The 124854-nt window shown below is 37.3% G+C and overlaps 8 protein-coding genes and 1 long non-coding RNA gene across 15 annotated transcripts; 4 read left to right on the top strand and 5 right to left on the bottom strand.

The window, feature by feature from the left end:
• Positions 1 to 11257: 11257 nt before the first annotated feature.
• Positions 11258 to 15365, bottom strand: LOC137011774 (adenosine receptor A3-like). Its single transcript, XM_067374930.1, has 2 exons — positions 14899 to 15365; positions 11258 to 12901 (listed from the first exon to the last, which is right to left on the bottom strand). Exons 1-2 carry the CDS (start codon positions 15363 to 15365, stop codon positions 12232 to 12234), a joined length of 1137 nt encoding a protein of 378 aa, XP_067231031.1. The 3' UTR covers positions 11258 to 12231.
• Positions 15366 to 17526: 2161 nt separating this feature from the next.
• LOC137011776 (adenosine receptor A3-like) lies at positions 17527 to 27373 on the bottom strand. Its single transcript, XM_067374932.1, has 2 exons — positions 22612 to 27373; positions 17527 to 18196 (listed from the first exon to the last, which is right to left on the bottom strand). The coding sequence occupies exons 1-2, from the start codon at positions 22941 to 22943 to the stop codon at positions 17527 to 17529; spliced, it is 1002 nt and encodes a 333-aa protein (XP_067231033.1). The 5' UTR covers positions 22944 to 27373.
• Positions 27374 to 27560: 187 nt separating this feature from the next.
• LOC137011775 (adenosine receptor A3-like) lies at positions 27561 to 30655 on the bottom strand. Its single transcript, XM_067374931.1, has 2 exons — positions 30141 to 30655; positions 27561 to 28750 (listed from the first exon to the last, which is right to left on the bottom strand). Exons 1-2 carry the CDS (start codon positions 30470 to 30472, stop codon positions 28081 to 28083), a joined length of 1002 nt encoding a protein of 333 aa, XP_067231032.1. The 5' UTR covers positions 30473 to 30655; the 3' UTR covers positions 27561 to 28080.
• Positions 30656 to 33136: 2481 nt separating this feature from the next.
• LOC137010861 (adenosine receptor A3) lies at positions 33137 to 43142 on the top strand. The gene is made up of 2 exons (XM_067373260.1): positions 33137 to 36881; positions 38790 to 43142. The coding sequence occupies exons 1-2, from the start codon at positions 36550 to 36552 to the stop codon at positions 39460 to 39462; spliced, it is 1005 nt and encodes a 334-aa protein (XP_067229361.1). The 5' UTR covers positions 33137 to 36549; the 3' UTR covers positions 39463 to 43142.
• A 7996-nt stretch (positions 43143 to 51138) lies between these two features.
• LOC137010860 (adenosine receptor A1) lies at positions 51139 to 60404 on the top strand. Its single transcript, XM_067373258.1, has 3 exons — positions 51139 to 51705; positions 51861 to 52639; positions 58247 to 60404. Exons 2-3 carry the CDS (start codon positions 52251 to 52253, stop codon positions 58860 to 58862), a joined length of 1005 nt encoding a protein of 334 aa, XP_067229359.1. The 5' UTR covers positions 51139 to 51705; positions 51861 to 52250; the 3' UTR covers positions 58863 to 60404.
• LOC137010862 (uncharacterized) lies at positions 52497 to 60577 on the bottom strand. The gene is made up of 3 exons (XR_010893415.1): positions 60486 to 60577; positions 53690 to 53759; positions 52497 to 52616 (listed from the first exon to the last, which is right to left on the bottom strand). It is a non-coding gene; the product is annotated as an uncharacterized lncRNA (long non-coding RNA).
• Positions 60578 to 62730: 2153 nt separating this feature from the next.
• Positions 62731 to 67838, top strand: sys1 (SYS1 golgi trafficking protein). 3 transcript variants are annotated; one of them, XM_067373392.1, is made up of 5 exons: positions 62731 to 62934; positions 63107 to 63177; positions 63305 to 63546; positions 65797 to 65864; positions 65955 to 67838. In XM_067373392.1, the coding sequence occupies exons 3-5, from the start codon at positions 63385 to 63387 to the stop codon at positions 66193 to 66195; spliced, it is 471 nt and encodes a 156-aa protein (XP_067229493.1). In that variant the 5' UTR covers positions 62731 to 62934; positions 63107 to 63177; positions 63305 to 63384; the 3' UTR covers positions 66196 to 67838. The 3 variants fall into 3 exon arrangements, with proteins under 3 accessions (XP_067229493.1, XP_067229491.1, XP_067229490.1); XM_067373390.1 differs by lacking the exon at positions 63107 to 63177 and having other exon boundaries at positions 62731 to 62879; XM_067373389.1 differs by lacking the exon at positions 63107 to 63177.
• Positions 67839 to 70097: 2259 nt separating this feature from the next.
• On the top strand, positions 70098 to 73631 carry snrpc (small nuclear ribonucleoprotein polypeptide C). The gene is made up of 6 exons (XM_067373402.1): positions 70098 to 70184; positions 70783 to 70825; positions 70924 to 71032; positions 71166 to 71255; positions 73216 to 73320; positions 73397 to 73631. The coding sequence occupies exons 1-6, from the start codon at positions 70177 to 70179 to the stop codon at positions 73519 to 73521; spliced, it is 480 nt and encodes a 159-aa protein (XP_067229503.1). The 5' UTR covers positions 70098 to 70176; the 3' UTR covers positions 73522 to 73631.
• A 363-nt stretch (positions 73632 to 73994) lies between these two features.
• anks1ab (ankyrin repeat and sterile alpha motif domain containing 1Ab) lies at positions 73995 to 124473 on the bottom strand. 5 transcript variants are annotated; one of them, XM_067373397.1, is made up of 14 exons: positions 123996 to 124473; positions 98262 to 98328; positions 92915 to 93030; positions 91409 to 91507; positions 90947 to 91093; positions 90742 to 90849; positions 90469 to 90639; positions 88793 to 88924; positions 87574 to 87645; positions 87367 to 87450; positions 86943 to 87080; positions 85096 to 85278; positions 79586 to 79683; positions 77884 to 78406 (listed from the first exon to the last, which is right to left on the bottom strand). In XM_067373397.1, the coding sequence occupies exons 1-14, from the start codon at positions 124278 to 124280 to the stop codon at positions 78238 to 78240; spliced, it is 1869 nt and encodes a 622-aa protein (XP_067229498.1). In that variant the 5' UTR covers positions 124281 to 124473; the 3' UTR covers positions 77884 to 78237. The 5 variants fall into 5 exon arrangements, with proteins under 5 accessions (XP_067229502.1, XP_067229498.1, XP_067229500.1 ...); XM_067373401.1 differs by lacking the exons at positions 77884 to 78406; positions 79586 to 79683 and adding an exon at positions 73995 to 75660; XM_067373399.1 differs by having other exon boundaries at positions 78273 to 79683.
• Between the last annotated feature and the right edge of the window lie 381 nt (positions 124474 to 124854).

Here is a 124854-nt window from a genome sequence, read left to right as displayed (position 1 = left end):
TTGCTTTGCAGAAGCTGCACAGAAGTGTTCTGCATTCTTAAAAATAAAGGTTTTTATTGGAATTGATGGCTCCATTAAGATCCTTTAACATCCATGGAACCTTTTTCATTCCAAAAAATGTTCTTTAGATTTTTAAAATGTTCACACTTAGAAAGAAAAAAGGGTTCTTTTAAGAACTGTTCACTGAAAGGTTCTTTGGGGAACCAAAAATGGTTCTTCTACAGCATCACTGTGAAAACCCCCTTTTGGAACCTTTATTTTTATTGAGATCTTTGGGATGTAGAGTGTCCGCCTTCTACTCTGGTTCATGCTCCCTGTCTGAACTCCCAGAGAAGTTTCCTTTGGCACATGCGCCACATCGCCGCCCCCCTTACCCTGACCTACTGTCCGCACCAGCACCCTCCTCGTGGGTACCAACCCGACCCCCTTTCTCTCTCTCTCTCTCTCCCCACAAGCTCGTCTTCCTCCGAGACAGTCAGCGGGAGCTCTAGATGCAGCCAGCCCTTTTCTTGAACCGCTGCCAATGGAGGCCGGCCCTGGACGCCACAGCTGAAAGTTTTACAAGCGCTCGGGTCGGAAGGCAGGAAGACAGACTGAGAGATTTGTAAGGACAGCTTCTCTTTCTCTATTCACTTGTGCTCTTGTGCTTTATTTATATCCCTGTCCCTCTCTCTTTCTCTCTCCCCGAGTCAGACATCTAGAAATGGTTCTTTCTTTAACTTGTGATACCAAAAGTAGGTGAAAATGCAACATGAGGACAGTACTGTAAGAAATAAATGGACAAATAACAAAAGGAAGCAAGGAGGGCGCTGACGTCACACGCTGTGCTGCCCATGACAATGCCTGAAAGAAGACAGGACGACTGCAAATCTTATTCTCCCTCTCTGTCACCATCTCTGCCCCGTCAGGAAAGGGGCGGTACACTTTTTGGCAGGGTGACACTGGATTATTTCAGAACGCTCTGGCTGGGACGCACTTTCTCTACAGCTGAGCAGGATATATAGAGCAGCATTACCACAAACTTTCACCACAAGTGCTGTAACAAGTCGCTGTCTTGCTTTCTTTGTCCTGGCACCTCGGGTTTAACTTTCTCACTCTGTCCTCTCGCTTCAGCACAGCAAGAACTCTTTGAGAACTCAAACTCTTAAAAAAAAAATGGATTTACTTGCAAAAGCTGACGATCGTGGACTTACCTTACTTGAACTTTTGATTCAGTTTGAACATGCACATTGCAAAGGCACTAACAAAAGTTGATGTGCACGAATGCATGTGGTTAAACGTCAAAGTATACTGCATGAAAAATGCAGGCAATGGAAGGACAGCTAAAGATGCTGCGATGACTTCTGTAAAACAGGAATCGAAAGGCTTGTAGTACCTGGGAAGGATGCCAAGTGCTGACAAAAGACTTCTTTGGGGACTCTTAACTCTTTATTTGAGGACGTGTGTCAGATCTTTGATCTAATTTGGCGCACTCTTGGACTGCGTAAGTAGATGTACCTGATATCGACGTTTGAGCAACGAGGGATAGGTTGAGATTTGCTTATTTCGCTTGGTTTTGGACCAAGTTCCACTCATGCTTTCAGGCCCGAGCCAGGTGATGGTGTTCAGCATTTGTGCCAACTCCCATTGAGGTAATAAACATGGAGGACTGACTGCTAACCCAACAACAACAACAACAGATGAACGGTGAAAGGTGGCAGCAAAAGTCGCCGCCTTGTTTTCTTTTCCTTTCTCATGGTGTTGTGACCTCTCTCTCCTTCTTTCTCCCGCTCGTTCTCGCTTTTTTGGCAGCGGGGCTGAAGTGGGCAGGCGAATAGGAGGGCATAGCTGAATCTGCTCAGCGTTGGCAGGGGTTCGTGTGAGGAGGGCTGTTCGATCGCACACCTCTCTCTGCTTTTCCCCTTGTCTTGCGAGCGACATGGAAAGGGTTTCTCCTATTCTTTCTTCCTCCCTGCCGTTTTTTTTTTTTTTTTTTTTGTGTATTTTTCGGTCGCTGTACAGTTGTACTTTACCCCATCGGGAGTCTCCCACGCCGTCCTGCGAAAAACAAAAAAGCTCTCACTCAGGTACTTCCAGCATTATATTTTCATTTGAATGTCCACCTTCCATTTTTGGAACTTTCTTGTGTTGCAATAACGTAATTTTCTCTGACTTTCGCTTCTCCTCATCCTCATCTTCCTCCAGCACATGTCGTTTATCTGCTGCCGCCATGATAAAGTGTATTTCGTTTCTGTTGGATGAGACATAAAACACATTTTTTAAAAATTAAAAAACAACATATTTTTAGACAAACCCCAAATGTAGCAGGCCGCTAGTGATTTTACATGTTTTTTTTAATGCCTCGCTTGTCTTGTGTCCGTGTGTGACCGCTGTTCCTTTTTATATACAACTTGTTCGCATAATAGCTTTCAATAAATAGTTTTCAGAGGCTATACAATAATGCGGTTTTCCATTTACACTAACATTGTGTTATTATAAAGACCATTAAAGCTAAAATACTCTCTATTGTGCTAAGTTACACGTCTGAGGCCTTCAAAACAAAGAGCAGCGCTTTGCCAAACTACATCGAGAGAAGAAAAATTAACCTCACAATCACATTAGAACTGATGCAAAATGCTTCATAATCATTCTTTCTTACTTCTGACTGTTAAGTGGTACACCACATAAAAACTATTCCTAGTCTACCATGTTTAGAGAAACTGAGCCTGAGAAATGACTGAGACTGAAACCACAGAGAAGAATATGCTAAACAAGATCAAGAGCAAAAGACCGAGACTTTCAAATTAAGTATACAAATATGATATAAATTTACATTACAAATTAAAATAAAATAGATATAAATAAATATAACTATTACATAATATTAATATAAAACAATATATATTTATATATTAACATCCACATATTTAGAGCAAATGCTTCTATTTAAGTCATAATTTAATACAGTTGATTTTCAAAATATTGTTTAAAACCAGGTTTATATAAAAAATTCCAGATTTATAATTAATATAAACAAACTATATACATTTTTACTATTTAATTACAGTTGTTTTTCAAAATCCTGTTTAAATCTATGTTTCAATTTTCAAAAATCCATATTTTCAATGTGGTCTCAGACTTGTGGACACCACTGTATATTTACACAAACAATTATCACCATAATTATATAAATAACAAAAAGTAATAATACAAATAATATTAAAACACACACTTTGTGTTTCTTTGTTTCATCTACGAATTAACTGAAAGCACATTTGAAGATTGTTTATGCAATTTGATAATACATTGCGTTTCCACGTTTTGTTGGTCTAACTACTTTTAGTTCATTAACACTGTCAACAAAGAATTGTGATTCTTTTAGAGAAGATCTACTGTAAATGAAAGCTGCATTGAACACTATACAAAGAGAAAACCGAGTAAGAAAAAAAAAAGCAATAAGGTGGTGGGTGGAGTGATAGACGAAAAAAAAATGAAAAAACTTCCTCCACCCCTCCCTCACTATCCTCAGATGAACTTGTCACGTTACTTGATGATTTTTTTTTCTCTGGCCTGCCCTCTCTACTTCCTGCTATTTTTGTGCTCCCTCCCTCTCTCACTCACTCTTTCTCTCTCTGTGTCGGTGTGGAAACCAGAAACAAAGTCACAGAACCTTTATCGGAAAAAATATTTTAGTAATCACCTGCAATTCAGAAGCAATAACACTGCAAACAGCATCACGTTATGGAGAAAAAGAGGATATCAGCCGAACCCTGGGACTTAGAGCTGCCAGAGCAGGTATTTGTTGCTATTGGGATCCGAGGTCTGATTTTGAAGCAGTTCAGATCACATTTGTCTCACATGTATCCATAAAAACGTTAACAGATCAAGTTATGTGCTAGAGTAGTTTCTTACAGAGCACATTGCTTTTTCGGTCACGTGCTGCATGCAAAAATGTTCATTTAAATCTGTATTTTTTAATGTTAAAATACCCTCTGCTATCCTAGCTCAGTGTGACAACTACAAGTAAGTTGTTCATTGGTTGATTTCCCTGAAAAATAACACTTAGGTGATTTCAAAACTGCTTGTTTGAGAATTCAGACCTTCTCGACCAATGGCGCGAGTTTGTGGGCAGGACTATCTGTTCGTCTGGCCAAATGAAACATGCAGAGAGTGTTTGGGAAACCTATTTGGAAGCAATAATTATTTTTGCAATTCTATTAGATGGCGCTAGTTGTCTAGAAATGACACTTTATGTGTTTTATTATACTTTGAGGTATAATTAACAAGACAGTGTCAATAAACGTGATACCAAATTAGGGGAAAAAAGGGGGTTGCATTTCCCTTTTTATCTGCACTGTAAACGCTCTATTTTTGCAACCATAATGACAAATGTTGTAAGCTGCGTCTGTTTGCAATACAGCTATCGCACTGATAAGCGCTGAACTTAACATGAGCGCATACACAAATGAGGTCAACAGGCACTTCCTGTTTAGAATTGCTATTTTTGTGTTAAAAGGCCTCTGGATTTGTACCACTGCACAGCCGTGGGTTTAAACACACTGCATAAGTAGATGACATTCAGATGTGGGAAGTGAAGTGTCATCCCACTTTTAACGAGCAGATAGGACTATATTTACTCACTTTCGTAAAGGTCACAATGCATTTAATTAAACTGACACTTATCATGCAAGCATGCTGTAAATGTTAACAGTTTCCCAACTTACAATGCTTTACTGCAGCACTTATGGCTTTTCTTGTTAAAAATGGCACCAGATTAGGATAAGGGGGGGGAAAAAAGCCTTTTTGATGGACTAAAAGTTTTAAATAAAAAATAAAATTTTGTCCTATTTACTTTCTAAATGCACCAATCTGGTCTTATTTTGTGTGGTGCATCAGTGTACATTAACCAAAAAAATTAAAAATGTAATTAAAAGGTAGAGACTAAAGCGAAAATTATGATTTAGAAATCATATCTGTGATATATTTTCTTGAGCTTTTATAAGAAAATAAGCAGCATGTTGTGCACAAAAGTATGTTCTGTTCTCATTCTACAGCTAAATGAAGGTTCAAATAAAAGTTGAGGTAGGTAGGTGTGAACAGCGAACACACGGGGAAATGTTGACAGCTGAGGTGGAATAAAAAGTGAGCACCTTTGCGTTTAACCACAAGATCGAGGTTAGCCAAACTGAAACACTTCCGTTGACAAGCATGCTGTTAGTTTTCTTGAAATCACCATATCACAAACATGCTATTGCCAAATACATTATTCCAAATGCTGTTTTACAGATATGATTGAGTTCTGTATATATAGTAGATATATACATGAATCTGCTCTCTGCTGAAGAAGAGAGTTTATATAACACTGTTTATGTAGAGCTGCTTTCCTTTGCTTTCCATATATTATCTCTCACAAGACATGAAGATTTAGCCTCATGTTGACATAGCCATTACTTTGTGTAATGATCCATGGACTTCAGTGAGACGTGGACCATATACTGTGATGGAATAACAAATAGTCCTTTTAAGATCCAAGAAAAATGTCAAATGAGGCCATAGTACCTGTTAGAAACAGCCTCAGAGAAACACTTGAAACACTGAGCTGCCTACCTAGACAGCATTATTATGCATCATGAGCACACTCCAAAAATGTGTTCAACATACCGCTTGATAAAATACCTTAATTTTGCCAGAATCTAAGGTGTCTTTCGTGGATAAGGCAATCCCAGAATGCATTGTGGCGAGCTGGAAGACGGAGGGAAATGATGATTATCAACATACATTTTATTTAAAACTGAAAAGTAAAAATAGATCAATCTAATTAAAAATTGACTATTTCACCCAATATGTGTGTCTGCTATACATGTTTGTGCTTAGCAACATGCCAACATCAGACTTGAACTAGGAACATATTAGTTCAACATAGTTACATTTTACTAAAATGAGGGAACGAATTAGTCCAAAGGGAGGGAACGAATTAGTCCAACGTGGCTACTACGATTTACTAAAACGAGGGAACGAATTAGTCCAACGTGGCTACTACGATTTACTAAAACGAGGGAACGAATTAGTACAACGTGGCTACTACGATTTACTAAAACGAGGGAACGAATTAGTCCAACGTGGCTACTACGATTTACTTAAACGAGGGGAACGAATTAGTACAACGTGGCTACTACGATTTACTAAAACGAGGGAATGAATTAGTCCAACGTGATTACTACGATTTACTAAAACGAGGGAACGAATTAGTCCAACGTGGCTACTACGATTTACTAAAACGAGGGAACGAATTAGTACAACGTGGCTACTACGATTTACTAAAACGAGGGAATGAATTAGTCCAACGTGATTACTACGATTTACTAAAACGAGGGAACGAATTAGTCCAACGTGGCTACTACGATTTACTAAAACGAGGGAATGAATTAGTCCAACGTGATTACTACGATTTACTAAAACGAGGGAACGAATTAGTCCAACGTGGCTACTACGATTTACTAAAACGAGGGAACGAATTAGTCCAACGTGGCTACTACGATTTACTAAAACGAGGGAACGAATTAGTCCAACGTGGCTACTACGATTTACTAAAACGAGGGAACGAATTAGTACAACGTGGCTACTACGATTTACTAAAACGAGGGAATGAATTAGTCCAACGTGATTACTACGATTTACTAAAACGAGGGAACGAATTAGTCCAACGTGGCTACTACGATTTACTAAAACGAGGGAACGAATTAGTCCAACGTGGCTACTACGATTTACTAAAACGAGGGAACGAATTAGTACAACGTGGCTACTACGATTTACTAAAACGAGGGAACGAATTAGTCCAACGTGGCTACTACGATTTACTAAAACGAGGGGAACGAATTAGTACAACGTGGCTACTACGATTTACTAAAACGAGGGAACGAATTAGTCCAACGTGGCTGTTACGATTTACTAAAACAAGGGAACGAATTAGTCCATGTGGTTACTACGATTTACTAAAACGAGGGAACGAATTAGTCCAACGTGGCTACTACGATTTACTAAAACGAGGGAACGAATTAGTCCAACGTGGCTACTACGATTTACTAAAACGAGGGAACGAATTAGTCCAACGTGGCTACTACGATTTACTAAAACGAGGGAACGAATTAGTCCAACGTGGCTACTACGATTTACTAAAACAAGGGAACGAATTAGTACAACGTGGCTACTCCGATTTACTAAAACGAGGGAACGAATTAGTCCAACGTGGCTACTACGATTTACTAAAACGAGGGGAACGAATTAGTACAACGTGGCTACTACGATTTACTAAAACGAGGGAATGAATTAGTCCAACGTGATTACTACGATTTACTAAAACGAGGGAACGAATTAGTCCAACGTGGCTGTTACGATTTACTAAAACAAGGGAACGAATTAGTCCATGTGGCTACTACGATTTACTAAAACGAGGGAACGAATTAGTACAACGTGGCTACTACGATTTACTAAAACGAGGGAACGAATTAGTCCAACGTGGCTACTACGATTTACTAAAACGAGGGGAACGAATTAGTACAACGTGGCTACTACGATTTACTAAAACGAGGGAATGAATTAGTCCAACGTGATTACTACGATTTACTAAAACGAGGGAACGAATTAGTCCAACGTGGCTGTTACGATTTACTAAAACAAGGGAACGAATTAGTCCATGTGGCTACTACGATTTACTAAAACGAGGGAACGAATTAGTCCAACGTGGCTACTACGATTTACTAAAACGAGGGAACGAATTAGTCCAACGTGGCTACTACGATTTACTAAAACGAGGGAACGAATTAGTCCAACGTGGCTACTACGATTTACTAAAACGAGGGAACGAATTAGTCCAACGTGGCTACTACGATTTACTAAAACGAGGGAACGAATTAGTCCAACGTGGCTACTACGATTTACTAAAACAAGGGAACGAATTAGTACAACATGGCTACTACGATTTACTAAAACGAGGGAACGAATTAGTCCAACGTGGCTACTCCGATTTACTAAAACGAGGGAACGAATTAGTCCAACGTGGCTACTACGATTTACTAAAACGAGGGGAACGAATTAGTACAACGTGATTACTACGATTTACTAAAACGAGGGAACGAATTAGTCCAACGTGGCTGTTACGATTTACTAAAACAAGGGAACGAATTAGTCCATGTGGCTACTACGATTTACTAAAACAAGGGAACGAATTAGTCCATGTGGCTACTACGATTTACTAAAACGAGGGAACGAATTAGTCCAACGTGGCTACTACGATTTACTAAAACGAGGGAATGAATTAGTCCAACGTGATTACTACGATTTACTAAAACGAGGGAACGAATTAGTCCAACGTGGCTGTTACGATTTACTAAAACAAGGGAACGAATTAGTCCATGTGGCTACTACGATTTACTAAAACGAGGGAACGAATTAGTCCAACGTGGCTACTAAGATTTACTAAAACGAGGGAACGAATTAGTCCAACGTGGCTACTAAGATTTACTAAAACGAGGGAACGAATTAGTCCAACGTGATTACTACGATTTACTAAAACGAGGGAACGAATTAGTCCAACGTGGCTACTACGATTTACTAAAACGAGGGAACGAATTAGTCCAACGTGGCTACTACGATTTACTAAAACGAGGGAACGAATCAGTCCAACGTGGCTACTACGATTTACTAAAACAAGGGAACGAATTAGTACAACGTGGCTACTACGATTTACTAAAACGAGGGGAACGAATTAGTACAACGTGATTACTACGATTTACTAAAACAAGGGAACGAATTAGTACAACGTGGCTACTACGATTTACTAAAACGAGGGAACGAATTAGTCCAACGTGGCTGTTACGATTTACTAAAACAAGGGAACGAATTAGTACAACGTGGCTACTACGATTTACTAAAACGAGGGAACGAATTAGTACAACGTGATTACTACGATTTACTAAAACGAGGGAACGAATTAGTCCAACGTGGCTGCTACGATTTACTAAAACGGGGGAATGAATTAGTACAACGTGATTACTACGATTTACTAAAACGAGGGAACGAATTAGTACAATGTGGCTGCTACGATTTACTAAAACGAGGGACGAATTAGTACAATGTGGCTACGATTTACTAAATCGAGGGAATTAATTAGTCCAACGTAGATATGATACACTAAAATGAGGTAACAAAATCTTACTTTGTGGCCACGATTATGCCTAAAAAACTTTTCAAATGTTTGAGTATACACTAAATTTTTTTTTTTAGAAATTTGAGATTTCATTATCTGATCCAACATCTCAATTACGAGACTTCAGCCTTCAGTCCGCCTGATCTTTTTCATACTGGCCCACTGTCTCGGCCAACTGCCAGGCCAAAACATTTCAATCACTGCCATTAATTAGGCCAAAGAGGAATTCGGAATGTTAATGTCCCGCCCCAGTCTTTCAGTTCCTCCGGTTCACATGCTAATTTATGCAAAGAGACGGTGCCGCCACCCCACCGCTTTGCCATGGCAGTCCATTCTTTTGGCCTGCCCTGGTGACCCCCGTCTGCCAGACATGAACCACACCATCATGCTGCGACAGCCATCATCTGTGTAGATTAAAAGGCATTACAACAATACAAATGTCTATATGTCTATATATATAGGCTATTATACAGTCAGCAGGTTATTATCACAAACTCTATTCATGCATTTTCATAAACATTTTTATAACTTAAATATGATATATACACTACCGGTCAAAAGTTTGGATTCATTGAGATTGTTTGTTTTTGAAAGAAGTCTCTTCTGCTCAACAAGGCTGCATTTATTTGATCAAAAATACAGTAATAAATATTGTAATATGAAATATTATGAAATTTGTTTTCTGTTTGAATATATTTTAAAATGTAATTTATTCCTGTGATGGCAAAGCTGAACTTTCAGCATCATTACTCCAGTCTTCAGTGTCACATTCTAATTTGCTGATTTGCTGCTCAAGAAAAATTTCTTGAATTTTTTGTATTACAGTACCATTTAAAATTCATGGCCCATGAAAATAGTAAACAAACAGTAAAATGGTTTTATAGTATATTTATAGTTCCTACCACTCAATATGATGAATATGAATGATTTCATTCACCTTGTTTTGAAATAAGCATGAGGAGGTTTCGTCTTTACACGTTCTTGATTACTAACTGAACACTCGTTTAAGATGGCAGGAAGGCGGCCATTTTGTTTGGTCCTTTTCCCTCCCTTTCTTGCTTTGCTAGCAGACAACATGTAGTATTTTTTAAGGCAGACAGCTGGGAAAGCTACGTTCAAATTCAGCGATTTACTTCAGGCAATTAAATGGCATGCCACACCACAGGCGTGTGAAGGTTGCAAGGAGCCACTTGTGAAAAAAATGGGCAGTATTTCATTGTGCGGCTCACCTCTGCTTCATGCCAGGAATTCTGCCTGCCAGAGAGTCACAAATTAGCATGCTACTATTGTGTATATTGTAATACATATTATGGATTATTTTGCTAATCTTTCAAAAGCAAAGCAGAAAGAGACAAAGAAGGAAATACTGAAACTTCCCTCTTCACTTTAAGGTGTTTGTAAACCACTGTTGATAAATGGAAAGGTGGAGTCCAGTGTTATACTTTACAATGTATGATTTTGATTAATAATAGTTTAATAAAAAAATGTAAATTTTGGCAATATAAATATATGTATATTGTATATTTATTATAAATATAAATATGTATATATTCATAATTAATGAATAAATAAATCATTTTTAAATAAACAATTTTTGGGACAAATAAATAATTTTGTCATGTAATATTTATTGATTTTGCACTAATGATATTTCATTTAAATTTGTTAATAAATTGTTAATAAAAATGTTATTACTATAGTAATTGTTATTTTACTTCTACTAATTTATATACGTTACTATTTTGTTTATTTTATATTGCACATTTTTTTTTGACAGCACTGAAAATTTTAATTAATACTTTTAGTGTCTCTTCTAAATAAAACTTATTATCCTAAAAAGAACAATATGAATACTAAATATTATGAAAGGCACAATTTTGTATGACTCATAATAATAATGTCTCTCTCCCTCTTTCTTTCATCCCCGTCCAGACCCGGTGAAGAAACTAAAGCCACGTCATGTTTGTTTGCTGTCCCTAAAGCTGAGGTAGTAGATTGAATAGTTGTGGAGTATAAAACCTCCCTTTGAGATAACTATACAATCTACTGTCTTTCTTACGGAGGCAGATTAACCAGCTATCAACTGAAGAAACTGAGGAAACACTCTGGCTCCTTTAAATAATGTTTTAAGTTACTCTGTGGAGTTTGTGCTCCCGTACAGTGAAACTGCAGATCTGTGTGTATCTACAAGCTGAGGTAGTAGGTTGTATAGTTTGTGGGAAGGATCACATCCTATTTGGGTGATAACTATACAGTCTATTGCCTTCCTTGTGAGACACAATGAGCAAGAGTAAAAACATTTGATCATTTTGAACACCAAGAGAAAGAGTTACTGGAGTGTTTTTAACCAGTCTGGACTGAATGGAAAACTTTATTTAAAGGGATAGTTCACTCAAAAATGAAAATTCTGTCATCATTTACTCATTCAGGTTGTTCTAAACCTGTATTAGTTTCTTTGTTCTGTTGAACACAAAAGAAGAATGTTTGAAGAATGGGGGTAACCAAACAATTTCTGGTCCCCACTGATTTCCATTTTTTCATCTTAGTGTCTCTTCTGAGAAAAATGTATAATTCAAAAATATATATATATGAATACTGCATAAACATAATGAAAGACAAATAACTGAATTATATACTTGTGCACATTTTTATTTATTGCACACCTCATATAATCACTTCAAAATGGGGAAAAAAAATTTATTGTAGCTTTTCAGGAAAGGTGCAACATGAACATATAAAGCTTGTTTACACATCACTGCAGACTCTTATTTGTACTATAGTACAACCATATTATTAGACACTAAATTAGACACTCCTCTATTATCCAGATTCAGCTATAAGACATCCTACAGTTACGCTCAGACTTTGACAGTGGTGTTTGGAGGAGCCCTACTGGCACAACAGCGTAACTGCAATCTGTCAGTTAGATTATTAGTTTAGGTCAAAAAAAGCCTGAAAGGTTTGAAAAATCTTGCAATTACATTCTAACAAAAATATCATATAAATCCCCCCTTCTTTTGGTATGTTCTGCAGTACATGGAAAGGAGTTAAATAATATCATTGACTCCCACCTGTGGACTGATTCTCACATGAACTCGTCCATCACAGCTCTCTGTGGTATTACTAGCAGTAGCGTTTATATCTGCCTGCTGCTTTCGACCAATCACTTTCCTCCAAATCTTAATGTACTCCTGCTTAATCTTAGGGATTTTGAAGGCATACACTACAGGGTTAACCATTGAGTTGGCATGAGAGAGGAGAATGCCAAAGTACAAAACAATGGATGGTACATGTATATTCTGGTTATAGTATGTGATGGCTTGTATCACGTGTAACGGCAGCCAGCAAAAAACAAAAAGAGCCAAAACCAAAACCAGAGAGCTGGCCAGTTTGTGTTCCTTTTGATTATATGCACCAGTTTCAGCCGCCACACCTGCTCTCCCTCTCGACTGTCTCCTAATTTTAAAAAAGATGTAGCAATACAAAGTAATCATGACTGCCAGTGGAGGAAGAAAACACCCCTCATAGATGAAGTGGACCAAGTATGAAGTAGGAATGACAGCAATGAATTGACAGTCTATAGAGGTGGAGTTGTAATGTGTCAGTGTGTCATGGTTGTACCATCCAAACATCGGTAAGAAGCCCAGTAGGGAAGCCAGTATCCAGCACAAAGCGGCGATGATCCATGAGCGCTTCTTAGTGACTGTAGTCCTGTACCTGCCAGAGAGAAATATTTCTTAAAATGAAAGACTTTTTAAAGGTGTAGTAAGTGATTTCTGAGAAACAATGTTGACATTTGAAATCAACCCAAACAAACACATCCCTCCCTTCATTGCTCCATCCCCAAAATGCAAGAACACGCAATGCAAGAGCGATGTCTCTTTATCATAGCTAAGCAAAGATGACGAACAAACCACAAGAACAAAAATAAACATACAGTACACAAGAGTATATACAAGCAGGAGCACAGCAGCTCCAGAAAAACAATGTAAATAGCATTACAACAACAGGATATCTTGCTTCTGTAAAACAGCAAAACCAGTTACTCAAGTACGGAGCAGAAACAACGCATCCTTGGCATAAAAAAAAAAATCACATCTCATTTTTTGCACTTTATTAGCATGATATTTAGTGAGTTTGGTCAGTTAAAATCACTGTCTTAGTACATTAAGCCACGTTAAGCGTTTTAGATTGTTCTTATCGATCTCCTGTAACGTTAGTTCAACTTTATTTTAAAATGGCAGGACCACTTCTGACATTTTAGAGTTGTTTCCAGTGACATATTATATTGAGTTTATCTACTGAATTTTTGAGTTTCAAAAATATTATTGGTCTAGAAACAGAGTAGCCTACTTTTTTATAGGTAGAATTTTAAATTATATAATTTATATAGCCTATTTAAAATACATCAATGATGACGCAGTCATCTGGGTAGTAATTTCCGCCCAAATTAACGATCTTTAGTTCTTGCAGTCTGTTTTAACCAAGTAATTGATGTATTTTAAATATATAAATTATACACAATTTAAAATTCTACCTGTAAAATAATATTCTGTTTCTAGAGCAATAATATTTTTTAAACAGCAAATTCAGTAGATAAACTCAATAATATGTCACTAGAAACAACTCTAAAATGTCAGAAAAGGTCCTGCCATTTTAAATAAAGTTAAACTAACGTTACAGGAGATCAATTGCTGTAGACAGTGCTCTATAATAAATTACAGTAGGCTATCATTAGTTTTGTCCTGCTAATTATTATTTCATACCCATAAAAATAATTAATAACTGCCAGATAATGATCACCTGCTTTTTCCCGTCATGGCTAACATTAGGCGTGTTATCTTAGCTAATAACATTTATTAATTAACTTATGAAGCCCACAACTTTTTGTTCAGCAGTACAGAAATCGAAAATTAATAGTTATCTTCAATCCGCTCAAAGAAGCTGTCAGTCACAACTGTCAATCATAACGACACACCTTGTTTCTATAGAATCAAATTGCTAGCTGAAAATCAAACATATCACACAAATGAACAATACACATATATCAGCGTGATACCAACTAATTCAGAAAATTTTATTGGAAGTGTAATTTTTTTTTATTTTGACTCAAGTCCCATTCATTTCCATGGAGAGGGCAGGGTTTATAACCTGTACTGCATCCAGCCACCAGGGGGCGATCAAAGAGCCCGCAGCTTTTCAGGACGTATGAGGCACACCCGGTTCATAACCCTTCTTTTTCCAGACCTTTCTCTTTTGTAATGCCTCTCAACAATCTTTCTTCAGATCTCCCACTTGCTTTTTTTTTTTGTTCTGAATGTGAATATATAATAATTTAAACATTTTTTCTTTACAAATTATGTCAGAAAAATAATTAAAAAGTCCAACTGAGAAATTAATGAATTTGAATCAATAAATTTGTTCCAAAGAGCATCTTGAGCTTCGAAAAAGCAAGCTAATGAGCAAGCTTTTTGCTAACGAAAGCAAGAAAAATCACACAAAGGAATCATTCAGCTTTAAGTATTTAAAAATTTGACCTAAAGATAGCACAGAATCCTATGTGTCCAAACTCTCCAATTATGTAAAATATGATAACTAAGGATACCTAAATTGCATTACATTCATTTAAAGATAAAAAAAACAAAGCTGTTTGTGTATTCAGCAATATTGACATATACTGAAGTCTATTCAAAATCATCTGGAGGCCGACTCACCTGAATGGGATACAGACCCGCAGACAGCGATCCACAGCAATGGCCAGGAGAGTGAGCACTGATGCTTGCAGCGGGACGATCAGGACACAACAGATGAACAGACAGGCATGGAAAGGAATCTTCACATGGACATCCACAACCACAGCCAGAGGAATGGCCACGGCTCCAACCAGGAAATCAGCCATCGCCAGCGACACAATCAGGCAGAAAGTGGTTTGGTTCAGGGCTCCACTCCTCCACACGGCCCACATCACCAGCACATTGCCCAGACAGCATCCCACAGCAATGAGCACCTCAAGAGAGATGTAAATGAAGCCTCCACCTAAAACCATGTTAACAGGACTGGAAACTTCTCTACGAGTGTTAATGAGAGATGCTGTTTTATGTAAAGAGGAAATATTGAAGTTATATGTATACTCTCTGCTAAAAACTTTCACACCCACAAGACTCTTCCGGAAGAGACTCATTTAGTGGTTTTAGATGTTCAACCTTAACCTGACATTTGTTTTGTCAAGTTTAACTTGACTAATGCCCAATTTCTGCAGTGTAAAATTCTGGGAATTTTATTCTTTAGTCAACAAAATCCATCAAAAAAGTCTTTGTCTACTTATTTGTCAATTAAATAAAGATATATTTTTGTTTTTCAATCTACATTTTAGTTTGCCCTAGTGAAAAATAAACAAAATATTTGAAATACATTTATTTTATGCCAAATATACTACAAATACATATTTATGTACTTTATATAAATATCCTGCAATTGTACTTTTAGTATACTAAATTGATATACTTGAAGTCTGCTAAACTGGAACAACTAATTCAAACTCATTTTTTTTTAGAGTTTTTTTCATGTCCACTACAATGCACATCAGGGCTTAAGCAACAAAAAAATTGTCATATTTTAACCATACAGTTCTTATGAGCTAGAGTTCAAACACAATATGTGAACTATAGCATTGAAGATTTTGAAAAAAACACATACTGTAACAAAGAGCAAAGCAGTAAGAATGTAGAGAAAATGTAAGATGATAAGCTGAATTCTCAATAATAAAAAAAGAATTCTCTTGTTGTTTGCAGTGAGTGAATGTGAATATGTGTCTATATGTCTCTGTGTGTTTGTGGGTGTGTTGTGTGTACTTTTTTTGATAAATATAGACCCTTTTACTGTTTGTACACAATGATGACATAGCAACGTATGCGCGCGCATTTTGGCAACGAAACTATGGCGAGAATCAGCAGTGTGTCAAGCTACGCGAGCGGATTAAGCAACACAGACAGAGAAAGTTATTTTAAAAAGTTGATTTTATCAAATGGTATCCATCTACCAGATCTGTGTACTATAGTGGAGTGGATAGAAGACGTTAGCAGATGGCCAAATATACATACATAAACTATAATATATATATATTTATATAATTATATATATAATAAAAGTATATTAAAGTTTAAAACATATGATACCATAGCAAACCTTTCAGGGCATGGAAGTAAAAGCATAATTTCATTATGGGGAATAAGATGATTGACCAGAGCAGCTCCCATACAGTGAAACTCCAGATCTGTGTGTATCTACAAGCTGAGGTATTATGTTGTATAGTTTGTGGGAAGGATCACATCCATTCAAAAATCATCATTTACTCAAGAAGAATGTTTGAAGAATGGGGGTAACCAAACAGTTTCTGGTCCCCATTGACTTCCATTTTTTCCCCCTTTCATACTATGAAAGTCAATGGGGACCAGAAAGTGTGTGTGTGAGTGTTTGGTTTCCCATATTTTTCAAAATACCTTCCTTTATGTTCAACAGAAGAAAGAAATTCATTCAAGTTTAGATCAACTTGAGTGTGGGGTGAACTATCCCTTTAAAACAGGTACCGAAAAACTAATAAAAAAGTCTTAAAGCATCATATTGTAGTTTTTAGTTCATTTTATTTTACATTACTACATTTTATTTTGCACTACTGATATTACATTTTACTTGTTAATAGATTAATATTACTACTAATTTATTTTACATTGCACAATTTCTCGCAGTTATGCTGCAAACACACTGGCAATAAAAATTTAAAGTTTTTGTCATCCTAATAAAGTACACTAAAATTGAAAATATTTTTATGGATGATACTTTTAGTGTCTCTTCTGAGTAAAAATGTATAATTCTAAAAAATATATATGAATACTGCATAAACATAATTAAAGAAATAATTGAATTATGTGCTTATGCACATTTTTATTTATTGCACACCTCATATAACTGCTTCAAAATGAAAAAAAAAAAAATCTATAGTAGCTTTTCAGGAAAGGTGCAACATGAACATATAAAGCTTGTTTACACATCACTGCAGGCTCTTATTTGTACTATAGTACAACTATATTATTAGACACTAAATTACACACTCCTCTAATATCCAGATTCAGCTATAAGACATCCTACAGTTACGCTCAGACTTTGACAATGGTGTTTGGAGGAGCCCTACTGGCACAACAGTCTAACTGCAACCTGTGTATGTTCGATTACTAGTTTAGGTCAGAAAAGCCTGAAAGGTTTGACAAATCTTGCAATTACATTCTTAAAAAATATTATATAAATCCCCCCTTCTTTTGGTATGTTCTGCAGTACATGGAAAGGAGTTAAATAATACCAATGACTTTCACCTGTGGACTGATTCTCACATGAACTCGTCCATCACAGCTCTCTGTGGTATTACTAGCAGTAGCGTTTATATCTGCCTGCTGCTGTCGACCAATCACTTTCCTCCAAATCTTAATGTACTCCTGCTTAATCTTAGGGATTTTGAAGGCATACACTACAGGGTTAACCATTGAGTTGGCATGAGAGAGGAGAATGCCAAAGTACAAAACAATGGATGGTACATGTATATTCTGGTTATAGTATGTGATGTTATGTTTCACGTGTAACGGCAGCCAGCAAACAATAAAAAGAGCCAAAACCAAAACCAGAGAGCTGGCCAGTTTGTGTTCCTTTCGGGTATATGCACCAGTTTCAGCCGCCACACCTGCTCTCCCCCTCGACTGTCTCCTAATTTTAAAAAAGATGTAGGAATACAAAGTAATCATGACTGCCAGCAGAGGAAGAAAACACCCCTCAAAGATGAAGTGGACCAGGTATGAATCAGGAATTACAGCAACGAAATCACAGACTATAGAGGTGGAGTTGTTATTTGTCAGTGTTTCATGGTTGTACCATCCAAACATCGGTAAGAAGCCCAGTACGGAAGCCAGTATCCAGCACAAAGCGGCGATGATCCATGAGCGCTTCTTAGTGACTGTAGTCTTGTACCTGCCAGAGAGAAAAAAAAAAGAAATATTTCTTAAAAATTAAAAACCTTTTAAATTGAATTCATGCACTGTAGTGGACACTGGAAATGTTTCTCTGTGCATTAGGGTCTGAAAAATGCTTCTATTACACAATGTTTTCTCAAATAATTATCTATATACATTGATCAGGCATAACATTATGAAGGCACCATCACGGCACCTGTTAGTGGGTGGGATATATTGGACAGCAAGTGAACATTTTGTCCTCAAAGTTGATGTGTCAGAAGTAAGAAAAATGGACAAGTGTAAGGATTTCAGTGAGTTTGACAAGGGCCAAATTGTGACCAGAACTAGTGTAACAAGAACTAGTGGAAAAGTGCTGTTAGTTTAACATTACTGTAGTATGACCTGTATTATGACACAGTCGTTGGCGCCGCTTCCGTTTTTCCGGTCATTAATATGAGGTAAAGCAGCTCTGTTTATCATATTAGATACATCAAAATGATGTTATGGTGTTACTCTGAGCGTTCGCTCTGCGGCTGCTGTGAGACACTGTTACACACTGCAGTAAGATAGATCGATTTTAGAATATCATATTAAATGATATTGTGTTGATAAATGGCATGCAATTAATTTTAAAACGTATTGTATGATAGACAAAATACTGTATTACTGTTACTAAAAATAAAGCTGCATCTGATTATGCTATGTTAGCTACTTGACAAAATAGTGTTTTTGTCTGAGGCATGGTAAAGCATTTAAACAATTAGACTAAACGTGTTGAGCTATATAACAACAATTAGTTTTCTGTTCATAAACGTAAACAAACAGATGTTCCCTTGTCTATTAAAACATGTAATATATTAAAGCTTCTTTGGTGTTTCCATGGTTTCTACAAAATAAAACCGGAAACCGAGGGTAACGCGGGTATGACGCAATTGACAGGCGACTCCTCACACATCCCGGAGCCTTGGTTAAATTTGCAATTTTCTCACGATTTACAAATAGTTGGAAACATTCGGGATATTGTAAGTACTCAAGTGAACAAAATATATAACACTGGCCTAGTGTTTTTTGGATTACTGCAAAAATCATATTGCACTTTTAATGCACTATGAATTAACATGTAGTTTAACAAAGGATAATGCTGTACAAATATATTGCTAATTATTAGTTCATGTTAGATAATGCATTAACTAATGTTAACAAACGAGACCTTATTGTAAAGTGTTAACTGCTTATAAAATATAATATCTGAATTTATATATTAAAGGTATGGTAGGCACTGTTTTTCCTAAACATCAACTAACAATAATAGAAGTGGTTTAAATATTTTAAAAAAATAATAATAAATGACATATATCTGAAGTCTCAGGACCAAAAAATGTTCATACAATCATTGCATTTGGTGCAATAACATGATGTCCTACCTGCCTGTTGACATATGTTTTTCCATCCCCCTCCCCCACCTGTTCACGCAGACATCACACATCATCAGTGCATTCCATAAGGCAACACAGAGTTGTAGACAGAAAGTAACTGAGCGCCACAAACAGCAGCCGCCTTTTTCAGTTCCTCCTGAATCAAAATAACGAGCTTATGCTATGTCCAATAGCCTTCCCTATATTTAAATTATAAAAATAAAATCCACATATAGGAGTTGATAATCAATGAGCTTCATTGTATTTTATTATTTCAACTAAAGATATTCATCAAAAACAAATCATTGTTTGAAATGTTTCAAAATTTTAATGTTTATAATGTAATATAACAGTGCTTCCCACACATAGACTTTACTTGGGCGTGCCGCCCAAGTATATTTGGAGACACATTTTTGCTTTTATTATTTTTATCGTCTTATACTTTTATATCCGCGCAAGATAATGAAACCATCCGCGATCAATTAACTAGTCGTTTCATACCTGCTCGTTAAGTGTGCGTCAGAACTGTTTACTCCCGCTAACATTCCCACAGGCACTGCATTTTGCAAAGTCACAAGGGGGGCACTGTTGCACGTTCTACACAAGCGGCAACCTCCCCCTTTCTCTCGTGAAGCCAACACGGAAGTAACTTAAACTGCGATTCATCGACTGGCCGCTAGGGACAGGCTCCAAAAGAGAGCAGAATCTCATAGAGTCCCATGTTAAAGTTTATAGCAGAAAAAAACATGTTTACAAGTTGGTTCAAATTGTGGTTTTGGTCTATACTGCTAATTTTGCCCTTCATGACAACTCTGAGGGGGGTGAATTTTTTTATAACTTATCCGTTTAAATTATATTAAGCCTTAAAGTTCTGCATAATTAAGGGCGTGGTCACTTGATTGACAGGTAGATTGCGCTGCTGTCTGTGAGCTGTCATGTTACCTCAGCTGCCGCTGAATTTGGCATCTCAGCCGTTTTTGTGCTTTTTTTTTCTCGATTATTTTATACAATTATAAAATATGGCTTGCTGCATAATATTCGAGACTGATGTGTGTCTGTGTGCATGCATGGGGAAGAGACACAGAACACACGTTGTTGGATCGTGGCATTGGCTGAAAGTTTTCATTGCGAGATTTACTACAATGACAATACCAGGATGATATACAACTCTGACAGCACTGCTTGGATATTATAACTAAAACTGCTGCACTATTTTGAAAAAAATATACTTTGGACACAGGCTCATTTGTTTGTTAGATACGATCGTATACAGTTTTACAACATAAAGGCTGCTCAGATTGCATCCTTTCTTGAAGAACGATGACAGAGAGCAGATCATTCAGAAGAAATGTGAAATGTTTTTTTTTGTTTTGCAATGGACATTTATATTTTACCCAAGTGCCACAGATTGGATTCATCTCGCGATCTCTATTATAAAGGTATGAAGTCCCATTTGATGTTCCATGTTGTTATTTGCACAGCCAACACAAAATACTGGTGTTGGAGCATCTATATCTTAAAAAAACCACTGTAAATTGACAGTAAACCGTTAGAACTTTCTGATGATAAAACTTATCTTTATTAATACTTTAGATAGTATCTAGATAGATAGCTCCTTTGCTTGCTAACGTGGTCACGTCGAGCTAGGCGGGCGTGGTTTCAGCAACCAATCACATCAGCTCAAACCACCTCCCCGCCTCTTTGCCCATTTTCAGATATCCGGGAGTGACGTGCGGTGACGCGCAGCTAAGATGGCCGCGGCCTCATTTACGCGTCAAAACTGCTGTTCAGAACTCTATGGGTGACGTCACGGATGCTACGTCCATATTTTTTTAGTCTATGGTTCTACAAGCTTGTGCAACAGCGCTTCAGACTGTGATTCTCAATCAATGAAAAGTGCAGATTTATGACAAGCGATTGCTAATGAACTCAAGTTGATGAATTATTACAATGTCTACTTTATGGCTTTTATATAAAATGTTTTAGACGATTGTAAGATCAGCCTGCAATAGTACCGACATTTCAAAATAAGAGTACCTGTGTATTTCGGGCTTGTTTATAATTAAAAGTCACACGCTAAGTTTTTTCTTTTGGGCATTATTGGTATTTTGGTTACACAATAAATTGTATTTAATTTGATTTCCATTTAATTCATAGTAAATTATTGTAGTCTCCCCTACAGGAAGAAAAGACTAAAAACATTATTTGACACATATATTATTCATTTTATAAATTTTACTAGTAAAATCTGTGACCCATTCACTGAGAGAGACACTATATGACAGCAAGGAGAACATAGGAAAATGTGAACCATTTAAATGCTGTAATTTTGCATAATTTACAATGCATAATGTTAGTATGTAATTAAATGTATATGTTATTTAATTAAAATACATAAATAAAAATACTGTTAAAAATCACACATTGTTTGTCTGTCACATGTAGTAGACCATTTTTGTGCCGTGGATAATAGGAGGATTTTTCACCCGGCTACCACTGCAAGTATATTTCAAACCTGTGGGAAGCACTGTATAATATAATATAATATAATATAAAAATGTAACCACAAATTATTTTATAAGATATATGAATTCATACATTTGAGAATGCTCCAAAGTATATCTTGAGTTTCAGAGGAAGCATGAAAATTATTTTTCAGGTTAAGTAATATCTTTATATCTTTAGTTCAAATAATCAAATGCATTATAAAATACAGTTAAATAATAAATAATTGTATTATTTATTATTAATGAATAAGTAAATAATCACATTTTACATTCTTTGTTTACAATGTTTACATTTTTTTTTTCACTTCTTTCCATGTTTAGATAAAGAGACCCCATATTTCCTGTGTGTCTAAGAGTTTTGGATGTGTGCAAACGTGTTAAATACAACAACTAAGCATTCCTAAATTACACTACAGCAATTTAAAGATAAAACACAAGCTGTTTGTGCTTTCAACAAACTAAAAGCCTATTTTTCATATCATTTCAAAATCATCTGGAGGCCGACTCACCTGAATGGGATACAGACTCGCAGATAGCGATCCACAGCAATGGCCAGGAGGGTGAGCACTGACGCTTGCTGCGGGACGATCAGGACACAACAGATGAACAGACAGGCATGGAAAGGAATCTTCACATGGACATCCACAACCACAGCCAGAGGAACGGCCACGGCTCCAACCAGGAAATCAGCCATCGCCAGCGACACAATCAGGCAGAAAGTGGTTTGGTTCAGGGCTCCACTCCTCCACACGGCCCACATCACCAGCACATTGCCCAGACAGCATCCCACAGCAATGAGCACCTCAAGAGAGATGTAAATGAACCCTCCACCTAAAACCATGTTAACAGGACTGGAAACTTCTGTAGGAGAGATGCTGTTTTACGTAAAGAGGAAATATTGAGGCTATATTTACTCTCTGGTGAAATCATTCACACCCACAAGTCTCTTCCGGAAAATACTTATTTTAGCAGGGTTAGATGTTAACCTTAACCTGTTATTTGTTAGTCAATTTTTAGTTGACTAATAGTCTGAGAATTTTTTTTTTTTCAGTCAACAAAATCCATCAAAAAAAAAAGTTTTTTAAAAGTCTTGTCTACTTATTTGTCAAAGAAAATAATAACTTTGTTTTGTATAAAGATTTTTGTATAAAATGTTTTTCTTTTTTTAACTACATTTTAGTCTTGTCTTTTCCCATTATCATTATTGCATTATTATATACATAGTTTAGTCTTGTTTTAGTTATGGAAAATGGGTTGTCTATTTTTTCATCATAGATTAAAAAAACAAACAAACAAACAAAAAACTAGTTTTTGAGACTAACTTATAGAAACATCTGTACCTTTTAGGGCTGCCCTCGACTAAAGATTTTTCTAGTCGACCAGTAGTCGTTCATTTAAGCCATTAGTCGACTAATCGCGCATTTATATTAATAAGCCATAAATCATAATAATGAGCCTAATCAGTTCTCAAACACATGCATAAAGCTTGCCACAGTGCACCGGCAAACGTAACGATTTTGAATGTGTCATGAAAAAACAGCAAGAAAACATTATAATAATTTATTGATAATGTTTTCTGTTTTCGGCTGCAGAGATTAAGTCAACAATGCTGACTCATCTCTCATCTCCGCATTAGTGGACGCGCCTATATGCAAGTTTCATATGGATTACGTAATCTGAGAATATTTATTTTCCATTTGAATTGGCTCGTTTAAAAGTAAACATTCCAAGCTATAGATATATTTCTTGTGTCTGTGAGGAAAGCAGCCTATACGATGAGTTTCAGTTCATGCTTGTTACGAGCTCAAGTTCACCGAGACCGAGATCAGAAAACGCATCCTGATTGATTTCATTGTTTTACAAAAGCACAACGTTTTGCTGTTATTGTGAGTTTACAGAAATAAAAGTAGACCCTTTACATTTTGCATTACTCTTATCTATGACCAAAAATGACGGAGCATTTTAAGTTAAGTGCAGTGATCACACTGGCGCCTCCATGTCATGCAGTAAACACGCCCTCCACACAAACACTTGGATATGCGCCAAATAATAGCGCACATTTATCTATAGGCAAACATTAAAGAGAATGGACTAAAGTTGCGACTTACATGTTTCAAGTGATAAGCCATATTTGAGGTCGATAAATGATAGGTGAATGTTTGGATTTCCTGCAGTTAATAATCTGTGCCTCTAGGACTGCTTGACCTCGCCACTTCCTGTGGAGATTTTTTTTTCTGCGACTAACCGATTAATAAAATCTTGGTCGACCAAGCCTCTTCAAGTTGACTAACGGTTAGTCGACTATTAGGGGGCAGCCCTAGTACCTTTATAATGAAGCAACACAATCATAGGGTACTGTACACACAAATCAATCAAATAACTACCAGCTGATGGGTCAGAATAGTGATAGTTCACCCAAAAAAAGAAACTTCTGCCATCATTTACTAACCTCATGTGGCTACAAACCTTTGACTTTCTTTCTTCTGTGGAACACAACAGATTATTATTTTATTTTTTTAATCTGCCACAGACTATTGCCTTCCTTGTGAGACACAATTTGCAAGAGTAAAAACAAATCATTTTGAACACCAAGAGAAAGAGTTACTCCAGTGTTTTTATCCAGTCTAGACTGAATGGAAAACTTAATTTAAAGGCATAGTTCACCCCAAAATTAAAAGTCTTTTTAAAAGTCAAAATTAAAAGTGCACCAAGTACCAAGAGCTAGTGGAAGAGTGCAGGAGAAAGTGCTGGCAAACTCGCTGTGAGCCTTTGGAGGTGGGCTGCAGAGGATTTGCAGGGCGATCACTGCAAAGTGTTTACACTACTAGGTAGGGCTGCACAATTAATCAAATTTCTAATCGTGATTACGATTACGGATGCCACGATTTCTTAATCCTTCAAAGTAGGGGTGTGCACAAATAGTCGAATATTCAACCTGTAATTATTATTTGAAAAATAAAAATACTATTCGAATTTTACAACGTTGCTTTGCTGGCCGTAAATGCAGTGAATCCATGATAAATCCTAAGCACTAAAACTCACAGTTATAACTAAATGCACCGGATGGCGCTGTGGAGCGTGTTTAAGAAGTTTATTTTATTTGATCGTCACACAATGTTGTTGTCTGCCTCTTGAAGTTTGAAATTAGTTGGATGAAAATGATGTTACAAAATGGAATTACTTTTGATCAAATGAATTAATGAAACAGAGTTATCATAATATCACCACCATAATGAGAAACCTCATGAAATCAAAACACTAGTCGAGTGAGGAAAGACAGCTGTCCATCACTGCATTCACGACAGGTAAACGCAGCTGTAACCCAAGTGAGCCGAGAAGAACTTATCTGATAGCAAAATGATTTTGAGTCATATTTTTCCTTTAAATTTCATCAAGGGAGACATATTTACGAACAGAAAACACAAAGTGCTACTGTTAGAAACTTAGCTTAGCACACTGTTATGTTTTATCGTTATCTTGTTTCTGCAATGTCTGTTGCAGCTCGTTTTCTCACCCGAGCATGTGGATATTATTGTTTTTCTCAACATGGACATGTGAAACAATATGAAAATGATAACCAAGTTTGAGAACCACTGAAGAGGATATGAAGAATTGCACAAGTGCTACTGCTGCTATTAGTGCAATGTCATTACAGTCTCTTACCGTGATTCAAATTTTCATAAGCTTACATGAATTGGTCTAAAGAGAAAAAATATGACTATTTTATCTAAAGCAGGGGTACTCAAGTTCAGAGGCCAAGAGGGCCGCATTTTAACCAAATGAAACGCGAAGGGCCACAAATTATAACTTGGATCGTAAGACTTTTATTTAGGCCTACTTAAGACAATATCTGTAGTTTTACTGTTTAGTTACTAAAAGTGCAGTTTTTAAAGTCTGGCTGTTGTTCACTGGCTGATGAGAGTTTGTCCATAAGATGAAAACATTGCACTTTTTTATAGTCTTTTTATACTCCATTGCACCTTTTTAACACTTTTTATAACACCTATTTATACTCAGAGAATAAATGTTTTATTATTTGTATTATTATTACTACCTACCTTTTAATTTGGTCAGAATCCAAAAATATATATATATTTTAATGTTCAATCTCAATTTTATGAATTATCTAACTATAACCAACGTTGTTAACATGATAAATCAGATATTCTCCGTGAGCTCAATGATGTGATGACAGATCTGTAATGGGAGCGCTGCTTGCTTTCTGTTTATAACACATTGACATTAAGAATAAAAGGTGTGTTTTTCATGCTGCTCGGCAACTTACACACTGCAAAGTTTGAGGAATGTCAACTGCATTTCATCATGGAAAAATAAGGTTACTTTGTTTTTTACTTGCGCGCAGAGTCTAGAGCCTTTGGTGGCGTTCACGAACACAAGTGCTCGACACATGCGCACTAGAGAGATTCATGCTTGTCTAGTCTTTTTCGCTCAAATAGTTACAATAAAATCTCTTTGTACTTGTTTAAAATTAGAGTTGCTGGTATCTTTTAATCCCCTCAAACGAGCGCTCTTCAACACGGTTAGCTATTGTGTTTGTTGTTACTCTTGTTCCGTCTTATCCGTTTCTTTTCAGACTGAAACAACAGCCCGTTTCAGTGCTGACACCTTGTGGACAAACTAAATTAGTGCAAAAACTATTCAATGCGCGCGTGCAAAGTGCCTTCAGTTTATATTGTTCTTTGCGGTTAGAAAAACTGTGCTGCGCGCGTACACTATACGCGTTCTCTGGTGGTGATTACAGCGTCACACGCACTGTACGCCTACCCTTGTGTACTTGTAAAAAAACGAAGTAATATTCACGCTAATTTTGAACGCAAATTATAATAAAAATACATTTATAAGTAGCATGATGCGGGCCACAAATGTAATGCTGACGGGCCGGATGTGGCCCGCGGGCCGCCTGTTGAGTACCCCTGATCTAAAGACTACATATAAAATAGCTATCAAAATGAATTTTGGTAACTGTAGTTTGACTAAAAGTAATGACTAAGACTTGACAAAAATGTGATGACTTTTCGTCATATGGCCAGGGTGTTTTAGTTACCAACATTCTTCAAAATATCTTCTTTTGTGTTTAATAGAAGAAAAAAAACAACAGGGTTAGAACAACTGAAGGAGCAGTAAATGATGACTGAATTGTCATTTTTGGGTGAACTATCCCTTTAAAACTAGTACATAAAAACTAATATAAAGTATTAAAATGTCATATTGTAGTTTTATAAAGATCAGTTGCTTAGTTTATTCTGCACTTTTATTTTATTTCATTTTATTTTACATTGCAACATTTTATTTTACATGACTAATATTTCATTTTATTTGTTAATAAATTAATATTACTTAAGTTTATTTTACATTGCATAATTTCTCACAGCTATGCTGCAAACACATTGAAAATAAAATGTCGTTTTTGTCTTCTAATAAAGCACAATAAAATAGAAATTATTTTTATGGGTGATACTTTTAGTGCCTCTTCTGAATAAAATGTATTATTATAAAATGAAAAATATGAATACTGCATAAACATAATGAACAACACAAATAATAAAATTATGTGCTTGTGCATATTTTTATATATTGCACACCTCATATAATTGCTTCAAAATGAAAAAAAAAAATCAATTGTAGCTTATCAGGAAAGGTGCAACATGAACATATAAAGCTTGTTTACACATCACTGCAGGCTCTTATTTGTACTATAGTACAACCATATTATTAGACACTAAATTACACACTCCTCTAATATCCAGATACAGCTATAAGACACATCCTACAGTTACACTCAGACTTTGACAGTGGTGTTTGTAACTGCAGTGTAACCGCAATCTGTCAGTTAGATTATTATTTTAGGTCAAAAAAGCTTGAAAGGTTGGAAGCAGCTGTATTGGAATTACATTCAAAAAAAAAAATCATATAAATCCCCCCTTTTTTTGGTATGTTCTGCAGTACATGGAAAGGAGTTAAATAATATCATTGACTCCCACCTGTGGACTGGTTCTCACATGAACTCGTCCATCACAGCTCTCTGTGGTATTACTAGCAGTAGCGTTTATATCTGCCTGCTGCTGTCGACCAATCACTTTCCTCCAAATCTTAATGTACTCCTGCTTAATCTTAGGGATTTTGAAGGCATACACTACAGGGTTAACCATTGAGTTGGCATGAGAGAGGAGAATGCCAAAGTACAAAACAATGGATGGTACATGTATATTCTGGTTATAGTATGTGATGGCTTGTATCAAGTGTATTGGCAGCCAGCAAACAACAAAAAGAGCCAAAACCAAAACCAGAGAGCTGGCCAGTTTGTGTTCCTTTTGATTATATGCACCAGTTTCAGCCGCCACACCTGCTCTCCCCCTCGACTGTCTCCTAATTTTAAAAAAGATGTAGCAATACAAAGTAATCATGACTGCCAGTGGAGGAAGAAAACACCCCTGGTAGATGAAGTGGACCAAGTATGAAGTAGGAATGACAGCAATGAATTGACAGTCTATAGAGGTGGAGTTGTAATGTGTCAGTGTGTCATGGTTGTACCATCCAAACATCGGTAAGAAGCCCAGTAGGGAAGCCAGTATCCAGCACAAAGCGGCGATGATCCATGAGCGCTTCTTAGTGACTGTAGTCCTGTACCTGCCAGAGAGAAATATTTCTTAAAATGAAAAACTTTTTAAAGGTGTAGTAAGTGATTTCTGAGAAACAATGTTGACATTTGAAATCAACCCAAACAAACACATCCCTCCCTTCATTGCTCCATCCCCAAAATGCAAGAATGCGCAATGCAAGAGCGATGTCTCTTTATCATAGCTGAAGCAAAATAATGCTGCATGGAAAATAAAGCAAAGATGACAAACAAATCACAAGCAAGAACAAAAATTAACATACAGTACACAAGAGTATATACAAGCAGGAGCACAGCAGCTCCAGAAAAAAAATGACACTCAAAACTCTCCTGTTACTATAGCATTACAACAGCAGGATATCTTGCTTCTGTAAAACAGCAAAACCAGTTACTCAAGTACGGAGCAGAAACATCGCAACCTTTTTTCAGGCCTTCCCCCTTAAGTCTCTCCTGCGCTGGAAAGCTTCTCTAATATTAAGGCAGGTCCTAAAGCTCTTTCCTGTTCATAACCGTTCTTTTTCCAGACCTTTTCTCTTTTGTAATGCCTCTCAGCCATCTCACTTTCAACAGTATTTCTTCAAATCTCCCACTTGCTCACTCTCTCTCCTCCCCCATTATGAGTGTTTATGCTCCTTACTGCTGATTGGCAAGTGTGTTTTGGTGCTCGGTCTTATCCACGCTCAACAGCATCTCTCAGAAATCATATTAATCCTGCATTGCGGTGCCAAACTTGTACAGTGTGAAACGATGCGGTGTTAGAATGTTACAGCTAGACGCTTAGCAACAGATAACCAATCGGGTACTATTTTAAGTGATAAAATCTGCACAAAGGAGTTCACAATCAGTGAGCTTTGATTATGTAGTATATTATTTCACCTAAACATATCACAAAAAATATTACATCCAAAAAAAATTGTTTTTGTTTGAAATATTTCTAAATTCTAGAACAATCTCGTCAATTTCCAGATTTAAATAAAGAAAATTCCAAGTTTTAAGTTTGTCTTTTGATTTCTGAATGTGAAAATAGTAATTTAAACATCATTTTTAAATAATTAAATTGTCCAACTTGAATGAATAAATGAAATGAATGAATAAATGTGAATTAATAAATTTGTTCCAAAGAGCATCTTGAGCTTCAACGGAAGCAAGGAAAACTGCACAAAGGAGTCAATTAGTTTTATTTGATTAAGTATTTGATCATTTGACCTACAGATAGCACAGAATCCTATATTTCTCAGAGTTTTGGATGTGTCGAAACTCTCCAATTATGTAAAATATGATAACTAAGGATACCTAAATTGCATTACATTGATTTAAAGATAAAAAAAAAAAAACCTGTGTGTTTTCAACAAGCTTGACACATATTGAAGCCTATTTAAAATCATCTGGAGACCGACTCACCTGAATGGGATACAGACTCGCAGACAGCGATCCACGGCAATGGCCAGGAGAGTGAGCACTGATGCTTGCAGCGGGACGATCAGGACACAACTGAAGAACAGACAGGCATGGAAAGGGATCTTCACATGGACATCCACAACCACAGCCAGAGGAACGGCCACGGCTCCAACCAGGAAATCAGCCATCGCCAGCGACACAATCAGGCAGAAAGTGGTTTGGTTCAGGGCTCCACTCCTCCACACGGCCCACATCACCAGCACATTGCCCAGACAGCATCCCACAGCAATGAGCACCTCAAGAGAGATGTAAATGAAGCCTCCACCTAAAACCATGTTAACAGGAATGGAAACGTCTGTAATAGTGTTAATAAGAGAAGCTGTTTTAGTAAAGAGGAAATATTGAGCAATTATCTGCAAAAAACTTTCACACCGACAAGTCTCTTCCTGAAGAGACTCGTTTAGTTTTAGTTGTTCAACTTTAACTTTTCAAAGTTTTACTTGACTAAAAGTTTTTTTAGTCAACAAAATCCATCCATTTTAGTCTTCCCAAGTGAAAAATAAACATACCAAAATGTATTTGAAATACATTTATATTATGCTAAGTATACTACAAAAACATTTACATATTTATGTACTTTATATAAATATCCTGCAATTGTACTTTTGGTATACTAAATTTATATACTTGAAGTCTGCTAAATTGGAACAACTAATTTTGTACTTAATGCACTTTAGTTATCAAGAAGTAGTGCTGAGGTCCAACTAATGATATTGTAACGAAGCGGGACTGAGGCGGAGATCCATTTGCAAGCTTTTATTACAAAAGTAAGCGTGGTCGTACAGGCAGGGTAAATCAGGAGCAAACAGGTACAGCAGAGGGTTAGGCAGAATCATAGTCAGGGCACAGGCAGTAGATCGAGGCAGGTGGATATCATTCACAGAACATAATAGTTCTGAGGCCGTTATTGGCAAAGGCCGGGCAAGGTCCCCACCCACAAGCTCCCCACCCCTAGGTATACTGCCCCCCCCAACAGAGGCATTGGCGGGTTCATGGGCAAGGAGCTCGGGTGGCGCCAGCAGGGCAGATGGCCTGAGTGGCAGCGGCAGGACAAATGCCCTGGGCGGTGGTGGCAGGACCGACCAAGGCTGCTCTGTGGCCGTATCAAGGACAGCGGGCAGTTCGGTGAAGGCCTCCATGGCCGTATCAAGGAGAGCGGGCAGTTCGGTGACGGCCTCCATGGCCGCATCAAGGAGAGCGGGCAGTTCGGTGACGGCCTCCATGGCCGTATCAAGGAGAGCGGGCAGTTCGGTGACGGCCTCCATGGCCGCATCAAGGACAGCGGGCAGTTCGGTGACGGCCTCCATGGCCGTATCAAGGAGAGCAGACAGCTCCGGGACGGCAGCGGGCTCGGGCTGCTCCGGGACGGCAGCGGGCTCGGGCTGCTCCGGGACGGCAGCGGACTGGTAGACTGGTCCAGAGTCAAAAACGCCTGAATGCCTCCTCCAGGCACGCAAGACCGCCAAAACATAAAAAGTGAAGACAGCCCTCTTGGCCATCACAGGACTGACAGGGAGAGCAGGCTCTGGAGCGGACTCACTGGCTGGAATGGATTCTGGAGAAGATTCACTGGCTGGAGTAGGCTCTGAATTTACAGACACCGAAGGGGCGGCCATCTTGCCCGTGGGCACTGGCAAAGCAGCCACTTTGTCCATCGCGTCCAGGGCGCTTAAGTCCATAACAACCGGCGAGCTTGAGGGCGCTGCAACCGGCGAGCTTGAGGGCGCTGCAACCGGCGAGCTTGAGGGCGTTGCAACCGGCGAGCTTGAGGGCGAAGCGGCCGTGGGTTTCGGAATGCCAGCTGCTCGTGCTGTAGTCAGTGGAGGATCATTCATGTTGGAACGCAATCCTCTCCGCTCTCGGACAGGACCAGCGACGTGACGTGACTCTGGGCGATCAGCGGAGGCGTGACGTGACTCTGGGCGATCAGCGGAGGCGTGACGTGACTCTGGGCGATCAGCGGAGGCGTGACGTGACTCTGGGCGATCAGCGGAGGCGTGACGTGACTCTGGGCGATCAGCGGAGGAGTGACGTGACTCTGGGCGATCAGCGGAGGCGTGACGCGACTCTGGCCGTTCAGCGGAGACGTGACGCGACTCTGGGCGATCAGCGGAGGCGTGACGTGACTCTGGGCGATCAGCGGAGGCGTGACGTGACTCTGGGCGATCAGCGGAGGCGTGACGTGACTCTGGGCGATCAGCGGAGGCGTGACGTGACTCTGGGCGATCAGCGGAGGCGTGACGTGACTCTGGGCGATCAGCGGAGGCGTGACGTGACTCTGGGCGATCAGCGGAGACGTGACGTGACTCTGGGCGATCAGCGGAGGCGTGACGTGACTCTGGGCGATCAGCGGAGGCGTGACGTGACTCTGGGCGATCAGCGGAGGCGTGACGTGACTCTGGGCGATCAGCGGAGGCGTGACGTGACTCTGGGCGATCAGCGGAGGCGTGACATGACTCTGGCCGATCAGCGGAGACGTGACGTGACTCTGGGCGATCAGCAGAGAGGTGGTGTTGCTGACGTTGACTGGTGTTGCTGTTATGGGAGCCGCCATCTTGTGAGTGTCCTTAGGCGTGGCGGCCATTACACAGCCAGCCGAGGAATCGCATTCCTTCGCGACACCCACAGTAAATGGAGAACCAACCCAGTCAACACGTGAGATCATGCGATGATCACAGTGACATCACACAATCCTCATACTGTGATCCTCAACATGTGTGTAAAGCGTGAGCTCAACGTGAGTTCATCTGATCCTCATACTGTGATCCTCAACATGTGTGTAAAGCGTGAGCTCAACATGAGTTCATCTGATCCTCATACTGTGATCCTCAACATGTGTGTAAAGCGTGAGCTCAACATGAGTTCATCTGATCCTCATACTGTGATCCTCAACATGTGTGTAAAGCGTGAGCTCAACATGAGTTCATCTGATCCTCATACTGTGATCCTCAACATGTGTGTAAAGCGTGAGCTCAACATGAGTTCATCTGATCCTCATACTGTGATCCTCAACATGTGTGTAAAGCGTGAGCTCAACGTGAGTTCATCTGTTCCTCATACTGTGATCATCAACATGTGTAAAGCGTGAGCTCATTGTGAATGCTTCACACTCCGGTCCAGTTGGCGGTGGTAAATGCACCATCTAAGCTGGTCTTCCAACCACCATAAAACATGTAAAGAAGAAGAAAAAGTTGTGCATGGTATTGTTACACCGCAGAAATGGTGAGTGGCCTATTTACATACTTTTAGATGTGCAATGTGGTCTGGTCTTTTTTTTTTTTTTTAGCAGAGTACTGCTCACACATGCTACATGTGCACCAGCAATTTTACCTTCAGTAATCACACCAAATTTGCTAGCTGCAGCTAGTTTGCATATCAGTATTTGTAAATTGTTAGGCCTGTTATGTCAGATCATTACAACATTACTAACTTTATATTTCAATATATTAATTTTTTTTTATTTATACTTATATTTCAATAATTAACAAGCGCTGTAAAACAACAGTAAGCAAGAATGCTGCACTGGTGGAATAACGTAAACTATCATTGCTCTTTGGATAAAAAGATGAAGTACGCCTACTCTTAGACACTCATATTAAAGATAAAAAGCCTTATTTCACCACGCTATATGAATAGTTTTTTAACAACAACTTCTATCTGCGGAACTGTAGCTGTTTTATGTTAAAAGCTTCAACGTCACTTCCCATTTACCAAAACTCAAAGTGACTGACATTCATCCTCTTATTAACATAACAACCAACTTTACCCAGACATCAGATGCAACACTACATCATTAAGAATGTAAAGTGTAGATCTACAAAAGTGTAGTTTAAAGTACTTTATGATACACACTTTCTTTAGGATACACAACAATTGTCCAAAGAAGACTTCTTATAGCGTCAGACAATGTTCTCTGTCTGTATAACAGAACTGGGAAAGATGTCTTCTTTGTATCTTCTTTGTGCTATACTATTACTTGGGGTTACTTATAAGCCTTTGGGAACTCTATAACGACAATTAATTAGCTTCAGTTGTAAGCCATGCATAATTTTAGCCCATGCATGTACTGAAGTTGAGTATCAGTACAACTCCATTAACAAAATAGCTCTCACAAAAGCTAAGAGAAGAAGGCTATGGCTACAAGAACATTTCCAAGAAACTAAAAGATCCTAGAGTCACAGTTGGTAGACAAGTTGATAGCTAAACAAGCATTGACTTCATGTCTGGACGCTTGATAAATGCCACTCTTGACCAAGAGAACATAAAAGGCCAACTTGAACATGCTAAATGAACTTGGATAGTCCTGTGGCATTCTGGAAGAATGTTTTATGGACTGATGAGATCAAACGGGAACTTTTTGGACCCATGGATCCGAAGTAGTCGGCTTGACTTATGACCAGAAGAACACTATCTTGACCATGTGATCAGCGTCATGAATTTATTGGATCATCAGGCCATTGTGGCAAAGATTATATTATGCCTGGAGAATGTAAACTGAAGCTTTACTTGATAATTGGACTTTCCACCCGGACAATGTTCCCAAGTATAGATCCAAATAGCAAAGCTTTGTTCAGGTATCAATCCTGGAATCTTAAATAGCCTGCTCAGTTTACAGATTTAAATTTCCTTTAAAATCCTTGGCGATATTTGAAAAAAGCAGTGGCAGCACAGAATATCAGTGAGCTGGAAGCTTGTACACACAAGGAATGGCCTTAGATTCCAGTAGAGTGCAAGAAGCTTGTAAGCACTTATAGACAATATTTATTTGAGGTTATAGTGAAGGATTCTCTACAAAAATTAACTTTTGGGGTTGGATAATTTTGTAAATGGATGTTTATAGCCAGTTTGATATTTTGTACTCAGTAACTCAACTTTATGTTATCAGAATCACTCAAATGTGTAATTATAAGCTTTCTATGATGGTTTACTGATGCCTTAGTTGAAGTGTTTTCATACAATTTTGTTCACAAAACCAGAATGTCTTGCAGGTTAGGGGGGTTTGATTCCAAGTGTATGAAATACAATTTGGCCATATAATTATTAGTGGTTATGGCCCTGCCAAGTTTGAGGTCAGTTTAGTGGGCTTTTTGCAGTGTGCATTATAAGTGGAAACTGTTTCACAGAAACCAAGAAGTCTGAGATCAAATGAATCTTGCTTAATCCTATTTTTGTTTCCGGGTAAATTGCAAAATGTCACATTTCAAGGCCTGATAGCCATAAAATCATGAAACAAAACCAAAAAAGGAAACTTATTATGATGTAAATGATAAGAGAGACCAGATATCCCAATGCCAACACTTTTTTTTTTCTTTCAAATCATTACTTGCCAATGGTCTGCATGTTCTAGGATCATTTGAAAAGGAAAATGGTTTTTGATGACATACTTGATTGAATGTTTTTCTTCACAATAATGTGCACTGATGAATCATGCACAATAAGACCAAAAACATGCATTTAAAAAATTTAAATAAGCTCAATTTTGATTTCTGTACATTTTGCTTGAGGGATCAATAGCAATGATATCTGACTCATTTCTTGCAGGGAACAAACCAACAACTTCCTGCTTCACCAGATATAAGCTTAGCCACAATTTTATGCCACACGACCTCAAAGGCGTATTGCTAGAGCACGGTGCTAGTCAATGCCAAGGTCATGGGTTTGAACATGGAGTCACATGGAGTGCATAAACTGATAAATGTACATTTTTGTCAGACGTTACACATTTTTAAATGATTTCAAAATCATTTATGAAGCCTCTTCTGCTCACTAAATCTGCATTTATTTGATAAAAATACAGTAAAAACACTAATATTGTGAAACATTTATTACAACTTAAAAAGAACTGTTTTTTCTTGTAATATACTTAAAAAAAATTTTATCATTACTCCAGTCTTCAGTGTCACAATGATCCTTCAGAAATCATTCTAATATGCTGATTTGCTGCTCAAGAAACATATCTGATTACTATCAGTGTTAAAATAAGTTGTGCTGCTTAATATTTTTGTGGAAACCACAGAACATTTTTATTCAGGACTCTTGATGAATAGAAAGTTGAAAGAACAGAATTTATTTGAAATAGAAATCTTTGGTAACATTATAAATGTCTTTACTGTTACTTTTTACCAATTTAATGCATCCTTGCTGAATAAAAGTATTCATTTCTTTAAAAAAAAAAAAAAAAAAAAGCACTGTGTACTTGAAGCATACAAGCCACTTCAAAGTACTGATCTCGCAAAAAATATTTTGTGTGTGCATATATGGATGGCTGTGTGGGTGAGTGAGACAACTTCCTATTTTAACCACCAGTACTTCAAGTAAGTTCCTGTAGAGTTCCTGTGCTTTTTGTCTAATCATGGCTGATGGTGAGAAGATGATCTATACTTCTCTGGAGGTGCTCATCGCTGTAGGATGCTGCCTGGGGAACATGCTGGTGATCTGGGCCGTGTTGTCGTGTCGTGCCCTGAGTCAGACAACATTCTGTTTCGTTGTGTCGCTGGCGGTGGCTGATTTTCTAGTGGGGTTGGTGGCTGTGCCTTTTGCAGTGGTAATTGATGGACGTTTGAAGACTAGTTTCCACTGCTGCCTCTTCATCAGCTGCGTGGTCATTGTGTTGACTCAGGCCTCCGTTCACTCCCTACTGGCCATCGCTGTGGACCGATACCTGCGTGTTTATAACCCTCTCAGGTTTGAACATTTATTAGTCATGTATTTTGCAATTTATACTTGAAGATTTTCTTGAGTGAGAACTGATCAAGCTTGCTGATAAGGAGGAAATCAAATGTTTGCAGATCTCAGAAATGATGCACGCTCATTTTTATCATACTGAATAACATGCAACCTAAAACAAGAACTTCTTAAGGTGAACATGAAATGGACCCCATTTACATCCTTAATATACATTAAGAATGCATTTCATAATCTTCAATCAAAATAACTGTTGTAAAGCACATTGGTCAACTTGGGTTGTATTGAATGGTGCTATATAAATAAAACTGACATTGGCATTGTGACATAAAAAATAACTTTCTGTTTTGTCTGACATCATCATGTTGCCATTGACCAAAAGAACACTAGTGTACCAAATATAGAGCTGGAAAAGATCTTCCTCAATAATAATAAAAAAAAAACATTAGAGCCCTTGTGGTTGCATTTCAGCCATTTCTCTCCCGAGCGCTTCCAAAATTGAACTTTTAATAGGGTTCATGAAGTTATGAAGTTAAACATGAAATCATAATTGATCTGATTTACTTTTTAATATGATTTTTAAGTATTTAAATACCCCACTTTTCACAATCCAATCAACTGCCATACTTTTATTAAAGAGCCCCTATTATGCCTTTTCACAAACGTGATTAGCTGATAATGCATTACACTCTGTAAACAAAAGTCGTGCTCCATCCTTGATCATTACTCCAAGTAATAAGACAGACAAGCTGCATTAATCGACACATTTTTAGACAATATTGGACCCACATCTGAATAGCAGAACTACAGAAATGTAAGTTAGCCGTTAGAAGGAGACATACAGATGAGGGTGTATGTTACACAACAAAACATACAAAACTATATAAATATAAAGATCAATTATTAACCATAATTAAAGGTTGAGATTCAGAGGAGCAAGCTGGTCCAAATAAACTGGGCATTGATCCATATTTTAAGACCAAGCGTTTTGTGAATCCTGCGTTAAACTCCCCAGGGTTTGTGAAGCAGTCATTAGTAAAGTGAGTAAAGATTGTACTGCTGTGGTATTGTTGAAAAAATGAATTTTCCCTGGCATCTGCACATACAATAAGTGGGCAGGCAATATGCTAATGTTTCGTTGTGACGTCACAACGAAACAAGTTCTTTCACTTAGAGCTATGTTACACACTACATGAAAGATAATTTTCAAAAATCCATAATAGGGGCACTTTAAACAAGGATGCAAAAATATAAAAATATGAAGCAGCACAACTATTTTCAACACTGATAATAAGAAATGTTTCTTGAGCATCAAATCAGCATATTAGAATAATTTCTGAAGGATCACGTGACACTAAGACTGGAGTAATGATGCTGAAAATTCAGCCTTGAAATCAGAGGAATAAACATATATTTTTTAATTATATTCAAAGAGAAAATGGTTATATTCAATTTTAATAATATTTTCCAATATTAATGTTTTTACTGTATTGATACTGTATTTATTTGATCAAATATATGCAGCCTTGGTGAGCAGAAGAGATTTTCAAAAATATTTTTAAAACTCCATAACACTTTACAATAACATTTTTTAGAAAATTTGTCTCATTTGTTAACATTAGATAATGTATTAACTTACATGAACTAACAATGAGCAATACATTTGTTACAGTGTTTATTAATCTTTGTTAATCTTAGTTAATACAAATAGTCATTCATTGTTTGTTCATGTTAGTTCACAGCACATTAACTAATGTTGTTAATGTCAACTAATGAAACCTTACTGTAAAATGTTACACACACACACACACACACACACACACACACACACACACACACACACACACATATATTATATATTTAAGATATATATAAGATGTATAAACATAATTTCTCATTGATTTTCAGGTACAGAGGAGCAGTCAAAAAGCACCACTTGTGGGCCGCGGTCACTGTATGTTGGCTCTCTGCTTCTATACTAGGCATCATCCCCATGCTCGGATGGCACAACGAAGATACCACAAGAGAAAACTCCACTATTACATGTAATTTCACCACAGTTATATCCATGTCCTTCATGGTCAACTTCAACTTCCTCGCTTGTATCCTGCCACCCACCGTCATCATGATGGCCCTCTACTTGTTACTCTTTAATATGATATCCAAGCAGCTGAGAAAAGGAATCGGACGCAACGCGGAGCCCAAGTCATTTTACCTCAAGGAACGGAGACTGGCCAATTCTCTGGCTTTGGTGCTGGCTCTGTTTGCCGTTTGTTGGCTCCCACTGCACGTAATGAACACGCTGGAGTATTACAAGATAGCAAAAGTGCCCACTGTCGCCTTCCACATTGGCATCCTCCTCTCTCACGCCAACTCCGCAGTTAACCCTATAGTGTATGCTTTTAAAATCCCTAAGATTAAGATGGCATATAAAAGCATCTTGATGAAGCTGACAAGCACAGAGCTGAATCAGAGCAGCCAGACTTTGGATAATAATGCCAGCAGCAACTCAAACAGCACCGCCAGGTGTACCATGAAATTAAACCCACAGGTAGTTTTAGCCAACAATCAGGATGATTAGCATGAGTCTGTTCTCATGCATAATAAGTAGGGGAGACCAGGGCTAGAACTAGAGACAAAAATTCAATTATACAAATGTGCAATTTCTCCAGTAGTGGTTTTATGTTAGTTTCAAATGCCTAGTTCTTAAATTAGAAAAAAAAAAAAAAATTCAGAATTTTAATGTCCAAACTACAGCGGGCAACTGTTGGGTTCTGGGAAATAAAAAAAGAACTCAATTACTTTTCTCTACAGGTAACATGATTTTTAACAATAACTTTTAAAGACAGACCTGTTGTAAGCGCTGAGGTTATTAATCAGTGGTATAGGCTTTTGCTGAAACCATCCCTTTGCATTATTTCAACTTATTTTTATAGACCAATTAGAGTCGCAGAGAGCAAATTGTGCCAAACGAACTCTGCATGAAATGGCCACTCCCATGAAGGACCACAAATGACGTAACTGAGTCGGTCTCGCTATGTTGTCAAAATACAGATACCAGTCTTAGGTCTGAACATTTAAAGTCCCTGTAAAGTCATTTTAAAGTATGTGTTTTGAGCTTGTCACACCACAGAAAAATGTGTTATTAACCACCCAGCCAAATTTGAATGATTAAAAAAATCTGCAAGTAAATGAAATAAGTTATCAAAATCTCGAAAAAATAGGCAGACTACAAATAGGTGGACTACCTACTTATTGTAACATAAGCAAAACACGACAACTTACACTCATTGGGCACGTACTGCCGGACTGTTGTCGAGTCGACAAATGACGGTGCCGCGAGAAGGGAGGATGAAGGCCGGGAGGGGAGAGACTCTGTCCGGCCCCATATATCATCGGTTATCGTCGGGACGGTAAGAAGGCCGAGGTCTGTTCAGTCACATTCACCAAAAACAGCGGATTATCTGTAAATGGATTATCTGTCTGATGAAAGTTTGTAAAACTATCCGGTGTAGAACGATCACTTTAGAATCCTTAATATTATCGTTTTAGGAAATTTAAATAAGGAGACCGAGCATATTGTATATTTTAACAACCATGTAATATGCATTTGTGTGACGAAGGCATTACTAGCTAAATGTAAAGGGCTGTATAACTGTAATGACACTCGAGATTGAGCGAGTGAACCGCTGTAGAGTTAGAGGCGGCGCCACGCTCGGTGCGTCATCGACAGTTATATAGTGTTAGGGGAGGGGCTATGCTCGGGGGACGATGTGCGTCATTAGACCCCCGTTTTAGCTCCGCCCAAAAAATCCTGAACAGAGACTTAGTGAAAAACTGTTTAACGTTCTAACTTCACAATTAAGCATTACACAATTCACAGATTTTGTAATGTGTTTCAGCAATACATTTGTAACATTTATAAAGTGTTTAGAAAGAATTCTCAGGATTGACTTTACAGGGACTTTAAGCTTGATTTATGATATATTTGCTATTATATATGTGAATATGTTGTAATTTTATACAATTTATTACTAACAATTTCTGCTGGATATATGTTTTTGTACATTTTTTTGTTTTGTGTTTTACTGTACAAATTTTGCTGAAAGCCTATATAAAGGGTTAGTTCACCCAAAAATGAAAATAATGTAATTTATTACTCACTCTCATGTCATTCCACACCGGTGAGACCTTCGTTCATCTTCAGAAAACAAATTAAGATATTTTCAAATCAGTGGTTCGGATCGTGTGTCAAACTGCTGAATTCACGTGACGTTATTTTGTTTTCAACGTCGTTATTTATTTTTTTTGGCGCACAAAAAATATTCTCGTCACTTTATAATATTAAGGTAGAACCACTATACTCACATGAACTGTTTTAAATGAAAATGTAAATTAACCTGCTGGGAATAGAGGGCTCACTGAGCCATCGGATTTCATCAAAAATATCTTAATTTGAGTTCTGAAGATGAACGAAGGTCTTACGGGTGTAGAACGACATGAGGGTGAGTAATAAATGACATTATTTTCATTTTTGGGTAAACTAACCCTTGAAACTTTTTAAAGGCAGGTTCCTATATAGTGTGACAGCTTGCCTAGCTATGGTCAACATGTGTTCCAATTAACTGTATCTTTTCCCCTCAATTATGTAAAAAATAAAACATATTGTATGTTGCTTATACAGAAATGTGTTAAAAATAAACCCAGACTGATAAATATATTTACTCAAAAAAAGTTTCCTCTACATTCCCCAGTTTCCTCTACATGATATGATATGAAGGATATGAGGAGATATAAAGGATGCAATACTACTCTATAGGTACTCACAATTAACATGATGTTGGCAGAATACCCCCCCTTTAAGAACTACGGAAATATTTGGAGCAGCAAAGCAGTTTCTTAGACTATCGGCCAATATTTGACTGTTTTGAGATAATCCATAGCTGAGCCCTAATCTACATACTATATAGAAGGCGAATTTGTAGTATTTATAAAATATTAGGTGAAAAGTACCCAGATGACCTAGTATTTCTGGTAATATTCTGAAGTATGCATCCGATGGACATTATACTATCCCATGAGGCCATGGGAGAGGACTTGAGAATAGAGGTGAAGCGATGCAACTGATGCTGTAGGTCACATGACAATAACATGGCAGATATAGTATGTCAGAATTTCATTCATACTACAAACATTCGTAGCATATGGAACACTTTTTTTAATGGTTGCAAAGTAAGTTTCCAACCAAATGTTGTTCCGATTATACAGTATGTGATTTCAGACACAGCAAATATCTGCTGATGTCGACACTGTGTCATTTCCAAAATATCAGACAGTCTTGGCAATGGATAATATACTTTTTTTGTTTTCTTCAAATTGTTTTGAGTAAATACACTACCGGTGTTTGCTGTCAGAACTATTTTTATTTTTGAGAAATTAATAGCCTACCTTTATGAGTCAAAGATACATTAAAATGATTAAAAGTGGCAGTACAGACATTTGTTACAAAAGATTTCTATTTCAAATAAATGCTGTTCTTTTGAACTTTCTATTAATCAACTAATCGTGAATAAATTGGATAAAAAAATCCATAAATTGAATTAAAAAAATCCATAAAATTTTAAATCAGCACAACAGCTTTCAACACTGATAATAATAATAATGTTTTTGTTTGAGCAGCAATTATTAATGTTTTTACTATATATTTTTTTAATTAATAAATATATAATAAATATAAATAAAAATAAGTGTTTTTCAAATAAATGCAGCATTGGTGAGCAAAAAAGAATTCTTTCAGAAACAAATTCTTTCACAAATTTTTTACAGACCCTAAACTTTTGAATGGCAGTGTAAATATACATAAACTGATTGATGATGCTGGCAAAGAATTTCAGGAGGTAGAATGGTAGTGTTAAATAAATATAGTGGAAATGTTTGATTTGAGCTATTTTATGTACACATCACGTGCCATCATTAAAATCCATCAAACATCTGCAGCTCTGCTCTCCAGATATTGACCTCGGTCATTTAAAAAACAAAGGTTACTATCATTCAGAAGCAAATATTTAATGTCACCATGATGAAAGAGGAAGAGAAACTGCCTGCAAATGTTTTTCACCAGAGCATCCACATCCTTCCTTCATAACTTCATAAATGTTACAACCACACAACAATGCAATTTCTGTCATCATTTACTCACCCTCATGTCGTTCCAAACCTGTATGACTTTATTCTTCAGTGAAAGATGATGTTTATTGGAATGTCCATGTAGAGTGCTCTTTTTCATAATGGAATCTGAGCTCTGAAATTGACAGAAAACATAAAATCATAAAAATACATTTTAAGTATCTTAAATGTGCACAGGAACAAATTTAGTGCAGGATATATTTCTTTCACATCATAACACTTTAAAAATCCTGTAACTTTCTATTTACCTGCAGGTTTAGATGAGATTATCATTGTGTTCTCAGAAATTTTGCTGTATATTAAACTAGACGTTCCCTCTGTCAGGCGCTTCTTTTTAGTCTCTGTAATTGATTTACTGGCATTGGGCCAAGTGGAAGTGAGTGAACAATGCTGATCCTGAGGGAACGTCTGGAGCGTATCTTGCAGAGGAGTACTGGATTTCTGTAAGATACGTCTCCACAGGCCATTTTGTTCTTTCCCTGTACAACATAATATCGGCCTTGGTCCAAACAGCGTGAGCAGAACAAGCAGGATTTATGATGTTCATCTCCCACATTATTACTTTTTCTAACATCGCTTGAGTTCATTCTGCTTATTGAAGTTGAAAAATGTACAATATACCTTCTGGCGCTGCATTGAAAAGCAATATCCAAATCAATTCTCATCAGTGGTTTGAAAATCAGAGGATATGAAACCACACATCTAAACGCCGCATTTAATTTGATTAAATGACAACAGCTGCAAGGGAGAGATGTACGGCACACTCAATATGCGCATGTGTACCTGGGTATCGATTGTTCAGACAGTAATGTTCATTGAATCATCAAAAACAAACCTGAGAAAGCTCTATAAAACTCTTTCACATAGGTTTTGGGGAACTTGTCTCTAACCAATAGCATTTCCTCTTGTCACCACAGAAAGCAGTTGTGTTGTATTTACACATTTTGATAGCTAAATTTGAGTAACTGATATGTATATAGTGCTACAAAAATTATATTCAAAATATCTAACATCTGTAAAACACAACTAGATTTTTACAGAAAATGTGAGTGTTGTTTGCCCACAAAAATCTTGCCATGATTATAATCAGTAATATGGAATTCTGAGTTGTTGCTAGGGTGTTATGGGTACTTGCTCAAATCTTGCCACCACATTGCTAGTGTTGAGAATGGTTGCTGGGGAATTGTGGGTAGTTGTTGGGGAGTTGCTGTGTGGTTGCTAGGGTGTTGCTATGTGGTTGCTTGCTTGCTCAAATCTCACAGCCAAGGTCATAGTGTTGTGAAAGGCTGCTAGGAATTCTGGGTAGTTGCTAGGGTGTTGCTATGTGGTTGGTTGCATGCTTGCTCAAATCTCGCAGTCACGGTCATAGTGCTGTGAATGGTTGCTGGGTGTTATGGGTAGTTGCTTGCTTGCTCAAATCTCGCAGCAACGGTCATAGCGTTGTGAATGGTTGCTAGAAATTCTGGGTAGTTGCTAGGGTGTTGCTTGCTCAAATATTGCAGCCATGGTCAGTGCCTCAACTGTGCTATTTTGAGACACCCAAGAAATATTAACAAAAATGTGCTTTTAACATACTATCTCTGTATTTAAAAAATGTATTTAGTTACCACTTGTAGTACACTTGAAAATAATGTACTACAAGTGTTACATTTATTTAAATACAGAGATAGTATGTTAAAAGCACATTTCAGTTCATATTTCATGGTATCTCAAAATAGCACAGTTGAGTACAATTAGATGTTCTTAAGATTAGCTTAAAGGCAGTGTAGGTAAAAAAAATTTTAACAACTTTCTTCCAAATTTGTTTAAACTTTCTATATATTTCAATGCATAATTAAAATGTAAGTACTCTGATAAAAAGAGTATAAAAATCGATTGACTCTAGACCGTTTAATCTGTATTAAACACAGCTCATTATTTCCATTCGGGACGAAACATAGGATTGGCTTAGGCGGCTGTCACTCTCTCGCAACCATGGCAACCACCCTTTTGCCACACATGACCTGCCCACTTGCGCGCGCACGTTTGATTTGGGGAATTCAAGAGGAATAACGTACCAAACAATGGCAGAGAAACATCAAGCAGAATTCTCTGTACCGGCCTATGCAGTTACTGAAGGCAAACCGGGCAAAAAAAGGAAGACGGTAACAATACAAGAAAAGGCAAGGAACAAAAACATTTTGGATAAACAAAGAAATAAAACAAGAGTTAATATCGGCGTGGCTTTCCAGCGATGGCGAGAACTGAGGGAACTCAAGGGGCTGAAAAGTGACTCGTTGATGGCCTTATTTCTGCTGGACAGGTAAATCTTTCTTTTTGTATTTTAATCGTACATATTTTTTTGTTTATTTTTTCATGAAGCATGTGTCATTAGCACACGTAGCTGCGTAATATAGCTAACATAACATTACTTAGCGAGCCGTAGTAGAGACGATAAATAATCTATAGCCTAGCTCAAGATGATGGCTATAGTGTTGAATTGTGCATAATTTTGCTTTAGATAACTAAACACATGTTTAACAGATAGTAGGCCTAACGTTACTCCGCATCTAGGAACTTTTCTTAGAACTATATTTACCCTCTGTCTAACTCTTTTACCATGTTCACCTGTAAGTTTACCTGCACGTTTTTTCCGCCTTTGTTTTGTTTTTATATTCTCTACCTATGTTTCCTGATGTCTTTATCTTGTATCTGTGTGTGTCGTACACACTTTGTTGTATGTGTGTGTTATTATTTTGTGTCTGCAATGCAGTTGTGAGTTGATATTTGAGTGTATGTTACTCTGTTTATCTGTAGAACAACGTATATGTTATGAATCTTACACGAAATTCATCTTCATCACAGTGTAAATGATGGTAATGGAAAAACGTGTATCATGCAACCTGTTTTTAGCTTTGCCTTCTACATAACTAGCTCGTTAGCGATTCAAAAAAATATATATTTTAAACTTTACCAATATCAATATGCTAGCTTGATTAGTGAGTACTAAAATACATCTTGTTTGTTTATCTTCATAATTATAAAGTTATTTTTATTACATGTGATTCTGACATGATGTCATGCACTGTGCTCCTTCCTCTCCGCTCGTCTCAGGTAAATAATGCGTCTTCCAGCTCAGTGGTCGGAGTCGCGCGTTCATGTGTTTTGGGGGCGTGGCTTTGGAAGGAGCCCAGAAGGGAGGGGGTGGAGTGAATAGAAATAATGAGCTGTCTTTAAAACAGTCGTGAGAGGTCTACAGACACTCGATTTTTATACTTTCTTTTTCAGAGTACTTACATTTTAATTATGTATTGATATATAAATAAAGTTTAAACACATTTTAAAAAAAATTTTTTCATACAGTTCTTACCTACCCTACCTTTAAGAAGTACTAAAGAAGAATTTTTAGTATATTAAGTAAAAAATTAGTGTGTGAAAATAGAGCACTTTAATTACATTATAGAAGTGTATTTTTTTTCCTTCTGGGTTTGCTTGTTTGCTCTAATCTCACAGCCACAATGCCACAGTCAGTTGCTAAGGAACTCTGGGTAGTTGCTAAGGTGTTTTTTTGTGTTACTTGCTCAAATCTCATCACCATGATGCTAGAGTTGTGACCGGTTGCTCTGGAATTCTGGGTAGTTGCTTATTTTAACACTGAAGTCTCTGTGATATTCCAATGTTTCTATGGCTGGGTCCCTTCAGTGTAAGCTCATGTCATGCACTTTACATCAGTACAATAGTTTGTATTTAATTGCTGACATTATTAGAGCACTTATCCATCATCATCATCATCGTCATCATCATCATCATCAATGAAGATGGCGTAAACAGATTCATTATTGCTCTGTGCATCATGTTGGTCATGCATGGCACATTTACTGCTTACCGCTCAAGACAATAGTCCTATGGGGCATCCGAAGCCCCTTGTGCTTGATATGCTGATCTCTCTTCAATTAGATGACAGCATATGTCACCATAACAACTCAGGGCTTTATTGTTCTCTTGCCACTCATCTCAGGAAAACTGCACAGACGGTTATGCTTGGTGAGAAGTCCCTACCAGAAGGTTTGCATAATGTTTTTCAGCTTGCATTTGCAATACTACTTACATGTTTTACCTACTGTAAATTGTTCATCACATGCAAACAAAGGTCAAAACTAGAAGCAGCTATTAGGTTTGACCGCTTAGAAAAGTAATAGCACAACCACACTTCAACACAAATGTTGCAGAACAAGTCACTAATCCTGAGTATGAGCAATAGAGTGCATTAGCTCTGGCCCCCTTTTTCAGAGGTGCTAGTTCTGAAAAAAAAAATTCATTTATTTTTCCAATAGGAAAATTGGAAATTTTGAAAATTGGACAAAAAGACAAAAGGTACAAGAACTTGTACTTAGGCTAATGGTTTTAGAACTACAATCCCACGAAGCACTGGAAACAGCATAATCAAATTTAAAACGGAGAAATATAAAACTACTCATTTAATTATATGTATAAAACAATATTTGCAATCGCTGGAGCAGCGCACGCTGAAGCTGTCAATCAAACAGCACGAGTTTCAGTGACTGACACGCAAAACTCCCATTTTATTCAACGACTCTTAGTTATATTGTGTTTGCACTGTTAGTGAAGATGAAAGCATTTGTAAGTGTATAACGTTACAGAAACTGAGCTGCAATGACGAGATCACTGCTTTCATGCGCTCAACATATGTGATCGGCTTCACAATGTTCATCTCTGCAACCTTTCATGCCACAATCGAAATATAACGCCATAGATTTAATTGCAATGCAACACTTTTCACGATTATTTAACCTTGAGAGCTGTAATAGTAAAAATGTGCTAAGTGTTTGAGAGACTTAGCTATTTCAAATGGAAAGATGTTAGCCAAGTCTCACAGCAGACACAAACCAGAGGGCTAAATCAGGGTAGGAACAATGCATTTTATTTATAAATTATGACAATTTTGGAAGTAAAAAGCATACTAACATTATAAGTGCACCCCAGGAAACATTATAAAACAATAAAACACAGTTCATGACCCCTTTAATTATCCAAGTTGATTTGACAAAATAAAAAATGTTATAAGAAATCATGAAAATAATTTTTACAGTGCATGCATTAACAACGTTGTAGCTTAGAGTTATTCTGTCTTTAAAGGTTTTTAAGTCAATCAATCAAAAATAAATTTCCCTATGGAGAAAATGAATAGAGTTTTTACTTCCGGAACATGACTGTTGTACTCTACAGTGATGCTTGACTTAGAAAATATCATTAATAATAGTAAATCTAAAGTACTGCATTTTTTTTTGGAATGACATTTAGTTGTCTGCAACATCTTAATGGAATGAAACTAATCAAAGAGATTGGCTTATTAAGACATCCTTTCAGAAAAGCACAAGAACAGCATTTACTCTAAACATCACTGTGCTAGACAGTCTTAAAATTCTCGAACATCCAAAGAGAACATTTAAGAAGTTCTTGGCAAGGTGGTGTGACATTTAATTTCATTATGACACAGCTGTCTGGAATACTTGATTTTGATTGGTTAGTTGCAACATTCTAAATCAGTGTGTTCCTTGAGTTGATGAAAATTAAAGCATAAAAATGTAAAATTAACCCTCTACAGCACAGCGTTGCCCTCAGGCAACGGAAGGTTTTCTTAAGCCCTTTGTTTAGTAAATTTTTCTTTAAATGATTACAACCAATTGGAAAGGTCAAGAAAGTCCATTAAGGTGTGGGAGCAGTGTTAATTTTGTTGACAAATAATTTGTCAATTTTTGTCAACGACATTTTTTCACAGAAGAAAACCAGACGATTACTAGGGCTGTGACGGTAGGCATGACCATGTTTTGTATGTGCGTTCATCATTAGTGCAGCATGATTTACACTGTTCAAATTCTCAAAGAAAAGAAAAATAACAAATGAGATCTCTTTAATTTCTTAAATTAAATGGAGAAAATGGAGACTCTAATTTAAGTCTCATGTTTCAGATATTTTCTCTTGAGGAAAAAAAAAACCCCAGTAATCTCAAGGCCTGTACACACCGGGACGAATATCGCATGTGTTTATCGTCAGCGTTTTTCGAGACGTTTTTTGTGTTCACACCCAAGCGATGCTGTAAGGGAGTGCAAATTCACTCCCTGACAGCATGTGGCGCTTGTGCTTAACGGTAGTGCAAATAAACAGTATATTAAACAGATAATAAAGTTAAAGAAGATATATATATATATATATATATATATATATATATATATATATATATATATATATATATATATATATATATATATATTTTATAGTCAGAAACGGTAGTGCAAATAAGTCACAATAACAGTACTGCAAGTGAACGGTAGTGCAAATAAACATATTTATGAAACAGACATTCTTAACTATATTTCTTGAATGTAAAAGAAAAAAAAAAAAGTTTGTAGGGGTCTTCCTCGTCTACTTACTCTCTCTTCGTCGTCTTGTGTGCTCGGAAAGACCGTTTTGTGCTTGAGCGCCACCAAGTCGTGTTTTACTGTAACTTCAGCAGCTCCAGGCACGTGACCAACAGTGCCAATCTCATTGGTCGGCCAGTATTTAACGTGGCGCGTCAAACCAAAAACAAAAAAAAAACAACCCGAGCCATTTTTTTTAAATTACGCCTCGCGTTTTTCGCGTCGGTGTGCACACTCACATCCCGGTGTGTACAGGCCTTCACTTGTGTCTCCTCTAAAGTTTCAGAAAAAATCTGTATCACAAACTGTGCTCAGATCTGCCATGGTCTCAATATGAACTCAAACACTGGTAGCACTTTATTTTACAGTCCCGTTCCTTATGTACATAGCATGTACTTATTATAGCAATTACAACAACTGGGTTATAACTAGCTACTAACTAAAATATCACAAACTGTGCTCAGATCTGCCATGATCTTGATCTGAACTCAAACACTGGTAGCACTTTATTTTACAGTCCGACTCCTGTTCCTTATGTACATAGTATGTACTTATTATAGCAATTACAACAACTGGGTTATAACTAGGTACTAAACCTGAACCTACCCCTAAACCTAACCTTAACCCATGTAGTTACCTTATATTACAGTACTATATTGAGTAAGTACACTGTAAGTACACATACTGTAAAATAAAGTGTAACCCAAACATTTCTCAACAAATTCTCAGACAAAGAAATAATCTGAGCTATGCTTATCCACATTCATTATATTTTTATTCTCCAAAGAACATTTTGTAGAAACATCAGACAAAGTTGATATTGCAATGAAGCATAAGTGAAAACTCCGAGCTCTGAAAGTACGATAAGATCTTCCCTCTGTGTTATGACTGAAAAAGGAAATCTTAATTCTGCATGAGAGGACTAAAATAGTCATGATAATGCTGAGGAGCCCAGGGAACAAGATGAAACGATCATGGAAGGCAAGTGCTTCTCTCAATAATGAGACAAATCCATTACTACACTAAAATGAACATTACTGAAAAATTAATTTGATGAAGATGATGTCCGATTTCCTGGGTAGAAACATTTGAATATCGAATTATGTCTCTCTCCATGCAGTGAGAGAGACACAAAAGGATAGAAGGCAGGAAACAGAGGATTCTGGGTCATGCATGCGCCTGATTCAAAATTAAATAAAATTGGTCCCTTTCAGTTCAAGAGTGTAAATTTGAATTGAATTAGCCACAACCCACAGGATGTTGAAAAGGAATTTGAACTGGAATTTAAGGAACAGAAATGAGAAGATATTCAACAAAATGGGTGACAAAAAAACAGATGACTTTCTACATGCAGGTGCTTCTACATGCAATTTTCTATTCATCAAAGAATCCTAAAAATGATGTATCATGATTTCCACAAAAATATGAAGCAACACAACTTTTTTCAACATTGATAATGATCAGAAATGTGTGAGCAGCAAATCAGCATATTAGAATGATTTCTGAAGGATCATGTGACACTTAACGCTGCATTCACACGGGTCGTCAGCATCAACGCTTGATCGAGGGCGTGTCTGAAGCTTGTGTTGACGCGACCGTTATAGTGATAACAGCTAATCACATTACTTTCTGGAGTTGCACGAACACAAATGGCTAGCGACTGCTCTAGGGTATTTGCATAGGGCGATCTGATTGGATGATGCCTGCGTTGGCACTTGAAAAGTTGAGAAATCTTCAACTTCTGCCACATGCAACGCGAGTGAAGCGACGCAACAGAACCCACAATTCAGTTTGGCAATGCATGATGTCACCCACTCAAAGTAAATGAGAAGCGTTAACGCCAGCGCCCTGTGTGAATGCAGTGAGACACTGGACTAATGATGTTAAAATTCAGCTTTGATCAAAGCATTACCAAACGAGTATGAGCTGAAGAATGTGTCTACATCCATCCATCATAAACATATTCCACACATAAAACATATTACTTAATAACTTGTTAAATATGGATTGTTTTTACACAAACGCATCACTTCGCTTCTGAAAGCCTTTATTAACCACCCTGGAGCTCTGTGGAATATGTTTATGATGGATGGAGACACTTTCTTCAGCTCATAATCGTTTGGTAATGCTCACTGCCATTATAAAGCTTGGATGCATCAGGATATTTATTAATATTTCTCTGACTGTGTTCATCAGAAATAAGAACCTCTAGGATGCGGGTGAGTAAAGCTTGGGGTAATTTTCATTTGAAAGTGAACTAATCCTTTAAATTCTACTTATTTTAAATTCAAATTTCAATTCCATATTCTGTTTGCAAACTCAGATTCAAATGGCTTTCTAAATTCAATTCTAAATGGCACAACTGGTGTTTCAGGTTTCAAAAGTGTGAGAAAAGAGAGAAAGTGAGAGAGAAAGGGTGAGTGATGCAAGCAGTGGGCAAGGAAATAGTACTGCAGAGAATGAACCACTCCTCCCTTCCCAGCCAGCAGAGCCTCCGCAACAGAAGGAGAAGCAGGAGTTTGTGAAGATGCAGAGGACAAGGCACACGGCAGCTCAAAGTAACTATAGATGATGGATCTGCTTATAAAGTAACTCAGAGTGCTTTTCATGGCAGGCCAGTTCAGATACTACCAGTAAGAAAGACTTTATTACGAGACAGCCATAAAGACTAAAAAACAAAACAGTGGAGTAGACTGAGAAATAGAATAAAATGAGATCACATACCAGCATTTGAGGACATCATGAGACTCTTGTAGAAGACCCAATGGAACAGGAATTACTTCTAGGGATGGCAAAGATGTCAACGGTCACAGTAACTGAGAGCTGGGAGAAAGCGGACCTGGTGTACATCTCCATTGAGACCACTATCGCCCTGGCGTCGGTGCTTGGGAATGTGCTCGTGGTCTTGGTGGTGGGCATGAACCAGGCTCTTAGAGACCCGACCTTCTGCTTTATTGTCTCTCTGGCACTGGCCGATATTGCGGTCGGCGTTCTAGTCATTCCGCTTGCGGTGGTCATCAGCCTGGGTCTCAAAACACAATTTTACACCTGCCTCTTCATTTCCTGCCTTCTCGTCATCATCACCCAAAGCTCCATACTGTCCCTGCTGGCCATCGCCATCGACCGCTTCCTACGCGTCAAAATCCCAACCAGGTGAGTCTGTAACACTTATTGAATAAAGCTTAAATATTTAAATTCAATAACAATTAATTAAAGCAAAACATGTCATATGACCATTAACTGACATCAAACCATTGAAAATATTACCTTAAAATATCATGCTGTACATTTGTAAATCCCTCTTCTAAATAAACCATATCAGGACGAGGCACAAGCATATTTACTATGTTTTACAAATGTCTATTTATTAGTGCAGAAACTGCTATTTAATAGGAAAGAAAAATCATAAATTTTATGTTAGTTAACTGACTTTAGATTCTAGGATGTGCAAGTCAAAAAACTACTGATTGTGATGCATAAAAAATACTGAAGCGTTTCGCCAACTTAGTCACAATAATATCCCTGTTAAAACTGCATGACACAAAGCAATCATTTAACAAAATCATCATGTACAGCCTTGAGTAGATTATTGCTGTCATGCAACAGCATTTTGATTAAAAAAAAAACCAATGTTCAATAAACAGTTTAATTTAATAATAATTATAAAAATTTAATTTAATAATAATAAGTTTCTCATCTAATTAGGTGTCAGAGTCAGAACTTATTTTTAAACAATTTTATAAATGTTCATTTTGCCACATAGAGATTAAACTTTACCTTTAATGCATCAGTTGTGTTTGATCATGTTCCTTGGCCAGACAGCAATATATCTGTTGCTTTCTTTAATGCAAATCAATGGGCTGGTGTAATGCAAGGCTTTTAACTAAATTAAACCACTGCTGTCTGTCAAAGGGAATGATCTTCACTGGTTTGATAGTATTTTGGCAGCATACCTAACCACTTATTTGCTTGATGTTTGATGGCATGTGACTTAAATGCTTATGTAACACATTTGTGGGGAACGGTGAATTTAATATATTAAAATGTATTAAAATACATAATTTATATCTAAAGAATAAAGTTTATTTTCATTTACAAAATGTAATTGTACTGCCTAAGGCAAGAACAACTCATCCCAGTCTATTTGTGCTGCATAATAATAATATTAATAATTCAAATTATTTCTAAATAATTTTTACCTACCTTTTTCGTCTTGAGGATGATAAAACGTCGAAAAAAATCCCCCAGACTCCTCCACACCCAAGCCATATACCTAGAAAGAAAAATAGAGATCAGTGAGCAACTAACCTCCCTTTCATAAAGTCAAGCTGCTCTTGTGCTTGACGTGCAGACTTGAAATCGATCAAAAAATCTTCATCTTTGTCAATATCAACAAATTCTTTAAAATAAGGCTCAGTGTTCATGATCAACACAACAACGCACTTTTCACACGCACAATTCTTACCGTAGAATGTAAGTAATGCAATGAGAACAAACAACATTTCATGCTCCACGTTAAATTGTTCACTTATAATCCTTTTTTAGGTGTTTATAAATTGATCTGGTGCGCCGGACAAATTATTTGGTCGTGTTTTCAGCGTCTTTCATTTCAGTTACGCGCGTGCACGTCGCCATTTTCCAGCTAATTAACAACGTATTTGGTAGCTAACTATTTCCATGATCATATTTTTGCAGCACTACGCATTTTAAAGAGTATTTTCTGCTGTAACTTACGGATGGCGCTGAGTCCAGCAGAATCGTGATTCCCCTCAAACCAGGCCAGAGTAAAAAGAGCGGGAATCCGCCACAGTTTAAAAAGACAAGACGCATGACGCGATTGGCCGACAAAAAAAAAAAAAAAACAGCCGTTAATATTTTAAGTTTAATAAATTGAAATGTATATACTGTATATTTATTTTATTAATTATTTTATTCGTTTTAGAGCTTTTTATGTGGTACCATATGAAATATAATTATATGTATTGTTTTTATTTCTTTAAACACAAACTGCCCACCCAGGAGAACCCCTTTATTGTGCCAATCTGTTCAGAGGTTTTTTTTGTTAAATTACACATTATGTGTTAAAATCCCACACAACATGTGTGAGAATGCTGTCAACACAACCACAACCTGGCCTATTTGTTAAAAATGATCTAATGAGTAATATTAGGGGTCCGTGTACGTTTTGATAGTTTGTTTTCCAATTTGAAATGAAATACGCAGAAACGAGAAAACGGTCGTTTCCCGTTTTTTCGTTTGTTAAAAAAAACGGAAAAACGAGATTTTGACTGGATTTTCGTTTTTTTCGGGTCACGGATAGAAAACGGAAACACGACGTCAAAACTCGTTTTCCACATGTGGGCGGTCATTACACGCCCCTTTCAGCCGATTGGTCAATCAAATCTGAGCCAGTGACGTCATCTTCAGTTCGTTCAACAAAATAATAGTCCTCTGCCGCTATATCAGTATGTCATAAATCGGCTTTCTTCTGTGCAACCTAACGCGTATTTCACAGAAATATGTTTGCACAGATAAAAAAAAGTTTTAAAAAACCTACAGTAAATTTAATTAAGTCTGTTTTTAAGCTGTTTTTAAAATGTAAATGCCTCTACATCTGTTACTAAGCGCATGACATCCTTTGGGCTACTACCACCGATCAATAGGCTATACATAATGACAGACTATTATCTATTATAGATCAGTGGCTACTGCACTCATTTTTTTTCTTATTTTAATGTTTTGTTTACATTTTATACATTTAAATTCAATAATTTAGCAGACGCATTCCTTGCAGTAGACTATACAGTCATATTAGAAAATAGGCTATCCACTAGGTGGCAACACCTAATAACGGTATCACCATCGGGGGGCTTTTTAGTTTTCCTTAGCTTATAAATGGCCATACAGATTTTATCTCTTAAATTAAACACTTTTATGAACACAGTGAACATTACTATTATATGTCACAGTTTACTTGCTATCCTCACTTTTTCTGTCTTTCCTTCGCTTTTGAATGAATTAGCTATAAATGGCCCTGAACATTTTACTTTCAATTTCGATTTAACGGCTATTGGCGATTCTGCGTCAATTGCTTCAGTGGACAACAGCAAAACAAAAACTCTCGTATATTAAACATAGAAGTTTTATTATCTTTGTAATTATTTTATTTTGTAAATATTCGTGGCTTAAACAGCGGGAAAATTTACTGTATGCAGTTCTGTGGATGTTTTGAAAAGTTTAAACTAAACGAAAATTATTGTTGCCTTGTCAATATAATTTCTGTTTTTTCCCCCTGACTTTCAACTGATGCGATCATCGTTTCATTAACCGATAAAATTATATTAAATTAGAATTAAACGAAATTTGATAAATGTCTGTGAATCATTAAAAAATTCCAGGGGTTTAGTTTTAGCCTACATAAACAAATAGCAGAATAAACAACAGAACATGAGGATTCATTATCATCACGCACCTGCAGCGCTTCTGTGAACGGAGAACAAAGGATTCAAAAAGGAATAGGCTAAATAGCCTATGTCTATGCGCGAAATTTATTTCACTTAAGTAATTAATATTACCAAAATGAAAGGGGAAAAAATGCGACAATATGAGTGTCGGTTTATTTTTGAGAAGTTCACAGAAAGGAAACCAATACGGCAGAAAATTTCTTTGTTTATTTTACGAGCAATGTTTTGTTTGTGAGTGTACAAAAATAATAGGCCTATTTAACCTTTCACAGATTCGAATGGTGTTACATATATTTGACCATAAATGTCTAAGTTGTTTCCGCTTTTATAAGAAAATTCAAGTGAACGCGTCGGCGCCTCACGCACACACAACATCAGTTTTAGGAACTTGACGCCACAGCCTGTTAACTGTCAAAATATGTACATTCAACCAAATATATAAAACGTTATAGGCCTACTGCTCATTTTAAGTAGTCTGTGTAGGCTACAATAAAAGCGTTTAAATAATAAATATAGTTTAGCCTCCAAATCGTGAATATTGAAACATTTGGATTTGTGTCAAATTAGAGAGGTAGTTATAACGCCGGTTTCTGTTTCAGTTCAGCTTTAAATTAATTCGTTTTGGCTTAACATTTATATATTATTTTTGTCATAACTAAAAAGGCTATGTAGCTGTAATTTTGATCTTTAATGTTTGATCTTTACATATTCCCTAAATCTTTTAACCAAAGGGTTATTAACATTTCAGCAGGCAATTAGGCTATATAAAATAAATAAATAGAGATGAGCGATTGTTCGTTTTTCAAAATTGCTATTTATTTATTGTGATTTATTCTATTTATTCAAAATAGAATAAAATAAAACCTGTAGGTTTTTTTTTTTTTTTTTTTTTTTAATATCTGCTTTTCATCCGCTCCTCTGTGTGGGTAGTTTCACTATTAAACTACAAACAGCATTACAACAGTCTGTGTGCTGATTAACATTTCTGAAATAAATATTTCTGTGAAATACGCGTTAGGTTGCACAGAAGAAAGCCGATTTATGACATACTGATATAGCGGCAGAGGACTGTTATTTTGTTGAACGAACTGAAGATGACGTCACTGGCTCAGATTTGATTGACCAATCGGCTGAAAGGGGCGTGTAATGACCGCCCACATGTGGAAAACGAGTTTTGAAGTCGTGTTTCCATTTTCTATCCGTGACCCGAAAAAACGAAAATCGAGTCAAAATCTCGTTTTTCCGTTTTTTTTAACAAACGAAAAAACGGGAAACGACCATTTTCTCGTTTCTGCGTATTTCATTTCAAATTGGAAAACAAACTATCAAAACGTACACGGACCATTAGGCCTACTCAGTAAGTCCCTTCAAGACTTGGCGGTCATCTTTGAAATGCCTGTCGGGCATGCAAGTGCATCTGTTTGAATGGGGAAAAATCTAATTCTCCAAAGCTGTTTGCCAAGCTTTCGATTAAATTTCATAGTTTAACAAAGGGTTATGACACTTGCACGTTTTGTCTATCAAGATAATCTTTACAAGTTAACACAACATTTATACATTTTGAAGCCTAAGTCATCAAATATAAAAAGCTAACAGTAGGCTATAAACAGACTAGCACACCATAACATCACCACCACCAAGCTTCCTCAAAATTTATTTAAAAAACAACTTTATTTTAAAACATACTTGCTCATTATGATCTGCACTATGAATAGGCTACTTATCCACTTTTTCATGAGAAATGCTGTCCAAATGTCCTGTTTGTCATGATGACGTCTAAAGTCCCCGCCAAAGGAAGAAGTCCCTTTTAGCAACTTGTTAGCAGCCGCCGTTTTTGAGACACAATAAAGGTTTAAAAAAAAATCACAAGCGGGTAGTAGCCTAACTGGTGTGTTTTATGTCATAGATCAAAACATGAAAATATTTGGAGGCTTTGTTAACCACAGACCTTATTTCAGGTGATTTAGCAAATACCCATTCAAAAAAAGTCTCTGAGGTACTCTATAGGAAGCGCGCATCTGATTGTTTCTATAGGAAACGGAGCTTCTTAAGGCCACTGCAGTGACGCAACGACTTTACCAATCGGTGATTGGCTCTTATTTAGATGGCAGGACTTATTCCGCCATATTGCGTGTTGCACTTCAAAATATTATGAGTGACATGTCTTGTACTATTCAGTAATCTTTGATATTACTAAAGATGTGTGCATTATATAGATCAACACTTGCATCACCACTTGCTGTTATGATTGGTTTCAAAAAGTAATTTATGTCATTGCATTTGTATTTTTTGACAGGTACAACATCATTGTTACGCAAAGGCGGGCATGGGTAGCTGTGGGTTTGTGCTGGCTCATCTCATTTCTGACTGGCTTAGTGCCTATGGCCGGCTGGCACCGCAGTCCACCCGCAAATGTCAGTACGACATCCATCCAATGCCAGTTCACCAACGTCATGCGCATGGATTATATGGTCTACTTCAACTTCTTCGTTTGGGTGGTGGTGCCCCTGACCATCATGATTGGACTGTACGCCGAGATCTTCCGCGTGATCTGCCGCCAACTCAATCGTCGAGCCGAAGCTACTTGCGACTCGAGCAAGTACTACCGCAAAGAGCTGAAACTGGCAAAGTCGTTAGCACTAGTTCTGTTTCTTTTTGCGCTCTGCTGGCTGCCGCTTCATATAATGAACAGTATTGTGTTTTTTTGCCCGACATGCACAGTGCCCAAGAGTGCTTTTTATGTGGGCATCTTTATGTCACACGTTAACTCCGCACTCAACCCGCTGGTATATGCGTTCCGCATCCAGCGCTTCCGTGATACACTGATTCATATCATCCAGCGATTTGTGCTCTGTAAAAGTCCAAGCCAGCACGGTCCTGGACCAATTACGGAGAAAACCCAAGTTCAATAGCAACTAAGACTAAGGGGGAATTCCCTAAGAATAGTAGTGTACGTTTGGGGTGGTTTTAGCATTTGATTGACTAAAGCAGGGGACTCCAAACCCAGTCCTGGAGGGCCACTGTCCTGCAGAGTTTAGCTCCAACCCCAATTAAACACACCTGAACCAGCTAATCAAGGTCTAATTAGGCATAGAAACTTCCAGGCAGGTTTGTTGAGGCAAGTTGGAGCTAAACTCTTCAGGACAGTGGCCCTCCGATTTTGGAGACCCTTGGACTAAAGGAACTATGCAAATCACATAACAGCATAAACACACCCAAAATTGTGCAATGCAATTTTCATTATGCATTACATTGTAGAGAATGCTGCAGGCTACTGCAATCGGACATTACTGCAGTTCATGCACCTGAATCAGCTCTTTAAAATGCAGAAAGAGCACTTGTCTACACTGTTTGTCTGGAAATGTGCCCAGTTATAATGCTCTTCTCCATCATTTGATGAATTACTGCTGCCGCGGTCACAGGGAAATGTACACAAACATCGCTTTTCAGACATAATTGTGCCAAGCAAATAGCAGTTTTGTAAATATGGTGCATTATATTAAGCCTTATTTGCATAGCAAGGAGGTGTGATGCACTGGACAGAATGACAATGACCTGGGGTCAGTTGCATAAACATAGCCATTATGTTAAGACTGTAGTTGCATCCCAAATGTCACACTTATACACTATGTACTTAACCATGTAGTGTATGAATTTTATAAGGTTATTTTGTCATTCATCATCAGTTCTGATAGCCCCTGCCCCTCCATTATGTAATTAAAGTTGCGGCAGTTGAGTGCAAAAAGTGTTCAACATTCTACACTTTGTTTTTTTCGGTTAATTAAGTGCATTATTTGGGTATTTAAAGTGCACTTTTTGTTTTTGGAATTTTCAGTGTGAACACACTACTCACACTATATATACTAATGGGCATAGAATAGTGCATAAGTACGCAAATTGGGATGCACCTCTAAGTCTTAAAAACTAGTATGACATATTAGCAGTTAGTTAGGGGTAATCAGCCTTACTTTTCAGTATCTACGTTTTTATGTAACTGACTTAAAAATATTATGAGATGACTAACTTGTAAGACTAGTAGTTTATGCATCCGGCCCCTGGTTAAGTTGGATGGCATGTGAGTGAATAAGAAGGTTTTTTTGTGTAAATGTAAAAGTGACAGCTGTACAGTGAATTCACTGCTGTGAGTTAAACTATGGACAAGTACTTCAAAGATCTCTTTCTTTTGAATGTAATAAAAATATTTTGTGGCCTGATGTGGCTAAGGATGAGCACTGGATGGTTTGTTATACATGTCATGTCATTTAAATGCACAGCAAATAACTAAATAGATTAAAATGGGACAATTTAACAAAACAAATTTTCCACCAATGAGCAAAACACACCAAATATTCATTACTGTCCTAATGCTTTTTCCAGCTAATGGTTTGGATTTGGTATCCCATATAGGAAACACTGGATCTTGTTTGATTTTGAGTGAAATTTCTTCAATTAAAAACCACTATCAACAGCATGCAGTGAAGAATTTCTATTTATTGATTAATAGAAAATGTATTTAAATGTATCAAATCGAATACCTTTTCTTTAAATGACAGATGGTGGAGTCTTCAGGAAACCTGTTTGAAAACAATCATTTTTGTGAATGCATAAATTGCACACACAAACCAGCAAACACCCACCTAGCAACTCCCAGAGAACACCCTATCAACCACCTCACAACGTGCTAAAAAACACCCAGAACACCTTATCAACTGCATTGCAATGCCCTGGAAACACAAAGCTTTAAAGTATAGATGTTTTGCTGTTTTGTTTATTTCCAAAGGTGATTTATAACTGAGAATCATCTATTTTTAAATTACCTTTTAAATCAACAATTTATAGGTGGGTCAAATATTTAAACTAATATATATAATATATTATATTATGAATTACATTATATAATATAATGATTTATTATCATAATAATTTCCACACTACAATTGGGGAAAATGTGCTAAAACATTTAATAGTCCTAATTATAGGCTTCACTTTCTTTGTTGATAACATAATTATTTTACTTTATAATTATACAGTTAAATAATTATTTATAATTATTTAACTGTACACTCATTCGGTTACACAGACTTTGTGTATTACAATAAAAAATCCTATAGATTTACCTAACAAACTATCCAGCAAATTTACATAACACATAGCCATACTGAACTATAGAGTAAGATATTGTGCTTTTATGATAATAAAGATAAGAAGAATTTGCATTTAATACATAACTTAAATTATACAGTTAACCAATAATTAACTGTCCCAGACTACCAATAAACTGTATGTTGGTACATATTCAAGATAAATATGAAAATGGGTTATACCTGACAGTTGCATCACATATCAAAATACAGCATGATCACAAACTACCCATTTACTGATTTATACATATGTCGACTAAGATTTATAAATATCAATATATATATATATATATATATATATATATATATATATATATATATATATATATATATATATATATATATATATATATATATATATTGCATCCAGTGTACTAGAAGAGTCAAAGGCTTTAATTTCTCAGGCTCAGGTCTTGTTTCTTATTCAAGCGACAAACCAACTGACGGACCACAGTGTGAATGTCAAATGCCAACTCAAAAGATGAGTGAGACAAGAGGAAGCTCTGATGAAATGTGAGAAGTGTTACATGCATTCTGACCACAAAATATGACAAATAAGTCACAGACAACAACTGTTAACTTTCAATATGCCAGTAAGTGGGGGGGGAAAAAACATAAATCATAATGTCATTGGCATAAACACATCAGGGCCTATATATCTTTCTGAAGTCTTGAAGCGGTAATTATGTTGGCTTGGCAAACATCTACCTATAAACAGCCTAGCAACCACTCAGAACACATTAGAAACCACCAAGCAACTTCGTAGCAACCATCATTCATTTCCCAGTAGCAAATGTTTAAGTGGAAACTACCCGAAACACTTAAACCACAAGCAATCATCAGAAAACAATGCAGGATACAGCCTGCTTAAACTGCTTTCAAATTACACAACAAGGGTTAGGTCAATTTTAACTTTAACTTTATATATGCTTGGTTTCACAGACAATGCTTAAGCTAGTCCCAAACTATAATGCGTATTTAAACTGATATAACTGAAAGCAACTTGCAATGACATATATTGAAAAAGAAGAAATAAATTTATACAGATTTTAAACAACTTGAGGGTGAGTAAACAATGATAGAATTTTCATTTTTGGGTGAACTATCCCTTTAAATGTCCTAATGAACTAAGGCCTAAATAATCCTAGCACCAGTCCATACCATGGTCCATACACTTTACACTTTTAAACGGGTTTAAACTTCCAGATAAGGCTTTCTCAAACCAAAATTCAAACTTTCTTTTTCTAGTTTACAATAATAGCTAATTATGAAGCTGAATTATGACAATTTATAGGTGCGCGAACATATAAAATTATATATATATATATATATATATATATATATATATATATATATATATATATATATATATAAAATTAAATAACTGGGAAAATGTTATTATTATTATGTAAATTATTATGTTAATGTTAATGTAATATATATATTATGTTATTACACACACACACACATATATATATATATATATATATATATATATGTTATTACATTAACATTAACATAATAATTTACATAATAATAATATCATTTTCCCAGTTATTTCAGCGGGATAATCTGTTTTGAGGTGATCGGTGAAGGTTGATGATGTGTCGAATCTGCGCCGCGGGACACACAGATGATGATGACGTCAAGCTCTGAACATCGGCTCAAAGTTTCGCATCCGGTTGAACTTAATATTATTAGCCACATAAAGCGTTCCCTATCCTTTATTTTAAACTGTCAGGCACTGGACCGACCTCAAGATCTCATTACGGATGTGTCTTATTAAGGGTTCGTGTTTTCATGACATTATAATACTCACAGACGGACGTCAACAAAGTCGCAGGTTAGCGCTGTTTTAGCTAGCGAATGCTAATAAACAGCCTGTTCGTCTGTATATTTTACATATACATGTTTGTTTATTGCTATGAAACGACATTAAGTTGGTATTATGTTAATTATGTTTATATATAACTTTAAAAATATTGACGATAACACATTATTATTCTTGACTATAGGCTGTTTGAATGCTAACTAGTGCGTATGTTGCCTAATAATGCTGACCAGCGGAAGTTATCACATTATCTGGGTTGGTTTACTTAGCTTATCTACGCTTTCGTGGTTTCTAACAAAAAATACCATGTTTTTGGAGATCTCCAATGGTATTCTCAGAAGTAGGTCTGACAAACTAACTGTTATTCTTTTGGTATTGACAGGTTGAAACTCAAATCTTGGGGCTCCTGTTAACCCATCCAGCTGGTGTGGGACGTGTGTTGTCCCCCTCTTCTCCTGCGAGATGGGCAGTCATTTCCGCAGCTACATCTGGGATCCGATCCTCATAATATCTCAGATTGTTCTCATGCAGTGCATCTACTACAGCTTCTTGGGTCTGTGGTTGGCTGGTGTTGATGGTTTGGTCCATACCAGTAGATCACTTGACCAGATATTCAGTTATGAGGTAAGTACCTGTCCAAATAGAGCTGGATGAAAGACTTACAATCATTATTTTGCAGACAATGGCAAAAAAATGTCTCTCTCATCCTTTTCAATCCAATTCACATTTATTTGTATGGCGCTTTTCACAATACATATCGTTTGGCGCCATCTCTTCACGGGTGTTGGTCATCTTCATAACATGCTGGATCCAAACTGAAGCTGATGTACTCTCTAGTCACCTTGGGATGGGCATCCTGAGATAAAACAGAAAAGCAAATAATTATTGTAGCTGCTGTTTGTAACAGTCATGTGCAATTGATCGGATATGAGATGCATTATGTGAATGCTTGGCTAAAGAGATGCGTCTTTAATCTAGATTTAAACTGGGTGAGCCTGAGCCCCGAACATTATCAGGAAGGCTATTCCAAAGTTTAGGAGCCAAATGTGAAAACGCTCTCCCTCCTTTAGTGGACTTAGATATCCTAGGTACAACCAGAAGTCCAGAGTTTTGATCTTAAGGAGCGTGATGGATTGTAGGGTGATAGAAGATCAGTTAAAGGGTTAGTTCACCCAAAAATGAAAATTCTGTCATTAATTACTTTCCCTCATGTCATTCCACACCTGTATGACCTTAGTTCATCTTCTGAACACAAATTAAGATATTTTTGATAAAATCCAATGGCTCAGTGAGGCCTCCATTGACAGCAAGATAATTAACACTTTCAGATGCCCAGAAAGCTACTAAAGACATATTTAAAACAGTTCATGTGACTACAGCGGTTCAACCCTAATGTTATGAAGTGTTGAGAATACTTTCTGTGCATAAAAAAAAAAACGACTTTTCAGCTAAATCTAATGATGCGTGTTTTCAAAACCCTGTTTCGAAGCTTTACAAATCTTTTGTTTCGAAACAGTGGTTTGGAGCGGGTATCAAACTGCCAAAGTCATGTGAAATATTGAAATTTCTAAACACTTATGATGTAACGAAGCCTTGTTTACTGAAATCATGTGACTTTGGCGGCCTGAACCACTGATTCGAAACAAAAGATTCATAAAGCTTCAATGCAGTGTTTTCACTGAGCCATCAGATTTCACCAAAAATATCTTTAATTTGTGTTCCGAAGATGAATGAAGGACTTATTAAGGTCTTATGATGTGAGGGTGAGTAATAAATGACATAATTTTCATTTTTGGGTGAACTAACCCTTTAAATACAAAGGAGCTAAGCCATTTAGAGCCTTATAGGTCAGTAGCATTTATTTATAATCGATACGTAACTTAATATTAAGATTAATTCAAACATACAATAAATGAGACCACTAAAAATGTATTGGATATATAATATAGTGCATATACTTAGCAAAATGCTCCTCTATTGACTAACTAGATATGGAAATTGAATGTTTTTCTGAAGTAAATATAACGTTATTGATGTCCTTCCATGGTTAAAACAGTGATTGAGTGATTACATGATACATTTTAGTAAGTTGTACTGTTTCATTCGTCATACCTTATGTTGAACACAATTTCATGCTATAATTAGTAGTAAAAAGGAAGAGATGATCGGTTCATGATTAGCAATACAGCGATCTGTCACGCCACCTCAAAGAGTGTCAACTGTATTTATTGTTTGCATTTTGAGATAAAATTGACAGGATCTGAAAGCTAAGACTTTTTTTCTTATCAAAAGTAAGAAAGCTTATTGTGATTTCTGGATGGAAGGTGTTTTGTCCATGTATCAACAGAAAACAGCATAGACTGAAAGATCGATTTTGGGATTTAAAGGATTAGTTCACTTCAGAATTAAAATTTCCTGATAATTCACTCACCCTCATGTCATCCAAGATGTTCATGTCTTTCTTTCTTCAGTCGAAAAGAAATGAAGGTTTTTGAGGAAAACATTCCAGGATTTTTCTCCATATAGTGGACTTCACTGGGGTTCAACGGGTTGAAGGCCCAAATGTCAGTTTCAGTGCAGCTTCAAAGAGCTCTACATGATCCCAGACGAGGAGTAAGAGTCTTATCTAGAGAAACGATGTGTCATTTTCCAAAAAATCCTGGAACGTTTTCCTCAAAAACCTTCATTTCTTTTTGACTGAAGAAAGAAAGACATAAACATCATGGATGACATGGGGTGAGTAAATTATCAGGAAAATTTCATTCTGAAGTGAACTAATCCTTTAAAATCAATACTGGTTCATCAAAATGAAGTTCAATTAAAACCGATATTGTCAACCCAGCCCTACAAATAACTAGTTTACTTTCTTTCAAGGTTCTTGGCTTTTCAACAACACAAGGCCGCTTGTCTATGATGGCATTCATTCTGAATTCTCTCACATGGTAAGTTTATATTAATGTCTCTTATTCCAAACAGTTATCTCTGTTTTATCTGCCGTCTTAAGTCATTCCTGGCTCTGTTTCTCTTCTCAGTGCTCTTGGCCTGTGGTTTTTCATCCGACGGGGAAAGCAGTGCCTGGACTTCACCGTAACAGTGCATTTCTTTCACATGATCGGGTGCTGGATCTATAACGCCCACATCCCAGCCGCCCTGTCATGGTGGTTGGTCAACGTGGCCTGCATGGCCCTCATGGCAGTCATTGGCGAATACTTGTGCATGCGGACAGAGCTCAGAGCAATTCCTGTCAACACGGCACCCAAATCCAACCTATGAGCACTGTTTAGAGACAGATGTGCCACAGCTGGAGTGAATCAGGTCGGTGTATCGGCAGGGCTGGTGTGTTGACTAATGCCGCTGTGGTTTTCCAGGAGGAAGAGCAGAAATGACTTGGTTTTCTGGTGATGTATTGGTCACGTCACTGTATTTAATCCGGATGACATTGAGATGTGCTGCATATGTCAGATGGGTTTTCAAGCTGCATCATGTGAGGATAATGACGTCCTGGGACTTCCCGCAAGCATTCGCATCATTTCAAAGGGACTATTGTAATTAGTATATTTAGTAATTATTTAGGATCAACAGTTTTCATCATTCACCGATGGCTACTGAAAATATGAAAGTGATGTGTGTTCTAACAGTGCATAAATTATCATGTCTTATGTCTAAGTCTTTATCTAAAATAAAATGCAATGTAATTCTGAATACTTGGATGAAGGTTCCTAATCCTTTGGAAAGAAATAAGTGGTTTTCGTGTTTTATCAAGTCACCATTTTACAGTTACCAATGGCTGAGTTATGTGCAAGTTTATTAAACAAGTTTATTAACATGAAATCAAAATGGACCCATTTACTTTCTTGATAGATGTTCCTTTTGGTACTGAGCATGTTGTTCCAATGGACAAAGTTAAATGTGGATGCCTGCTTTTTTTTCATTTACAGTTTTTCTCAGTCGCTTTGGTACATTTCTCGAATCAAACTCACAATTTGCAAAACAGTAAGTGCATTTCTCAAAACAATTTGTACAAATAGCAAAACACCATGGATAACCTGCAAAAGCCACTCTCTTACTCAAAATCCTTAGTTCATCGCTCAAAAGTAAATATCTGTGTCAATGAACATGTCAGTGCCATCAGAATGACAAGTCCTTGTGTCATTGTGTACGGATAAGACAGTCAAATTGTTTAGTCAAGTTCTCAAAATAACGTTTACTCTGGAGGGACGTTCTGATGGAAACTATGGCTAAAGTTTTGATGACAATTATTGTCAATTATAAGTTACATCTTAGTGTATGTGTGAGTGTAATTGCAAGAGAATAGAAAAGATTCAAATTTACTCTCTTACTGTTTGTACTGTATTTTATTGACAGAACATGTCATTGAGTCATGTCGTTATTGAGTCATGTCATGTCGTCAAGATTCACCTGGGAGCAATTTACCAATTCAGGACAGATTTAGAAAAAAGTCTAATGGAAATATAGAAAGTATAGAAATATGCTTGACATATTATGATAACTTGTTCAACCATTTTGCATGTAAAGACTTATGCTATGAGCTTGTGCCTAAATGTTGTGGGGGGTGAGACTATTCAACAGAGACCCAATATAATACATTTTGATCAACATGACATAAGCAACTGATAATGTAGGAAACAACAGAGAATTGTACATAATCATTTGCATGGATGTACCAAAGCATTTGCAACTTGTTCAAAGAAATGAGAAACTGCTTTTTTGATGTGTACAAGTGACACAATGATGTGAGAATTGAACAGGTAGTTTTCAGAATTTCAATTCTGATCTGAGAAATGTACCAAAGCGACTGAGAAAAACTGTAATATCCTATTTCACTTGGAAATGTCACATTAAAGGATGTTCACTTTCAAATGAAAATTTCCTGATAATTTACTCAGCCCCATGTCATCCAAGATGTTCATGTCTTTCTTCAGTCGAAAAGAAATGAAGGATTTTGATGAAAACATTCCAGGATTTTTCTCCATATAGTGGACTTCACTGGAGCCCAAACGGTTGAAGGTCAAAATTACAGTTTCAGTGCAGCTTCAAAGAGCTCTACATGATCCCAGACGAGGATTAAGGGTCTTATCTCGAGAAACCATCGCACATTTTCTAAAAAAAAAAAAAAATTTTTTATACATCTTAACCATAAATGCTCATCTTGAACTAGCTCTCTTCTTCTTTTCTATTAGAATTCCAGCAGTGTAGACACTGCTAAGTGTATTACTGCCCTCCACAGGTTAAAGTTTGAACTAAATTTTCATATACAACATGGTAGTGCAAGTATACAGTATAACAATTAGTTCAGACTTTAACCTGTGGAGGGCAGTAATACACAGTGTATATAATTTTAAATTTTTTTTAGAAAATGAGCGATGGTTTCTCTACGTAAGACCCCTTATTTCTCGTCTGGGAATATGTAGAACGCTTTGAAGCTGCACTGAAACTGACATTTTGATCTTAGTCCGTTTGGAGGCCATTGAAGTCCACTATAAGGAGAAAAATCCAGGAATGTTTTCCTCAAAAACCTTCATTTCTTTTTGACTGAAGAGAGAAGGACATGAACATCTTGGATGACATTGGGGGTGAGTAAATTATCAGGAAATTTTAATTTGAAAGTGGACTAATCCTTTAAGGAAGTTAAACGGGTCTCGGATGCTGTTTAATGTTTACTTTAATATATTTTGTACTCTATTTCAACCCACATGTCTGTCTGCTACAATCAGTATCTCTTTCAAAATTTGTTTGCGATGAGTAATGGCATCATACATGCTTTTGTAAAGGCAAATCAGATCAACCAGATATTTTAAATATACTGTTGCAACATCCTGTTTCTCAAGCACTTCCAGCTACAGGTTTATTACTGACTACTACAATAGAAAGGCTAAATATGAACTGTCATGCTTCAGGCTCAAAATAGATAAGATAGTAGAATTGAAAAAAAGGTGTTGCAACCTGTTAGACATTGTACTGTGTAATAGGCATTTTGTCAGAGGTTTTGCTTTTGGTGGAACTTTACAGATTTGAATGAATGAACAACATAAAACATTAAAGTTGAACTGCTTAAAGCTGCACAAGCAAACATCTCATGGCAGCTGCATGTTGCGAAATACTCGTTGCTTTAAGATGTTATAGTTTTCTCAATTGTTTTGTCAGAATAAAACTATATTCTGCAGTGTCCCTTATCTGTTAATGCTTATAGTATTGGTATAAATATATTATTATAGAGCACAACCGTGAATCTCATGAAGCCTGGCAAGAAAATGTCCAGTCATATTTCACCCTGAAGAAATGTTTGCCTTTTAGGGACAAAATCATGATTGTAAACAATTAATAATGAATAGTTGTATTTTTATCAAGTAACATTAAAGGGTTAGTTCACCCAAAAATATAAATTCTGTCATTAATTACTCACCCTCATGTCGTTTCACACCCGTAAGATCTTCGTTAATCTTTAGAACACAAATTAAGATATTTTAGTTGAAATCCGATTTCTCCGTGAGGTCTGCATAGGGAGCAATGACACTTCCTCTGTCAAGATCCATTAAAAACATATTTAAATCAGTTCACGTGAGTACAGTGGTTCAACCTTAATATTATAAAGCGACGAGAATATTTTTGGAGCGCCAAAAAAAAACAAAATACGACTTATGTAGTGATGGCCGATTTCAAAACACTGCTTCGGGAAGCATCGGAGCATAATGAATCAGTGTGTAGAATCATGATTCGGATCGCGTGTCAAACCGCCAAATTGCTGAAATCACGTGACTTTGGTGCTCCGAACAGAAGATTCGATACGCTGATTCATTTATGATCCGATGCTTCCTGAAGCAATGTTTTGAAATTGGCCATCACTAAATAAGTCGTTATTTCTTTTTTTTTGGCACACTAAAAATATTCTCGTCGCTTTATAATATTAATACTGAACCACTGTACTCACATGAACTGATATGCAGGCCTCACTGAGCCATCAGATTTCAACAAAAATATATTTTCATACGCTATAGGTATTAAATTTTAATATATTAGAGGGAAATGTTCTTAACCGTCACTATAATAAAAGCAAACACAAATGTATTTATTTAGGCGTGAATTGAGACCTTTTGAAGTGGGTAAACTGATACAGATCCTCTCCCAAACACGGGGTGGCGTCAGTGCACGCACGTGTTCGCGCAAACAAAGACGTAAAAGGATTCTCGTATTCTACATCCGGTGGTTTTCGCCCCGCGCTGTTCCGCTGTGAAGATGCCGAAGTGAGTCAATCTTTTATGCTTATTTTATACAAACATATACGATGTATTTTAAAAACAAACCAATATATCTGAGTCGCGAAATGTTAATCATTGTATCGATTGTACATTTAGGCAATTTAGTAAACTACATTACAAAAACAACTGCGTTTCTCAGACAAGAGCTAGCTCTGTAAGCTAAGCCAGCGTTTGAATGGGTTCAAAATATTTGATTTAGTATGCTAGTTCTTATGTTTATACACAGTTTAACTGCTTCAAATAACGTTTTGCTGGAGTAATCGGGTTTTAACAGTAGAAAATATGCAAAAACAGCATTAACAAAATTCTACCATCATGTAAATACTATTTTACGTGAATTTCAGTGTTATGGTATGCTACGCTATTTATATGGTGCTCAAAATTATTCAAGAAGACACTTTCATGGTACATGTCCAACAAAATCATGGTACTTTGCTACTTATTTTGTATTAAGTAGCTGTACTATAAATAGTTATGATATTATTATTATTATTAGTAAGTCATCCTCTAGTACCACCACTACAGTATTTTTGTGTGAGGTTGAATTGTTTTTGTGTAACACCCGTTTTTGTTTCTCTTCCAGGTTTTATTGTGATTATTGTGACACATACCTGACACATGATTCGGTAAGATTAGCTCTTTTAATACAATCTTTTGTTAATCTGAAATGACATTCGTTATCATCTGTGCAAATGTTCATTGTTTGTATATTGAATCTCTGCAGCCATCAGTCAGGAAGACACACTGCAGCGGACGTAAACATAAAGAAAATGTGAAAGATTATTATCAGAAATGGATGGAGGAGCAGGCTCAGAGTCTCATCGACAAAACAAGTGAGTAATTCATATTCTTGTGTATGTTTTTAGACATTACCACTGATCTATACAAATGCATACTTGATATAATTATCTTGATTCAGTTGATCGGGCACTTGTTTCTTATTTTCTTCATTTTTCTGTGTTACAGCGGCCGCCTTCCAGCAGGGTAAAATTCCACCCACCCCGTTCCCAGGAGCTCCTCCACCTGGCGGATCTCTGCTTCCTCATCCAAACATTAGTAAGTTTCAGTGCTCTGAAATGTTTGCTCCCTTTCTTGGCAGTCGCAAAGTTTACCAACAGCCTTGTCAATAGTTCTGAGCAACTCAATGCTTAATTAAGTGAAGACTTTACAGGCAAAACCACTCAGTCTCATTCACTAATAATTGCGTAGATTATTTCATATTTGTATGCACAGAACTCCTCATGAAAATAATTCACAACATGTGAGGATTTGCTCTTAACTTCATTCAAACATTAATGAATTTGAAGCGTTCTAAATGAGTGGCCATGTGCACATGGTTAGTCATTTGCATAAAACATGCCCAAGTAACCATCTCTGTATAAGGCTTTCTGCATTTTTCGTCACTCTTGTCAAACTCGCCACTGTCTGCAGACGCACTCTCAAACAGTGTGCCATTCTTAAAACAAGAGACCAAGATTACATGCCTCTCGTTAGTCAGATACTCGTATATCTGCGTTATTCAGAGAAACCTCGCAGCTGAAGCTATTACGCACCTGTTCTTACTCTTTGAAATTAAATGGTATTATTCATTTTATTATAGAATTTTATATATAAATTATATAATTTTAATATGTAATTAATATAATTTAACATGATTTGTTTATGAAAATGGTCATACACAGATTTCACACACAAATTTTAAGATTTTGGGCTATTCTGCTTCCACACACAACATATCTTTTTTCAGAATAGCGAAAAGAAAACATGTGAAGTACACATTTAAGTGTTAAAAGACCTTTTTTATATAGGGCCAGGTGGGTTTGGACAGCTTTTTTTCCCTTAATAAATGAAATCATCATTTAAAAACTGCATTTTTTGTATTATTAAAATTAGTTTGATGATCTGAATCATTTAAGATAATGCCTCATTTGCACAAACAAAACATTTCAGAACTTGTGATGCAAAACTATTGTTAATTTGTTAATTTACCATATTCACCTGTGGTGTCTTGCCTTAACATATTTATATTCTAAAATTGTGTTTTGCACACTAAATTGTATTATATAAATATTGGTATTGTATAAATTTTGGCATGATATCAGTCACCCTACTCTAGATGTCAGTCATATTGGTCAACCAATAAATTGAGAAATTATGTTAAAGTTCCCCTGTGGTGAAAATCAAGCTTTTAATGTTGTTTATATGTCTGTGGTGTTTTTAATGTGCTTTAAGACAAAACGTGCAAATACATAAGTCAACACCATTGCTGAGTATTTTCTTTAAAACCGCAGTGATCTAAAAAAAAAAAACGCTGTTTGAAATTGCTGGTGTTTCTGACGTCACAAAATACCTTGCAACCAATCATGTCAACGTGTGGGCGGGGCTTTAGCATATCATTAACTATGACCGATCTGAAGCAGGAGAGTCTCCAAAGAAGCAAGGTTATCCCAGTATATTTTTCCATTGATATGAAAAATCAGGTAGATTTAGCAATATGGCGGGTATATGATACGCCATATACCCATATGCTAGAAAGTTAAAAGTTAAACTTCGTATATTACGAAGTTATGATGAACTATATGTCTTTCTCCACTGACGTTCTAAGGTGTTCAGAGCGTTTCTAAGGATACTGATTTTTAGAAGTTTTTTTTTTTTTTTTTTTTTACTGATTCGCAAATGGGAACATGGTTTGTGTAACATTAGCAACACATTATTAGCAGCTGTTTGATAACACAGTCAAGCAAAACGCTAATCGTAATTACCGTTATGTGACCGAAGTTGTAAAAAGCGATACCATTGTGAAGCGTTTACCTCAGTAAGTTGACCGAGTGGATCTCTGAGCTTGTGCGAGCGGAGTGGAGGAAAAAGTTTAAATGTCACTTTGGTGATCAAAGAGTTTTAAGAGATAAAATTGACTACAGTGGGACTTTAATAAATTGAAAGTTTTTGCCATACTTGTGTTTTCCTTTATAGATTATGTACAAGGAATAAGCTGTTTTTCTCTTTTAACTTGCAGGCGGACCTCCGAGACCTGGCATGTTACCAGCTCCTCCAATGGGTGGTCCTCCTATGATGCCCATGATGGGTCCACCTCCTCATGGCATGATGCCTGGAGGACCAGGTAAGATTGTTCAAATGTAGATGTAGCCAAGTTAATGTGAAGGATGCCTTGTTCTGAATTGAATGTCTCTTTCCAGGTCCAGGTATGCGTCCACCAATGGGCGGACCTATGCAAATGATGCCCGGGCCACACATGATGCGACCTCCTGCTCGGCCAATGATGCTGTCCGTTAGACCTGGTATGGTGCGACCTGATCGATAAAACCACGGTGCCACGATTTCCCACCCGATATCCATGGAAGACTCAGCCAAATATCTACACTGGTTTTACAGTCGATTGAAGATTTTTATAGCCCATTTGCGTTTTATGATGACTAATGCCTGTGGTTCAGGAAATGTCGGTTCGCTCGAGTGACTCGGATTATCACAAATTCCTGTAAAATTTAATGAACCTTCCATTGGCTTTCATTTCATATTTATGACAGACCAGAGGGCGTTACTTAATGGGTTTGTGTATGATGTGCGTTTATTACTTTGATGGTTGTTTTGTTTTTATTTACTGTTTGGATTATTTTCAGCATTTTGTTTTTCATGTATTTTGAGAAAATAAAATGAAAAACATCATTTTTTTTTTGCTTTTGATTTGGTCTACTTGTACAGCATTTAAACACGCAGTAAAATGCATCTTGATTACTCACAATAATGTCATCAAATCAATAAAGCCACCTGGAGACAAAAGACAAAAACGTAGAGCAAAAAGTCTTGAATTTATTAGTTCAATGGCATTGAGATAGTATAATGATTGTTCCTTAAGTAAATGGAATGAACATACAGAATAGTATGAACATTCAGGACAAAAAGTACATTTAATCGACATCTTTTAATCGTAGTTACTTTACCTTCTACATAGGCCAACAGTGGTATTTTTTCTTGTGTTGTCAAGTGCAAGCATTCAGCCCTGATCCTGGTATGATTCTGACATCCTCATACTCTTCCCAACCAGGGAAAATAGAGGTTACTAATGTAATTTGTGTTAAATTGTTTGTCAATATTTGCTCAAATTAAGTGAAGTTCAAAAGAAATTCAAGTGAATTCAAAGAGGAAGCGAGGGAGAAGTGTTGCCTGAGGGGTTTGCATTTTTTCTCCTTTTTTTTCTCATTTTCTGTAAATCATTCTAACTATTCCACTGCAGCATATGTGCCCACAAACACGACCTGCTAACTATAAAAAAAATTAAAATAAAACACTCGTTGTGATGCTTGGACAGCTAGGCTTTGTGACAGGTGGCTATAAAGTGACATTTAATTCAGCTCTGTTTTCATATGGCAAATCAATAGCCTAAATATGCTACATCTTTGCTATTTCACAGTAAGATCATTGCATCAACCATTGATTTGATTTTAATTTAGCTGGATTCTTCATATACACTTTTTGCTGATTATGTCATAAATCGTCAACAAGCAGTTACACAATGTACAAAGAGTTCAAAAAGATCTTTCTTTCTTTTTTTAGGTATATGCTGCTAACATCACTCACAAAGTCCTTCTCCATATGAAAATAAACCACAGTTTAAGAGGAAACATTGAACACTAAAATGTCATAATGTTCACACAGTGCTCAGGAAAGAGAATTCCAGTTTTCCAGAAATTCCAGAAAGTTCAGTTTGCTATTTGAAAATAGAAATGAGTCAATCTCATGGAAAACTTGAGAAATGCCTGAATCATCCCAAAATCAAATCAAAGAAGCAAATAAAACCTATTTTTAGGACCATACTTTTTTTTTTTTGCAATTAAGCAAATTCCCCCAAAATCTTTTTCATCATATTGAGAAATATATTATTATATAATATTATGATACTATATTATTAAATAAAACAGACTACATTTGTAGAGTACAATATATGGCCTATATATTTTAATTGCATCTTGTATTTAATTTATGCTTACAATTGTGACCCACATTACAGTTATGATTTGCAGTGAATATGTGTCAAGAAAATAATGTCACAAAATCTTCATAGTCCTAAAAATGGCTTCATTTGCTATAGGCCTATGCAAAATCTCACCTTTGATTTTGGGGTGAAATATGACATTGCTTTGTGAAATTCAATTAAACTGAATATCATGCTGCTTCATATTTTAATATTTGACGTGTCACGTCCATTTCCACGTCACCAGCAAATCAGTTTATCGGTCGAGTAATGTCCTTTTTCAAGTTTGTTTTTGCAGTAGGAGCAACTTTGGACAGTCCGTTTGGTACGGCAGTTAAGTGCTAATTTTGTATTCCTCTTTCTCTCTCGCATACTCACTCAATTTCTTCCTCATTTGGACTCACATAAAGTTTCACCTGAGTCCCCTTCAATTCACACCTTGGTGTCCGGAAACTTGAAAGGTGGAGTAAGCTACACAAGGAAAAATATATTGGAATTCAGAAATGGGAATGCTCTAAAATCCCAATCAAGTTGTCAAAGCCCAGACAGGACTGCTAATTAAACTAGAAATATTAAATATGTGACAAAATTTCAGAAATATGAACACAGTGTCAAAAAATACACAAAGCTCATGTTACAGGATGTGATGGCATGAGTTAAATGAATCTTAAATAAGCATCTTTGGCAATTTTCAGTTAGGAAATGGGACAAAACAATGTCAAACGGTGGTTATTAATGTGTGAGGATGATAGCAATGTCTGGAGGCTGAGGATGTGCAACACAGTCACAAAGAAATTACCACAACTTTAACAGATAAAACAGGACATGAGAGACAAACACTGCAGTTCAAAGGTGAGTAACAGCCAAAATCAAACAGTTCTTTTCCACACAAGAATAAAAAACAGCCAAGTACACACTGCAACGTTTTGAGAGTGACAATGACATTTAAAGTATTAGTTCACTTTGAAATTAAAATTTCCTGATAATTTACTCACCCCCACGTCATCCAAGATGTTTATGTCCTTCTTTCTTCAGTCGAAAAGAAATGAAGGTTTTTGATAAAAACATTCCAGGATTTTTCTCCTTATAGTGGACTTCACTGGAGCCCAAACGGTTGAAGGTCAAAATTACAGTTTCAGTGCAGCTTCAAAACGTTCTACACGATCCCAGATGAGGAATAAGGGTTTTATCTAGAGAAACCATCACTCATTTTCTAAAAAACAAACATACAAATTTTATACGTTTTAAACATAAATGCTCATCTTGAACTAGTTCTCTTCTTCTCTATTTGAATTCCAGCAGTGTAGACACTGCTAAGTGTATTACTGCCTCCATAGGTCAAAGTTTGAATTAAATTGTCATATACAATACGCTAGTGCAAGTATCTAACTTTAACTTTGACCTGTGGAGGGCAGTAATACACTTAGCAGTGTCTACACTGCTGGAATTCAAATAGAGAAGAAGAAGGAGAGAGCTAGTTCAAGATGAGCATTTATGGTAAAAATGTATATATATATATATTTTTTAGAAAATGAGCAATGGTTTCTCTAGATAAGACTCTTATTCCTCGTCTGGGATCATGTAGAACGTTTTGAAGCTGCACTGAAACTGTAATTTTGACCTTCAACCGTTTGGGCTCCATTGAAGTCCACTATGAGGAGAATAATCCTGGAATGTTTTCATCAAAAACCTTAATTTCTTTTCAATTGAAGAGAGAAGGACATGAACATCTTGGGTGACATGGGGGTGAGTAAATTATCAGGAAATTTGAACTTGAAAGTGAACTAATCCTTCAAATGAGAAATGAATCCGCTAAATTCTCATTCTGTATGTGTGTGATATACAGCAGTCACTCTGGAACGCGCAATCACGACCGTTGCAAAACTGTCACCATAGCAACAGCGTCGGTTATAATCCAGAAACATGGACGCCATTATTTTTGACGATAAATATAAGCGAACAGAGGCGTATTTATTTTGCGTATTTGAAATATGCGAACAAATCAAGACACATAACGTTACCTTAGTTTCTGTGGTTTTTGTAGCACATCAGATGAGTGTCGTGTCCGTGAGAATGACGTCACTGCGTTAATTATTAGTTCAGTTTGGTCACGTATATGAAATGCAGTTGTCACTATTTAAAGGGTTAGTTCACCCAAAAATGAAAATAATGTAGCTAATTTATTATTCACCCTCATGTCGTTCTACACCCGTAATACCTTTGTTCATCTTTAGAACACAAATTAAGATATTTTTGTTGAAATCTGATGGCTCAGTGAGGCCTGAGCAATGACATTTCCTCTCTCAAGATGCATTAATGTACTAAAAACATTTTAATCAGTTAATGTGAGTACAGTGGTTCAATATTAATATTATAAAGCGAGGAGAATATTTTTGGTGCGCCAAAAAAAACTAAATAACTAAGCATCAGAGCACAATGAATCAGTGTGTCGAATCAGCCGTTCAGAGCACCAAAGTCACGTGATTTCAGCCGTTGGCAGTTTGACACGTGATCCGAATCATGATTCGATACACTGATTCATTTGTGCTCTGATGCTTCATGAAGCAGTGTTTTGAAATCGGCAATCACTTTATAAGTCGTTATTTAGTTTTTTTGGCACACCAAAAATATTCTCGTCGCTTTATAATATTAATATTGAACCACTGTACTCACATGAACTGATTTAAATGTGTTTTTATTACATTAATGGATCTTGAGAGAGGAAATGTCATTGCTCCCTATGCAGGCCTCACTGAGCCATCAGATTTCAACTAAAATATATTAATTTGTGTTCCGAAGATGAACGAAGGTCTTACGGGTGTGGAACAGCATGAGGGTGAGTAATTAATGACAGAATTTTCATTTTTGGGTGAACTAACACTTTAAATGTTTCCTGTGTGAATCCATTTTCATAATGCGATTGTTACTGCTGTAAATAATGAAACTGGGAATAAAATAAATCGTATTTAGCTGCAGTGTGAACATGGCATACAAAACAAGACAGAACATAAAACTTGTGCCATTTATCCAAAGTAAAACAGCAGATTTCTACCATCTAATACACTGAAATAACATTTTTTGCGTGAATAAACAAAGTGGTGCAAACTTACAGTGCTTTTCCAAACGTTCAGTACATGTCACAACATGCGTAAGGCTGTTTGGAGAATTATTCTCTAGCCTTAGTGCTTTTTCTTTTCTTGGCTTCATTATCTTCTCTCTAAAGATAATCGTCACCATGGGAATTCTTTTACAATTGAAAATAGTAACATTTACAGTTATTACGTCTACGAAAATATTTTGTCTCATCTTTCTGCAAATGACTTCTCTCAGGTAACTAAATTTACGGAACAAATCATCAATCACAAAATGAACATAGAGGTTATACACACATTTATCATGTGATGTTAACAATGTAAATATAGAACTTTACGAAATAAAATGGATTCCCTTGTTAGGTAAAAGGTCATTAATCAAATTGCGTCCCAAAAACAAAGAGAAAACAGAATGGGTATGCTGTCTTGGTTATTCCATTTTCTTGGGGTTGCATTTTACTCTTCCTAGTAAAACTGTATTGCATTTCCAATCCCAACCTCTAAAACACTCTAAACAGGCATTGTCTTTCTTCCGAGGGCCTCAGAGCTGCAGATGCCTGGTAAGAAAAAAGGAAGCACTGGATGTGAATCGAAATTACAGACCAACTCTTTTGAAAAACTCAAGAACTGCTGGGGGGAAACGTGGGTCCAACTACGGGGGAAAAAAGTGATCTAGTGCTACAGGGTTTGAGGAGCGCTGATGGGAAACTGCGTTATGTTGCATTCATGATCGTGAACTACGTAAACTTGAAAAACAGTACTAGTATTGCTGTCGCAGTCTGAGAGTTTGTTGATCTACTAATTTTTAGAAAGTTCCGCCAACGTGTCCATCCGGATGAGGAGATGTAGAAATGCTACAAGTGTCCGAGCTACTCGGTAGGACTCTGCGCCTACACATTGGCTCGAGTTCGGAGGTTTTGTGATGGAGAACCCTCTGGTACGAGGGACCAAACCGTAAACATTCAGCGTAATGTATAAAATATGGAAGCTTTCAGAGGCAATTTCGGACCAAGACGGAAGAGTTTGAAGAGGCTGGTTATACTGCAAATCCAAGAATTCCAGAAACCGCTCATCGGTCAAGACGACAAAAAAGGACGGTGGAGGCGTTCGGCTCTCCGAGAGGGCAATGCAGGCAAGGACCGGGGTCGGGATTGGCGTGGGAAGTAGTCTTGCCCTGAGGGAGGCTACAAATCACAGTGAGAAGGCACGGGGCACTCGAGTTTATGGGGCGTGGGGTTGAAATGGGGCAGCAGGCGGGATTGGACAAGGGCTGTGCCCTGCTTCAAAATATGGTGGTCTCATACTTGGTGCTACTCGAAGGCCTGGAGGAGTCCCGTGGTTCGTAGAGCCAACTGGTGCTGCCCAGGGACTGCAGGTCCGTTTCTGGCTCCAGAGGGTCGATCTGCCGGAGAAGTAGGAGCGAGGAGTGAGACTGCAGGAGAGAATGGCAGCCAACGGAAACCCACATTTCACACAAGTGAGGAGATGGCCGTTGTGGATGAACACCATGTAGGAGAAATCACCGTAGACATAGACAACAACACTTATATCTGGACCTGATGCTCTTTGAGTGTTTCTAGACAAATGCCTGGAAATAGTTGCTTCATTGCAACTGCTAGTTAGAATTTAAGAATCAGTTTACAAGAAATTGAGGAAAATGTGTCCTTTCAAATTGCACACAAATTTTACAGATTGTAAAAGTAGGTCGCCTGATACTGTCATTTTGAGTTTTTTCCAAAAAAAAGGGATGATATTGAGTTAGATAATAAAAAAGTGTAAATGTAAGATATTTGTCTCCAATGTTGCTGACGCAACATTTTAAGTATTGCTTAAAGCGCAATACTTTGTTTTTGAAAAGTCCTCTCAATGACACTGTTTGGCGACACAAACTTTTCGCTCCACTATATGAAACGCCAACTTTTTGGAATATTGTTTTCTAATAATTTCAAAGACATTGCTCCAGGCTTGGCAAACCCAATTGAAGAATTGTGTAGTGATCTGTGAAGTACAACTATAACTGCACAAATCTGACAAAAACATGTCTGGGTCACATTTCACCCCAAAATCCTCATCAATTAAATTTTGCTTAAATTAAACTAAACCATTAGAATTTTGCATTATGACATTAAAGGATTAGTTCACTTCAGAATTCAAATTTCCTGATAATTTACTCACCCCCATGTCATCCAAGATGTTTATGACTTTCTTTATTCAGTCGAAAAATAAATGAAAAATTCCAGGATTTTTCTCCATATAGTGGACTTCACTGGGGTTCAACGGTCCAAATGTCAGTTTCAGTGCAGCTTCAAAGGGCTCTACATGAGGAATAAGAGTCTTATCTAGAGAAACCATTGGCCATTTTCTAAAAATAAATAAATAAATAAATATGTATATACTTTTAAACCACAAACGCTCATCTTGCACTGCTCTGTGATGGCCATGCATTGCATTAACAACATTGGAAAGGTCACACGTGACATAGGCAGAAGTATCACGGAAAGTGAAAAACTCTCTTCCTCCAACTTCAAAATTGTCCAACATCATTATTTTACCATTTTTTATAAAGGCTGTTTGACTTAGTATTTACACATTCACTTTATAAACACTGGATCGGTACTTCTGTCTATGTCATGCATGACCTTTCCAACATGATTACGTAATGCGTGGCAGAGCAGTGCAAGACGAGCATTTGTGGTTAAAAAGTAAATTGTTTTGCTAGATAAGACTCTTATTCCTCGTCTGGGATCATGTAGAGCTCTTTGAAGCTGCACTGAAACTGACATTTGGACCTTCAACCCGTTGAACCCCAGTGAAGTCCACTATATGGAGAAAAATCCTGGAATGTTTTCCTCAAAAACCTTCATTTCTTTTCAACTGAAGAAAGAAAGACATGAACATCTTGGATGACATGGGGGTGAGTGAATTATCAGGAATTTTTTTATTCTGAAATGAACTAATCCTTTAAGACAATTATGCACAAAAGTTTCATTACTGTAATGCTCATGAACGTTTAACTTTTTACTGTATTATTATCTGTGTGAAAAAATAGCTTTCTTGATATATATACAGTACAGTCCAAAAGTTTGGAACCATTAAGATTTTTAATGTTTTTAAAAGAAGTTTCATCTGCTCACCAAGGCAACATTTATTTAATTAAAAATACAGTAAAAACAGTAATATTGTGAAATATTATTACAATTTAAAATAACTGTGTACTATTTGAATATATTTCACAAAGTAACCTGTGATGCAAAAGCTGAATTTGATGCAAAGCTGAATTTTCAGCATCATTACTCCAGTCTTCAGTGTCACATGATCCTTCAGAAATCATTATAATATGCTGATTTGCTGCTCAAGAAACATTTAATGTATACAATTGTACAAAATATTTGTGTACAATATTTTTTTTTTCAGGATTATTTGATGAATAGAAAGTTCAAAAGAACAGTGTTTATCTGAAATCTAATCTTTTGTAACATTATAAATGTTTTTACTGCCACTTTTGATTGATTTAATGCATCCCTGCTGAATAAAAGTATTCATTTCTTTAATTTCTTTTCAAAAAAATAAAAATACAAATTCTTACTGACCCCAAACTTTTGAACGGTAGTGTATAATGCTACAGAAGCTTTGTATTTCAGATAAATGCTGTTCTTTTGAACTTTCTATTCATCAAGGAATCCTGAAAAAAAAGTACACAACTGTTTTCAACATTGAAAATAATCATAAATGTTTCTTGAGCAGCAAATCAGCATATTAGAATGATTTCTGAAGGATCATGTGACACTGAAGACTGGAGTAATGATGCTGAAAATTCAGCTTTGATCACAGGAATAAATTACTTTGTCAAATATATTTAAATAGTACACAGTTATTTTAAATTGTAACAATATTTCACAATATTACTGTTTTTTACTGTATTTTTAATTAAATAAATGTAGCCTTGGTGAGCAGACGAAACTTCTTTTAAAAACATAAAAAATCTTAGTGGTTCCAAACTTTTGGACTGTACTGATATATATATATACATATATATACACACAATTGTATAAATATATAAAAAAAAATGTGTGTATATATTATATATATCGAGAAAGATTTTTTATGCTTAATTGTCATCAAAATAATGTCAGAATGCAAAACAAAATTTCTAGTCATAAATTATCTTATTTTTTCTTTTGATTCTGGAGTGAAATATCATCTGAACATGTTCTTGACAGGTTTGGAGAGAGTCAAACTTTATTATTTTGACATATCGAGCACATCTTCAGGCCGAAACAAGAATTTGCCAATGACACAACAGATCCTCATCCTTGGATTATACATGACTGCAACCTTTATATCATCTTGAATCTAAAAGATTTTCCTTAAACCACATTTTAAAGTTGTGACCTGTTGCTAGTGTCAACCAAAAATGTACATGGGGGAAAAAATAGGTGGATAACAGTGAAAATTGGAAAACGTAACAGGAAAATTAGTAAAGTGAATAAGTGGAAGGGAAGAGAAAGCCAGAGAAGTAGCAGGAGGAAAAAGTGCTGGAGAATGTGAGGAAGAGAGAGAGCAGAACCTGAACTCCAGGGCTGATAGAGGGCAGCGGGAGGTAGGAGGGGCGGTGGGCGGAGCACGTGTGACAGTAACAGCAGCGGCATTCAAGCACAGGTGCACCCTGGGAAGGAGGACCGGGCAGAAGACATAGATTACAGGCTTACGGCAGCAAAGTAAAGACATATAAGACATGAAAAATATACAGGTGACACCTCTCGACACAATTAAACCCGTTCCAAGAAGTGGATCATGTGTCATTCCCACACTCTAATAAATGTTTGGTTAAAAACAACCCAAGTTGGGTTGAAAATGGAAAAACCCAGCGATTGGGTTGTTTTAACCCAGCGGTTGGGTTAAATGTTTCCCCAACCTGCTGGGTAGTTTTATTTAAACCAACTATTGTTTAAAAATTGCTATATGGCTAGCTTAAAATGAACCCAAAATAGTTGGGAAATTAAAAATCAGATGCAATTAGAGACAACAATAATAGACAAAAGGTGAATGTTTATTAATAAGCTTTAATATTTTATTAATATACATTTATTAATAAGCAATTTAATAAATGTTTGTTGTTTAATAACTATTCATTGAACATTAATAAATGTTCATTTCCAACATACTTTGGGTTCATTTTAATTAAGCAATACAGTCATTTTTAGTAGTTAAATAAAACTACCCAGCAGGTTGGGCAAACATTTAACATTTAAAACAACCCAATTGCTGGGTTTGTCCATTTTCAACCCAACTTGGGTTGTTTTTAACCCAGCATTTTTTAGAGTGTATGCAGTATATTTGGGAACAAAAAAACTAAATGAACAATTTTTAAAGATGGAAATCATATTAGTGTTCTTTCTTCACAACATCACAAGTGAAGGTAAATTTTAAATGGGTTCACTGCCTTGGTTTTAGCGGATGTTTTTCATACTGCACTTCTAACATGAAAAACATGTTCAAAAATGTTTCTGCATTTATTCTTTATTTTTTCTATTTTGCTTTGATTATATATTTTTGAGTGTCTCACTCTAAACATTTCATCCAGCAAAATAAAACTATTAGTTTATGAACATTTCAAAATATGTTTGAAACAAAAGCAAAATTAACTTATAATTGAACAAAATTATAATTTTCCTCTTGTTGACACCTTTCGATCAAGCTAACTATCCCTTGTTGAGCAATGGCTTTAACTTCAGCTCTTTATTTTGTACATTATATACATCATGTTTATTGTCTTAATTCTGTAAATAATCTAATCATATTTAATAGTCTGGGCTTGATCAAAACAAAACAATTCAGTTCTAAGTTGTGAAACAAACCAACACTATAATTAAGCAAAAAAACAACAACAACAACAGCTGTTCAAAATCAATCCCATATTGAATTAGAAACAAATAAGAATGAAGTATGTGCTGCCAATATATTGACTCAAAAACATATTTATCTGACACAAATGCAAACTATGCAATTAAAGCCATTAAATATGACATCTATGATATATTAAAGTCTATTGATTCTGGGATATTCAAGTCAATATTTTAGTTCAGGTTTCAAGATTTATGGACAGCATCTGTGACAAGCTGTTGATTAACACAGAAAATAATTTTAGCCTGTCCCACAGTTTGTATAAGGAAGCAAAAATTATCTTTACAGTGATGCACTCATAATGGAGGACAATACATCGCAATAGAATAACCTTTAAAATACAGAAAATACACATTTAAAAGTAAAAAACCTTAGTGAAACCAAAAAAGGACTAGTATTTTTGTCTTGTTCTCCTTCACAAATATTAAGCAGATTTTTTTTCTTCTTGTTTTAAGCATAAACTCTTTTGCTTAAAACAATTTTGATCAATTTTTCAGAAAACAAAACTTCTCAAGTAAATGTATCTTGATTTAAGAAATGCTTAGGTATTTGTACTGGAAAACAAGACAAAAATACTTTTTACTTTTTTTTGCAGTGCATTCACCAAACTTCATCCACGACTAGTCAGACCACTATGTATGATTTAGACAGCTTTACAGCTCAAATAAAACACATTTTATACAGACTCAGAAGTGTTTTAACAAACTATATAAGCTGCACATTTCTGCTTTTAAACTCTTCTAAATGTCTCGTCCATTTTAAGTGCAATACTGTAAATGCTACTTATTACTAGCTGAGGAAAAAGAATTTCCTGAAGTAATCGAAAACGTGAACATGTGAACACTCATCCTTCATCCTTAATCACACCATGCATTTATGCAGACGTTATGTGTGCCGAACTCATACTCACAGTGGAGCGGCGACTCATACTGTTGCGGGACTGCGAGGTGGGCCTGTTGGTCTTGACTTCTATGTTTTCGGAGGCTGGACCAGCATATGAACTGTGACGACGGGCCTTCTGTGCCTGGAGAGCCATATGATATGCTACCTCAAATGCTTGTCCCAGCGTCAGGATGATCTCATAGGTCTGTGTCTGTATGGAGAACAGCCATTAGTTGAGTCATTAAATAATTACACAATTTGTGTTTTCACTCTCAGTAAAGCTATAAAAAGCAAAAAGTGGCAGATGAATCTGTATTGGACCTGACAGCCAAACTGCAAACTGTAAGTGTTACTCATTTTCACATGTGAAGAGGCTTGCCAATCAATCACAATTCACAACAGAGCTCATTTACATAAAACTGTCAGACAGATAATCTGCAAGGTTTAATTGAGATGGGGGAATGTTAAATTAAATAAATCACATAGGGCTGACAAACGTTTAATCACATTCAAAATAAAAGTTTGTGTTTACATAATATTTGTGTATGTGCTGTGTATATTTATTAGGTATATTTAATTTAAATACACATATATATGTACATTATATGAAATATTTATATATATACATGTAAATAGGATGTGCAACGATTAATCGTTTGCAAAATAAAAGTCTGTGTTTACGTAATATATGTGTGTGTTCTGTTTATAATAGTTATGTATATATAAATACAGACACATACATGTATATATTTAAGAAAAATATTAGATTTATATATAAAATATTTATACTTACATGTACTGTAAAATATATATAAATATATATATATTTATTTAAACATGCATATATTTCTTAAATTTATACATGTATGTGTGTATTTATATATACATAATTTTTATACACAGACCACACACATATATTACGTAAACACAGACTTTTATTTAGCTAACGATTAATCCCGATTATATATATATATATATATATATATATATATATATATATATATATATATATATATACATACATACATACATACACACACACACACATAAATGCATATATTTAAAATAAAATAAAAATACACAGTAAACACACGTTTATTACGTGAACACAAATAGCATTTTGGATGTGATTAATTGATATAAAAATAATAAAATGCATATAAAATAACATAAAAAGCAAAAATATTTTAATGTTTTACATTAAAAATTAAATGAAAAATAATAAAATGCATATAAAATAACATAAAAAGCAAAACTATTTTAATGTTTTTAAAATAAGTCTCTTATTCTGACCAGGGCTGCCTTTTTTGATAAAAAAAAAATACAGTAAAACAGCAATAATGTGAAATACTATTAAAATTTAAAATGACTTTTCTATGATTATGATTCTGATATGCTTATTTGTTCCTCAAGATTTCTTGATATCTATCTATCTATCTATCTATCTATCTATCTATCTATCTATCTATCTATCTATCTATCTATCTATCTATCTATCTATCTATCTATCTATCTATCTATCTATCTATCTATCTATCTATCTATATTAATGAAATGCATTTAAAATAATAAATACATTTCATATAATACAGTCATATATTAATTAATAAAAACTAAATTACATCTTTGGTAAAAGATACCTTGTCAACCTAATAAAAAAAAAAAAAACGTTAAAAATGCTGCGAAACTGCAGAATATTGACTTTTTGTTTGATCATAAATATTGATTTAGACTATTATCAGCTCTTTTCTATTATCAGCTCTATAACACACTTAGACTAAATGGGGTCCATCTTGATTTCATATTGACTTCAACAAACCAGTTTCCCAGCTGTGATTGTTTCCCCAATCAATGAGCAGATAAAACCACACGCACCACTTCTACTGTAGTGAAGACATGGCAGAAGTGGTAACCAGACTTCAGGTCTTTTGTGATGTACGCAAATGTGCAAAGGTCATCGGGATCCTGGGCCGCACACGAGATGTTCTGGATCTCATGCTCTGCAACCAGCGCCTGCAAAAGTACAAAAATACCGATTGAATCCATCGCAATTTTCAGACATCCACTAAAAACATGAGCACTTAACTAATTCATAACCACACAGGCCTACAGTATGTAACCATATATAACCATAATCTATCATTCATGTCTGTGCCACAAATAGTGCGGGACGGGTTACTGTAGAGCAATTCTCTAACTCTGACAGTGATAGTGATGCTTGGCTTAGCAAACACTACTAATACTTAGAATTAAACCAGTGTTAACTTTAGTTACAGTATGTACTGGAGGTTGCTTTTACCTTGGTGGCTGCATCAACAAACTTGACTCCTTTGTAGGTGATATTCAGAATTATAACGGGACCTTTCCGGTGATCCTTTGATTTCTGGTGAAAATTGGAAGTCAGAAAAATCAAACTGTTTAAGTGCCAAATGTATAAACATACACTGAGTTACTTATCAACAATTTAAAAAAAAAATGGCATATTGAGTTATTTATGCATATATACCCTTATTCTAGCACAGGCCTCCTGCGTAGATTCAATTCCTCGTAGATCTCGTATGATCACAGACCCTAAATACTGGGAAAGGAAGATTGGACAAATATATTTTTCAACGGTGGTATATGTCATAAATTTACATAAATATTCACATCTATCTATCTATCTATCTATCTATCTATCTATCTATCTATCTATCTATCTATCTATCTATCTATCTATCTATCTATCTATCTATCTATCTATCTATCTATGACACATTTCTTATTATCAATGTTGAAAACAGTTGTGCTGCTTCATATTTTTGTTTAAAGCATGATATATATTTTTCAGGATTCTTTGGTGAATAGAATGTTGAAAAAGAACAGCATTTACTTGAAATAGAAATCTTTTGTAACATTATAAATGTATAATTCTATCACTATCTCTAGCTATTGTATGGAAGCTTGTTTCCGCCAAATAAAAAGGTAATTGCAACTTTACTGACTTCTTTTCTCAGAATTGTGAGACATAAACACATAATTATGTGTTATAAAGTCAGAATTGCTAGAAATAAAGTCAGAATTGCGAGATATAAAAGTCACAATTACCTTTTTCTTTTTTATTCAGTGGCGGAAACAAGCTTACATACTATTGTGCTACACAATACGTTCTCTCTCAGTTTCATCCAAGGATTCACATTTTAAAAATAACAATGATGGTTCAAAAGAGCCCTTTAATTTTTAATGTGGAGCTCATTAATGGATATTTTATTTATTTAAATATAGACGCTGTCTTGGTCTGGTTTTGATCTTTACGACCTGAGTCACAGTCTTTTGACAATCCTTTTGGGGGTTTTGTACTCTGACACACAGTGAAGCCAGCTTGAGTCATTTCCTGATCCTATTTCCCCATCACTTCCTGTTCTCTCTCTCTTATATCCCTTGGCAAACTCGATTTTCAGCCAAAAAACTACGCTTAAAGCTATTAAAAATAAAACTTCTGAAATACTGCCTTGTCGTGTTTTTAAATCAGATGCATGTCAATCATTTGCATTGTTTGATTAAAGCACAAACATGAAAAGAAAATTTTCCTCTGATAGTCTTTGGGTGTATAAGAGCAAATTAAGAGGAAAAGTTAGTATCATACCAACCCTTTGTTAAAAGTAACAAAGTAAACCAACCATTTGTCTAGATAAATCTATTGTGAGGTTGTATAAACTGACAAATCCTCACAGAAAAAGACTTACTCTGGCCTCATAAACGCAGGACTCGGTGATAAGTTTCTCAGGGTGATGGTGCCAGGTGGAGACAGTGGTATATGTGGCAGAGTGGCTGGAAGGGCGAATATGTGAACGTGAGTGACGATCTGCATGACGGTCCTAAAGGAAAACATAACAACAACTGAAATCTGTGTCAAGGTCACACCAACTAAAAAAAAAAAATAATAATTCTGTAAATTTATATTCAAAGTGGAGTTACATTTAATGTTATTTTGCAGAATTTTTCTATTGCTCCTCCATAAATTTTAAAGCATAATTATTTTTAAAATGTGCCTTATTTAAAAACGCTATAAATGATTCATGTTCTGTGGTGTTCAGACGTGTTACTGTGCCTTGTGGTAACAGACATCAGCCTTCAATCATGTACAAGAAGTTAATTCTTCACAAAGACCTCATAACCATTTTAACTAATTTGTTAGAGAGCATGTGGAAACATAAATAGTAAATATTACTGAATATGTTTAATTAAAAATGAATATTTAGTATTTAAAATAGCAATACAGACACCACAAAATGTGTCCAGATATTTTCTGAATTTTAGACACATTTAACAAATATACAGAAGCTTCTTTGAAGAGAAAACAGTTCTTACTGATTAGTGTAATAAATATATATTATATATATATATATATATATTAAAGAATGAGCAAACGATCCTTTGTGTTTTCTATTATTTTGGTTAAGAAAATTTAAATGGGTGGTTGATTATGATTTCACTTTTTTAACTTTATTTAGTGTGTAATGTTGCTGTTTGAGCATAAACAACATCTGCAAAGAAATTGCTTTTTCAGGACTACAACTAACTGCTGGTAGGGACTACAATGAGCTTCTTCCCAGGTTGGTGACATCACTAACCATAAAATTTATATAAACCCCGCCCCCTAAAAACACGCAACCAAGGGGATGAGGTCATGTTGGGCTGCTTTAGAGAAGAGGAAGAGTTGTTGTAGTCGAGTGTTGTTGTCATGCCGTCATTTTACGCCGGACTGCTTCACAAACGAGGGTCAATTCAACACAAAAGATGAACATGACGGCACATGCTAGTGGATGAGTTGAATCAACTCCACAGCAACTACATCAATTTATCCACTAACCATTCAGAAACGTCCAGTTTCATTCTAAAAGTTGTAACTTCTTCCTGAGTCTCTCCATCAGCGTCGACTCCGGTTTGAACAATGTAAGGCTGAACACCAACACTGACAATCCTCATTTTGGCTGCGTGAGATTCTCCAGCTTTATTGTTGAGCAACCGAAGCGTGAGCTGTAAAGCTCCACCCTCTTCTGGAAAGGGGGCGGGAGCAGCAGCTCATTTGCATTTAAAGGGACACACACAAAAACGGCGTGTTTTTGCTCACACCCAAAAGGGCGCAAATGTGATAAGCTATAATAAATAATCTGTGGGGTATTTTGAGCTGAAACTTCACAGACACATTCTGGGACACGCTCCCTACTACTGATTGGCTACAAGTGTGTTGTTGCTCAGTCCGATCCACTTTTAACAGCATCTCTCAGAAATCGCCTACTGCACCTTTAACTGCTTAGACAAGGTTTGCCACATTTATCATAGAGTGACTCATATGTGATTCATGTTACTTGGAAGGAGTCATTATAATCACATTGATCTTGGTCACAGAGGTACTTACATGTGAGCGTGACCTTTCACCAAAGGAGCGAAGGGAGATACTGCCGTCCTGATCTAATGCTCTGCTCTTTCTGCCTGATTCTCCCAGCGGAAGCAGCATGTCCATGGAGCGACTGGTGTACGGGTCCATATAACTGAGCGGCGACGTATTCTGAGACAACAGGTCCTGAATCTATTAAGCACAAATATTATTTATGGAAGTTTTATATACATATTGTATTTTTTATTGAAAATCATTTGGTAATATGGATGTCATGCGGTCTGTGTTTATCACCTTGAGCTGGGAAAAGCGGTTGGATTTTGAAGGTGCTTCTTCATACGGTCGCTCTGCTATCGAGGCTATGATTCTTTTTCTGTGACCAAGAAGGCCAATTTTTAACACCTACACAGAGAAAATACGGTCAATGTATCAGATCACAGTTCACAAATCTCATTCCTGCTGACAAATATAGTTTGAACCAGCATGAAAGCACATTTACATTGACAATTTCAAGCTCCCACAGGTTCTTCACGCAGTCCAGGGTGCGGTAGCCGCTAGACAGGAAGTTGTGCAGATATTCTCCGAGGCCTAAACTTTCCAGCCATGAGGACAGAGAGGTGCTTCCGTCACACCCCAGCGCTTTCACCTGAAGGAGGAATAAAACACTCTCTCAAATTGCATGACATAGCATATATATAATGCACTTTGAGTAAAGCCAGGAGAGACATTTGTATACTTCATTCACACTTAAAATGTCTGAATGTGATTGCATTAGATAAAATATTAAATCTAGTGCAAACAAATACAGAACAAGCTTCTCTCAGAACTAACTTTACTTTTTTTGAGACATATTTGCAATGACTTTTAACCCACTCCCAAGGTAATTTTAAGTGGAAGTGGATGAAAACTTGTTTTCACACTTAGTGTCCAAAAATACTATTTGGGGCCTGAAACACCCTACCTTCGGAAAGCTTTTTGCTGCATGAAGGATTTTCTTCCTGTGGCCTGGGTCGGTGATGCCAATTTCCTGAAGGTCCTCATCTTCCATCACGTTGCTCCCCTAAATGTATGCACATTCACATCAATTTCTGCTTTACTTAAATTCATGAGAACAACCAAGTGTTGCATGAAAGTGACAGCAGAGGTAGTTTACTACAACAGATTCAGGCACATACAGTACTTGTGAATATTGACACTTAGTGCCTTGCAAATATATTTAGACCATTAACCAATTCCCCTCCCTCTCTCTCTCTCTCTCTCTCTCTCTCAAACCAAAATTTATTCAGACACCTTGAACATTTCATTCATTAATACAGTTTATCATTTTATTCACTATAGTTTAAAATTTTTTTAATAAAATATGACAAGATCTCAGAGTTAAACTGTGTCAGAAAAAATTAATCTTAATTATGTCAGATAACACTTAAGAAAAGCATGATCAGGTCAAAGTGTCTGAATAATTTTTGGTTCCAAATTTTTTCCAAATCAATTTTACAGGTAGTCCACTGTATGAAGAATTTTTGGGTTTAAAATGTCACAGTTAATTTTGCTATCCTCACTGACAGAAATGAACTATAGTGTCCTTCACCCACTAGTAAAAATATATCAAAAATGTCAAAAATGTCTGAATAATTTTTGGTTTGACTGTATATATGTACACACACACACGTATATATATATATATATATATATATATATATATATATATATATATATATATATATATTATATATATATATATATATATATATATATATATATATATCTGCCTAGTGCATACATACATACATACATGCTTACATACATTCATACAACATAGTATATAGTTGACAAAATAAGATACACACTTTTAGGCTATACAATTTTATATTACATACAATTATAATACATAATATTTATATTTAAGGTGCTGTGGCTCAAATGTACTATAACAATTTTTACATTAATTTCACCATTTTTAATAATCTTTTAGCTATTTTGCTTTGCACTTCACTAAGATAGTCCTTAATTTTAAAAATAACAAATATTCCATGTAGTTTCCCAATTAATTTGAGGTTATAAAAATGCATCAATAACAAATATACAACATTTATAGAAAAATATAAAGTTTTATATGGCTTATAGCATGTCAAACTGCAAGAACTGCAAATTTTATGTTGTGTACCCTTTTATTTTAAAGCACTGAACTTATACTTTTATCTTTTAAATGATACCTTTAATGTTTAAATTCTAAAACTGATTGTTTTTATAGCAATTAAATATCACAGAATTCAAATAAAATTAAAAAACACATACATTGGATTTACACTGAGGATAAATCAAAACAAAAATATATATAATCCATGAATGACGGTGTTCAGTGGACTGAATCATATTTTGGGCTTTGGTATATCGGATATATAGAAACTCACCACATCCCTGACCAACCTGCTGTGTCAGTCAATCCCCACACACAAAAGCCACTCACCATGTAGCGCAGGTCATCGAAGCCATTGAGCACCAGTTTGCTCTCGTACTGAGGAAAGCCCACATGTTCCAGCCACTCCCCCACCGACTGCTCCAGCACGCGGCTCCCAGCTGCATCTGCCGACAAAGGATGGCGTTTGAGCAGTGAAAAACCATTTAGCCTGTAGCAACGGCACTCGGAGGCCGAGATGTGGCACTGCCACATCATCTTTGGCCAGCAGAGCTGAGGGCAGCAGCAGCAACAGCAAGGCAGTGTCCAGGCTTGAGCGACGGGCCTCCGCTAGACGCAGGGCCCCAGATATATATACTGAACTAGTAATGGAGATTCCTCCACAAGCCCTCACTGCATTGGAGATGAGGACCAAGGCTGAATGGGGTATGGAGGTAGACCTTGGCAGGTAGTCCTTTAAAGAAGAGCGTCAAGTCAGTTAATTGGTACAATTTGGCGTTGCTCTTCAAAAAGAGGGCAAGCAAACGAAACAGCGTCTACACAGCTTTTCCGTATCTGACTCAAACATTCGCTCCAAGGGTCATCAGCACGTTGCTCCGACAGGAAGATCATAAAAGTTCAAAAAGAGCTTTTGGCTTGCAGCAAAATATCAAGATCTACAAGAAGCTACTAAGAAGTTGCAGGAACTTTACCAACATGCTCTTCCCCTACACGTCAAAACATTCCTACACGATGCAAGGCATGATGAAACAGACTTGTCCTTAAAATTGAAAGCAAAATCCTTTAGCAAAGAACTAAGAACAGTTGGAGAGTAAGAATAATGCCAGTGAGTTTGTCTACAACAGAATCATGGGACCCTCAAGCCAAGCAGCCCAACTCATTGATCAACAGTCCACCACAATGCCAGTTCTTCAACACCAGAAGCCTTGCGTGACGCCAGCTCATCCTCATGGCACATTTTCCCATTCCTCCCTTCCCGTTGTTGAGTTGTTGAGTTCGAGGAACCCCTCCCACCATCAGAAAGTAGCCGGTTTGACCACTTCCCCAAGCAGTCCCTGATTAGGTAGTGCTCTGTCACGGTAATCCAAGTACTCCTGGTCCTTCCGAGCTTAGACGCACCTCGCCAGGTTAACATACCAGAACAGAACACACCATCAAAACGAGGTAAAGCCAAGCCTTTATCCAGTGGAAACAATGGGTAAGAAAGCCCCGTTGACGGTTCGGTCCCTCTTCTTGCAGCCCAGCCCACTTGCTCTGGTCGCTTCGTTCCTTTAGAAGACGTTCCTTCGGCCCCTTATCACGGTAATGCAAGGACTGCTGGTCCCTCCGAGCTTAGGGCTAACATACCAGAATGGAGCACGCCATCAAAGCGAGGTACAGCCAAGCCTTGATCCAATGGAAATAAAGTGACCTCCCACAATGGACGGATAACCCCATTAGTAAGCCCCGTTGACGGCACGGTCCCTCTTGTTGCAGCCCAGCCCCCTGCTCTGGTTGCTCCGTTCCTCTAGCAGACGTTCCTAAGGGTCTTGCGCTCGGGGGCAAGAATTGCTGCATCCCTGATCCAGGAACGCTCAGTCACAGAAGCAGCTGCATTCGGCACTCACAAAGCAAAACATCCAGATGACATAGTGCTCCTCCAGAAAGCCATCGGTAGCGCATTGCCTGCAAGGTTGCAGCTGGTAATCACCTTAAAGACATCTTCTTATGCATTCAGTTTAGCTGTGTATCACATCCACTCACTGTATCCAGCTCTCTTTCTTCTTCGACTTGATTTTTACTCCTCACTGAAAGAGTCTGCAGGGCTGCCATACGCCGTCTGATGCCGAGACCCGCTGCACGGCATATACGCTCTATTCGTTCCCAAACCCCCCTCCCGTCTCTATGCCTCTCTTTCTCTATCTGTCTCACATGCACACACACACACTCTCTCTCTCTCTCGCTCTCTGTGGTGATCAATCCCCCCACCCCCTTTTCTCTTTCTCCCTCTCTCTCTCTCTCTGCCCCTCTATCTATTCCCCGCTCCCCGTACTGATTAAAATTGCACGCAGACTCTCTGATCTTGCTGGTGCAGAAAGGACACCATCAGAAAAAGGAACAAGAGACAAACCCAAACCACACACTACTGTGCCAGGATCAGACAGAGGGGGGAAAAAAACACCCATACAGGTTCCTCTAACCCCACACCCCACAACCCCATCCCTATCCCCTCCACACTTAAGTGCTTCCAGTGCCTCTGCACTCTCTCTATGAAAAATTAAATCGCAGCCAAGCCACATACCACGGTAAATCATCAGAGGACTTAAATTCATGAATGTGTCACTGTACCCGAGCGGAGAGGAGGGCTGCACGTTAAACGTTAAGTCAGCGAAATGCACCGTGCACATGCTGCACTTAACATAATCCCACCTGTGCCCACATTCATATCGGACACATCCGAGTCCAATCACCAGAATTCAGGTTTGCCAGACGTGATTAAACAGTAGCGTTTGTGTCTCACAATGCAGACCGCATTTTCCATAGCGTGATGTAGTCTAATTCGGTGTCACACATGAGTGCTGCTTCATGCATGCATGTAGGGCATTATCTGCATGCAGCTGAGAGCAGGGGAATCATACGAACTGTCAGCCTGCCAGGGCGTTATTCATATCCATACAGACACTGAATAAGGCTTAAGATGTAAAGTACATCCTAACATCTGCAGGCTCAAAAGCACGCTCATTTCTAAAGGAGCTACATTTATTCATTTATCCAAAACGACAAGCAAAATGAGGAAAAACACTGACAATTTGGCAAAAAGGAGCCAGACAATATTAGTAATGGTGCTATACTGAATTTCACTATGGTATTATCATGGTTTCTTAGATATGCTATTTTTTTTTCATGTACCATAGTAGTACACTGCAAAAAGTGCTTTTCTTACTTAGATTTTTTGTCTTGTTTCCAGTCCAAATTTCTAAAAATGCTTAAATTAAGAAGGATTAGACTAGACAAGTAAAAATTATTGTCTTGTTTTCAGAAAAAATAAATCAAAATTAAATGAGTTTTTACTTAAAACAAGCAAAATAATCTGCCAATGGGGTTAGCAAAATAATCATGTTTTCAGTTTGAAATAAGATTATTATCCCACTGGCAGATTATACAGAATAACACATTTTCCCATCTCTGTTCTCTAACTCCAATATTACATGTCTCCTCTTAAGAGCTCTCAACTTTTTCTGACTTTAAAAAATGACCTGTTGTGACACTGTAAAAATCTGAGAATTGATCAAATTATGTATTTCAGAAAACACCGGCATTTTCTTCACTAACAACAGCAAACAACTCAACGAGCGTCTCATTACGTGAAAATTTTAAGGACACTGTCTCACAGAACAATAGTGCTGTCTGTTCCTTTGAGGTGATTCTCTGCTGTACAGTTTCTAAATAATCGTACCTCTCCTAGAAAAGTCCATTAAAATATAGTGCAGTCGTTCCATATATAGCAACTGCCTTGGGAGGCTCAACTCAAAAAGAAAAGTATATCAAGTCCTAATTAGTTAGTATCAGTGCGATGTCGACAGTAAATGGTCACCTCATCTCTTTAAAGTAGGCCCTCGGCACCCATTGTGTATCGGATGGTGTCTGTGTCAAAATATCAGGTACAAAAATATCAGACCAAATTGGGGTGAAAAGTGAGACCATGTGGTTGAGAAAGAAAACCGTTGGTAGTTTAAGACGCTAATGAAATAGTCCTGACTCGAGGGATGATTCAGCCAAAGCAAAGCTTTGTGAAAAAAACCCTTTGTGGGCTTTCACAGAGTTCCTCTCTTAAAGAAAAAAATAATATGCAACACACAAAAATACATTGATTCTAAAGGCTTTCTTAGCAACTTTAGTACCATTGCTTTGTTAGAGTGTGTTCACACTTTAAGTTTGTTTCGCTTGGTTCTTTTTGTCTAGACCATAATAGAAAAATGATACATTTAGTCGTGGTTTGCTTAGCATTCACACTGTCATTTTTAACAATGAACCTAAAGGTAAAAAAACAAAGGCTTTTATGATGTATATTTTGCAAAGCAACTTGTTGAAAATCCAGAAAAATGCTTTGTGCTGGGCTATATACAGTATGATGGTATATGATGGAGCTGACAACTCGTGAAGAGCTTATAAAATGGAGTCAAAACAGGGGCAGGAATTTCTCCATCACAGACACAAACGAAGATGTGCTGCGAGGAGACATGGTTCTGAACTGTACAGGGCAACATCATGACTATGACAAGAAAAAACAGGTATGCTTTAGCATTCTGTCCTTCTTAGGGTCACATCATTATAACATCATGTCCTGTTTTTGGTTAGTTTATATGTCTTTGGTTACATGTTGTTCATATTTCAGTCGAACCTTTTCAGGGGTCTCAGTCCATTTGTTTGGTGCGCACCAGGTTCGGATGGCAGCGTTCACACTTGTTCAAATGAACTGCAATAACAGAGCAATGACAGAGCAATCCGCAGAACCGCCGCAGTGCGAGCAGTCCAGAGACACGAGAGCACAGAGTGGATCATGTGCACGAGTCGCGGTGCAGACCATAAAACGTACTGGACCCATTTGAATTCTGCACAAAATGCTGTATTTTAAAGCGATATTGAGGAGATTATGAGGAGAAATGGTTAGAGATTAGAAGGAAACCAAATCTCTAACAGCTCTGGCCGAAGTGTGATATAAAAGAAACGCTATTGGCTGTTTAAAAAAAATGGGTGGGGCTGTTCGATATATTCCTGTTTCAGTTGAAAATATGTCAATGCATTAAATAATGCTGCACGTTCCAAGACACTTCAGTGGGCCTTTAACTAAAGCGAAAACTAAAACTATCAAAAATAGTTTTCTTTAATTAAAATAAGCTGATATAAAGCAAATATTTAAAAAACATTAAAAAATAAAATGTTGAAGTTGAAGTACTAAAATTACTAAAATAAAAATAAAGCTAAACAGAAATTCATAACAAATAAAAAGTATAATAAAAACAACAAACCATATTACAAAAAAAAAAACACTATATAAATACTATAATAGTATATAAATAATATTAAAATGATCTTCTATGGAACACATAAGCAGATAAAACGTTACTGTCCAAACAACATTGGACCCCACTGAAATTCATTGTATAAACAAAAAAGAAACATTTCTATTCTTTTATGATCCACAGATTGTAATATAGGTTTGGAATGACATGAATGTGACTAAAAGAAGACTTTTATCTTTGGGTGAACTATCCCTTTAGGATTGTCGAAAAAAAATCCAATAGAAGTACCAAACTTCTTAACTACTTTAAAACCCATACATTACACAGATAAGTCGTGCAGTTGTCTTTGAGAACTGTGTCATGTCTCATCACTCATGTGCAGATCTCATATTTACCTTCCAATGCAGGTTGATTCTCCTTGGAGATCTCAATGCCGGCAATTAGAGTCATGATCCTTTCAATCTACAACACAACATCAAGAATAGAAGAGTTAGAAAATGCAGTTAAATATTTAATTTTACTGTAATCTGCCATGACAGGTTACTCTCTTCATTGGACTTTGTTATAACTGATTTTTATCCATAATTCATATGTGTTGTTGGCCAAAACAACAGTATCTGAATGCAGAGGATCTGAAATGTAGAAGATTTAGTACTTTTTCCAGAATCGTAAATGTGACCTTGGACCACTAAACCAGTCATAAGGGTATTTTTTTTTTAATTGAGCTTTCCGTTGATGTATAGTTTGTTAGGATAGGACAATATTTGGCTGAGATCTGACTATTTGAAAATCTGGAATCCGAGGGTGCAAAAAAATCTAAATATTGAGGAAAATCTCCTTTACAGTTGTCCAAATGAAGTCCTTAGCAATGCATATCCACTCACAAAAATACATTTTTGATATATTTATGGTAGGAAATTTACAAAATATCTTCATGGAACATGATCTTTACTTAATATCCTAATGATTTTTGGCATAAAAGAAAATTCGATAATTTTGACCCATACAATGTATTGTTCTATTGCTACAAATATACCCATGCAACTTATGAATGGTTTTGTGGTCCAGGGTCACAAATGTTCACATTAAAAGAAATCAAAAGGAAACAACTAGAGAAGCAAACTGACAGCACATTTATAAGAACACTTTTGCTTCCGAGTAAAAGCTTCAAGATTACTCTCCAATCAATAGACTTTTAGGAGAAGCCTGAAATAGAAAAACGTTGGTTTTTGATGTAATATTTAAAGTCTGGCAAACTCATCTGCTGTGTGCTTGTGGCATCAACATGCTGGCAAGCCCCTAGATTCATTTAGCAGTCAGATGCCACGGTCCACGTGGTAGATCCCCTCTAGCCATACAGGTCTTTGCATTTCCCACTCTCAAGTAACCTACATACTGTACTGACTTACTTCTGCACACTTCCCATGTCTATCCATTATAGAATGCACAATGCATCATCACACCTTTCCATGGCGCACATCCCAGAATCCCTCAGCTGCACTGTGTGCGTTCCAGGCTTCATCTCCTCATATGTGTTCGGAAGTACAGACATTTTACAGATCACGTTAAGGAAAGAGGTACTCAGCTCTATATAAAAATATTGGTGGATTGGCAATGTATGACATTTATACTAAAACTATAGGCTTAACATAAAAAGAAACTTGATTTATTTTATTAATGCAAAGTCCTGATTTATATTCTGCACAATTCATGCTATTCCAAAGTAAAACTAATCAATTTCCCACAGATTAAATCAAGTCCTACCCTGCTCATTTGGAAATGCATAGCATGTGCAAATCAATTTTACTTTCATAATATCATGTTCTTCACGTTGATAATAAGATGGATTGATATGAATAATTAAAGGGTTAGTTAGCCCAAAAATAATTCTGTCATCATTTATTCATCCTCATTTCGTTCCAAACCCGTGAGATTTTCGTTCATCTTCGGAACACAAATGAAGATATTTCTAGCGAAATCTGAGAGATTTCTGTCCCTACATTGACAGGTTTGCAACTAACACTTTGACACTTCTAAAAGTTCATAAATAGATCCCTTTATATGATGAACAGATAGAATTTAGGCTTTTATACATTTAACATGCAAGAACAAACCTCATTGGTTCTTACGGAAGCTCAAACGTGCTGCGTAACACGAGAATGAACCTCATTGGTTCTTGCTGAAGCTCAAACGTGCTGCGTAACACGAGAATGAACCTCATTGGATCTTGCGGAATCTCAAACGTGCTGTGTAACACGAGAATGAACCTCATTGGATCTTGCGGAATCTCAAACGTGCTGTGTAACACGAGAATGAACCTCATTGGTTCTTGCGGAAGCTCAAACGTGCTGTGTAACACGAGAATGAACCTCATTGGATCTTGCGGAATCTCAAACGTGCTGTGTAACACGAGAATGAACCTCATTGGTTCTTGCGGAAGCTCAAACGTGCTGTGTAACACGAGAATGAACCTCATTGGATCTTGCGGAAGCTCAAACGTGCTGTGTAACACGAGAATGAACCTCATTGGTTCTTGCTGAAGCTCAAACGTGCTGCGTAATACAAGAATGAACCTCATTGGATCTTGCGGAATCTCAAACGTGCTGCGTAACACGAGAATGAACCTCATTGGTTCTTGCGGAAGCTCAAACGTGCTGTGTAACACGAGAATGAACCTCATTGGATCTTGCGGAATCTCAAACGTGATGCGTAACACGAGAATGAACCTCATTGGATCTTGCTGAAGCTCAAACGTGATGCGTAACACGAGAATGAACCTCATTGGATCTTGCGGAATCTCAAACGTGATGCGTAACACGAGAATGAACCTCATTGGTTCTTGCTGAAGCTCAAACGTGCTGCGTAACACGAGAATGAACCTCATTGGTTCTTGCTGAAGCTCAAACGTGCTGCGTAATACAAGAATGAACCTCATTGGATCTTGCGGAATCTCAAACGTGCTGTGTAACACGAGAATGAACCTCATTGGTTCTTGCGGAAGCTCAAACGTGCTGTGTAACACGAGAATGAACCTCATTGGTTCTTGCGGAAGCTCAAACGTGCTGCGTAACACGAGAATGAACCTCATTGGTTCTTGCGGAAGCTCAAACGTGATGCGTAACACGAGAATGAACCTCATTGGTTCTTGCTGAAGCTCAAACGTGCTGCGTAACACGAGAATGAACCTCATTGGTTCTTGCTGAAGCTCAAACGTGCTGCGTAACACGAGAATGAACCTCATTGGATCTTGCGGAATCTCAAACGTGCTGCGTAACACGAGAATGAACCTCATTGGTTCTTGCTGAAGCTCAAACGTGCTGCGTAACACGAGAATGAACCTCATTGGTTCTTACGGAAGCTCAAACGTGCTGCGTAACACGAGAATGAACCTCATTGATTCTTGCTGAAGCTCAAACGTGCTGCGTAACACGAGAATGAACCTCATTGGATCTTGCGGAATCTCAAACGTGCTGCGTAACATGAGAATGAACCTCATTGGATCTGCTGAAGCTCAAACGTGCTGTGTAACACGAGAATGAACCTCATTGGATCTTGTGGAAGCTCAAACGTGATGCGTAACATGAGAATGAACCTCATTGGTTCTTGCGGAAGCTCAAACGTGATGCGTAACACGAGAATGAACCTCATTGGTTCTTGCTGAAGCTCAAACGTGCTGCGTAACACGAGAATGAACCTCATTGGTTCTTACGGAAGCTCAAACGTGCTGCGTAACACGAGAATGAACCTCATTGATTCTTGCTGAAGCTCAAACGTGCTGCGTAACATGAGAATGAACTTCATTGGATCTTGCGGAATCTCAAACGTGCTGCGTAACACGAGAATGAACCTCATTGGTTCTTGCTGAAGCTCAAACGTGATGCGTAACACGAGAATGAACCTCATTGGTTCTTGCTGAAGCTCAAACGTGCTGCGTAACACGAGAATGAACCTCATTGGATCTTGCGGAATCTCAAACGTGCTGCGTAACATGAGAATGAACCTCATTGGATCTGCTGAAGCTCAAACGTGCTGTGTAACACGAGAATGAACCTCATTGGATCTTGTGGAAGCTCAAACGTGATGCGTAACACGAGAATGAACCTCATTGGTTCTTGCGGAAGCTCAAACGTGATGCGTAACACGAGAATGAACCTCATTGGTTCTTGCTGAAGCTCAAACGTGCTGCGTAACACGAGAATGAACCTCATTGGTTCTTACGGAAGCTCAAACGTGCTGCGTAACACGAGAATGAACCTCATTGATTCTTGCTGAAGCTCAAACGTGCTGCGTAACATGAGAATGAACTTCATTGGATCTTGCGGAATCTCAAACGTGCCGCGTAACACGAGAATGAACCTCATTGGATCTTGCGGAATCTCAAACGTGCTGCGTAACACGAGAATGAACCTCATTGGTTCTTGCTGAAGCTCAAACGTGATGCGTAACACGAGAATGAACCTCATTGGTTCTTGCTGAAGCTCAAACGTGCTGTGTAACACGAGAATGAACCTCATTGGATATTGCGGAAGCTCAAACGTGCTGCGTAACATGAGAATGAACTTCATTGGATCTTGTGGAAGCTCAAACGTGATGCGTAACATGAGAATGAACCTCATTGGATCTGCTGAAGCTCAAACTTGCTGTGTAACACGAGAATGAACCTCATTGGATCTGCTGAAGCTCAAACGTGCTGCGTAACACGAGAATGAACCTCATTGGATCTTGTGGAAGCTCAAACGTGATGCGTAACACGAGAATGAACCTCATTGGTTCTTGCTGAAGCTCAAACGTGCAGTGTAACGAGAATGAACCTAATTGGATATTGCGGAAGCTCAAACGTGCTGCGTAACATGAGAATGAACTTCATTGGATCTTGTGGAAGCTCAAACGTGATGCGTAACATGAGAATGAACCTCATTGGATCTGCTGAAGCTCAAACTTGCTGTGTAACACGAGAATGAACCTCATTGGATCTGCTGAAGCTCAAACGTGCTGCGTAACACGAGAATGAACCTCATTGGATCTTGTGGAAGCTCAAACGTGATGCGTAACACGAGAATGAACCTCATTGGTTCTTGCTGAAGCTCAAACGTGCAGTGTAACGAGAATGAACCTAATTGGATATTGCGGAAGCTCAAACGTGCTGCGTAACATGAGAACGAACTTCATTGGATCTTGTGGAAGCTCAAACGTGATGCGTAACATGAGAATGACCCTCATTGGATCTTGCGGAAGCTCAAACGTGCTGCGTAACATGAGAATGAACCTCATTGGTTCTTGCTGAAGCTCAAACGTGATGCGTAACACGAGAATGAACCTCACTGGTTCTTGCTGAAGCTCAAACGTGATGCGTAACACGAGAATGAACCTCATTGGTTCTTGCTGAAGCTCAAACGTGCTGCGTAACACGAGAATGAACCTCATTGGATCTTGTGGAAGCTCAAACGTGATGCGTAACACGAGAATGAACCTCATTGGTTCTTGCGGAAGCTCAAACGTGATGCGTAACACGAGAATGAACCTCATTGGTTCTTGCTGAAGCTCAAACGTGCTGCGTAACACGAGAATGAACCTCATTGGATCTTGCGGAATCTCAAACGTGCTGCGTAACACGAGAATGAACCTCATTGGATCTTGTGGAAGCTCAAACGTGATGCGTAACACGAGAATGAACCTCATTGGTTCTTGCTGAAACTCAAACGTGCTGCATAACATGAGAATGAACTTCATTGGATCTTGTGGAAGCTCAAACGTGATGCGTAACACGAGAATTAACCTCATTGGTTCTTGCTGAAGCTCAAACGTGCTTCGTAACATGAGAATGAACCTCACTGGTTCTTGCGGAAGCTCAAACGTGCTGTGTAACACGAGAATGAACCTCATTGGTTCTTGTGGAAGCTCAAACGTGCTGTGTAACACGAGAATGAACCTCATTGGTTCTTGCGGAAGCTCAAACGTGCTGTGTAACACGAGAATGAACCTCATTGGTTCTTGCGGAAGCTCAAACGTTATGCGTAACACGAGAATGAACCTCATTGGATCTTGTGGAAGCTCAAACGTGATGCGTAACACGAGAATGAACCTCATTGGTTCTTGCTGAAGCTCAAACGTGCTGCGTAACACGAGAATGAACCTCATTGGTTCTTGCTGAAGCTCAAACGTGCTGCGTAACATGAGAATGAACCTCATTGGATCTTGTGGAAGCTCAAACGTGATGCGTAACACGAGAATGAACCTCATTGGTTCTTGCTGAAACTCAAACGTGCTGCATAATATGAGAATGAACTTCATTGGATCTTGTGGAAGCTCAAACGTGATGCGTAACACGAGAATTAACCTCATTGGTTCTTGCTGAAGCTCAAACGTGCTTCGTAACATGAGAATGAACCTCACTGGTTCTTGCGGAAGCTCAAACGTGCTGTGTAACACGAGAATGAACCTCATTGGTTCTTGCGGAAGCTCAAACGTGATGCGTAACACGAGAATGAACCTCATTGGTTCTTGCTGAAGCTCAAACGTGCTGCGTAACACGAGAATGAACCTCGCTGGATCTGCTGAAGCTCAAACGTGCTGCGTAACACGAGAATGAACCTCACTGGATCTGCTGAAGCTCAAACGTGCTGCGTAACACGAGAATGAACCTCATTGGATCTTGCGGAAGCTCAAACGTGCTGCGTAACACGAGAATGAACCTCATTGGATCTTGCGGAAGCTCAAACGTGCTGTGTAACACGAGAATGAACCTCACTGGATCTTGCGGAAGCTCAAACGTGCTGTGTAACACGAGAATGAACCTCATTGGATCTTGCGGAAGCTCAAACGTGCTGTGTAACACGAGAATGAACCTCACTGGATCTTGCGGAAGCTCAAATGTGCTGCGTAACACGAGAATGAACCTCATTGGATCTTGCGGAAGCTCAAACGTGCTGTGTAACACGAGAATGAACCTCACTGGATCTGCTGAAGCTCAAACGTGCTGCGTAACACGAGAATGAACCTCACTGGATCTTGCGGAAGCTCAAATGTGCTGCGTAACACGAGAATGAACCTCATTGGTTCTTGCGGAATCTCAAACGTGCTGCGTAACACGAGAATGAACCTCACTGGATCTTGCGGAAGCTCAAATGTGCTGCGTAACACGAGAATGAACCTCACTGGATCTGCTGAAGCTCAAACGTGCTGCGTAACACGAGAATGAACCTCACTGGATCTGCTGAAGCTCAAACGTGCTGCGTAACACGAGAATGAACCTCACTGGATCTTGCGGAAGCTCAAATGTGCTGCGTAACACGAGAATGAACCTCACTGGATCTGCTGAAGCTCAAACGTGCTGCGTAACACGAGAATGAACCTCACTGGATCTTGCGGAAGCTCAAATGTGCTGCGTAACACGAGAATGAACCTCATTGGATCTTGCGGAAGCTCAAACGTGCTGTGTAACACGAGAATGAACCTCATTGGTTCTTGCGGAATCTCAAACGTGCTGCGTAACACGAGAATGAACCTCACTGGATCTTGCGGAAGCTCAAATGTGCTGCGTAACACGAGAATGAACCTCATTGGATCTTGCGGAAGCTCAAACGTGCTGTGTAACACGAGAATGAACCTCATTGGTTCTTGCGGAATCTCAAATGTGCTGCGTAACACGAGAATGAACCTCATTGGTTCTTGCGGAAGCTCAAACGTGCTGCGTAACACACTGTATTTGCACTGTGGGGTGAGTCTTTTTTTCTGTAGTAATCAGCAGCATGATGCCACAGATTTTTAATCCAGAATATTCCTTTAACATCTTTTCCATTACAAACAAATCGTGTAAGAAAGACTAAGAATTGTCTAAAAATGCACAGATTCTTGGAAACGTGTAGAAGTTTGTTTTTGAGGAATTCACTGAATATAGTCTCATGAAATTGGAGAGAGAGAGACGGAGAGAGAGAGACAGCGACGTAGCGGGAGAGTTATTGCGGTCGTAGCCTCAAGCCATGGAGTTCCAAAAGCAGTTCATGAAAGGCGAGCATTTTCATTCTGCAGAGACAGCAATAAGGAACATCACACAATGTCCAACCTAATGAGTGAATATGTAGAAGCCAGCAGCTTGAGAAAATGTGAAGTAGGGGGGTAATAAAGATTTCATACAGCTCTACCTCATCCCATGTGCCAGAGGACTAACAAGATTACAGGCTTCAGAGACCGGAGTGATGGCCAAACCTCGCTGACGCCACAGAGGAACTCTGATTAAAGCAAAGCCATAAGATCGGGATATGATCACCACCACAGTCTCGTTCTGAAAACCACATATATGCATTTAGCAAATTATACCAATCAGTAAATGCATCTGTGCAACTGTTATGCAGTGCATTCTGTAATATTTCAAACTGGATAAAAGAGCAGAATTGTGTAAAAGCACATAAAACACATATCTTGTTATATTTTGAAGGTCCATGCATATCAGCACTTATTTAGTGATGGCCGATTTCAAAACACTGTTTCAGGAAGCTTCGGAGAACAAATGAATCAGTGTATCGAATCTGCTGTTCGGAGCGCCAAAGTCACGTGATTTCAGCCGTTGGCAGTTTGACACGCGATCCGAATCATGATTCGATACACTGATTCATTTGTGCTCCGATGCTTCATGAAGCAGTGTTTTGAAATGGGCCATCACTAAATAAGTCGTTATTTTGTTTTTTTGGCGCACCAAAAATATTCTCGTCGCTTTATAATATTAATATTGAACCACTGTACTCACATGAACCGATTTAGATGTGTTTTTAGTACCTTTATGGATCTTGAGAGAGGAAATGTCATTGCTCCCTATGGAGGCCTCACAGAGCCATCGGATTTCAACTAAAATATCTTAATTTGTGTTCTGAAGATTAATGAAGGTCTTACGGGTGTGGAACGGCATGAGGTTGAGTAATAAATTACATTATTTACATTTTTGGGTGAACTAACCCTTTAATTAATTATTCTGGTAATAATTAACTGCACGTTTTACTGTTAATCTCTTTACATGCATTTGCTTCATGTACTGCATTCTTGTACTCACGTGCAAATGCAAACAAAAATTGATTTTAGAAAAAATAAGGACTGGCCATTGCCGCTAATTTGCAACAAAGCTCAGTGAACATGCAGGGCCTGTGTGTGGAACAGGCTGTAAAGTCTCAGAAGCTTTCTGACAGGTGAAAGCATTTGCCGCCCACTTCTTTTCCCCCGTGCGCATCTTTCGCCTGCCATCTGAAGATACGTTTCCCTTGACATCTTCCGTTAGCATATAAATTATAAAGAGACTTATATAGCCATCTGTGGAAAGCATGTTTGACCGCTCACTCAAAGACGAAATTATTTTTAAACAGGTTTTCTGCAGAAGTGTTGAAACATTAACACTCTGAGCTATGGGCTGTTTTAGTCACACCGTCAGGGTTAAAAATGTGAGGAAGGCTTACTTTACATGCATTTAAATACAACCAATATTGTCAAGAAATGATTTAAGTATTTAAAAATGAATTGATTTTCCTAGTAGTAACATTTGAGTCATTTAATTATGCGAAAAGTACAACTATGGCAACTTGTTTTAAAATAAAATAAAATTTTGAGTAGTTTTATCATTTAAACCTCTATGGCACGACTGAATCAATATAAGTTTAATTAATTCAATATTGCGTGTCAAAAGTGGAATTCATTAATTCATCAAAACTTGTATAACATTTCTGATTGTCCATCGTTAATAATGTACCATGATACAGAGATGTAACACTTTGGTACTTTGAAAATGGAGTTAAAAAGTGCCATTTTAATTCATATACCATGATATTTACATAGTAATTCATTGCACGTCAAAAAATACCATACTGCATCCTGCCATGGTACTGGCAAAGGAGAACATTTTTTACATCAAAAACATTACACACTTCAGAAGTTGTCCGAGGAACGTTCATTACCGTGACTAACGCACAAATGCCGATACAGCCTTTTTGCACGGGATACAGTGCGAGCATGTGCCAGCATATTGGCTGTGTCCCGCTCGGCTCGGATTCAGCATTAGAAGTTGTTTTGTATTGGTGTGTTAACAGTAAGCCCACCTCTCCTTCCCAGTCATTTCTCCAAACCCACCCTCTCTCATTTTCAGCCTCCCTCTCTCAAGCTTATAGATGTCATCTATATATAATGTGAAGCAGCATCAATGTGAAACAGGATGTTCTTGAGAATAGGACACTCCACCCTGAGAGCCAAATTGATGATCTGACAGCAGATCCATTAAACTGGTGAAGTCTACAGTTTGAATAATGCTCCAAAATCTGATAAAATAATCACTCCCAGCACCACCCGAGTCTAATCTTTCATAAAACTTTGAGTATAGATGTGATTGCCCCTAGTATTCTTCTTTTATTAAAAAAAAAGAAGAATGTTAAGCAGTGTTAAGTATTTTTATAACAAAACAGATAGAGTCTCAATTCTAAACAGAAGAGTAACGCAAGTCAAGCATTTGTAAAATACTCGAAATATGCATTCATGTGACTGCACAACTGAATTTAATATTAATGTGCTAAGTTGCCACCTTATCTGTGTCTGTTTAGAAATGACCTAGAAACCAGCAAGTACCCAGAAAAATAAAGCAATATAAAAATAAATGATGAAAATTAAAAGTGAAATACTATAATAGTATATAAACAATATAGCAAGGTCAGAACATCTTAACAACTGCACAAGAACAGTCTAGCAATGACTCAATTAGCCACTGTAATAATTAAAAACACTTAAACAAGCACCTTAGCAATGTTTCTGCAATAACCCATAAAAACTTAGCACATCCAATTTTAGGAACTAACCACACCCTTTAAAAACACCATGAAATCAAAATGGACAATCTTTGTTTCTTATGGAATATTGTAGTGTTTATTATAAATGATTTATCCGTGTACATAATTATTATTATTTTTTATTTCATGTGCCACGTGATCTTTAATCAGAATAACTTCCCCTCCCTCTTGCAGTGACATCTCTATGGAAGCTCGTTTCCACCATGAAATTAAATATAAAAAAGGTAATTGCGACTTTTTATCTCACAATTCTGACTTTATAACATGCAATTCAAAAAAACAAAAAAAACAAAAAAAAAAAACAAAGGCAGGGTAAGCGTGGCATGTGTGGGGCGGCTGGGGTTGAGTATGGAGTTTGGGACCCTGGCCCTCGCAGCACCTCACCTTGACAGCCTATTGCAACATGACGCTGGCGGGGGTCTATTCTATCCCATGGCCATGAGGGGTGTCAGAGGCAGCTTTATAAAACCTTATTATTAATAGTTGTATCACTATTTCCATTATTAGGGGCCAAGCACCGAAGGTGCTTAGGCACCTATTGTTATTGTTGGCGTTCCGTACGCTTATTAGGGGCCAAGCACCGAAGGTGCTTAGGCACCTATTGTTATTGTTGGCGTTCCGTACGCTTATTATTATTCTTCCGCTTCTTCTTCCGCTCTTGAAGTCTATGGCAGCCCATAGAACCGCTTGCGGGAAAGTTGTGAAATTTGGCACACAGTTAGAGGACAGTCTGACCTTTGTCCATAGCAAATTTGGAGTCTCTAACTCAATCCCTCTAGCGCCATCAGCTGTCCAAAGTTGCACTTATGTTTATGTTGATAACTTTTGAACCATAAGGGCTAGAAACAAAATTCTTTTTTCCTCTGATTCCTTGGGTCAAGACGAATCGATTGCACCATATGACGTCATTTTCCGTCATGAAAATTTTTCCGCCATTTTGAATTTTCTGAAAAACGTACTTTTTCGAACTCCTCCTAGGCCGTTACTCCAATTTTCACGAAAATTGAACCAGATCATCTTCAGACCATGCCGACAAAATGTTATGGAATTCAAGTTGATTTCTCAAACCGTTTTCGAAAAACACGCAAACGAATTGTACGTAGTGCTTGCGAAAATAGACATAAGGCTGTATCTCCGCAACGCTTTATCGTATTCAGACCAAACTTGGTAACTGTCATCACAAGCATGACCTGAGGCAACATGCAGCGTTTCGGCGCAGCGCCACCTAGTGGTGCGGAGATATGAAAAATGGCTATTTTTACTTATAACTTCTGATGGGTTTGGCCAAAAATCATGAATTTGGTCTCGTTGGATTCGGGGAATCATGCCGAGTCGAATGATATCCAATTTTCCCATATTGGACATTTTGGCCGTCCATTTTAAATTTGGTGCTAAAATGCTGTATTTTACGAAGACGCATTAGCGTATCGTTATGAAACTCGGTATGGGTCATCAGCACAATGCCCTGAAGGAGCATACCAAGTTTAGGACCAGCGCCACCTTGTGGTCAAAAGTTATAACAAAATTTACAAAAATGCTAATAACTTTTGACTATATTAACCGATTGTAATGAAACTGTTTTCAGTAGATTCCTTGGGTCATGCTGAGAACATAGATATCAAACTTTCCATAGTCAGCTGAACTTCCTGTCCGCCATATTGTTTTTCTTTAAAAACCTACTTTTTCGAACTCCTCCTAGACCGTTGCTCCGATTTTCACCAAAATCGAACCGTATCATCTTCAGACCATGCTGACAAAAAGTTATGGATTTCAAGTCGATAAGTCAAACCGTTTTCGTATACCAGAGCAACGAATTTGAGGCATGATGCAAAAATGACTCTTGAAGCTGTATCTCTGCAATGCTTTATCATATTCAGACCAAACTTGGTATGTGTCATCACAAGCATGACCTGAGGCATCATACAATGTTTCAGCACAGCGCCACCTACTGGAGTGGAGATATGAAAAATGGCTGTTTTTGCTTATAACTTCTGATGGGTTTGACCAAAATTCATAAATTTGGTATGGTTCATCAGGACAATGCCCTGAAGGAGCCTGAGAAGTTTCGGACCAGCACCACCTTGTGGTCAAAAGTTATAACAAAATTGACAAAAATGCTAATAACTTTTGATAATATCTACCGATTGTAATGAAACTGGTCTCAATAGATTCCTTGGGTCATGCTGAGAACATAGATATCAAATTTGCCATATTCAGCTGAACTTCCTGTCCGCCATATTGTTTTTCTTTAAAAACCTACTTTTTCAAACTCCTCCTAGACCTTTGCTCCGATTTTCACCAAAATTGAACCGTATCATCTTCAGACCATGCCGACAAAAAGTTATGGATTTCAAGTTGATAAGTCAAACCGTTTTCGTATACCGGAGCAAAGAATTTGAGAGATGATGCAAAAATTACTCTTGAAGCTGTATCTCTACAATGCTTTGACATATTCAGACCAAACTTGGTACGTGTCATCACAAGCATGACCTGAGGCATCATACAGTGTTTCGGCGCAGCGCCACCTACTGGAGTGGAGATATGAAAAATGGCTATTTTTGCTTATAACTTCTGATGGGTTTGACCAAAATTCATTAATTTGGTATGGGTCATCAGGACAATGCCCTGAAGCAGCCTGAGAAGTTTCGGACCAGCGCCACCTCGTGCTCAAAAGTTATAACAAACTTGACAAAAATGCTAATAACTTTTTTTTCTAATTGCTCACTGCTGCTGTTGGTCTGATGCTCACGGCCATGTTGGCTGGCTTCTTGTGCCGTTTTTGTGCTTGGCCCCGTAATTGCTGCTTGCAGCTATATTTAGGGGCCAAGCACCGAAGGTGCTTAGGCACCTATTGTTATTGTTGGCGTTCCGTACGCTTATTATTATTCTTCCGCTTCTTCTTCCGCTCTTGAAGTCTATGGCAGCCCATAGAACCGCTTGCGGGAAAGTTGTGAAATTTGGCACACAGTTAGAGGACAGTCTGACCTTTGTCCATAGCAAATTTGGAGTCTCTAACTCAATCCCTCTAGCGCCATCAGCTGTCCAAAGTTGCACTTATGTTTATGTTAATAACTTTTGAACCATAAGGGCTAGAAACAAAATTCTTTTTTCCTCTGATTCCTTGGGTCAAGACGAATCGATTGCACCATATGACGTCATTTTCCGTCATGAAAATTTTTCCGCCATTTTGAATTTTCTGAAAAACGTACTTTTTCGAACTCCTCCTAGGCCGTTACTCCAATTTTCACGAAAATTGAACCAGATCATCTTCAGACCATGCCGACAAAATGTTATGGAATTCAAGTTGATTTCTCAAACCGTTTTCGAAAAACACGCAAACGAATTGTACGCGTAGTGCTTGCGAAAATAGACATAAGGCTGTATCTCCGCAACGCTTTATCGTATTCAGACCAAACTTGGTAACTGTCATCACAAGCATGACCTGAGGCAACATGCAGCGTTTCGGCGCAGCGCCACCTAGTGGTGCGGAGATATGAAAAATGGCTATTTTTACTTATAACTTCTGATGGGTTTGGCCAAAAATCATGAATTTGGTCTCGTTGGATTCGGGGAATCATGCCGAGTCGAATGATATCCAATTTTCCCATATTGGACATTTTGGCCGTCGGCCATTTTAAATTTGGTGCTAAAATGCTGTATTTTACGAACGCATTAGCGTATCGTTATGAAACTCGGTATGGGTCATCAGCACAATGCCCTGAAGGAGCATACCAAGTTTAGGACCAGCGCCACCTTGTGGTCAAAAGTTATAACAAAATTTACAAAAATGCTAATAACTTTTGACTATATTAACCGATTGTAATGAAACTGTTTTCAGTAGATTCCTTGGGTCATGCTGAGAACATAGATATCAAACTTTCCATAGTCAGCTGAACTTCCTGTCCGCCATATTGTTTTTCTTTAAAAACCTACTTTTTCGAACTCCTCCTAGACCGTTGCTCCGATTTTCACCAAAATCGAACCGTATCATCTTCAGACCATGCTGACAAAAAGTTATGGATTTCAAGTCGATAAGTCAAACCGTTTTCGTATACCAGAGCAACGAATTTGAGGCATGATGCAAAAATGACTCTTGAAGCTGTATCTCTGCAATGCTTTATCATATTCAGACCAAACTTGGTATGTGTCATCACAAGCATGACCTGAGGCATCTTACAATGTTTCAGCACAGCGCCACCTACTGGAGTGGAGATATGAAAAATGGCTGTTTTTGCTTATAACTTCTGATGGGTTTGACCAAAATTCATAAATTTGGTATGGTTCATCAGGACAATGCCCTGAAGGAGCCTGAGAAGTTTCGGACCAGCACCACCTTGTGGTCAAAAGTTATAACAAAATTGACAAAAATGCTAATAACTTTTGATAATATCTACCGATTGTAATGAAACTGGTCTCAATAGATTCCTTGGGTCATGCTGAGAACATAGATATCAAATTTGCCATATTCAGCTGAACTTCCTGTCCGCCATATTGTTTTTCTTTAAAAACCTACTTTTTCAAACTCCTCCTAGACCTTTGCTCCGATTTTCACCAAAATTGAACCGTATCATCTTCAGACCATGCCGACAAAAAGTTATGGATTTCAAGTTGATAAGTCAAACCGTTTTCGTATACCGGAGCAAAGAATTTGAGAGATGATGCAAAAATTACTCTTGAAGCTGTATCTCTACAATGCTTTGACATATTCAGACCAAACTTGGTACGTGTCATCACAAGCATGACCTGAGGCATCATACAGTGTTTCGGCGCAGCGCCACCTAGTGGAGATATGAAAAATGGCTATTTTTGCTTATAACTTCTGATGGGTTTGACCAAAATTCATTAATTTGGTATGGGTCATCAGGACAATGCCCTGAAGCAGCCTGAGAAGTTTCGGACCAGCGCCACCTCGTGCTCAAAAGTTATAACAAACTTGACAAAAATGCTAATAACTTTTTTTTCTAATTGCTCACTGCTGCTGTTGGTCTGATGCTCACGGCCATGTTGGCTGGCTTCTTGTGCCGTTTTTGTGCTTGGCCCCGTAATTGCTGCTTGCAGCTATATTTATTATTCTTCTTCTTCTTCCGCTCTTGAAGTCTATGGCAGCCCATAGAACCGCTTGCGGGAAAGTTGTGAAATTTGGCACACAGTTAGAGGACAGAATGACCTTTGTCCATAGCAAATTTGGAGTCTCTAACTCAATCCCTCTAGCGCCACCAGCTGTCCAAATTTGCACTTATGTTTATGCTAATAACTTTTGAACCATAAGGGCTAGAAACAAAATTCTTTTTTCCTATGATTCCTTGGGTCAAGACGAATCGATTGCATCATATGACGTCATTTTCCGTCATGAAAATTTTTCCTGCCATTTTGAATTTTCTGAAAACGTACTTTTTCGAACTCCTCCTAGGCCGTTAGTCCGATTTTCATGAAAATTAAACCAGATCATCTTCAGACCATGGTGACAAAAAGTTATGGAATTCAAGTCGATTGCTCAAACCGTTTTCGAAAAACACACGAACGAATTGTACGTAGCGCTTGCGAAAATAGAAGTAAGGCTGTATCTCTGCAACACTTTATCATATTCAGACCAAACTTGATACATGTCTTCACAAGCATGACCTGAGGCACCATGCAGTGTTTCGGCTCAGCGCCACCTACTGGTGCGGAGATATGAAAAATGGATATTTTTGCTTATAACTTCTGATGGGTTTGTCCAAAAATCATAAATTTGGTCTTGTTGGATTCGGGGTATCATGCCGAGTCAAATGATATCCAATTTTCCCATATCGGACATTTTGGCCGTCGGCTATTTTGAATTTCGTGCTAAAATGCTGTATTTTACGAACGCATTAGCGTATCGTTACGAAACTCGGTATGGGTCCCCACCACAATACCCTGAAGGAGCCTGAGAAGTTTTAGCACTGCGCCACCTTGTGGTCAAAAGTTATAACAAAATTTACAGAAATGCTAATAACTTTTGAGTATATTAACCGATTGTAATGAAACTGTTTTCAGTAGATTCCTTGGGTCATGCTGAGAACATAGATATCAAACTTTCCATAGTCAGCTGAACTTCCTGTCCGCTGTATTGTTTTTCTTTAAAAACCTACTTTTTCGAACTCCTCCTAGACCGTTGCTCCGATTTTCACCAAAATTGAACCGTATCATCTTCAGACCATGCTGACAAAAAGTTATGGATTTCAAGTCGATAAGTCAAACCGTTTTCGCATACCAGAGCAACGAATTTGAGGCATGATGCAAAAATGACTCTTGAAGCTGTATCTCTGCTATGCTTTATCATATTCAGACCAAACTTGGTATGTGTCATCACAAGCATGACCTGAGGCATCATACAATGTTTCAGCACAGCGCCACCTACTGGAGTGGAGATATGAAAAATGGCTGTTTTTGCTTATAACTTCTGATGGGTTTGACCAAAATTCATAAATTTGGTATGGTTCATCAGGACAATGCCCTGAAGGAGCCTGAGAAGTTTCGGACCAGCACCACCTTGTGGTCAAAAGTTATAACAAAATTTACAAAAATGCTAATAACTTTTGTCTATATTAACCAATTGTAATGAAACTGGTCTCAGTAGATTCCTTGGGTCATGCTGAGAACAAAGATATCAAATTTGCCATAGTCAGCTGAAATTCCTGTCCGCCATATTGTTTTACTTTAAAAACCTACTTTTTCGAACTCCTCCTAGACCGTTGCTCCGATTTTCACCAAAATTGAACCGTATCATCTTCAGACCATGCCGACAAAAAGTTATGGATTTCAAGTTGATAAGTCAAACCGTTTTCGTATACCAGAGCAAAACATTTGAGATATGATGCAAAAATGACTCTTGAAGCTGTATCTCTGCAATGCTTTATCATATTCAGACCAAACTTGGTACGTGTCATCACAAGCATGACCTGAGGCATCATACAGTGTTTCGGCGCAGCGCCACCTACTGGAGTGGAGATATGAATAATGGCTATTTTTGCTTATAACTTCTGATGGGTTTGACCAAAATTCATTAATTTGGTATGGGTCATCAGGACAATGCCCTGAAGCAGCCTGAGAAGTTTCGGACCAGCGCCACCTTGTGGTCAAAAGTTATAACAAAATTGACAAAAATGCTAATAACTTTTTTTTCTAATTGCTCACTGCTGCTGTTGGTCTGATGCTCCCAGCCATGTTGGCTGGCTTCTGCCGTTTTTGTGCTTGGCCCCGTAATTGCTGCTTGCAGCTATATTTATTATTATTATTATTATTGCTATTATAATTACTACTATTATCATTACTATCAATGGCTGTATCAATATTATTAGGGGCCAAGCACCGAAGGTGCTTAGGCACCTATTGTTATTGTTGGCGTTCCGTACGCTTATTATTATTCTTCCGCTTCTTCTTCCGCTCTTGAAGTCTATGGCAGCCCATAGAACCGCTTGCGGGAAAGTTGTGAAATTTGGCACACAGTTAGAGGACAGTCTGACCTTTGTCCATAGCAAATTTGGAGTCTCTAACTCAATCCCTCTAGCGCCATCAGCTGTCCAAAGTTGCACTTATGTTTATGTTAATAACTTTTGAACCATAAGGGCTAGAAACAAAATTCTTTTTTCCTCTGATTCCTTGGGTCAAGACGAATCGATTGCACTATATGACGTCATTTTCCGTCATGAAAATTTTTCCGCCATTTTGAATTTTCTGAAAAACGTACTTTTTCGAACTCCTCCTAGGCCGTTACTCCAATTTTCACGAAAATTGAACCAGATCATCTTCAGACCATGCCGACAAAATGTTATGGAATTCAAGTTGATTTCTCAAACCGTTTTCGAAAAACACGCAAACGAATTGTACGTAGTGCTTGCGAAAATAGACATAAGGCTGTATCTCCGCAACGCTTTATCGTATTCAGACCAAACTTGGTAACTGTCATCACAAGCATGACCTGAGGCAACATGCAGCGTTTCGGCGCAGCGCCACCTAGTGGTGCGGAGATATGAAAAATGGCTATTTTTACTTATAACTTCTGATGGGTTTGGCCAAAAATCATGAATTTGGTCTCGTTGGAGTCTGGGAATCATGCCGAGTCGAATGATATCCAATTTTCCCATATTGGACATTTTGGCCGTCGGCCATTTTAAATTTGGTGCTAAAATGCTGTATTTTACGAACGCATTAGCGTATCGTTATGAAACTCGGTATGGGTCATCAGCACAATGCCCTGAAGGAGCATACCAAGTTTAGGACCAGCGCCACCTTGTGGTCAAAAGTTATAACAAAATTTACAAAAATGCTAATAACTTTTGACTATATTAACCGATTGTAATGAAACTGTTTTCAGTAGATTCCTTGGGTCATGCTGAGAACATAGATATCAAACTTTCCATAGTCAGCTGAACTTCCTGTCCGCCATATTGTTTTTCTTTAAAAACCTACTTTTTCGAACTCCTCCTAGACCGTTGCTCCGATTTTCACCAAAATCGAACCGTATCATCTTCAGACCATGCTGACAAAAAGTTATGGATTTCAAGTCGATAAGTCAAACCGTTTTCGTATACCAGAGCAACGAATTTGAGGCATGATGCAAAAATGACTCTTGAAGCTGTATCTCTGCAATGCTTTATCATATTCAGACCACACTTGGTATGTGTCATCACAAGCATGACCTGAGGCATCATACAATGTTTCAGCACAGCGCCACCAACTGGAGTGGAGATATGAAAAATGGCTGTTTTTGCTTATAACTTCTGATGGGTTTGACCAAAATTCATAAATTTGGTATGGTTCATCAGGACAATGCCCTGAAGGAGCCTGAGAAGTTTCGGACCAGCACCACCTTGTGGTCAAAAGTTATAACAAAATTGACAAAAATGCTAATAACTTTTGATAATATCTACCGATTGTAATGAAACTGGTCTCAATAGATTCCTTGGGTCATGCTGAGAACATAGATATCAAATTTGCCATATTCAGCTGAACTTCCTGTCCGCCATATTGTTTTTCTTTAAAAACCTACTTTTTCAAACTCCTCCTAGACCTTTGCTCCGATTTTCACCAAAATTGAACCGTATCATCTTCAGACCATGCCGACAAAAAGTTATGGATTTCAAGTTGATAAGTCAAACCGTTTTCGTATACCGGAGCAAAGAATTTGAGAGATGATGCAAAAATTACTCTTGAAGCTGTATCTCTACAATGCTTTGACATATTCAGACCAAACTTGGTACGTGTCATCACAAGCATGACCTGAGGCATCATACAGTGTTTCGGCGCAGCGCCACCTACTGGAGTGGAGATATGAAAAATGGCTATTTTTGCTTATAACTTCTGATGGGTTTGACCAAAATTCATTAATTTGGTATGGGTCATCAGGACAATGCCCTGAAGCAGCCTGAGAAGTTTCGGACCAGCGCCACCTCGTGCTCAAAAGTTATAACAAACTTGACAAAAATGCTAATAACTTTTTTTTCTAATTGCTCACTGCTGCTGTTGGTCTGATGCTCACGGCCATGTTGGCTGGCTTCTTGTGCCGTTTTTGTGCTTGGCCCCGTAATTGCTGCTTGCAGCTATATTTATTATTATTATTATTATTATTATTATTATTATTGCTATTACTACTGCTACTATTATCTTATTTGTCCTCTTCCTGATCCTTTAACCTCCCCCCTCATTCCGGATGAAATGAGTATATTCGTTAATATGTTTATCATTACTACTACTGCTAATACTATTATTACTATTTGTCATTTCTTATTAATTGGATTTATCATTATTATTATTGTTATTATTATTGTTATTATTATTATTATTATTATTATTAATAATATTGCTATTACTGTTACTTTTGTCATCTTTCTCATCCCTCATTTATCGTTTTTTTTTTTTTTTTTTTTTCTTTCTTTCTTTCTCCTCTTGTGTGATACTATTACCCTCTTCATCATTATTATTGTCATATATATTCATATATATTTCCACTACCACACCCAGTTACACTTACATTCACACACACAAACACACCCAAATTGTACTGTTATGTATGTTTTGTTGGTCTTTGTATTTGTTTTCTGCATTTAATTTGTTTTCTGTAATTATTGTAATTGTCTGTTTTGCATAATAAAAAAAGGAAAAAAAAATAATAAAAAAAAAAATAACATGCAATTCCGACTTTAGATCTCGCAATTCCGACTTTATTTCTCTCAATTCCGACTTCATATCTCGCAATTCCAACTTTATAACTCACAATTCCGACTTTATTTCTTGCAATTCCAACTTTATTTCTCGCAATTCCGACTTTATAACTCGCAATTCTGACTTTATAACTCGCAATTCTGACTTTATATCTCGCAATTCTGACTTTATTTCTTGCAATTCCGACTTTATATCTCGCAATTCCGACTTTATATCTCGCAATTCCGACTTTATTTCTCGCAATTCCGACTTTATTTCTCGCAATTCCGACTTTATACCTCGCAATTCCGACTTTATTTCTCGCAATTCCGACTTTATACCTCGCAATTCCGACTTTATTTCTCGCAATTCCGACTTTATAACTCGCAATTCTGACTTAGCAATTACAACTTTTTATCAAGCAATTCTGACTTTATAACTCGCAATTCCGACTTTATTTCTTGCAATTCCGTCTTTATATCTCGCAATTCCGACTTTATTTCTTGCAATTTCCGGCTTTATATCTCACAATTCCGACTTTATTTCTCGCAATTCCGACTTTATTTCTCGCAATTCCGACTTTATATCTCGCAATTCCGACTTTATTTCTCGCAATTCCGACTTTATAACTCACAATTCCGACTTTATAACTCACAATTCCGACTTTATAACTCGCAATTCTGACTTAGCAATTACAACTTTATATCAAGCAATTCCGACTTTATAACTCGCAATTATGACTTTTTATGTCGCAATTCCGACTTTATAACTCGCAATTACGACTTTTTATCTAGCAATTCCGACTTTATTTCTCGCAATTCTGACTTTATATCTCGCAATTCTGACTTTATTTCTCGCAATTCCGACTTTATTTCTCGCAATTCTGACTTTATAACTCGCAATTCCGACTTTATAACTCGCAATTCTGACTTAGCAATTACAACTTTATATCAAGCAATTCCGACTTTATAACTCGCAATTACGACTTTATATCTCGCAATTACGACTTTATAACTCGCAATTCTGACTTAGCAATTACGACTTTATATCTCGCAATTCCGACTTTATAACTCGCAATTCTGACTTAGCAATTACAACTTTTTATCAAGCAATTCTGACTTTATAACTCGCAATTCCGACTTTATTTCTTGCAATTCCGTCTTTATATCTCGCAATTCCGACTTTATTTCTTGCAATTCCGACTTTATATCTCACAATTCCGACTTTATTTCTCGCAATTCCGACTTTATTTCTCGCAATTCCGACTTTATTTCTCGCAATTCCGACTTTATTTCTCGCAATTACGACTTTATAACTCACAATTACGACTTTATAACTCGCAATTCTGACTTAGCAATTACAACTTTATATCAAGAAATTCCGACTTTATAACTCGCAATTACGACTTTATATCTCGCTATTACAACTTTATAACTCGCAATTCTGACTTAGCAATTACAACTTTATATCAAGAAATTCCGACTTTATAACTCGCAATTACGACTTTTTATCTCGCAATTCCGACTTTTTAACTCACAATTGCAAGAAAAACAGTCAGAATTATGAGGTAAAAAGTTGCAACTACCTTTTTTATTTAGTGGTGGAAACAAGCTTCCATACATCTCTTCTCACAACCATCTAATCAATTCACCACAGACAAAATCAAGCCCCGCCCTACATTTTTCACACAGATATACATCACAGTTGGGAAGAAAAGATGATCACAACTTCTGTTTCATGCTGATTTTAACTGTGGGAAGATCCCCAGGATTGAGTGGGTTATTGCTTTATTTTATTCACTGAAAACACTCATACATTTGCCTAGTCAGATACCATTACAACAGCTGACAGCATCAATAATCGTGATCAGTGATTTAATCAACATGCATGTTTGTCATTGTCCCTGATGTGAACCGCTAATCAGCACAAGGTGTGAATGCAGCGGCTGCACTCATTCGGGCTCTGACTAAAGCTGTGGCACGAGGGGAGGGGAGCTGTTGTGTGTGCAGCGTGGGCCGACCCCTGGGAAGCTTCCTGAGAAGATGCGGAGTGACAGTTAAGGCCCAATTAGCCCTGTGTGCTGTGGCCAGCATAGAGCAGCAGAAGGACTGATGGGCCCAGCCAAGCGTTCAGCATTCAGCCACTGGCGCTGATACTGTCAAGACTCACTGCCTCGTCTTCCTCCCTTCCTCCTCATGCTTACGCACTGCCAGAGTTTCTTTCCCACCCACAACTAGAGGTGGAGAATGTTACTTTTAAAAGTAACACGTTACATTGGTTCGCTACCTGTGATAAAAGGTCCAAAAATGAAAAATGTTACATTGTTGCTTTTTATTCAAAGTAGCAAGATTTTATTCATATCTCTCTTAAAAAAATCTGTCATTGTTTACTTGATTTTGTTCTGAATCATTTATTTTAGTTATTTAAATACTATTATAGCTGTTATTTTTTTTTGTATTTGTATTTTTGTAATTTTTAAAATATTTTTCACATAGACTGTAAAAAAAGATGGACGACGCGACGCCGCTTCCTTTCATTGTATTGAACTGAAGCCAAAATGGGCCGATGAATGGGCGCTGACACGTTACGCAATACGTCAAAAAAAAAAAAGTTTGGAGCCTGGGCATGCGCAGAAGGAATCGTCAGTGGAGCCCGGAGGCGGAGTCGCGGAGTCTTCCGCCCAGACGACTGCGTCATCATTCATGTATTTTAAATAGGGTATATAAATTATACACAATTTAAAATTCTACCCATAAAATAATAGGCTGTTCTGTTTCTAGAGCAATAATATTTTTTGAAACAGCAAATTCAGTAGATAAAATCAATATAGTATGCCACTAGAAACAACTCTAAATTGTCAGAAACGGTCCTGCCATTTTAAATCAAGTTCAACTAACGTTACAGGAGATCGATTGCTGTAATTAGAGTAGGCTATCATTAGTTTTGTCCTGCTAATATTATTTTATACCCATAAAAATAATAAGTAACTGCCAGATAACAATCACCTGCTTTTTCCCGACATGGATAACATTAGGTGTGTTATCTTAACTAATAACATTTATTAATTAGCTTATAACGCCCATATTTAATGTTACAGAAAAAAGTTCACTTTTCAGGACGTATGAAACACACCGATTTTTCATTTTAGTTACACTTTTTTAGTATATGCTTTTTTCATTTTTATTCATTTTTATTTTTTTTAAAGGGGTGGTTGCTTATGATTTTTTAACTTTAGTTAGTGTGTAATGTTGCTGTTTGAACATCAACAACATCTGCAAATTTGCAATGCTCACAGTTCAGAGCAAAGGGAGATATTTTCTTTTAAAGAATTTTCTGTTTAAGGACTACAACAAACAGCTGATATGGACTACAACAAGCTTCTTCCCGGGTTGGTGACATCACAAACCCCAAATTTTACATAAACCCCGCCCCCAAGAACACGCAACAAAGGCGGTGAGGCCATGTTGGGCTGCTTTAGAGAAGAGGAAGAGTTGTTGTAGTAGAGTGTTGTTAGTCATGCTGTCATTTTACGCCGGACTGCTTCACAAACGAGGGTCAATTCAACGCTGGATTTGCTCAAAAGATGAACATGACGGCACATGCTAGCGGATGAGTTGAATCAACTCCACAGCACCTACATCAATTTATCCAGTAATCATTCAGAAACATCCAGTTTCATTCTAAAAGTTGTAACTTCTTCCTGAGTCTCTCCATCAGTGTCGACTCCGCTTTGAACAATGTAAGGCTGAACACCGTTACTGACAATCCTCATTTTGGCTGCGTGAGATTTTCCAGATTTGTTGTTGTTAAACAACTGAAGCGTGAGCTGTTAAAGCTCCGCCCTCTTCTGGAAAGTGGGCCAGGAGCAGCAGCTCATTTGCATTTAAAGGGACACACCCAAATAGGGGCAAATTTGACAAGCTATAATAAATGATCTCTGAGGTATTTTGAGCTGAAACTTCACAGAAAGGGGAAATTATAGGTGTGAAAAGGGCATTATAGGTCCCCTTTAAATAGTAATATTTAAGTTTAATTTATTTTTATTTATACAGCTTGAGTTTTTGTAATTTTAATACTTGAAATTTAATTCATTTTATTTCAGATGGTTGCCAAGGAAACATTTCTAAAATTATTACATGACTATGCTATGGTAAAGGGAGACTGTGGTAATTTTAAAATGGTAATTTTCAGTAATAAAAAGTAGTGTCTTTTCCAGAATGCTACCTCTATGCTTGGCTAGTTGTATTTTTTTTTTTTTTTTGAACAAGGTTGACATACTGTACTTTGCATGCAACACCTACACCCCATACTGTATCAGCGTTTTTGTCAATTATAATAGCAGAGATAAAGCTTTATTGCACCACGCTGCTTCTGTATAGACACTGTGTCACATACACTACATAGGCCTAAGGCACTACATTATGGGGAAGAGAGATATTAAACATTGCATTTGCCAGTAAATAAGACTAAATAGAAAACTAACAAACATACATACACTACCGTTAAAAAGTTCGGGGTCGGTAAAATATTCTAATGTGTTTTTGAAAGAAGTCTCTTCTGCTCACCAAGGCATATTTCATTTTATTTGATCAAAACACAGTAAATATTGTAAAATATTTAAAATAACTGCTTTCTATTGTAATATATTGTAAAATGTAATTATTCCTGTGATCAAAGCTAAATTTTCCAGTCTTCAGAGTCACATGATCCTTCAGAAATCATTCTAATATGCTGATTTTCTGCTTAAGAAACATTTCTGATTATTATCAATGTTGAAAACAGTTGTGCTGCTTCATATCTTTGTGGAAACCTGTGATGCATGATTCTTTGAATGAATAAAAGGTTCAGAAGAACAACATTTATTTGAAATAGAAATATTTTGTAACATCACAAATGTCTGTACTGTTATTTCCATCAATTTAATGCATAAATGCAAAAAGAAAAGAAAAAACATACTGACCCGAAACTTTTGAACAGAAGTGTATTTTAAAAAAGTAACTTGGGTATTATAGTGTAAATTCAAAACATTAGTTGTCACACGTCACACACAACCCTGCTCACATCTTACAATCTCTCTTGTTTGTCCCTCATGAGAGGAAGTGTCATGTTCTCCCTCCTCTGCTCTTTAATCTGAAGTTCATCAGCTCTTACCTCATCCCATTCAGAGGCAAACGAAGGCATCTGCTCCATTTCCTTCCTCACATCGGCACAGTTGGACAGGGATTCGCTCCGGCCACCTAGAGGCCCGTCGTCCTCACAATGAGGGGAAGCCAGCAGGTCGGAGTCTGATTTAGAAAGGCTGCATGCCAACTTCAGATGCCCAGGTGGTTTCCTCAAAGCTTGGGGTGACGGCGCGGATGACCCATTGCTCTCGGTCTGGTCCGGACGGGCCGATTGGGCATTGGTTTGATGAGCGTCCAGTGCGGGATTGGACATTCCGGATTTTCCTGTCCTTAACAGCAAAGCAGGGGTCTGTCTGGGGGTCTGGGCACAAATCCTCTTTACCTACAATAAGCAGACTATTAGTCCTTGTCCACCTGGTATTATTCAGCGTAAGCCTGTATTATCCATCGAATTAAACTTAAACTTAATAGCCTCCCTGATCTTAAGCAGTACTAACCACTGTAAGCACTCGTGGTACTAGTGTTTTTGAACCAGGGAGGATGTAGGTGCCTGATCTACATTGTCACAGGGTTCCACCCACAGCCTGTGTTTCTTCACCCTCCCCTTGCCAAGAAACTCCAGGTTTTTTTTGAAAGACTCTTTCCTTCCCCTCCCTCCCTGCCTGTCTGTTTTACTCACTACTACAGTCACAATAGACGCCTCTGCAGAAGCTTGCACCCTAAAAACAACCCGAAAACAATTGATCACAAATCACTCGACAACATAGATTAAAAAGTGCATTATAGAGCTTGAAATAACAGCTAAAGAAACAAAGAGGTTGGACTCTTAAAGAAGAGTTATTTAAATAATTAAAAGCAATTAAATTCATTTATTAATATAATAATTA

Source organism: Chanodichthys erythropterus, chromosome 21 (assembly GCF_024489055.1).
Source record: "Chanodichthys erythropterus isolate Z2021 chromosome 21, ASM2448905v1, whole genome shotgun sequence".
Lineage (NCBI taxonomy): Eukaryota > Metazoa > Chordata > Actinopteri > Cypriniformes > Xenocyprididae > Chanodichthys > Chanodichthys erythropterus.
This window is presented reverse-complemented; position numbering and strand designations above follow the sequence as displayed.

Coding starts and splice junctions, on each gene's coding strand:
- LOC137011774 (XM_067374930.1), bottom strand. CDS start 15,365: ATGAGTCTCTTCCGGAAGAGTCTTGTGGGTGTGAAAGTTTTTAGCAGA. Junction 12,902..14,898: donor CGGGTCTGTATCCCATTCAG/GTGAGTCGGCCT, acceptor TCTCTCTGGCAG/GTACAGGACTACAGTCACTA.
- LOC137011776 (XM_067374932.1), bottom strand. CDS start 22,943: ATGGTTTTAGGTGGAGGGTTCATTTACATCTCTCTTGAGGTGCTCATT. Junction 18,197..22,611: donor CGAGTCTGTATCCCATTCAG/GTGAGTCGGCCT, acceptor TCTCTCTGGCAG/GTACAAGACTACAGTCACTA.
- LOC137011775 (XM_067374931.1), bottom strand. CDS start 30,472: ATGGTTTTAGGTGGAGGCTTCATTTACATCTCTCTTGAGGTGCTCATT. Junction 28,751..30,140: donor CGAGTCTGTATCCCATTCAG/GTGAGTCGGTCT, acceptor TCTCTCTGGCAG/GTACAGGACTACAGTCACTA.
- LOC137010861 (XM_067373260.1), top strand. CDS start 36,550: ATGGCTGATGGTGAGAAGATGATCTATACTTCTCTGGAGGTGCTCATC. Junction 36,882..38,789: donor CGTGTTTATAACCCTCTCAG/GTTTGAACATTT, acceptor ATTGATTTTCAG/GTACAGAGGAGCAGTCAAAA.
- LOC137010860 (XM_067373258.1), top strand. CDS start 52,251: ATGGAACAGGAATTACTTCTAGGGATGGCAAAGATGTCAACGGTCACA. Junction 52,640..58,246: donor CGCGTCAAAATCCCAACCAG/GTGAGTCTGTAA, acceptor ATTTTTTGACAG/GTACAACATCATTGTTACGC.
- sys1 (XM_067373390.1), top strand. CDS start 63,385: ATGGGCAGTCATTTCCGCAGCTACATCTGGGATCCGATCCTCATAATA. Junction 63,547..65,796: donor ACCAGATATTCAGTTATGAG/GTAAGTACCTGT, acceptor CTTTCTTTCAAG/GTTCTTGGCTTTTCAACAAC. Junction 65,865..65,954: donor ATTCTGAATTCTCTCACATG/GTAAGTTTATAT, acceptor TTCTCTTCTCAG/TGCTCTTGGCCTGTGGTTTT.
- snrpc (XM_067373402.1), top strand. Junction 71,256..73,215: donor GCTTCCTCATCCAAACATTA/GTAAGTTTCAGT, acceptor TTTAACTTGCAG/GCGGACCTCCGAGACCTGGC. Junction 73,321..73,396: donor CATGATGCCTGGAGGACCAG/GTAAGATTGTTC, acceptor GTCTCTTTCCAG/GTCCAGGTATGCGTCCACCA.
- anks1ab (XM_067373397.1), bottom strand. CDS start 124,280: ATGTCCAATCCCGCACTGGACGCTCATCAAACCAATGCCCAATCGGCC. Junction 93,031..98,261: donor GAATCAACCTGCATTGGAAG/GTAAATATGAGA, acceptor CTTTGTCGGCAG/ATGCAGCTGGGAGCCGCGTG. Junction 78,407..79,585: donor AGGCCTTCGAGTAGCACCAA/GTATGAGACCAC, acceptor GATTATCTTTAG/AGAGAAGATAATGAAGCCAA.